The sequence below is a fragment of the Lagenorhynchus albirostris genome, chromosome 2 (assembly GCF_949774975.1).
Source record: "Lagenorhynchus albirostris chromosome 2, mLagAlb1.1, whole genome shotgun sequence".
NCBI classification, from domain to species: domain Eukaryota; kingdom Metazoa; phylum Chordata; class Mammalia; order Artiodactyla; family Delphinidae; genus Lagenorhynchus; species Lagenorhynchus albirostris.
In genome coordinates, this window is record NC_083096.1 from 185,666,501 (window position 1) to 185,798,882 (window position 132,382).

The 132,382-nt window shown below is 58.5% G+C and overlaps 12 protein-coding genes, 2 long non-coding RNA genes and 1 other non-coding gene across 38 annotated transcripts in view; 8 read left to right on the top strand and 7 right to left on the bottom strand.

Moving 5' to 3' along the window:
• Window positions 1-3,848: 3,848 nt before the first annotated feature.
• LOC132515333 (uncharacterized) lies at window positions 3,849-8,332 on the bottom strand. Of its 3 annotated transcripts, none has more exons than XR_009539141.1 (4): window positions 8,029-8,332; window positions 7,704-7,797; window positions 5,369-7,279; window positions 3,849-5,253 (listed from the first exon to the last, which is right to left on the bottom strand). It is a non-coding gene; the product is annotated as an uncharacterized LOC132515333 (long non-coding RNA). The 3 variants fall into 3 exon arrangements; XR_009539140.1 differs by having other exon boundaries at window positions 5,369-5,845; window positions 7,098-7,279; window positions 7,704-8,332; XR_009539139.1 differs by having other exon boundaries at window positions 5,369-5,949; window positions 7,098-7,279; window positions 7,704-8,332.
• A 243-nt stretch (window positions 8,333-8,575) lies between these two features.
• FNDC10 (fibronectin type III domain containing 10) lies at window positions 8,576-10,660 on the top strand. Its single transcript, XM_060141717.1, has one exon. The coding sequence runs from the start codon at window positions 8,576-8,578 to the stop codon at window positions 9,269-9,271; it is 696 nt and encodes a 231-aa protein (XP_059997700.1). The 3' UTR covers window positions 9,272-10,660.
• Window positions 10,661-16,168: 5,508 nt separating this feature from the next.
• On the bottom strand, window positions 16,169-16,241 carry TRNAR-CCU (transfer RNA arginine (anticodon CCU)). The gene has a single exon. It is a non-coding gene; the product is annotated as a tRNA-Arg (tRNA).
• Window positions 16,242-18,597: 2,356 nt separating this feature from the next.
• On the bottom strand, window positions 18,598-22,384 carry LOC132515337 (uncharacterized). The gene is made up of 2 exons (XR_009539142.1): window positions 21,304-22,384; window positions 18,598-20,166 (listed from the first exon to the last, which is right to left on the bottom strand). It is a non-coding gene; the product is annotated as an uncharacterized LOC132515337 (long non-coding RNA).
• On the top strand, window positions 21,486-47,298 carry SSU72 (SSU72 homolog, RNA polymerase II CTD phosphatase). 3 transcript variants are annotated; one of them, XM_060141725.1, is made up of 7 exons: window positions 21,735-21,874; window positions 26,476-26,633; window positions 27,448-27,614; window positions 31,638-31,781; window positions 44,547-44,686; window positions 45,337-45,455; window positions 46,823-47,298. In XM_060141725.1, the coding sequence occupies exons 3-7, from the start codon at window positions 27,481-27,483 to the stop codon at window positions 46,922-46,924; spliced, it is 639 nt and encodes a 212-aa protein (XP_059997708.1). In that variant the 5' UTR covers window positions 21,735-21,874; window positions 26,476-26,633; window positions 27,448-27,480; the 3' UTR covers window positions 46,925-47,298. The 3 variants fall into 3 exon arrangements, with proteins under 3 accessions (XP_059997707.1, XP_059997706.1, XP_059997708.1); XM_060141724.1 differs by lacking the exons at window positions 26,476-26,633; window positions 27,448-27,614 and having other exon boundaries at window positions 21,486-21,874; window positions 47,008-47,298; XM_060141723.1 differs by lacking the exons at window positions 26,476-26,633; window positions 27,448-27,614 and having other exon boundaries at window positions 21,489-21,874.
• Window positions 47,299-47,648: 350 nt separating this feature from the next.
• LOC132515635 (proline-rich protein 2-like) lies at window positions 47,649-48,374 on the bottom strand. Its single transcript, XM_060142000.1, has one exon. It carries the CDS (start codon window positions 48,372-48,374, stop codon window positions 47,649-47,651), a length of 726 nt encoding a protein of 241 aa, XP_059997983.1.
• Window positions 48,375-48,392: 18 nt separating this feature from the next.
• On the top strand, window positions 48,393-53,621 carry TMEM240 (transmembrane protein 240). Of its 3 annotated transcripts, XM_060141727.1 has the most exons (4): window positions 48,393-48,496; window positions 48,695-48,801; window positions 53,026-53,234; window positions 53,367-53,621. In XM_060141727.1, the coding sequence occupies exons 1-4, from the start codon at window positions 48,440-48,442 to the stop codon at window positions 53,513-53,515; spliced, it is 522 nt and encodes a 173-aa protein (XP_059997710.1). In that variant the 5' UTR covers window positions 48,393-48,439; the 3' UTR covers window positions 53,516-53,621. The 3 variants fall into 3 exon arrangements, with proteins under 3 accessions (XP_059997710.1, XP_059997712.1, XP_059997709.1); XM_060141729.1 differs by lacking the exons at window positions 53,026-53,234; window positions 53,367-53,621 and adding an exon at window positions 49,050-49,483; XM_060141726.1 differs by lacking the exons at window positions 48,393-48,496; window positions 48,695-48,801 and having other exon boundaries at window positions 51,995-53,234.
• Window positions 53,622-54,113: 492 nt separating this feature from the next.
• Window positions 54,114-71,777, bottom strand: LOC132515334 (ATPase family AAA domain-containing protein 3). 4 transcript variants are annotated; one of them, XM_060141721.1, is made up of 17 exons: window positions 71,487-71,625; window positions 70,949-71,043; window positions 68,116-68,192; window positions 67,399-67,500; window positions 67,221-67,280; window positions 66,656-66,725; window positions 66,286-66,451; window positions 66,047-66,116; window positions 65,510-65,665; window positions 64,967-65,023; window positions 64,662-64,787; window positions 64,348-64,472; window positions 63,214-63,265; window positions 62,819-62,889; window positions 61,847-62,014; window positions 60,684-60,792; window positions 54,114-54,893 (listed from the first exon to the last, which is right to left on the bottom strand). In XM_060141721.1, the coding sequence occupies exons 3-17, from the start codon at window positions 68,158-68,160 to the stop codon at window positions 54,744-54,746; spliced, it is 1,527 nt and encodes a 508-aa protein (XP_059997704.1). In that variant the 5' UTR covers window positions 68,161-68,192; window positions 70,949-71,043; window positions 71,487-71,625; the 3' UTR covers window positions 54,114-54,743. The 4 variants fall into 4 exon arrangements, with proteins under 4 accessions (XP_059997704.1, XP_059997705.1, XP_059997702.1 ...); XM_060141722.1 differs by having other exon boundaries at window positions 70,949-71,039; window positions 71,487-71,510; XM_060141719.1 differs by lacking the exon at window positions 70,949-71,043 and having other exon boundaries at window positions 71,487-71,777.
• A 5,643-nt stretch (window positions 71,778-77,420) lies between these two features.
• Window positions 77,421-82,688, bottom strand: VWA1 (von Willebrand factor A domain containing 1). 3 transcript variants are annotated; one of them, XM_060141730.1, is made up of 4 exons: window positions 82,535-82,688; window positions 80,869-81,426; window positions 78,925-79,203; window positions 77,421-78,816 (listed from the first exon to the last, which is right to left on the bottom strand). In XM_060141730.1, exons 1-4 carry the CDS (start codon window positions 82,599-82,601, stop codon window positions 78,479-78,481), a joined length of 1,242 nt encoding a protein of 413 aa, XP_059997713.1. In that variant the 5' UTR covers window positions 82,602-82,688; the 3' UTR covers window positions 77,421-78,478. The 3 variants fall into 3 exon arrangements, 2 of the variants coding, with proteins under 2 accessions (XP_059997713.1, XP_059997714.1); XM_060141731.1 differs by having other exon boundaries at window positions 78,622-78,816; window positions 78,941-79,203; XR_009539143.1 differs by lacking the exon at window positions 77,421-78,816 and having other exon boundaries at window positions 79,066-79,203; window positions 80,869-81,031.
• A 1,422-nt stretch (window positions 82,689-84,110) lies between these two features.
• On the top strand, window positions 84,111-97,306 carry ANKRD65 (ankyrin repeat domain 65). Of its 5 annotated transcripts, XM_060141736.1 has the most exons (6): window positions 90,059-90,764; window positions 92,270-93,355; window positions 94,096-94,251; window positions 94,450-94,670; window positions 94,855-95,389; window positions 95,745-96,459. In XM_060141736.1, exons 2-6 carry the CDS (start codon window positions 93,116-93,118, stop codon window positions 96,375-96,377), a joined length of 1,785 nt encoding a protein of 594 aa, XP_059997719.1. In that variant the 5' UTR covers window positions 90,059-90,764; window positions 92,270-93,115; the 3' UTR covers window positions 96,378-96,459. The 5 variants fall into 5 exon arrangements, with proteins under 5 accessions (XP_059997716.1, XP_059997719.1, XP_059997715.1 ...); XM_060141732.1 differs by lacking the exon at window positions 94,096-94,251 and having other exon boundaries at window positions 95,819-96,376; XM_060141733.1 differs by lacking the exons at window positions 90,059-90,764; window positions 92,270-93,355; window positions 94,096-94,251 and adding an exon at window positions 84,111-84,726.
• On the bottom strand, window positions 86,130-91,016 carry TMEM88B (transmembrane protein 88B). The gene is given in 4 exon segments (XM_060142001.1): window positions 86,130-86,188; window positions 89,080-89,281; window positions 89,512-89,724; window positions 90,741-91,016. Coding segments are annotated over 4 exon segments (750 nt in total).
• Window positions 97,307-99,800: 2,494 nt separating the features above from the next.
• On the top strand, window positions 99,801-102,458 carry MRPL20 (mitochondrial ribosomal protein L20). The gene is made up of 4 exons (XM_060141738.1): window positions 99,801-99,980; window positions 100,066-100,176; window positions 100,835-100,912; window positions 102,027-102,458. The coding sequence occupies exons 1-4, from the start codon at window positions 99,894-99,896 to the stop codon at window positions 102,198-102,200; spliced, it is 450 nt and encodes a 149-aa protein (XP_059997721.1). The 5' UTR covers window positions 99,801-99,893; the 3' UTR covers window positions 102,201-102,458.
• A 2,956-nt stretch (window positions 102,459-105,414) lies between these two features.
• Window positions 105,415-113,463, top strand: CCNL2 (cyclin L2). Of its 4 annotated transcripts, none has more exons than XM_060141739.1 (11): window positions 105,415-105,723; window positions 106,119-106,193; window positions 106,462-106,571; window positions 107,352-107,472; window positions 108,408-108,472; window positions 110,945-111,044; window positions 111,234-111,338; window positions 111,421-111,562; window positions 112,006-112,117; window positions 112,203-112,295; window positions 112,442-113,463. In XM_060141739.1, the coding sequence occupies exons 1-11, from the start codon at window positions 105,430-105,432 to the stop codon at window positions 112,794-112,796; spliced, it is 1,572 nt and encodes a 523-aa protein (XP_059997722.1). In that variant the 5' UTR covers window positions 105,415-105,429; the 3' UTR covers window positions 112,797-113,463. The 4 variants fall into 4 exon arrangements, with proteins under 4 accessions (XP_059997722.1, XP_059997723.1, XP_059997725.1 ...); XM_060141741.1 differs by having other exon boundaries at window positions 105,651-105,754; XM_060141740.1 differs by lacking the exon at window positions 112,203-112,295.
• A 1,854-nt stretch (window positions 113,464-115,317) lies between these two features.
• AURKAIP1 (aurora kinase A interacting protein 1) lies at window positions 115,318-116,755 on the top strand. 3 transcript variants are annotated; one of them, XM_060142850.1, is made up of 4 exons: window positions 115,318-115,476; window positions 115,682-115,771; window positions 116,044-116,489; window positions 116,585-116,755. In XM_060142850.1, the coding sequence occupies exons 2-4, from the start codon at window positions 115,720-115,722 to the stop codon at window positions 116,684-116,686; spliced, it is 600 nt and encodes a 199-aa protein (XP_059998833.1). In that variant the 5' UTR covers window positions 115,318-115,476; window positions 115,682-115,719; the 3' UTR covers window positions 116,687-116,755. The 3 variants fall into 3 exon arrangements, with proteins under 3 accessions (XP_059998833.1, XP_059998832.1, XP_059998834.1); XM_060142849.1 differs by having other exon boundaries at window positions 115,319-115,490; XM_060142851.1 differs by lacking the exon at window positions 115,682-115,771 and having other exon boundaries at window positions 115,320-115,490.
• A 15,040-nt stretch (window positions 116,756-131,795) lies between these two features.
• Window positions 131,796-132,382, top strand: part of MXRA8 (matrix remodeling associated 8) — a 4,366-nt gene continuing 3,779 nt past the window's right edge. For all 4 annotated transcript variants that reach the window (XM_060141743.1, XM_060141744.1, XM_060141746.1 and 1 more), the window contains exon 1: window positions 131,796-131,922. In XM_060141743.1, the coding sequence (XP_059997726.1) occupies window positions 131,874-131,922 (49 nt within the window). In that variant the 5' untranslated portion in view covers window positions 131,796-131,873. The remainder of the gene's footprint in view (window positions 131,923-132,382) is intronic.

The following is a 132,382-nucleotide window of genomic DNA, read 5'->3' on the forward strand; positions in this document are numbered from 1 at the left end:
TGCCAGAGGAATGGATAAAGAAGATGTGGTATATATACACAATGGAAAATTACTCAGCCATAAAAACGACTGAAATTCTGCCATTTGCAACAACATGGATGGACCTAGAGATTATTATGCTGAGTGAAATAAGTCAGACAGGAAAAGATAAATACTGTATGTTACCACTTATATGTGGAATCTGTTTTTTGGCCACACCACGCGTCTTGCGGGATCTTAGTTCCCCCACCAGGGATCGAACCCAGGCCCTGGCAGTGAAAGTGGCAAGTCCTAACCATTGGACCACCAGGGAATTCCCTATATGTGGAATCTTAAAAATAAAACAAACTAGTGAATATAACAAAATAGAATCAGACTCACATATACGAGAACAAACTAATGGTTACCAGTGGGGAGAGGAGAGGGAGAAGGACAAGATAGGGGTATGGGATTAACAGATGCAAACTCCTATGTATAAAATAGATAAGCAACAAGGATTTACTGTTTAGCACAGGGAAATATAGCCATTATTTGGTAATAACTTTATTTAATTTTAAAAAATATATTTATTTATTTACTTATTTGGCTGTGCCAGGTCTTAGTTGCAGCACGTGGGATCTTTAGTTGCAGCATGTGAACTCTTAGTTGCGGCATGTGGGATCTAGTTCCCTGACCAGGGATGAAACCTGGGCCCCCTGCATTGGGAGTGTGGAATGTGGAGTCTTACCCACTGGACCACCAGGGAAGTCCTGGTAATAACTTTATGTGGGGTATAATCTATAAAAACGTTGAATCGCTATGTTGTAAACCTGAAACTAATATAATATTGCAAATCAACTATGCAGCAATAAAATGAACAATATGAATCAATGTTTCAGACACCTAAAAAAACTGTGTGGCCTTCCCGACAATTTCTCCCTTCGCTGCTAAGTTCTGGTTGGAGACACTTTGGAACAGTGATATCATCAGCTTCTAGCATGATCCACCCTGTTGTTTCCTTGACTTTGTTTTCGAATGAATTTCTTCTGCATCACGTAATACGAAGTTCATACACTCATCAAAACCAACAGGTCAGGGGGCTTCCCTGGTGCTGCAGTGGTTAAGAATCTGCCTGTCAATGCAGGGGTCATGGGTTCAAGCCCTGGTCCGGGAAGATCCCACATGCCGCGGAGGAACTAAGCCCGTGCGCCACAACTACTGAGCCTGCGCTCTAGAGCCCACGAGCCACAACTACTGAGCCCACGTGCCACAACTACTGAAGCCTGCATGCCTAGAGCCCGTCCTCCGCAACAAGAGAAGCCACCGCAATGAGAAGCCCACGCACCACAACAAAGAGTCGCCTCCGCTGGCCACAACTTGAGAAAGCCCATGTGCAGCAATGAAGATCCAATGCAGCCAAAAATAAATAAATAAATAAACAAGTCAGGGACTTCCCTGGTGGTGCAGTGGTTAAGAATCTGCCTGCCAGTGCAAGGGACACGGGTTCGAGCCCTCGTCCAGGAAGCTCCCACATGCTGCGGAGCAACTAAGCCCATGTGCCACGACTACTGAGGCCCATGTGCCTAGAGCCCGTGCTCCACAACAAGAGAAGCCACCGCAGTGAGAAGCCCGCGCACCGCAACGAAGAGTAGCCCCCGCTCGCCACAACTAGAGAAAGCCCGCGCACGGCAACAAAGACCCAATGCAGCCAAAAATAAATTAATTAATTAATTTTTTAATAAAAACAGATCAGCCCTCTACCGGCATATTCACTTGCTCCTCAAGCCACACCTGAAGCCAACATCTATTTTGCAAGAGTGAAGATAAGGTTGAGGGCTGCACTGTCACCTTTTTGGCCCTGGCCACAGAGCAGCATGGGGGATGCCCATGAAGACCACGTGGACTCATCACACTGAGAGATGTCAATTCAGTGTTATCAGGGCAAAGACCCAATCAGGAGGCTGGATGTGGGGGTAGACGGGTCCACTCTTGGAAGTCCAGGGGTCAGAGGAGGCCCCTTTGTGCCAATTGCAGGCCCGGGGGCAGCCTTATAGCATTGGAAGGAGAACAGGGGAAGTTTATCCCCATTCTCCACACTAATTGGAGAGGAGAGACGTGTACATTCCCAGAGCCCGAATTTCCGAGGACACAGCAGAGCAGGGGCTCCTGAGACGCCCTGTCACTGTCCCTCCGGATCCATCTCCCCCAGCAGCTGGGAACTAAGCAGGGCAGGAGGCTGGAACGCCCCAGTTCACCTTCCAGAAAGACAGGCCTGCAGAGATTAGGGAACGGCAAAATCGACCCTTTCTAAACACAAATGGGGCGTGGTGAGCGATACATTTTTCTTCCACGTTAAGAATGAAAAAGAAGATGATTACATATGCAGCAGGAACGAGAGGACTGTGGACATTTTTATGCTGATACATGTGAAAACGTAAACAAGACGGGCAATTTCCTAGGGCGTCTGGGCAGCTTTCAGTCAGTAAAGTGGCCTGAGACGAGGTGGGCAGGGGCCGGGCTGATGAGGGCCAGCAGAGCTGCAAATGCCCTGAGCCCAGGCTGATCAGCAAGGCCCAGCCCTCATCCAGCCTTCTTGAGGCCCTTGGCCACCACTGGCTACATGAGGGCATCTGTACAAAAGCAGAAACGGGCCAGAGGGGATCTGAGTGACCTCACACATGGGCCTCCTCTCCGGCCCTTGGAAACAACACAGCAGATTCTACTCTCTGCTCACCACTTTTTTTTGCTCAATTCAATGCATTTTCAGCAAAAGCTATCATGTTGCCGAGGCCTGTGCTGATCTGTGCTGTGAGGAGGGCGGGAAGGGAGGGAGGGACCCACCGACAGCCCTGTAGGTCCCTCCACAGGGAAGACCCCCAGCTGGGACCTGCCCCGTGTCCCAGCCTCGTGGACCCCCCGAGCCTCAGTTTCTGCCCCTGCCTGCTGCCCAGCTCGTTGTCAGGCGTCCCTTTGGGCCCAACTGCTGTCCCCTGGTACTACTGGTTCCTGGCTCATCTATACTAGGGAGGGAAGGGAGCCAGGTCCCAGGCCAGGTCCTGTCCTGCGTGTCCTGGGAGCCTCGGGCACAGGGTCTGCCCCTTACGGCCCACAGCATGCTGTACTCTGACAGAGCTGCTGGGGGCCCGGAGAAGCCAGCCACCCTGAGCTCCGAGCTGCGCAGGCAGATCCCTGGCGGGGCCCTGGAGACAAGGACCTTCCTCTCCTGAGTCTGCAGGTGAGAAAACAGATGCCAGCCTCCTGCCCACTCTGCCCTGGGGACATGCCTGCAAACGCCCAGGGCATCTCTGTCCTCAGGGAGCAGAGAAGCAGGGATGTCTGGGCAGGAAAACAGTGGGGGCTGGGTGCCCACCTGTCCCCTCTGCCCCGGCCCCCTCACTGCAGATGCAAAGCAGGCAGTGAGTTGTATGAAGGCTCTCAGCGTGCACTGGGAGGGGGGCCTGGGGCACCCAGGCAGTCTCTCTCTGGTGTCCCCTCTGCTCTCCCTCCCCTCACAGGGCATGGGGTGCGCGTCGCCCCCCTCAGCTTCACCTACCGGGGATGGGGCACTGGAGCCCTGAGGCCACATAGCGGGCCGAGCCGTCCAGCCAGTGGCTGGAGGCAACTCCAGGTCCCGCAGGTGAGAAACGCAGCCCCACAGGGACCAACCTGAGCTTGACGACCCGCTTCTCAGAGCCCAGCTCCGCCAAGAGGGGAGCGCTGTGCCCCGAAAAGGCCCCCTTCCCCGGATGTCCGGCCGCCCCCCCAAACCGCCTGGTCCTCTGGGGTGTGAGCAAGGCTGGCCTGCGGGAAGAGAGGACCCTCGGCAGCCGGAGACGCAAAGGCAGCAGAGGGGGTGGTTCCTGGCCCCTGAGTACACCGTGAACGCCAAGGCCGCCGGGAGGGGCCGAGAATGAGCTGCCACCCCGAAGCCTCTCCTTTTCAAACAACCCACACAGTGATCACCCGCGTGTCCCCGTAACCTCCGTGCTCAGGGTCCGAGCGGCCCAACACCAGCTTCTTTCTCCCAGCCCAGATGGGCTGGGGGGATCACCTTGTCTGGAGGCAGGGGGTTCCCTGGAAGTTGCTGTTGTCGCTTCAGGCTGGTCCAACCTCCCCTGCTGGGCAGAACCATTTCCCACAGGTCCTGGAGCCCGGACCCCCGCCAGTGAGATGCCACCTGGGTGAAGTCACCTGTACGCCCCCTCTCCGAGTCGGGGGGGCTACAGGGATGCCGGGGGCGGCCAGCAGCCTGCTGGGCTCGGGCGGCAGGCGGGGTTTGGAGAGGGTGAAGGCCATGGAGGCTTCTGCGGACACACTTTGACAGTCTGAAGCCTCCAAGCAGGAAGCCCAGAAGCCAACACCGTCTGACATTGACTTTTCTTTTATTTGTGGTTGTGATATGATGTTTCCTGTAAAGGGATTTAAAGAAAACGTCCAGGAAATAACCACACAGCTGGTGACCTCCGGAAAGTGGCCCTTCAGACAGGGAAGTGTGTCCTAGCCGGGCCTGCGGGAGCTGGATGGAGGCCTCTCCCCTCCTTGCCCGCCCCATGCTCAGGGCCAGCCGCAGCTGGACCTCCCAACGTCGAGTGCCCGCTTGCTCACCCAACAGGAGACCCAGGGAACCACGTTTTTGTTGCACAGAAATGGTTTCTCCTTCCTTGTGGTCTCTGCCTCACCTTGCTGGCCCCTTGCAGGAAGCTGAGCCCTGGGGTTCAGTCTGTGTCCACAGTCCACAGCTGGGGAAGGGGGCGGGCCTCTGGACCCCAGCCAGGGTGGGGGGCGGGTGGGGCTGGGGGAAGATGCTCAGGTCTTCAGGGAGGGGATGTCAGGCAGAGGGAGTGACCTGGGGGTTCTAGGAAAGGGAAGGAGTCAGGGTGGAAGGGTGGGAGGTGGAGTTGGCAAGGTCAGCGGGGCCGGCAGGCCACGCGCTGGGTGGGCCTCTGAGTTGCAATGGTCAGACAGCTGGTGTCCCAGTGTCTGCACAGAGGGGCTTTCCTGGCCCCTGTGCCTTTGAAGTCCAGGGGTGGGCTTGCTTCAGGCAATGTTGGATCCAGACACTTGGTGCAAATACTCTGGCAGGTTTCTTTTTTTCCTTTTTTTAAAAAAAATTTTATATTTATTTATTTATTTGGCTGCGTTGGGTCTTAGTTGCGGCATGCGGGATCTTCCGTTGCGGTGCGTCGGTTTCTCTCTAGTTGTGGCTCGCAGGCTTAGTAGTTGCGGTGTGCAGGCTTAGTTGCCCCGTGGCACGTGGGATCTTAGTTTCCCGACCAGGGATCAAATCCGCGTGCCCTGCATCGGAAGGCGGATTCTTAACCACAGCACCACCAGGGAAGTCCTTCTGGCAGGTTTCTTGCCTCCCTCAGGGGATGGCTTCATTCTCAGACCAGCTCTTCCCCTGAGATACCTTTCGATCAGCAGCTGGACGTCTACTTCTGCCAGTAGAGCAACCACACTTTCCCGTAAGCTTCGGCAAAGGCCTTGAGGCCAAGGGGACGGTCTGACTGGCCAGGCCTGGGTGCTCCAGCAGCCCCTGGGTGAGGTGGGTGAGCCCACCCAAAGCCCCACAGCCTGAGAGCAGAGAATAGAGGCCCCCAAAGGGAAATGGAGGCGCTAGCACTGGGAGTCAGGACAAGCGTGGGGCAGGGAGGTGCCACCCGCCCGCGATGTGGTGTGGGGAGTGGGGGCACTGGGTTTGCCTTCAGCTCACTTGTTGGTCCCTCTCTGTCTGCTGCCCCTCCCCTGTCTTCACTCCAGCCTGGCTGTGCCCAGCACTGGCTTCCGTGTCTGCACAGTCGGGGCTCCATCCTCTGGTTTCCAGTGCAATTGCCTAGGAAGCTGGCTCCAGCCAGAAGGAGGGTCTCTGCGCAGTGAGGGAGCTACCCTGGTGGGTGGGCAGCAGCTTAAAGGTGGGCCATCTGGTCTTTGAGGTCTTGCCCACGTGCCCTTTCCGGTGGGAGGGAGGCCACTCATGCCACGCTCGGCTCCCTGGGGAAAGTGGGCACTGACCTTGACTTCCCCCTCACCTTCCCTAATGGGGCAGGAGCGACAGCAGCCCCAGATGCTCCTGCAAACCCCATTAGCTCCTACTTCTGGGCAGGGAGCTGTCGGGGGCTCTGGCTAGGGGATCTCAGGGCTGGTAGGTCCAGGATCTGAGATGGGCTGTCTCTATGGGGCCAGGGGAAGGGGCCCAGGATCCATCCACCTTCCTCAGAGGCTGTGGCTGGTGGCAGAGGGAGCTCCAGCCCCTCCACAGAGCTAAGCCCTGGGACTGGGCCTTCGGAGGACAACAGACGGCGACCCCGCTGGCCACTGGCAGGGGCAGCTGCAGAGGTGGGTATGGGGCCTGATGTGGGGTGAAGGGTGGGGGTCCCCCGTGATCTCTGGGGACAGTTTGCTTCACCAGCCCAGAACCCTCAGCTGGGAAGCAGAGCTTTCTCACATCTGCCCTCCCCAATCCTGCGGCAGCTCAGCAGATCCTGCACAGGGACACGTAGGGCACAGCCCTCCCCCTCCCCTCCCCTGCTCTTTGCCCAAAGATGCCCTGCACAGAGAAAATGCCCAGGTGGGGGAGCAGCAAAGCTGGCAACGCCATGCCTGGCCCTTCCTCCTAGCCAGGAGCTGCCAGACCAGGAAGAGCTCAGCCTGGTGAGCCCCCAGCCCCAGAACAGGCTAAGGGCATGGGTATCAGGCTCCGCAGGGAGGCCTCAGGCTGGATCTAACTGGATTCTCTCCCCTACCCGCCACCAGCTGCAAAAGCTCTGAACAGTCCCGTTTCTGCCCAGCTCCTCTCTGGAGTGGGCAGGTGGAATGGTCACCTGGCTGCTCTCTGGCCCAGAAGACCTGGCAGTGGAGACCTGGGCCACCGTAGAGCATGGTATCCTCTGACCACTGTCCCATCCCTACCCCTCGGGCAGAGCGGCCGCAGCGACCTCAGCTTCCCCGGGAAACCGGTGTGAGAAAGCTGGTCGAGGCCCCAGGGAGCTCGGGGTGAGGACGCGGGGGTCCCTGGATCACTGTCACTTTCTGCCCCCTGAGTCCCCCACAAAGCTGGGCAGGAGTCTGAGCCCAGGGCCCTCCCTGCCGGGGGAGGGGGTAGAAGGCAGGGGTAGGGCCAGGGGTGCCTCTCTCCAAACCTTCGCCCCCAGGCCTCCCCCACTAGGTGCAGCGGCCTGGGGAGACCCTGCTCGGGGTCTCAGGGAGCTGCAGAGGCCTGGTGTTGGGGGCAGGGTCTTCTGGCCGGTGTGCTGGGTCTCGGTAGGGGGCCGCTGACCCTTGGCTTCAGGCTCTGGTAGAGGGCTTGCGATCTGGTGCTGACCTGGAATTTGGGGGGATGACCAGGAAATAGTGAGGCAGGGGTGGAGGTGGGGTGCTTCTTGGATGGGTGTATGGGGACCAAGGACTCAGTGAGTGTTGCAGCCCACCTAGTCCCTCCTCTCTCTCCCCCAGATGAGAACAGCACCTGGAAGTGGCTGCCGGGAAACTACAGTCCACAGGACAGTTGCCAGGGACCCCTCCTCGCCTCCCTGCCCAGGGCTCAGAGGTGTGCTCCCTGCACATGGTGTGCTACTTCACATCCAGTCATGTCAGGCAGGCCTGGCTGCGTGTCCCCCGGCCCTGGAGAGGTGTCTTGAGCACGGGACGGTTAGGCTGGAGGGATGGAAGGCCTACGGTCTCAGACCTCCTGGACACCGGAGTGGGAGAAGGTATGTGTCCCTCCTTCCCCGGGTAGTGATGCCCACCCGCTGCACCAGGTGGGCTTGTGGCGGGGCTGTTCCCTTTGTCCAGCCTTGGCCCTCTTCCCGGGCGATCCGGAGGGCTGCCCCAGGGCCATATCTGCGGGGAGGCGGGGGAAGGATTAATTAGAGCCGAGAGTGGTCCACACTGTAGCTGCCTCTTTGGTGCGGAGTGAATAGTTTTCAGCAGAGGAAGTCTCATCTCTCTGGCGCCCCTCCCAGGTCGGCGCTGTCCACTTCTAAATGAGCAGAAGCCCTGAGGGCGGAGGAGTTTCCGTCCTCACCCCCTCCAGGTCACGGCAGATGGTACCCTTTCTTTGCCGGTCCCCACCGCGGGTGTGGGATGGGGCGGCGTGGAGCCGCGCGCGCTCGCTCCAGGCCGCTGCTCCCCACCATCTGGAGGCACGGCATCCTTGCCAGGTGTGGCCAAGGAGAGTCGCGAAGCTGCCCCCGGGTGCCACGACTCGAGACCCCAGCCCGCCGCGGACCACTGGAAAGCCCGGAAAAAGCCTGGCAGGGGAGGGGAAAAGTCAGGCCTCCGAAGGGCGCTCACACGGCGAGAGGCCGAGGGGCACAGCCGCCGCGGCGGCGCCGGACCCCTACCGACCCGCGCGGCCGCCCCCTCTCCTTCGAGATCCGCCCTCCGGGGGGGCCGCGGCCCGGCGAGGGTTAAGGGGGGCGGGGCGGGGTGGCCCCGCCTCCGCCGCCGCGCCGGGTCCGAGCGCGCACGGGGCGCGGGGGCGGGTCGGAGCGGGCGGCGGCGGAGGGCGCGGCGAGCCGGGCGAGCGCGGGGAGCGGCGGCGCGGCCGGCGTGACCCACTGCCCGCGCCCGTGCGCCCCCGAGCCCGCGCCCCGCCGCCGCCCGGCCCAGCCGCAGGATGCGCGCTCCACTGCTGCTGCTGCTGCTGGCCGCCTGCGCGCCGCCGCCCTGCGCCGCGGCCGCCCCGACGCCGCCGGGCTGGGAGCCGTCGGCAGACGCGCCCTGGTGCCCCTACAAGGTGCTGCCCGAGGGCCCCGAGGCGGGCGGCGGGCGCCTGTGCTTCCGCAGCCCGGCGCGCGGCTTCCGCTGCCAGGCGCCCGCCTGCGCGGCGCACGCCTCGGCCGGCCGCTCGCTGCGCGCCAGCGTCCTGCGCAACCGCAGCGTGCTACTGCAGTGGCGCCTGGCGCCGGCCGAGGCGCGCCGCGTGCGCGCCTTCGCGCTCAACTGCTCGTGGCGCGGCGCCTACACGCGCTTCCCGTGCGAGCGCGTGCTGCTCGGCGCCTCCTGCCGCGACTACCTGCTGCCCGACGTGCACGACGGCGTGCGCTACCGCCTGTGCTTGCAGTCGCTGCCGCTGCGCGCCGAGCCCGCCGTCGCCTCGGAGCCCGCCGTCGTCCCGGAGCCTGCCGCGTCCGCCGAGTGCGTGGAGTTCGCCGCCGAGCCGGCCGGCATGCGGGAGATCGTTGTGGCCATGACGGCGGTGGGCGGCTCCATCTGCGTCATGCTTGTGGTTATCTGCCTACTCGTGGCCTACATCACGGAGAACCTCATGCACCCGGCCTTCGGGCGCCCGGGCCTGCGCCGGCAGCCCTGAAGTGCGAGGCGCCCGCCAGACCGGGCTCTGCCTGCCCGACTAGGGTGCGGGAGGCCCCAGGCCCTTGGCCCGCTCTCCCCTCCCCGCTCTCGCTCCATCCTGAGGATCTCCACGCAGGGCCTGCTGGAGATAGATGGGGCACCGGCCGGCCCTTCCCAGAGCCTTGGAATCACCGCACGACCTTTCCAGCTGAGCAGCCGCCTCCCAAACTCCAGCTCGGGACTGGCCCTTGGGCCTGAGCGGAGATGCCAGCCGCGTGCAGGGCTCTCCCGGCTCTCCAGAGCCCTTGGGGGGAACCGTCAGAGCACAGAGACCCTCTTCGCAAGAGCCACTGGCACCCCCGGGCCGTCACCCTGCGCCTCCAGCCTGTGACGAGTTGGAAAAAACCAGGCTGTCGTTATGGCTTGGTCACTGTGTGCTTTTCCGACTCAAGGGGGCCACTTGGAACCTGTCCTCTCCCCGCCCCACCCCAATGGGCTTAGGTAGTTCGTGCCTTAGTATCTCGGGCCCACTGCGGGAGCCAGCCACCCTTCCAGTGCTGTCCAAGAGGGTCTGTGGCCCCGATGCTGGCAGCTTGTGCGTGCTTCTGGCCAGAGCCCCCTGGGGACCCTCCCTTCAAGCTTTGCAGGAGCATCCAGTTTGGGTAAGAAGCGTCCTGCGGTGTTTCCCTGTGTGGACATTTGACAAGTTGGGAGCCGTGACTTAGCTCGGCAGGCGACCCGGCGTCCAGCTGTTGTTTCCGGGGGTGAGTGTCCCCTGACCTCGGGGGGAGCTGGCAGTTCACCAGGGCTGGGCTCCCTCCCCTTCCTTTTGTGTGTCTGGTGAGGACTTTCCATGGGGACTGGGGGTCTGAAAGAGCAATGCCGTATGCAGAGGGTGAAGGTTAGATGCCAACTTGCCCAGCTGGACCTTCCACTGTGATCTGGACCCCAAGCCTCAACCACGGCATGACGGACAGCACCACGCCACCCCATCCCCGAGCCAGTGGCCAGCTGCCCCGGATCTGGCTGGGTGCTGCCCCCTGCCCTCCTACCCGCTCGCCGTGGACTGAAGGCTGGCCTTGCCCCTCTCCGGGCAGACCTGAGCACCTTGGCCGAGGTTCCCTCCTGTGCCAGCCCCCTGACGATGCTGGGCGCTGGGAGGGGCGAAGCATGGCTCGCCCGGCTCTGCGTGAGCCCCCGACTGTGGCTGTCCTGGACCCGACACATCTGGAGTCACTGTGGCGAACTCCCCCTCCCCCAGCAGCCACCAGCGACCCTCACACCAGCAGCCTGGCTGGTGCCCCTGCAGCGCCCACTCCCTACCTCTCTGTCTTTGCTCTGCCCGCCCCTGGCGTGGCACTGGTGAGGCGTGAGCCTGGCGCCAGTGTCTAAATGTCCATCATTCTTAGACCCAAACCACTGTCTTGTGTACTTATTTGGGAGGGGGGAGAGAAGGGTGAGGGGGAGAGTTGAGCCCCTTTTTCCCAGCTCCTCAGGCGTCAGCCCAGTGGTTGGCCCTGGACCCTTTGCAGGTCACGTGGGGTTAGCCCAGGCCGGGAGCACAGGCACCCTGCCCTTGTGGCTTGTGGCAGAGGGACAGGCAGGGTGTATCTCAGCTGGCCTGTCCACCCTCAGAGCTTGGACAAGCATCTTCTCCGGGGCCTGCTCCGTGGGGCGGGGCTGGGGAGTGGCACCTGCCGCAGTTGGAAACAGCCCCGCCTCAGGAATGACCCGCTTGAGCTGTGACAGGCAGCAGTGAGGTGGCTCCAGAGGGCCCCCTCCCCGGCCCGGGCATCCCCACGCGGTGCTAGAGCTGGGCGGGTGGGGGCCCGAGGACGGACCTGGGGCCCCTGTGTGTGGCGCATACTGTGTCACCCCCTGCATTCCCTACTGGGCCTCCCCCACCTGGGCTAGGCTGTCCTTGAGACGCTGCAGCCGGCTGTGACCCTGAGGGGCAAACAGCTGGGGGTGGGCCATGCTCTGAGGAGTGACTCATCCCCCCTCCCGCCAAGGGGGCGGGGTGCAGTGAAGTGTCTAGACAGCCAGCAGGAGTGGAAGGGGTTCCAATCCCTCCAGCCTGGCCCCCTGGGGGACCTTTTCCTCTTGCAGCTCTAGGCCACCCGTGACAGGCGCTCAGGTGTCTTCCGCAAGGGTGGGGCTGGCAGCCCTGGCCCCAGGCCCTGGTGCCCCGCTGCCCATCCTCTAGCTCCTGCGTGCAGCTGAGTTCACAACCGGCCACCGTGAAGTTCTTGGAGGCCTGCCCTGGGCCCTTCCCCCAGCCGTGCACCTGATTTGGGGCCCTGTCTGTGGCCCTGACTGGGCTCACGCCGGCTAGAGCCACAGGCCTGTCCTACCCGCCGATTCCCGAGGCTGGTCAGCACTGACCCGCAGCCCTCTGCTCCAGAGATGCCTCTTCAGGGCTCCCTTCAAGGGCTTCTTGGAGGCCCAGGGTCCAGCCCAGCAGAGTCCAGTGGGGGAGCCCTGGCCTGGAGACGGCATGGAGCTGGTGTCCACGAGGAGCACTTCTGCTCCTGAACCGTTGCCACCCCTGAAAACTGCTTCCCCAGGTGGCCCTTCCATTCTGGGGGCACCGGGACACCCAGGCTCCTCCCCTACGAGCCCCCAGTCCTCCATCCCCACCACGTCCTGGAGGAGGCCCCCCCCACCCCCGGTTGCTCTCTCTCTGACTCGTGGCTGGCGGGTAGACGTGCGGCTTCCCTGTGCCCTGGAGGTGGGGGTCCGGATGCCTTGTCCCTCAGTCAAGACTTCGTCTTTCTCGTGGTGCCTGAAGGCAACTTCCTTAAGCTTGTGATTTTCTGACGTGGAGTAGAAAGAACTGCTCTGATTCTAAAACACTGAAGGGTTGCCTGGGCTGTCAGCCTGGCCCTGCCTTTCAAGAGCCGTGCACCCTTTCAATGCCTCAGTCTCCTTGTCTGTGAAGTGGAAACAGTCATAGGACCTAACTCAGAGGCTTGTGTGGAGGCTTATGTGAGATCAGCCAGGCGGAGAAGCGTAAGTGGTCCGTGCTTGGTCCTGTCTGTGCCACGACTTGATGCGCATCCAGGCCGAGACAACCCCTGCCCACGGCTGCATCCCTAGCCTGACCCTGCTCAGAATCCTGAGGTCCTTGAAATTCCACCACCAAGCACACTCCCTGCTCACTCCCCAAAGCTGACCCACAGCTTGTGTTCCTCACTCAGCCAGCAGGAGGGATTCACGGTCAGGTCATTCTGTGGATGCATGCCCAATGCCCTGTGTGGCAGGCTCTGGGGGCCCAGCAGTGACACCGGAGGTAAGATGCGGGCCGGCCGGCCTGCTCAGGCCCCTCCCCATGGCCCCCAGGGCAGCTGCTAACTCCCCGGGTCCCCCGGACATTCAGGCCTCCGGCCTCCGAGGAGAAGCTGGTTTCATCAGCACTGGCTCGTGAGGACCTCACACTCCCAGGGGCTGCTAAGCCAGGGGATGGGGGCGGACACACAAACGCGCAGGCAGCATGAGGTGCAATGGAGGAAACATTTCTCCACTGCGGCAGGGCTGTGGGGCTGGCGTTTCCCTGGTGATCTCAGGATTGGGGGACTGGGCTGTTGGAGCTGGTCTACAGGGACAGCCAGGGAGCTGCTGGAGACCCTGGCCCGGGGGATGGGCAGTTTGGCCCCTTCAGCCTGAGTCTAGAGAGTCCTGGGTCCCTGACACCCAGAGCCTCCTCCAGCCGCATCTCTTTGGGGACTGGAAGCGTGACCCCAGCAAGCGCCGGCCAAGAGGGGAGGAAGCGTCCACGTCCCAGGGTGGGGTCAGGCTGCACCTTCTGAAGTCAGGAGCCCAAGGGCCACACACACACTGCCTCTTTCTTTCAAGGTCCCCCCAGATATCCCCCCTCCTTTAGAGATCTGTTATTTCATTTCTATGCTGTATCGGCTGTCTTTTCAAACTTTCATTTTTTCTAATGACCTCAGTAAAATGTTCCCTCCATTTCTGATGCAGGGTGTTCTTTCATAACTTTCGTTTTCCTAACTCTGTTTAGCTTATGATGAAATATTCAGTTAAAATGTCTACTTATTTTGGGGGCATGCCTTTCTGGCTTGTCTTCTCTACCTATAGGGATGTCAGCACGCTTCTTTTTTTCTTATGGAGAGTCTGGGTGGGAGTCACTCGCTGCTCTGTCCCCTTGGCCACATGTAACGAAGCTGGGTTTCCCTCGCTCTTAGGTGGGGAGTGGGTGGGCTGGGATAGCGTTCAGAACTTCCCAGCTCTGCTGTTAACCACTGCGTTGATTACGTGGCCTCACACATCTGGGATCTGCCTTTCCTTCCCCTCCCCCACTTTTATCTGGACTGTCTCCTTCCTTTGTCCCACGTGTCTCTGTCCTGCTCAATTTGGATCCCAGCGCGACAGATTCTCCCCATGCCGTTCCCTTCTTCCCTCATGGCAACCACTCTGATGCTGTGCTGCTGGGCTTGTTTTTAATTTTTACTCAACACCGTGTCTTTGAGATTTAGCCATGTTGCAGAATGCACAGATTTTTAATTGTTTCTGTTCATTGCATGCAATTTCTAGTGTGTGTCCACCAGGCTGACTTGTCCTCAGCCCTGAGGGTACACGGGTAACTGCAATGCTAATCACAGTGTCGCCATGAAAATGCCCATCCACATTCCTCAGGGACCCCTGTGAGGATTTCTCTAGGTGAGGGGCAATGGATCTTAGGGGTGTGTGTACCTAACCACCAATATTATCAGTTTGTCCTTAACGGCCAAAGCAGTCAGCACTCCCGCCAGCAGGGCAGGTAGGTTTCTACTTCCGCAACTTCTCACAAACACTGTGTATTGTTCAGTTTCGTAGCCTTTGCCCATCTGTTGGCTGTGTAGCAGTAACTGGATGTGATTTTAATTTGCTTTCTTCTGATCACTGGAGAGGCTGTACACCACTTACTATTCCTAGTAGCCATTTGAATTTCCCTGCTGAATAACTGCTTATTCATAATTTTTGTACATTTTCCCATTGCTGTGGCTTTTTCCTCTTGATTTTCAAGAGGTCCACAAATAGTGCTGTCCAACAGGACTTTCTGAAATTAGGAAAATGTTATCTGTGCTGTATTAGTTTCCTGGGGCTGCTATAACAAAACCACAAACTGGGTGTCTTAGAACAACAGAAATTTATTCTCTCATGGTTCTGGAGGCTGGAGGTCCGAAATCAAGGTGTTGCCAGGGGTGGCTCCTTCTGGAGGCTCTGAGGGAACGTTTCACGCCTGTTTCACGCCTCTCTCCAGTGTCTGGTGTGGCCGGCAATCTTTGGGGCTCCCTGGCTAGTGGACACATCACTCCAACTTCCAAGGACGCCCCTGTTATGGCCTCCTCCTGTCTGTCTGTCTCCTCTGAGCCTCTGTGTCTGAATTTCCATCTCCTTTCTCTTATAAAGACACCACTCACTGTATTATTGCCCACTCTAATCCATTATAATTTTAAAGTATTTTATTTAGTTATCTATTTATTTGGTTACACCAGGTCTTAGTTGTGGCTCACCAGCTCCTTAGTTGTGGCATGTGAACTCTTAGTTGCGGCATGCATGTGGGATCTAGTTCCCTGACCAGGGATCAAACCCGGGCCCCCTGCATTGGGAGCACGGAGTCCTAACCACTGCACCACCAGGGAAGTCCCCTAATCCATTATAACTTAATTTTATTCCATCTGCAAAGACCCCTATTTTCAAATAAGGGCACATCCACAGGTCCCAGGGGTTAGGGTATCAACATATTCTTTTGAGGAACACGATTCACAGTAGTCACAAGTCTAGTCAGTATCTACTAGTCATTGTGGCTATTTGGGGACTTGAAATGTGACTAGTATAACCAAGAAACCACATCTTAAGTTTTAATTAATTTAAACGTAAGTTCAAATAGCCGTATATACTTAGTGGGGCTGTACTGAACAGCACACTTCTAGATACATACCTTTGACTATTTATTTTTTAATTAATTAATTTATGGCTGCGCTGGGTCTTCATTGCTGTGCACGGGCTTTCTCTAGTTGCGGCTAGTGGGGGCTACTCTTCATTGTGGTGTGTGGGCTTCTCGTTGCAGTGGCTTCTCTTGCTGTGGAGCACGGGTTCTAGGCACGTGGGCTCAGTAGTTGTGGCGCACAGGCTCTAGAGTGCGGGCTCAGTAGTTGTGGCGCACAGGCTTAGTTGACCCGCAGCATATGGGATCTTCCCAGACTGGGACTCAAATCCATGTCCCCTGCACTGGCAGGCGGATTCTTAATCACTGCGCCACCAGGGAAGCCCCCCTTTGACTGTCTAGATGTTGCAAGTATTTTCTCCTATACTGTGAACATTGTTAACAGTGTCCCTTGTTGAAAACAAATCCTTAAATTTGATGACATCATCAGACCTATCTTTTTTTCCCTATATGTTGTATGCATTTTTTTTTGGTCTTAAGCAATCCTTGCACACCCAGATAATACATAAATATTCCCCATGAGAATATTTTTTTCGACTGGCTTTATGACTTTACTTTTCATATTTAATTGTCTAGAGGTCACATTGTATATGGTGTGAGGTAGGGATTCAACTTTTTATATCAGCACACTGAGCCGATTTCCCCAATCCAGTCTGCAGAAACAACCCATCCTTTTCCAGGTGCGTGGGTTTATTTCTGGGCTATTGTATTCTATTGGTCTGTTTGTCTTTTCGTACAGTGGTACCATATTATCTTTATTATTATAACCTTAACATCTGTAGGGTGAGTTTCTACATTGCACTCTCTTTAAATTTATATGTATATTAAAAATATTTATTTATGTATTTATTTATTTAGGCTGCACCAGGTCTTAGTTGCAGTATGCAGGATCTTCGTTGTGGCATGCGGGATCTTTTTTTTTAGTTGTGGCATGCGGACCCCTTGGTTGCGGCATGCAGGATCTAGTTCCCTGACCAGGGATTGAACCTGGGCCCCCTGCATTAGGAGCACAGAGTCTTACCCACTGGACCACCAGGGAAGTCCCACATTTCACTCCTTTAAAATGGACTTAGTGAGACTTCTGATTCCAGCCAAGATGAAGTAACAGGGACCAGAATTACCCTTTCACCTGAAACAACTAAAAAATCATACAAAATATGTGAAACAACAGTCCCAAATACATTGGCTGTAATGCAATGAAGGGCCATGACCTCTGAGAGAAAGGAAAGAAACGAATTGAGTCCTGTGGCTGCTCCAGCTTACTGTCTGGAGGATTTTCAGGATGCAGAGCGAGGAGGAGGGACTCAGGCAGAGCCCAGTATTGTCCTGAGTTAAGTGGATGGATCTGGGAGGCCAGGGAGGCCAAGATGGCTGGAGTTTGGGGGGCAGAACACAGAATAAGAAAGAGGATGTGAAGATCTATAGCTTAGGACTGACTAGTGTGTGTGTGAGGGAATCACCAGGCCAAGAAAGGAGCCAACAAACAGGATTAGAGGCAAGACTCCTCAGAGTTCAAGCAGGGCCAGGAGCAGTGTCTCTGACAACCAGCCAGAGTGCAAACCCACCCCCGGGGCACCAATTACACATGTATCAGCTGCTGGAGGTTGCCCCACAACCTGGTGCTCTGTTTATTTTTTCTTTCATTTTGTTTCGCTTTTCTGTTTCATTTATACTTTTTATTTATATGTCTTCAATTTCACTAACCTTCTCTTCTTCAACGTCTAATCTACCATTAAACCCATCCAGTATATTTTTCATATCAGATATTTTAGTGCAATGTATAAGAGAACAAGTTGGTAAATTGTACTTTATCAAACTTAAGAACTTTTGTCTTTCGAAAGACATTGATGGGAGAACAAGACGAACCACAGGGAGAAAATATCTACATATCACATATCTGGAATATATATACATAAACTTAATAACAACACAATGATAAATGCACAAATGATTTGGACATCTCAGCAAAGAAGACATAGTGACGGCAAATAAGCACCCGAAATTATGCTCCATTTCATTAGTCACTAGGTAAATACACACACTGAGATACCATGAGGTACCTCGTCTAAAAATGTCTAAAACTGAAAAGACTAATCACATCAAATGCTGGCAAGGATGTGGAGAACCTGGAACACTGCTCATGGGAATGTAAAATAGTGCATCTACGGGACTTCCTTGGCAGTAAGACTCCATGCTTCCAATGCAAGGGGCGCAGGTTCGATCCCTGGTCGGGGAACTAAGATCCCACGTGTGGCGTGGCACAGCCAAGAAAATATGAAGGAAAAAAATAGTACATCGCTTTGTAAACAGTTTAGCAGCAGTCTCTTAAAAAGTTAAACGTACATCTAAACTTATGATCCAATCATCCTACACCCAAGCATTAAGCCAAGAGAAATGAAACAATACGTCCATACAAAGACTCATTCGTGGGGACTTCCCTGGTGGCGCAGTGGTTAAGAATACCCCTGCCAATGCAGGGGACATGGGTTCAAGCCCTGGTCCGGGAAGATCCCACATGCTGTGAAGCAACTAAGCGCGTATGCCACAACTACTGAGCCTGCACTCTAGAGCCCGAGAGCCACAAGTACTGAGCCCGTGAGCCATAACTACTGAAGCCTGCATGCCTAGAACCCGTGCTCCGCAACAAAAGAAGCCACCGCAACGAGAAGCCTGTGCACCACAACGAAAAGTAGCCCCCGCTCGCCACAACTAGGGAAAGCCCACGCACAGCAATGAAGACCCAACGCAGCCAAAAAAAAAAAAACAGACTCATTCATGCATGTTCACAGCAGCCTTATTTGTAATAGCTAGAAGCTGGAAACAACCCAAATGTCTATCAACAGGTTAATGGATAAACAAAATGGGGTATATCCATATAATGGCATACTTCTCAGCAACAGAAATGAACTATTTATACATGCAACATTATGGGTGAATCTCAAAATGATTATGCTGAGTGACAGAAACAAGACCCCCCCGAACCCCCCAAAAAAGTACTCTATGATTCCATTTATATAAAATTCTGAAAATTACAAACTATACAACAGGAAGCAGCTCAGTGGTCACCCGGTGAGATGGGGGGTCAGGTGGAGGGGAGTGCAGGAAGGAATTACAAAGGGGTATGAAGAAACTTTTGAAGGTGATAAATACTATCTTGTTGCTATTTTTTTTAAATAAATTTAATTAATTACTTTATTTATTTTTGGCTGCGTTGGGTCTTTGTTGCTGCACGCGGTCTTTCTCTAGCTGCGGGGAGCGGGGGCTGCTCTTCGTTGCGGTGCGCAGGCTTCTCATAGCGGTGGCTTCTCTTGTTGTGGAGCACGGGCTTTAGGCACCTGGGCTTCAGTAGTTATGGCGCGTGAGCTCAGTATAAGGAACGGCACCAAGAAACGGAGGAGAGCTTAAACAAGCTTTATTTGGGAACGCTCCCGGGCGAGGTTCACTGGTCCCAGAGAAAGGGGCCAGAGAAGTCGCGCCCGGGCGAGGGTTTGGTAAGAATTTATAGGGGAAGAAGGGAAAGGGGTGCGGTGAATCCGGGAGGGCGCAGGTTATTCCTTATTTGGTGGTCTCTTCGGGTATCGTGGCAATATCCGGTGCCGGTTGCATCAGTCTTGGGACCGTTAGTCCCGCCCCTCGAATGGCGGGAAGGCTGGGCCGGATGGAAAGTCCCCATTGGAACTGGGTGGTCCGGAAAGTCTCCAGGTCAGTTTCTGGAACTGGGTGGTCCGGAAGGTTTCGGTCTGATGCATCCTGTGAGTCTGATTGCCTTCCCCTGCCTCGGGCCAGTTGGCCTTACAAGTAGCTGTGGCTCGCAGGCTCAGTAGTTGTAGCGCATGGGCTTATTTGCTCTGAGGCATGAGGGATCTTCCCGGACCAGGGCTCGAACCCGTGTCCCCTGCACTGGCAGGCGGATTCTCAACCACTGCGCCACCAGGGAAGTTCCCAAGGCTAGTTATATTTCAGCTTGGGGTTCCCACATCATGATGAAAGTATAAAGTTCATCAGATGCTGGTAGCATAAGCACAGACAGTGCACAGAGGGCTCTGACAACCACCTGGGCACCTTCTCCCTCATGTACCTGCCCGACGAGTACTCAGTGAGTGCCTCTAGAGGAACATTTCTAAATGCACCACACATAAGGCAAAAAAGCCATCTGGGCTGGAAGTGGAGTCCCTAGCCCTTTGGAGCTCAGAGTCTATGAATGCAGTGGGGTAGAGATGCACAGAATGCTAAAAGTGTTCAGAACCATAAGAGTTAAGTTGAGGGTGGTACTAGGAGCAGAGAAAGGCCAGCAGGAGAAGAGGAGGACGCAGGTAAGCTTTCTTGAGGCTGGTGACATCTATCTGAATCTCAGTGCCTGGACTACAACTTGAGGTATGGAGGTGGCGTACGCCGAGGTAAGAAAGGCATGGGACAGTTTCCAGCTGGTGCTCCCTTAAGTTCTAAACAAGAAGCAGGGAGAGGTGAGGTAGGAGAGCTCGGTATTGCACCGGTACTGTCAGACCATAATGTCTTTGAATTCAGGAGCACATACTGGGGAAGCCATGGAGGGGGCCTTCCTTTCAAAATGTAAACAGCGCTATTATTTGTGGTGGGGGTAAGAGAAAATACATGTTCATCATAAAGTACAAAGTTAAGGAATTCAAAAAAGTATAACGGGCATTCAAAGCACTGTTAACCCTACCACCCATAAATGCCCTCTTTCCGGGGCGTCCCTGGTGGTGCAGTGGTTGAGGGTCTGCCTGCCAATGCAGGGGACACGGGTTCGAGCCCTGGTCCGGGAAGATCCCACATGCCGCGGAGCAACGAAGCCCGTGCGCCACAACTACTGAGCCTGTGCTCTAGAGCCCGTGCTCCGCAACAAGAGAAGCCACCGCAATGAGAAGCCCATGCACCGCAATGAAAAGTAGCCCCTGCTCGCCAAAACTGGAGAAAGCCCGCAGCCCGCGTGCAGCAACGAAGACCTAACATAGCCAAAAATAAATAAATAAAATAAATAAATTAAAATAACTGCCGTCTTTCCCACTGCCAAATTTCAGTGTATGTCTTCCTGGATTTATGTTCTGCATATATTCAAATACATACAGAGCAGAGTGCGGGGAGCGGGGGAAGATGCCCTCATTCGTCCTCATTCATCCCTCAACCCCCAGGTCCTTCCAAGTAAATGCTTCCTTCTTGCAGTCACGCACTGTCCTTCCCATACACTGCGCCCGAGGGTCCTTAAGTATTCTGAGCGTCTGGTTCTCAGCTTTTTTCTCTGTGAAAACATCAGGAGCAATGGTAGGACATCAGTGAGGGTGGGCTCTCACTGCCCTGGCTTCTGAGTTTCTCCCTCTCCAACAGGAAGACTCTCTTCTGCCCTTGCCTGTGGTCACGCTTAGCCTATAGGTATTCAAAAGGCGGCCCCCTCCACATCCTGTTTCAAGTATCCTGCTCTACCACCGTTTGGCTCTGGTGACATTTCTTCCACTGGGATCTCCAATCCAGAGCACACAGTACCTTTCCACTGCCGCCACCCCTTCATGTCCCTTCATGTCTCATCATTTCTGGATCCACGGCGGAGAATCGCCATTCCCTTGCCCCCTCCCTTTGATGCGCTCCCAGATCAAAACATCAGTTCATTTGGCCACTCCAAGCGGCCGGACGTGGCTGGAGAACAACAGAACCGGGTTGATTAGTTTCACTGTCATATCATGACCCCAAACCTCACGCCCGCAGCGCCTCCAAACCAACCCAAGGATCTAAGTCAATTTGCTCTCCCAACCCGAGAGGTTTCCTCACACCTCCTTACGCCTCCTCTCTAATCATCTCTTCAAATACTTTCACAACATCACTTAAATGTCAAACTTCCCAGGGCTTTCAGAGGACAGCCACGCGCTGGCGTCTGCGCGAGCTTGGGGACGGGAGGCCGGTAAGAGGCCGTGGCAGTCGTCCCAGGAGGGGCGCGGGGGCTCGGCCTAGAGCGGTGGAGGCGCGCAAGGAGCGACATGGAGGATCTCGGGGACTGGCTGAGGGCGAGCGGAGAGCGGGCGAGGGAGGATCGCCGGCTCGGGCGGCAGGTGCGAAAACAACCGGGGTGGACGGAGCGCGCAGATCGGTACCTGGAGACGCCGGGCACGACCAGTCACCTCCAACGCCCGCCCCAGGGGCCGCGGCGCCTCCCACGTCACTCCAGGCGACGGCGACGGCGCGCGTGACGTCACAGGAGCCGGCGCGACGCCTTGCGCGTCACTAGCGGCGACGGCGGCGGGGGCTTGTGACGTCAGGACGCCAACGCAGGGCGCCCGGAGGCTTCCGTGCCAAGCGCCGGCCTCGGCGCTCGCGCCCGAAGCAGCGGCGCGGTCGCTGGCCGGTCTGGCGCCCGGGGAGCTGGGCCTCCCACGGCCCGCGGTCCAGCTCTCTGGGCCGGCGCTGGGAAGCCGCTGGGACGCCGTACACACGCCAGCGCCGCGCGTCCTGACGCGCTACGTCGCCGGCGCCGCCGCTTCGCGTAATGACTTCCGGGCGCCGGGGCCGCCATCTTGCTCGCGCGGAAGCGGCGCGGCTGGGTGGGAGTCCCGAAGCGGGAGTCGCGGACCGTGCGGCCGCCGCCATGCCGTCATCGCCGCTGCGGGTGGCGGTGGTGTGCTCGAGCAACCAGAACCGGAGCATGGAGGCGCACAACATCCTCAGGTAGTTGGGGCCTCCGCCCTGGCCCAGCGCGCCCCGCGGACGCCGGCCGACCGGCCGTCCCTCCGGCCGACCGGCCCGTGCTGGGCGGTTCCGGCTCCCGGCCCGTGCTGTGTGGCGGCGGCCGCGGTTCCCGGCCCCGGTTCTCCCTGACCCGTGCTGGGCGGCCCAGGTTCCCAGGCGGGCGGTGCGCGGCGGCCCCCGAAGGACGGCCGAGAGGCCTCGCCGCCTCCAGGCTCGTTGGCTACAGGGCCGAGCGCAGCGAGGAATCGACAAAACTCGGTCCGCCGCGCGGTCCCCCACGTGTGCTTAGCGTCGCGAAAAATTCACATTCTGAGCCGAAATGTTTCCGGGTCGCTGAAACCTCAAACTGCTAGTAAACCTGAAAGGCTGATGCTGTTCGCGTCTACTTCGTACGCACGTCTGTGTATCTGAAAATCATGGTCTCTGTAAAATGCTCAGCAGTGAGGCGGTAAGTTGCAAGACGAAGGTTAGGGTCCACGAGAGGATAGGCCGGTTGTGTCCAGGGCGTGTCGCCTTTTTATCAAATATGGAAAACTTGCGCGACAGGATCTCAGGATAGAACAAGTCGTAAAAACACGGAAGTGGTCTATTTTAATTTCATGCATTTGTGTATTTGCTTTTATCTACATTTTTCAAGTCTCATGCAAAAAAATCCTTTCTTCTCCCTTGGAAAATCTCCAGTCGATAATTTCTGAACCACACGTGAGTTTGGTTTCACGTTTCAGTGCTAACTCCCCTTTTGTGACGCCGGTGTTGTATATGTTTAATAAAATTTTATTCCCGTTTGATAAATTTTTTTTCGTTCAAAATCACTTTACAGAATGTGAAATTGACACCTTGCATTACAGTTAAAGTTTGGTGTACATGTCAACTTTGATAGTAAAAGTTGAAACTGCCGTTTCTTCTGAAGTTTTCTTATGTGGACATTACAGGACAACCATGCCTCGCTGCTTCTCCTACTACGGCAGTCAGCTTTGACTCTCCTGGGGAAATCAGAATTCTCCCTCGCCCCTCGTTTTTAATGAAGCTGGACGCACCAGGTGTCCACGATCTGCTAGTTATGAGTTTAATTCTTCCTAACATCTACCACACTGTCTGCAGTATTCAGTTAATGTTGTTTTTTTGGTCTAGTGTGATGTGCTTCGAACCTTACAAACCAATGTGGAGTTCGTTTCTAAACTAGAATTTTTTAAACTGTAAAGTTGTTTTAAAATTGGAAAAGTGCAAGAACTACAGTGTGCTGGATCTGATCCCCAAACTGCATTTATCTGTTCAGAGTCACTAAAAGTGGTAACTTTAAGGAAAAGATTGCAAGGTTCACGTTCCAGGAAAATTATTCAAGGAAAATAAAATTTAATGTCTTTAATTAGAATGACAAGTGATCTGGAGACCACCTCATTCTGCTGGTTCTGGCTGGTGATCCTTTATTTAAGCTCTTCTCTATCTGCATAACAAAGTTGGGGTGAAATCTTACAAAAGGAAATGTTTTTAAATTTCCTGTAGCAACTTTGTTAGTAAATCAGTTCCAAAGTCTTGCCTATCTGATAGCCCTGAGACAGTCACCAGCAAGATTTAAGCCCTTGCTTAGTTCAAAGTAACTGGCACAGCCTTGGGTCTCCTGCGGAAATGAGGGTGCAGAAGAGCCCCCAAATAATCACCAAGTAGGAATGCTTGTGTACTTTTACCCATTTTACTATTTTTCAAATTTACTCATGAGAAAAGTAAATTCAGAATGAGGGCAAAAGGAGGTAAGTTTAGGGTAACATACATTATTTGTATCATGAATGTGAAGTTATTTTAGACGTGAATCTTTAATTTCTAAAATGCTTATATTTGGGGGGTGTTTTCCTTTGTTAAAATGATAGTATTTGCTTGTTGCAAAAAATCCTCGCTGTAGAAAATATAGAAGATGAAGAAGATAAGGATCACGGTACCATTTTGGGGTACACCCTTCTTTCTGGATGTTCTTGCAGGCATCCGGACACACACTGAAGGGAGGCCAGAGCACTGTTAGGTAATCTCTCCACAGAACGTGAACATAGTTTGATTTCAATATTCATTTCTGCTTTTATTTTTATACATTGGATTTGAACATATCTATTCATGTTGAGTAATAGCAGTGGTTACAAAACCATGAGCCAGTACTCAGAGCAATCCTGTGCAGCAGTCACTTTGGTAACCACTCCCCGTAACAGGTGGTTGGTTTTCAGTTTTATAATGTCCACATTCTTGTGCCATTTTAAGTATCTTTGTACACTTTTCTAGTTATTTCCTTGGCATAAATTGCTGAGTCAAAAAGTAGGCATATTTTACATTTTCATACATTCTGCCAAACTGCCTTCCAGAAAAGTACCTGTTTATAGAATTCCCATTTCCTCACAATATGGGCATTATTTATATCTTTTCATGCTGCTGGGGCAAAAGTATCTCGCCCTTTAGTTTTAAAATTGCTGTTGAGATTGAACAACTTTTTGTGTCGTTTTCACTTTTGAAAATTATTTATGGCTTTATCTCTTTCGATAACTTACAGGGTTTAAAAGGATGTTTAAGAAATTTATATGATGGTTTTTGTTACAACTAGTAGAGCTTATAAAAGATTTAGAGACTTAGGCCTTGAAGATGATTGTGAAAAGCATTTAAAAATGGTACGATTAAATAAATAAATAAATTTTAAAAAATGGTACGATAGGGCTTCCCTGGTGGCACAGTGGTTGAGAGTCCACCTGCCGATGCAGGGGACACGGGTTCATGCCCCAGTCCGGGAAGATCCCACATGCCGCGGAGTGGCTAGGCCCGTGAGCCATGGCCGCTGAGCCTGCGCGTCCGGAGCCTGTGCTCCGCGTTGGGAGAGACCACAACAGTGAGAGGCCCACGTACCGCAAAAAAAAACAAAAACAAAAAAAAAGGTACCATGAGGGGCTTCCCTTGCGGTCCAGTGGTTAAGACTCCGAGCTCCCAATGCAGGGGGCACAGGTTCAATTCCTGGTGGGGGAACTAAGGTCCCACATGCTGCAGGGCATGGCCAAAAAAAAAAATGTATAAGTGAAAACAGGAAAATTGTGTATGCAGTTTGGTTACAACTAAATAAAACTATGCATAGGAAAACTTCTGAGATGAACTATCATAAGGAATGTAGTTGATCAAGCATGCACGCTAGGTCATTTATTAGTGAAACCCAATTTTATTTTTGCCCCCTTGAAAATCTGCTCAGGCTGTATTTTTCTGAGACGTCAAATACAAGTGTTAATAAATGTTGGCGTTTTCTAGAGCTAGGGATAATGTTCCCTGGGGTGATCATTTTTGATCTTTTGAGACTAAATTGTTTGAAATACTAGTCCTGGAGCCATTCAGGTTTTTTAAGGGGTGCAGGAAGACTATGTTTATTTCCACAGAGCCTCCTGTTCTTTGTACTCTGTGGATTAAGGTGTCCCTTTGGAACCAATTAATTTATTTTTTTGTTCCAAACTCTCTGTTAGAGGTCAAGGGGCCTGCTGATTTTTGGAAGCTGGTTTTTTGTTTTTTTTTTTGCTGTACGCGGGCCTCTCACTGCTGTGGACTCTCCCATTGCGGAGCACAGGCTCCGGACGCGCAGGCTCAGCGGCCATGGCTCACGGGCCAAGCGGCTCTGCGGCATGTGGGATCTTCCCGGACTGGGGCATGAACCCGTGTCCCCTGCATCGGCAGGTGGACTCTCAACCACTGCGCCACCAGGGAAGCCCTGGAAGCTGTTTTTAATCGTAGCAATTCAAAACAGATTTTAAAGAAAGACTTCTCTAAATTACTGTTTTCAATCATAATTTCCTGGGCAGTTTGATTTTGGGAAGATGAGCAGAGAGGCTGCAGATGTAGAAGAAAAAAGGTTAGAATCAGTCTCTTGAGCTCCTCTGTGCCAGGTGCTTTGCAAATGCCATCTGATTTCGTCCTCACAACTCTTAGGATGTGCACACGTACACAGCTGAGGAGATAATACCCAGAGCAAGAAGCCCCAGCTCATGAGTGACAGCAAGGATCTGGCTACAAGGGGCTCCAGTGCTGACGGATGAGTGACAGAACTGATGGGATAGAACGCGGGCTGGAGGAGGATCTAGGCTGCGGGGAGTGCGACAGTCAGCTGAGGTCCTGTGATTCTCCGATTTGGGGTGGGGCGCTCAAGTCTTAATGTCATGAGTAGAGTATGTGGACCCTTGCCACACTGGGATGGAGGTACTCAGACAGCCTCTCCCAGAGGGGACTGAGTCTCAGGGCTGCTGGGATCTGAACACAGGATCTGAGTGAGCCCAGGCGGCTTGACACAGCACTCTCCCAGACGGTGCTAAACTCTCCCCTTGTCTTGAACACATTTCCAGAAGCCTCTTGTTCTAAACCAGGGAGGGATTGTCCGCTATCCCCTGCGGCCCCTTTGGCTGCATTTTTGATACTTTGTTTCTGGGTACACTTGAGGAAGGTAAACTGGAAACTATCTGGGGAGGTGGAAGATCTGAAATTGTGTGTATAAGGATAGAAGAGGTGCCTACAGGGGACACGTTTGCCATCATAGATTTTAAGGGACTCTGCATTGTTTTTTTGCTTTTTGTCTTCAGGAGGCAGAACTAAGACCAGAAGGCTTGGTTGGAAGAAGGTAGATTTCTGTTTGGATGTGAACATTGAGACGAAACTGGGTAGACCAAGCATGGTATCAGTTCCAGCAGCTAAAACATTTTCCCCTGCCTTAAGGATCATCATCTCCAACCTTCTGTAGGTGAGAACAGGTCGAGCCCAGGGAAGATAGTTGAGCGGGTTCACCATGGTTAGTAGCACTTAGCGCAGTGCTGGGACTGGAACAGCTGAAGTACCAGATCTTGAGGCCCTACTCTGCTGGCCCTGCACCCTGGGGAGGCCGACAGTGGCCTGCAGAGCAAGCTGGCCTTCGAGAAGCCAGGGTCGAGGAAGAGCTGGCCTGGAGCAGGGACATCTAAGCAGGAGCTCTCTTGGGCGCTAAACAAAGTGGCACGTTTGACAAGCTCCATGCGTGGTGATCTCATGCTGAGAGGCCTTTTGTTTTCTTCTTGACCTATGGGAGGGTGAGAATAAAATAAACCCTAGAAAACATTGGGAAGTGCTTAGGCTGACGTTTTACTAGGGGTGACATCAACTTTACTGGAATATTAACATTTTAGGAAGTTGATCTTCCCAGCTTGTGGCTATACCACAGTGAAACTGCAGGCAGGCGTTATAGTGTGATGGTGCTTGAGCAGTTGATCTGTGTTGGGTAAGCATGAGGTCATTGTGTAGCTAGAAACGGCTGATTAAGCAGTGGGCGATTTTACCTGTAGTAAAGGTGACTTATGCTCGTAAGCATCTTGTGTCCTACTCAGAGACAGGTCCTACTTTCAGAAGGTTTGCAGTGGTCTAGGATTTCAGTCTTAGCCACAATAATGCTTTGAATTAGGTTAATAACCACACTATAGAAAATAGAAAAAAATGGCATAACCCATACTGTAAATTTGGGTGTTTTCTTTTTTTTTTTTTTGCGGTACGCGGGCCTCTCACTGTTGTGGCCTCTCCCGTTGCAGAGCACAGGCTCCGGACGCGCAGTCTCAGCGGCCATGGCTCACGGGCCCAGCCGCTCCGCGGCATGTGGGATCTTCCCGGACCGGGGCACGAACCTGTGTCCTCTGCATCGGCAGGCGGACTCTCAACCACTGCGCCACCAGGGAAGCCCTGGGTGTTTTCTTGATTGGTATTCATTTTAACTTTATTATTTTACCTTTAGGCATCAGGATAACAACTGAAACAATTCTGTTTCCCAAAATTCAACTTTTTTTTTTTTTTTTTTTTTTGCGGTACGCGGGCCTCTCACTGCTGTGGCCTCTCCCGTTGCAGAGCACAGGCTCCAGACGCGCAGGCTCAGCAGCCATGGCTCACAGGCCCAGCCGCTCCGCGGCATGTGGGATCCTCCCGGACTAGGACACGAACCTGTGTCCCCTGCATCGGCAGGCGGACTCTCAACCGCTGCGCCACCAGGGAAGCCCCAATGTTTTTTATGATAGTGTAATCTTTTCTATAACTTAACATTTCTGTATCTTAATGTGTAACATAATTTCTATATTTTTCTGATAGATTTTTGATAGCTATAAAGACAAGTTTGATAAATACTTGTCTGGAAGATTTGTTTAACATACAAAATAATTGGCCCCTGAGACAAAGCCTTTCGGTGGTCAGCAATATTTTTACAGCGCTCAGTCCTTTTATGTGAGAAACACATAGTCACTGTACATAGTCACACACAAGATGGGCTGTTTTGTCAGTTGCATGAGCTTAGAAGAAACAGGGCTTCTGTTGTTAACTAGCCTTTTTGCCACTTGTGACCATTTTGTTGGGGGAAGAACAAACTGGGTTTCATTTTGTGTGTGCAGTTTAAATTCTTCTGCCAGTAAATTCCTCTTTTGGGGTTTCATTTTATTTTTAAATATGCTTGAGTAACATTTCAGGCAGTTAGGGAGGGCAGTGAGGAGAGGGCAGCTGCGGCCCCCCTCCCCCGACAGTTTCTAGTAGGAGAGACCTCACCCAGCCTTTCAGAGACCTAGCAGGCATCCTCTTAGAAGCCCTGTTAGGGATCAGCCGTGTGGAAAATGGGCCCAGGTTATCTTTGGGGTGATCTGCTTTTAGGGATATGGACAGTGTTTCACTTGGACACCTAGCGCACGCCTCAGCCCCTGTTGTGACAGGAGGTAAGGGAAGGAGATTGTCCACCCGGGCAGTTCAGGCTCGCTGCCCCGGCAGGAGGCAGGGGCATGTGAGACCCTGTGCTGGGACCTCTCCACCTAGGGCCTCTTGGGAACCCTATGGGCAGTTTTTCAGTGGCACACATGCCCTACGCCAACCCCAGGAACACCCTGGGGTCCTGTCTGGGGCCTGCATTACGGGGTGCAGGATGTGTTGGGAGCCCCCAGGCACCCTGTTTCCCATCACCCCCAGCCCCACAGCTTTGCCATCTCTGCGCTTCCCCCGTCCTGTGTCCTGGAGGGTTACCTACTTTGTTCCCACTCCCAGAGCATCTGAGGAGAGGGATTTAGGTCTGTTTCAATCACTGCTGAATCCCCAGCACATATAGTAAGCTCCAGAAAATATCATTGGATCAAAAATGGAATGGCTAACCTGCCACCAGTAGAAGTGGTGGTGGTTTTTCAGTCTTAAAACTTTAGCCATTGGGGATTTAACAGTCTCCTTTGCTGCTGCCTGGCTAAATTAAGACTTATTCAGTATATATTTCATTAATGTATTTCAAGAGTAGTTGTGCTTGGGCTCATTTTAATAAATTTGAACTTAGGTTTAAGAGTTGGGCTCATGTAAATAAGTTCTTTAATTATGAGTAAGTATCTCAAAGGGATGACTGAGATGTAGAAATACTGATTTTTTTTAAAAAAAGTGATGGAGGAACTGTGTCTAAATGAATCTTTCACTTATTTTTGTTGGGAAGCGTTTTGTTTTTCCCACTGTTCCCCCAAATGATTTTTGGGACCCCTTTTGGAGCAGGCTTCTTGGGTAGCTAGCTGAGAAAGGTGGTCTCAGCGTGGTTTCGCATTCTGACCTGTAAAGGCACTCTCTCTCACATACTTAACTCACTCATTATTTGGTTTCAAATGGCTTGTTTTAAAGCATCCACCAGAAGACAGGCCTTTCTCCCAAGATCTTGTGAACAGATACGTGGCCTTTGGAGACAGGCCCGGGGTGGCCCCAGGAGTGTGTCGAGCAGTTGGATTCACGCAGTCACTGTGTCGCTTCCTGGCAGGGTCACACCTTGGGCTCCCTCTGCAGGGACTGGACTCAGCTCCAAGCCCTCAGGGACCTTGCTTCTGTGGGTTAGTGTTTTTCCATAGCACACGTTCCTCTCTCAAGGACCTGCTCCCTCCAGGGTATTTTTGGGGTGAGGGGCTTGGCACTATGAGGATAAGCTCTCTGTTTCGGGCAGTTCTTGTGGAGTAGTGGCAAATCATGAAGCCAGCAAGACGAGCGTGGCCCACTGCTGTGTGTTCCCATGGCGCCCGTAGCCGTGACCTGTTCCCGGTCACTGTCTTGGGAGAGTGTGACCCCTGCGCGGCTGTTGTCAAGGGGGCCTTCATCCCTGCCTTGTTGGTCCTCTGACAGAGAACATTTCTTTTATTGTACGTACCTGACCTGGTGAGGAAACGGGTTGGGTGACGTGGTCTGTTGGGCACCTGCTGGAGCCTGTGGGTGGAGGTGCCCGCGTGGCTGGGCCCTTGCATCCCAGCCTCCGTGTCCCCGGGGCCCGGAGCTGCACGTAAACTGGGGCTGGGTTGGTTGTTGTCCATTTACAGCTCAGGTGGCCATGGCCCCATTCACTCCTCAGTCGTGCCTGTTGTCCCTCGTGTTCTCCATCACAGTGACCTCTGGGGCCTGGTTGAGGGCACAGCTCGGGCCTTCCAGGGACAGAGGGACATTACCAGCTTCAGAGGACTCAGGCAAGGTGTTTGACCCAAACCGGATGAGAAGTGCTTTAAAAACGTGTGTCTGTGAGGCTCTGTCGCACCAGGCGCAGTGGCTGCGCTCCTCGCGTCCCTCCCCGTTCTCACAGTGACAGCAAGTGACCTGTGGGTCCTTCCTGTCTTTTGTGGGAGGGACAGTGACTCTCGGGCTGGGCTTCTAGAAGTGCTGTGTCTGCTGGGAGAGACCACGGGTCTTGCTCCACAGGCGCTGGGGGCCGAGTGAGGTTTCCTCCCTTATTTGTCCGCCTTTCAGCAGAGAGGCATCGGTGCCCACGAGGGATCGGGGGAGTGGCGCCTGCAGACCTGGGCTTCCCCACGTGCTGAGACGTGTGCATGGACACGTTCGCTCCTCCGTGGGCCTCCAGATGTGGCCAGACACCCCTGAGCTGCAATAAAATGTACAAAAAAGCTTGAGACAGTGACCGCGGCCGCCTCAGAGCCTGCGGGGCCATGAGGAGAACGTCGGGGCTGGTGGGCCTGGGGCCTGCTCCCGAGTTGGCAGGCAGGGATGCTTCCACACGGACATTTTAGTGATGTATAAACACGAGGTTAGGATGAGAAGGCCGTTTCACGTAGACGCTTTGAACACTCCCAGTGTTGGCTTTCACCGCTTGTGAGTTTGAGGGAACATGGGGTCTGCAGCTGGGGTCTGAGTGAGGATGGCGTTGGGGCCGCAGTGTGTGCGATGACCTTTCTTGCTTAGGGTGCGATTGTGGCTCGTGGACGCTGCCTGTCAAGGAGGTTCCCTCAGTTTATTAGGAGACACTCAGCCATTCCCTTATCTCTGGCCCTCGCAGCTGGCGCCTCGAGGTAGGAGGCCGGGGGAGTGTCCCTCTGCTCCGGGGCTCCGGAAACTCTATTCTTGGTCCTGGGAAGCCTGCATCACGGCAGCTGGAAACCTGGACAAATGGTTTCCTTCTAGAGACCAGGACAGGAGTCAGATGACAAGACGTTCTAGGTGAAATCTTCCCTCTACCACGTGTCTATCCTGTGGCCATCACAGACATCCACCTCGTTCCCCTACGTTCCAGGATCCTTTGTCTTCTGTTGGGATTGGCTTCACCTAGCTTTTGTGTAACGTGCTACAGGATTTTTTTAAATTTGCAAATAAAATACTTAGAGTTAAGAATTGAGAAACGTGTTCTTTGAGACCAACAAAATCGTTCATATAGTCCATTTCCCATTTCATTTTCCTTTTTAGCATATTGTGTCTCATTTAGTCCAACTGTGATTCTCTGTCGTTTTGTGTCTTTCAGCAAACGAGGATTCAGCGTCCGGTCCTTTGGAACAGGAACTCATGTGAAGCTTCCAGGACCAGCACCCGACAAGCCAAACGTTTATGATTTCAAAACCACATATGACCAGATGTACAACGATCTCCTTAGGAAAGACAAAGAACTGCATCCCAGTGGTTGCCCTTTAACCCTGTGTGCTTGTCTCTGACAGGTGTCACCTGTGGGCACCACTCAGGGGCACCTGTGAGGCAGGGGACGCGGCGGCCCATTTGAGGTGTGCGGGGTCACTGGGTTTCTGTTCTGGTGCTCACGGGACCGTCCAGAGGTTGGAGCCACTCGGGGCCGTGGGCTGCAGTCCACGTGGACACAGTCGGGGAAGGTTGTGATACAGTATTAGAGCAGCTTAGGTGAGGAAGGTGGGACCCTGCCATCCGTGGCTTTGCACACTGCAGGTAGGTGTGGGCGTGGGTGTGCACTGGTTCACGGGCGGCTGCCTCACACTCTGGCGCTCTTTCTGGAGGGTCAGCTCATGAGAGGGCCACATTGGGTGCCGAAGGAAGCATGTTAGAAGCAGGGAATTTGAGAGGACTTGACTTCCTTTCAGGAAGAGACAAAACAGACTTTGTCTGCTTCCTAAGACTCACGGGAAAGGAAGGTATTTTAAAGCCAGATTCGTGTGAATGTGACCCCAGGCTGTGGATATTAAGATCATCCTTGCTGGCTGGGTTTTGACCAGACACTTCACGGTCACCCCGGGCTGCTTTAAATTCCTGGGACACCTCATGTTACCATGAGTGACGGTGGTTCTCAGGATGGAGACCAGACACATCCCAAGCGAGAGGAGTATAGACACCGGGTGGAAAGCTTCCTTCACTTCGGCGTTCTTGCAATTGTGAATAAACTACGAATGTTCTCTGTACACCTATAGATTACTTAGCTGCGAGGGGCCCCGGAGGTCATTCCAGCAAAACGCACTGGACGCTGGTGCTTGCTGCGCGCCCCACCCCGCGCCCGCTCCTCCCCAGCTGCAAGGGAAAACGTCGGGTGGGGGCACTGGGGCAGAAATGCAGGTATTTCTCGCCAGTGCCCCAGCCGGGCACCGATGCCGGGGGTCCAGGACTCACGCCCACCAGAAGCAGCACCCCCCGCTGCCCCATGCAGTCCCAAGGCCCTCCCGGGGGTGTGGGAGCCCCAAGAGACCCTGCAGCGCACCTTGCGCACACACTCCTTTCTCAGAAGGCGCAGACCGCGTTAGGAACAGCTCTGCATACTGCCGGGGAGATGCCAGCCGTGTCCTGGGCTCCGCGTGGCGGTGCCGTGTGGTGAGAGCCGTCCTAACCTTGTGGAGAGGCGCCAGCCACGGCCGCTCCCCTGGGAAGGCTGTGATCCAACTCCAGGCTTTTGGTTCTTGCACTGATAACTCTGTTGATAAGCTTAACTTGAGACCCCATCTAGTGAGTTGGCCAGAAATTTCTTTGGGCTTTTCTGTAGGGTAAGATGTTACAGAAAAACCGGAAAGAACTTTTTGGCCAACCCAGTATTTTTTAAGATTATTGTTCAGTTAGCACCATTAGTTTTTTAAAGACTTAAACTCAACAAGAGAAACGACAACAGATAATGCACTTACTTGTCTGTACTCCCTTAATTATTGTAAGTTAGGTCTTTCACATCAGAGCTACTTCTGGGAATGGGCAGCATTTACACATTGTAGACCAAATCTGGAGGGATTTTGTGCGTGTCCCTGGTGGCTCTAAACGAAGGGGCAGAGCCCAGCCTCTCAGAACTCAGACTCTCCTCTCGGGGTGACTACAGGCCTGTGGTCTCCCCAGCAGCACCCAGTCCAGGGGATGGTTGTGCCTGCTGTCCGGGCCCCGTGTAGGGGAGTTGCCTCCATAGACCCCCCCGCGTTGGCTGCCCTTCACGAGCCTCTGGGAGGGAGCCTTGTCGCTTTGCTGGCTTCACTTGGGTGGGATTTCTACCTTCTGGGTGGGGTGGGAAGGGGCAAAACAAGGCTGTGTCTGGCACTATGCTCAGCTCTGCCTGAGTCAGCCCTTGGCCAGTAACAGAGGAGCATCTGCCGGCAGTGGGGGACGGGGAGTCCACTGGGACGCTGGCAGGATGCCAGGGGGTGGGGGGCCGGAGGCCTTGCCAACTTGGGCAGGGTTGGTGATCAGGTGTGGGGCAGGGAGCCCCGCGTTTCCCCATGTGCTCAGGACACAGCAGACAAGAGGTAAAAACCTAAATCTGTAGCATAGAATACCTGGACATTTGCAGAAGTGGCTTTTGTAACTTACAGTGCAAAGCTAGGAAAATATTGTACGATGAAACCCAAGGATAAAACAACATTCAGTAAATGTTTGAATTTTCAGGGAAGAGAAGATGCCCCTTGTTGGGCAGAGCCGGGGAGTTGAGGCCAAGTGGCTGGCAGGGACAGATGGGCCCTGGAGACGTCTGCGGGCTTTGCCTGGGCACCGCTCTGCCCTGTGGGCTGGGGCCTGGGACCCTGTGGTTCTCGAGCCCTCAGTGGGTTCTGGTCTGTAGTCGTGAGTAGCCAAGCAGTTTATTTGTTCATTATTTGGCTGTAAATAGGGGTTTTGCTTTTGGTTTCTCGCCACAAGCAGGAGGGGGTTGGGTTGAGAGGCTGCGGCCTCGGTCCTGCGGTGACAGGTGTGGCCGCAGAGCACCTGCCTGATGTCGCCCAGCCCTGTGAGGAGCTAGACGGCCTGGGGAGGCTTACGTTTCCCTCCCCCTGTGGGAGCTCTCAACGATAGTGCAGGAAATCTGGGTTCACCTGACCCTCCCCGGGCATGTAAGAGGGTCTTCTCTTCGGACGCCTCTAAGGCGGGAGCTGTCCTTGACTGTGAGACGATCTACCTGCCTCAAGTGCACGGCTTCGCGGGTCCACGGGGCTGTGCGCTCAGCAGACTGTAGGATGTCTTCCCCCCAGGAAGCCCCCTGGCAGCTGCTGGCCCAGTCCCCGCCTGTGGCTCTGCCTCTTCTGGACGTTTCTGATCCACAGGTCGTACAGCACGGGTCTTTAGGAGCTAGCTTCTGCCTAACGTCCGAAGTTGAGCTGTCCTTTTGTCGTTGTCGTTGAGCTGTCCTCTTTTATGTGTAAATGTTCCCGTGGACCTTAAGTTTTTTCATCCCTTTGCCTTGGAGTCCTTTTGAATACAGAGCAGCTTCAAACTTGGTGTTCCGTTTGGGGGCTGTAGTGTACCTCCTGTGTCAAGTTGGTAGAGGCTTCCAGATCTTTCCATTTTCTGCCTGAGCCACTTTCCACACCTGAGCTTCCTCCCGGGCTCTCCAGCATCAGTTGAGCAGAATCTGCAGCTGAACCTCAGCCTACTTGGCGCACTTTTGGGGGAAGATAAGTCATTTTCTTCTAAATGTAAGACTGGCCAATCTGTGACCTAAGGAACAGGGTCCCTGGGCCCAGTCACGGAGGAGGGGCCGCCAGGAAAGATGAGGCTGGCAGTGTCCTCACGGCTCCAGGAGAGCTATCTTTCCTTGGTTTTGGGTAATTGCTTTGTGAGTTACAAAACCACTTGTCTTAAAAAGCAAGTGAATGTGTAGCTCTAAATATAGTTCATGTGATTTTTAATACATGTGACCAATTGCTCCCCAAACAGTGAGTTTCAGTGCAGATATAACTAACACTCGCCCAGATCCTGACTTTACCCTGTAAGTGGAGGCTGCTGTGTTGAACTTGTATCTCGCATACTTTCCCTCTTTCTCCTGTGGCTCTTTTGTAATTAAATACCTCTGGGGTTAGATTGTTTTTTAACTATTTGTTTATTCATTTTCAGTTTCTCAATTTCATTGTCTTTTAGGCCTTAGGTTAATTTATGTGTATACTCACTTCTCCACTGTGTAATTTTTGTTGTCTTGGAGTAAAAGGTAATAATAAATGTAATTTCTAAGAGTATAAATCCCACAGCCTCCGGGCCTCCATCCTGGGTACGAGGTTAGTGGACACAGCAGCTCCGTCCTGCTCAAGGCCCCTGGGCTTTTCCAGAACCTTGTTCTTGGGGTCTCGTCAGACCCTCCTCGCCTTCTCTTGCTGCGTTCGGTGGCATGGGGTGGCTGCCCGGCCCTGCCCTGAGGACACTTCCTGCACTTCAAGTCCAAGCCCCTTGGGCTCCCACCTTCAGCGTGTCCTGCCTGACCCCCGTCGTGGGCGGTCCCTGGTCACCCTCACTGGCCCCGTGCGTGCCTGGCGTGAGCTCGCCTATCTGACCCCATCTCATTTCACCCTGGTTGGCAGCTGTGGTTTCAAGTGGTTACTGAAAACAGTGTCTGTTTAACACATGAGTGTGTTCCTAAGCCAGACACTGGTTCCCAGGGAAACTCTGATCTAGTTTTACTGATGCTTAAGCTTTTGGATTTTAGAAAAGCACTCAGGCTTAAAATAAAAGTTAAGGCCTTCAGGTATTTCACATGTGGCCGGAAGAGAAGCTTGCATGTCTGACAGGCATTGCCCCGAGTCGAGCAGCTGGCTGCCCGAGGTGGCTGCGGGGTCCCTCCTGAGGCGACAGCAAGGCAGGTCGGGGTCCCCACAGCCTGCGGCAGGTGGGGTGCAGACGCAGCGTGTAGCCGGTGGGTGACGCCGCAGCCCGCGTTGGTGGGTTCACTTTGACTGGGGACCGGGGTGGCGAGGCCATTGCAGACCACGCCAGAGCTCCCGCCGCCAGCCTCAGGAGCGGTGGGGCCTCGTGACAGCTTGTGGTGCATCGGCTCTTCATGTTCGAGGGTCCCAGCAGTCGCCACAACCCTTTGAGAGTATTTCAAGCCTAAAGCTCTTTGCTGTCAGCCTTGCTCATACCCAGGTGTGCTGAGGACGCCGCTCCCACGGCTGGTGGCTGAGTGTTCTCGTGACCACGCACAGCAGCTGCAGCGCCACCCGCCCGCCTACCGGCCTGCTCTTGCCCTGGCTTCGCCCCCCGGCTCCAGGGAGGAAGGGGCCCGATTCAGAGCCATGGGGGGCTGCAGTTGGGCCCCTGTGCTGCCCCAGCCCCGTGGCTCGAGGGAGACCTCTTGCATCCATGCTGCTTTGCCGTGAAAACACAGACTGGGTGCCTTGGAGGGGAGGGTGTCTCCATCCATAACAGGTGAGGGGTTGTCAGGGTTCCCTGGCGGGGGGGAGCAGTAGTCAGCTCTGGCCCCCTCCCGTTGGCACCTGGCATGTGTCTGGAGTCTGAATTTGAGGTGGCCGTGGCCTGTGGCCAGTGTTGGAGGGCTGGCCGGCCGGTGGGAATCCGGGTGAGCTGTGTCCGCTCCGAGGTCGGGGGCCGGGTGGGCATCAGGAATGCCCTGCCCCCGCCTCAGGGCAGGGCTTCTGAGGAGGTGTGGGAGTGGGCTGGGCGGGCCTTGCCGTGGGCGGGTGTGGGTCTAGGTACCAGCAGCGCGTGGGTGCGGCTTCCCTGGCCCTGAACCCTGACGGGGTCCAGCCATGCCCACCTCGGCACTGACCGCCCCTCATGTGGATGGAGACTGAGGGAGTGCGCACACCAGCGGCCTTGCGCCCAAGCTGCGTCGCCATTAGGTGCCCCAGGCTCCTGCCCCCAAGATGCCCCGTCCACACGTGAACCTGCACCTTCCTGATGCCATCCTCTAAAGCGAGGGACTTGGGCAGGGCGTCTTTGGGGACACACATCCTGGAAACTAGAGAAGCACTGTCATGGGGGCCTTCAGGGAGGGTCTGGGTCGCACGTCCGTGTCTGAGGGCAGGGCCTCTCCCTGGCACGCGGTTGGGCTCGAGGAATCTGGCCCCAAAGCACCATCTCCGCGGACACTTCGTGGAGCATCTCCCTGGTGCGTGGGCGTCACCTGTAAGCTCCTGAACTCCGCCGTCGGCCTTTCCCTGGCTCGTGTGCAGGAGCACAGCCACCCCACCCCAGCCCCATCAGGACAGGCAGGGCGTCACCATGACCACCAGAATAAGAACGGACAGTCTGTCAGGACAGGCTCTGCCAGGCCATGTCGGGCAGCCCTTGGTGTGTCCCAGGTAGCTGGGGACACTCGGCAGCACTCCTCCTCTCGGCTGCTTCCTGCCTGGGAGGCTTGCGGCCCTTCCTTCCTCTGCTGTGTTTCTCAGAGGCCTCTCGACCCTGGCTGCTCCCGCGGGTCCCCACGGGGAACCCTGCTGGGCACAGGTGGGTTGGTTTGCAATGACCACTGGCCTCTTGGGCCAGCCCCCCACCCTCCCTCCATCTTAGCCAGACGGTTTGGTTTCTTGTGCAAACTGCGTGGTCTCGAGAACGCCAAGCTTGGCCAGGGCTTGGCAGGGAGCACGGGGGGTCATCCAGGGACATCTGGGTCGGTGGCCACCCTGGGCTTGGTGCTGTTCCTGCTTAAATCACTCAGTAAGTGGAATTTCAGTGAGGGTGGGGGTCATTTTATTTTTCCTTGAACTCACAGTGTTTGGGGTGGATCTCGGGCACTGCTTGGAGGTGGGCGGTAGGCGGCCAGGAGATCGGCACCTAGAGCATCACCACGTTGTTCCCCCACCGCACCCTCCCCACCCCCCCGCCGCCCTGTGATGTTTGGGATTTAGTCTGTTTTGAACCATTTATGTAGAAGTGATTTGGTATTTGCAGACTAATTCATGATCTGAGGGGTTTTTCTCAAAAAGTAAGTAAAATGCTCCAGCCTAGGACTCAGGTTTTCTCTTTTGTTTTGAGATCAAAATTTTTATGATGTCACACAGCTGGAGGGTAGGTACGTGTCTATTTGAAACAAAACACTAAGACTAAAGATATTTTTCCCATTGCATTTTTATTCAGCCAATTTATTAAAAAAATATTTTCTTGAGCTTCCTCTTAAATTTAAATAAATGTAGCATTTTACCCTATTTGGACAAGTGGTCTACCACTTTTATTTATTTTTAAAAATAAATTTATTATTTTTGGCTGCATTGGGTCTTCGTTGCTGCACGCAGGCTTTCTCTGGTTGCAGTGAGCAGGGGCTACTCTTCGTTGCGGTGCGCGGGCTTCTCATTGCGGTGGCTTCTCTTGTCGTGGAGCACGGGCTCTAGGCACGCAGGCTTCAGTAGTTGTGGCACACGGGCTCAGTAGTTGTGGTTCGCGGGCTCTAGAGCGCAGGCTTCAGTAGTTGTGGCGCACGGGCTTAGTTGCTCCATGGCATGCAGGATCTTCCTGGACCAGGGCTCAAACCTGTGTCCCCTGCATCGGCAGGCGGACTCTCAACCACTGCGCCACCAGGGAAGCCCTACTTGTATTATTTAAAGTCTGCTAAAGCCGCACCTGGTTAGACGGTGTTGTCTGTCTCTGCCATCTGTCCCCTTCAGGCTGACTTAAGGCGGCTTCTGAGGTCGGGTTTCTGAGGAGGAGACATTGGACTGGAGGGTTGCAGAGTCTGCTTTCTGGCCGTCACTGTTTTGTTTTGTTTCTAACACCATTGTGCAGGGAGTGTTTCCTTTGAAGAAGAGGGATGGCGGGTTCTTGCCTCCCGGGCCCCAGGCCCTGTGCAGAAGAGGCCGGGCGAGCAGAGCCCCTAGGATGCTGCGCCCGTCCCGGGAGGGCTGGTGGAGGGGCCCTGGTCGATCAGACGGGTGAGTGTTCCTCGCCTTCCGGTCCAGGCTGTGTTCTTGGCGGGGGGTGGGGGGGATGGCAGCTGCCCTCCGGGGGGCTCCACACGACCGGGACGTGCTCTGGAAGCCGGGCCTGTGACTAGTGTGTGTAGAACATGATTACGGATGAAACGTATTTGCTACTTCCCAATTCATTTTTTGCTGACTTTGGCCCGACCGAAGCGACCTCGCTGCCTGGTTGCAGTCTGGGGAGTTGTAGTTGCTCCTCTGCTTCGGTTTGTCCTGCCCTTTCCTGGCTGCCTGTGGCCCTGCTCTCCCGGCCCCGGCCCCACGGGCGGCTCATGAGACAGGCTTCTGGTCCCTGCGGGCCTCAGGCCGTTTGGAGCACCCTCTCTACACATGCTGCTCAAGAGGTTTGTTTTTCTAATTTTCATCATTCTTTTTCTACGTGACACCTGTTCCAAAAAACGGCCCAGTTATGCATCCCGTGGCTCCCTGCGCTGTCCTCCAGGGCGTCCTTTGTGCAGCACGTGTGTCTGAGGCACCCAGTTTGTTCTTAAGTTTTCTGTCTGGGGATGTGGCCGTTTCACAGACACGAGGTTGTCACCCGTCCTGCCCCCCCCCAGTGGCCAGTGACTGTGCTTCTTGGGCTTGTGCTTTTCACGAGGCCTATGAGGCTAATGGCTCTGACACAAAACCCTGGGGGTATTGTGACAGCAGACTGTTGGCGGCACAGGGAGGGCATGGGTGAGGGCTGGACCCGTGCAGCCGTGGTTGGTGCCCATCTGAAATGAAGGTGGCGAGGTTGTCGTTAGGTAGTGAGGCTAAAATTTGAGCAAAATGATTAAATTGTTCCCAAGATGGGGTGGCCCATTTCCCTGCAGAGCTGCGCATCCACTCAGTGCCCAGGAGGCTTCATGTGTAGGGAGGGAGCTCCTGGCTGCCTCCCCCTTCCCCGGGACGGGCACCCCAGAGGGAAGCCCCACAGGTGGGCAGGGCTCTGAGTGGATTCTTGAATCCAGCAGAGAAGAGCGCAGGGCCGCTGAGCAAGGGTCCAGACTCCTGGATTTGGAGTTGGGAGGTCACCGTGGGCTTCCAGAGGCACGAGGTCCTGCTTACCTTGGTGCTGTGCTCGGCCCAGTGGGTTTGCGGAAGCCCCAGCTCTTGCCCGTGGCTGGCCAGTGGTCACCCGTCCAGGCCAGCGGGGGGCTGGTCCTTGTCTTTGAGGACCTTCCCCCAGAGGCACTTGGGCCCCTGTGTGAGGGGTTTTGCATCTTCTGTTTCAGTTGGATCAAGCTCAGTACTGGAGGTAGAATTAGGTTGGAGGATGCCTGGGATGAGCGTGTTCTGGGGCACAGCCCACTTGGCCAGCTCCAGCCGTGGGATTCGGGTTCACACCCCGGGCTAAGCCTCGAGGCGGGAAACGCCTGGTGCCGTTGCGGGGCAGAGGTGCTGATGCTGAAAGTCCCTGGGCTCCGTTTGGTCAGCATCCGAGGAAAAGCTCGGACGAGGGCATCCTCTCTCGGTGAAGCACACACCGCAACGGTCCAGCCAGGGCCTGCCCGAGCCGCCCCCTGCCCACTCCATTCCCAGAGCCCCAGTGCGGGGGCAGAGCCGGGCTCCCGGGCCTGGCTGTTGGGAGAGAACACAGGTGGTGGCGGCCGGCGGGCCTGGGAGGCCACTTGCCGGAAGCGCCTTCCCGACAGGGCTCGGCTGGCACTGCCCCTGGCCCCCTCGCCCACTTCCTCGGGGTTCTGACTCCACCTGGAGATCCTGCTTCTGTTCTCGGTGTTCCGAGGCTGTCTCTTCCCAGGTTTGTCTCCATCACGTGCGCTGGGTGATGTTTGTGGGCGACCAGGCTGAGGTGTGTCACTTCCGACCCTGGGAAGGGAAGTACTTCTGTCCCTGGGGGAGCGGGAGCCTGGCCAGTCCTCAGCAGAGGCCTGGGCCCTGGGCTGGGAGGGGACGTGGGGGCGTGGGCTCCACTGTTAAACCTCCGAGGGAGCGTCTGACCCCGTATGTGGGTTCTGTCGGCGCCTCACCCCTGCCCTGGAATCGGCCCATCCGTCTCCTCACTGGTCTGGCCCCAGCCTCTGCCCTCAGCCACCTGCCTTCACAGGGGGCATCTCTGCTTTGACCCCAGGTTCCCAGCATGGGCTCCGCGTACCGGGGCCTGCTCTATGCCGGCCTGGCCCCCTCTGCCCACCTCCCGGGCCCTCCTTGTCGGACGGGAAGCAGAGCCGCATCCTCGCCGAATCCCCCCACATGGCTGGGCTGGGGCAGCAGGAGGAATGATGTGCTTGCGCTCCGAGGGCTCGGGAAGGCGTTGCCTCGGGCGCCCAGAAGTCACGTCTGCCGGACGCACTGTCAGGCCCGTATCTCTCAGCATCACTGTTGAGACAGAAGCGTTCAGCTGAACCTGTTTTCCGTGCTGAGCACACGTATGTAGGATGAACTCGTGGTTGGGGGCTAAACCTCACATCTGAGAAGTTGCCTTGAACTAGAACAGACTGGAGCCCTCGGGCACCCGGGTCAGAGCAGGTTCTGCCATTCCGGACAGGCAGCCTCCAGGCCCAGGTCCTGGCTCAAGGCCGGTCTGTGGTCCCTTTGGGTGCATCTCAGACCCTCCGGTATGTTTGCCTTTTTTTGCCCTTGAACTTTGGACACAAGCCCCCTGTGCCTGCCGTGTTCCCCTCAGGACAGTCCCTGGGCCCATCCTGAATCTGAATGCCCCCCGCGGGGTCGCTCCAGCAGGCTTGCCGGTGCTCATGTAGCAGTTTCGAGAGCACGTGCTCTCCGCTGACAGGGTCTGCATCGTTTGATGGGTAGGACCCCAGAGTGTTTCAGAACGATCCTTTGTTGTCGTACTTCCTGTGGCAGCAGACAGAACCTCTCGTCTTTCTGGGGCCCCCACTCTTGAGGAGCTGCGGATCTGCACCGCAGAGGAGGTGCCCACGCCGCCCTTCATCTGTCCCAGGTGAGAGGGGGAGACCCACCCTCTGAAGGTGCAGCGGCTCCAGGCGTGAGCTGGGGCGCACAGCCGCAGCCCAGGAGACGTGGGGCAGGGGCAGGGGCCCAGACACCGTGTTCTCTGCCTGCGCCCACCTCGGCCTCCGTCCGCCTGGGTTGGGCTCTTGAGCTAGCTTTCCCCGCCTGGGGGGTTTATTTCTGACAAGCGTGTGAGCTCAAAGGGAGGCCCCAGCCAGCTCTCCCTCCCTAAAGGAGGCTTCCTGCCTCGGCAGGTCGGCTGGCCCTTTACCCACTGTGGTCAGCCAGGCCTGCCGCTGCCTCTGCTGTTGGCTGGGGGAGCACCCATGTGGGGTGGGAGTGGTTCTAGGGGTCTAACGTGTCCTTCCCACCTGGCAGGGCCCCAGGGGGTGGTCCTGGCTGCCCGGCTCCCTTGCAGCTCTGGTCCACGGGCTTGGCCTTGATGGGTTCGGTGCAGATGCCTCGAGCAGCCGGGGCCCTGCTGCCTTGGCCCCTGCAGGTCGTGGCTCAGCTAGGAGTGCTCGGCCCCTGAGTCTGCAGCATCCCAGCCTCCGTGGGGTGAGCACGCCCCCTGCCTCCCTCCCTCCCTCCGTGCACAGAGCGTGGGCCTTCCCTCAGAAGCCAGGCCCTAATGAAGGCTTTGTCTTGGTGGCAGACAGCTGTCGCCATCTTGATCCCCACTTTTCCTGTCTCACCCTGGTGTGAGGCGGGAGTTCAGGCAGGTCCCTGGGAATCCAGTGTTTCGTCGTTTCATCCTCAAGGACCCACACCCGCACCCAGCATGCGCTGTCCTTGGTCCTGCCTGCCACGGCCTGGGCCCTGCGTATCCGGGATTTGCCAGAAAATAGTCTCAAAATGTCCCTGTTACTCCTTCCTTGTTACACTGATGAAGGTGAGGCTTTGATCTCTGAACTAGGCCTTTTGTCCTCAGTTATGTGCAGCTGACTTTCATTTGTTACATCATCTATGTGCATAACTGAGGGTCAAGGAAAGAAGGAAGGGGCTTTGCAAGACTGCTGGGGACCCTGAGGAGCCCCCTGAGCACCTGGTGGCCTCCCCTCTGAGGGAGCCGTCACCGTGAGCCTTGGTGTCACCTGAAGCCGGGCTGTCTGGGTGGCCGGTCTTGGAGCCACTGTGGGAGTGCAGGGAGCCTCCACCACCAGCCCTGCACCACATGGGGCCTCCCTGGCCTGTGTCTTTCTGCCGGACGTAGATGCCAGGTGTCCGAAGGACCAGGTTCTGGGGAGGAAGACCTAGATGTAGCAGCGCAGCCGCTGTGGGCAGCCAGGAGGCGGCAGGGCCAGCCAGGGGACGCAGGCCAGCATGAGGTGGCCGTGGTTATTACGCTTGTCTAAAAAATGGCAAGAACCAAAAACGCCCCACAGCTAATAGTCAAGTGTCTTTTCAAGTGAAAACTCTTAATTAAATGTATTTTAAAAGCCGTTTTCACCATCCAAGAAGGTAGGAAATGTATTTTGAGTAATACGAGCTCATTGAAATAAACTCTCATAACTTAAAATCTGGGAAAGACAGTAAATGTATCCCTCAGAGTTCCTAAATCAGCTCATCTGTGTCCGAGTAGAGTGGACAACATGCTTGTTTCAAACTATCCAGAATGACCCTTAGAGACCACGGGCTTCGTCTTTGGGGCAGTGAGCCCTCTCCTGGGGCCGAGGACACAGCCATCGGGGTTGGGGGTGGGGGTGGGGTCCTGTCTGGAGGGTCCCAGAGGAGGCACTTCCAGCTCAGGGCCACCTGCTTGGCACAGACCTTGACTGCAGGACCTGTGTGGCCCATCTGAGCTCCGAGGGACTCGGCCCTTCCAGGTCCTGGGCCTGGGCTCCCCTCACTCTGCCCTCAGTTCACCCAAGGCTTCTCCCTCCTGGACGCTCTTCGTGTCCTCCCTTGGGTGGGCTTCCGGATTCTCTCACTGCCATGCTGAGCTAGGCTTGGGATTGGGTTTCCAGGTTAGCTTTGTCTTTGCCAAAGGGCTTGGGTTCAGCATGAGCGTTTGCCAAGACTCTGCAGGACGAAAAAGGCCATCAGTGACTTCCTGGCGGCCCAGTGGTTAAGACTCTGAGCTTCCACTGCAGGGGGTGCAGCTTCAATCCCTGGTTGGGGAAACACGGACCTGGGAGAAGGCTGCAGACACGAGGTCTGCTTTCTGGAGAGGTGTGGGTCCAAGGGCAGCCAGTAGGCTGGGCTGGGGGCGAGCACTCTCACCTGACTTGTCTCCTGCGGGATGGGGGATTGCGGCCCAGCCTGCCCCCACGTGCCTCCGTCGCCCTGATGCTCCTGCTGGGGGCGGGGGGGGGGCGGGTGGCTGCGCCTACGCGGATGCTGGGGGGGAGCGGGGCCTTTATCCAGAGTTCCTTAACTCGGGCACTCAGCTACACGCAGAATGGCATTTTACACATGCTGGACAGAAATAAGAGGATCAAGCCCCGGCCAGAAAGGTTCCAGAACTGCAAAGATCTGTTTGATCTGATCCTCACCTGTGAAGAGCGGGTGTACGACCAGGTGGTGGAAGGTAAGCGCAACAGCTGCAGCGCCAGGCCCTGTGCCGTGCCCTCTGTCCTGCTGTGTGTCCAGCGCCTCTGAGGCAGCCGGGCCGTCCTGTGCGTGGTGTCTGTTCCTGGCCCAGGGCTGGAGAAGGGTTCCCGGTGCGTCTGTGGGCTCCGGCAGGCGGGGGAAATGGGGCAAGGCCACAGAGAGGTGGACAGAGGGCCCCTGACCTGTGTGGGCCCTGGGAGGGGGTGGGGGCAGGAGATGGTGGCCTTGGGGCTGACCGTGTTCACCAGGGCAAAACCACCTGTGCCAGCCAACAGCACAGTGCGGGCTCAGGGCCTTTGCGGCACAGCAAGAGCACGTGTGGTGCAGCGGGACTAGGGCCTGCTGCTTTGTAAGGGTGCTGTCAGCTGCTGTCCCGCGGGACAGGCTGGAGTTGGCAGGTGTGACCAGGTGGCCTGGGGTCCAGCTTCATGAGCGCGAGCTTTCCTGCGGTCCCAGCCGTATTTGGCGTGAGGCTCCTCCCGGGGTTGGGGGTGGGGGGGAGTGCTCGGCCTGGTCAGATGCTCTGATGTTGGTCCTTAACTGCATCCCCGAAGGAAGGCTGGGCAGCGCACAGCCTCCTGCGCTCTGTTCTGAGGCCTCTGACTTCCGTCCTCTTGTCACGGTCAGATCTGAATTCTAGGGAGCAGGAGACATGCCAGCCTGTGCATGTGATCAACGTGGACATCCAGGACAACCACGAAGAGGCCACCCTGGGGGCGTTCCTCATCTGTGAGCTCTGCCAGTGCGTGAGTATCGGGCCCTGGGCGGGCCTGCGTCGTGCACACGAGGGCTTCAGCACGAACGTGATGAGCACACCGCTCGGTTCACGGTCCGCTTACTGCCAAACGTTAAAACCCATAAATGCAGAGGTGCCCACGGTGAGAGTCACCGAGTCAGCTCTGGCTAAAGCATGCACCTTTGAGCGTCTTAGGTTGATTGCAGGGGTGAGTGACCTGCCGGGGTCTGGCTTTTGTGGAGATGGCTCCCAGGACTTAGGCCCCCTGCCAAGACCCCAAACAGCTAGAGGAGCCCGGGAGCCCCCAGAGATGGCGTCAAAGGGCTCTGGCCCTCCCTGCCCCCGCACTTCTCACTCCAGACGTCCAGCCCTCCCCGAGCGGCCTGGGCATCTTCCCTTGCACAGGGAACCCCAGGAGCTTTTGCAGCTGCTGTGCAGCTGTGCTCAGAGCCAAACGTCTCCTCTTAGATGGGACAAAAGGACCGACCCAACTCATACGTCTGGTCATATCTTTGGCCTGTGGCTTCTGCATTTGGGCCAACTAACTGTGAGTGATAGAAAAGTGAAGAAAACGAGGCTTAACCAAGAAGTCTGGAGACAGGCAGGCCTGGACGGGCTTGCTGTGCGAGGGGCCCAGGCCCCTGCTCTCTTGTTACTTTGCCTGGCACAGCTTCCGTCCCCAAGGTGTCTCATGGTGCAGGGTGGCTGCTGAAGCTCCAGCAGTTGTCCCCATGGTCTGGCCATCAGGCAGCAGACAGGGCTGAAGGGGCTGACACGTCCCAGAAATAGCACACGTGACAGCCACTTGGGTCGGGCTGGCGAGAGCTTGCAGAGGAGAGGCCCTGCTCACAGGCCGAGACGGGGGGCAGCGAGGGGCCTCGGCCGCAGGCCAGCCCCTGCCAGGACAGGCGGGCTGAGGAGCTGGCCCCGGACCACCCTGGGGCTGTCCCCTGGCAGGGCCGCCTCCTTCCAGGGCGGTGGTTCTCCACCAGGGGACATCTAACCGCACACACGGCGGGCCTCACAGCCGGGAGAGACGCTAGTGGCAGCTGGCGGGTGGGGGCCACAGGCGCTGCTTAACCCGCTACAGTGCATGGGACGGCCCCTGGGCTTCCTTGCTGGCTGACCGGGCCCGCGACGGTACTGTCTGGGTCGGGTCTGCTCATTTTCAGGGTGGGGGCAGTGCAGGCGGCGAGCGTCTGCAGTGCGCGTATGTGTGGCATCTGAAGCCACCCGCCCTGCTGCAGCCGCTCCGTGTCCCGTCCCTGTCGGGCTCCCCTCCGCCCCGCCCCGCACGCACAGGCGGCACCAGGCCGGGGCGGGGTGGGGCTGCCTGTTGGGCGCGGGCGGCTCAGGGCGGCTCTCCTCTGGCTCCAGATCCAGCACACGGAGGACATGGAGAACGAGATTGACGAGCTGCTGCAGGAGTTTGAGGAGAAGAGCGGCAGGACCTTCCTGCACACCGTCTGCTTCTACTGATGGCCCCCGCCCGCCTGGAGCCACCTTGCTGAGCTTCCTTTTGTTAATACTTCTTCCTTCCTGATATTTGTTTTTACCTTTAGGTATTCTGCCGATGGACGGACGGTAGCAGTGCCCAAATAAACTGTACATATGAAATGAGAAGATATACATAAATGCCAGATTACAATCAAGTGTTTCCCATCCCACTTTTACTTATGAGTGGGATATTGATTATAGTTTTTTTTCTTTAACCAAAAAAGAAAAAAACGGTTGATAGCACATTTCCCCCCAGCCATCTGCCTCTCACTGAGCACCCCTTTCCCGTCTCCCCTAACTGGCTGCAATGTACAAATCCCTGAATAAAGCAACAGGCTGTACTTTTTGGGAAAGAACCTGCCATTGTCTCATCAGTAGATGTTGCTGGTCGTCCTGGCTTCATCCAGAGTACCCTGCCTGGCCTGGACCTCCCGTCACGGTCCTCAGACGGCAGTCCGGGCCTGTGGGTCAAGCTGAGCTCTCTAGCACCACCCCGAGGGCCTCCCGTCCACTGGGGCTCTGGAGGGATGTGGCACCTGCTCCCTGGGCGGGGACCGCCCTTGCCTGGTGACCCCTCCTGGTCTCCGTGGCACAGAGGTGTTCCGGGGACTCCTCTGTGGGCAGTGCTGTCCCCCTGCCTGTGGATGGTGGGCTGGCTCAATGACCCCTCCCCAGCCCCCAGCAACATGGGGCAGCCACATCAGGGCTACGACGCGGGCCTCTGAGCTTCGTGGCCCACCCCTGAGGAGAGCCGGGGCTGAGGCTGGCCCTGCCCCCGCAGTAGGGGATCCTTTAGCCTTTGTTGGGCCCCATCCTTGTGCCATGTGGCCATGGCTCCGGAGTGACCTCCCTGGCAGGGACCCTGCGGCCCCTCCGCTAAAGGCAGCCTCTTGCCGGAGGAGGCTGGGTGCTGACCAGTCTGCCCGCAGCCCCTCACCCGGCGACCCCGGGCGGGCGGGGAGGAGGGGCCTCCAGCTGAGAAGTGGGGAGGAGGAGAGCGGAAGGAAGCCCGGGGCCTCTCCGGGATCGCCCCGGCGGGTCGGGACGGGACGCGGCCCGTGGTCCAGGGGCGCTGGGCAGGCAGCCAGGGCCGGCACTGGCCAGATGGGGGCGAGCGGGCCCTGCGGCCCCCGGGGAGGGGTCCGGCCGGCGTCGCGGGGGCGAGCGGCCGCGGGCGGCGAGGTCCCTCCCGGGAGGCGGGCGCGGGGGAGGCCGCGGGGGGAGGGGGCCGGAGCCGCGCCGCGCGCAGAGCGGGAGGCAGAGCCGAGGGCGGAGCGGAGCGCGGCGGGCGCGGCGAGCGCGCGGGCCGGGCGGCCGAGGACCCCGGGAGCGCCGCGTCCCCTGCCCCGCGCCGGCCCCGCGCCTCCTCCCCGGCCGGCGGCGGTGGGTGCGCGGCGGGCTGACCTCTGCAGAGGCGGCGGGGGCTCAGCATCGGGCCGGGGCCGGGGGGGCGCCGGGGCCGGGGGGCGGCGCTCCGGCCCGGCCCGGCCCCGCCCGATGTCCATGAGCGCCAACACCATGATCTTCATGATTCTGGGGGCGTCGATCGTGATGGTGAGCGGAGGGGCTTCCCGCGCGCCCGCTCCCCGCACCCGCTCCCGCCTCCGCGCCCGCGCGCCGCCTCCCCCTCCCGCGCCTTGTTTACCGGCCCGGGCGGCCTGCGCTCCCCCATCCCCAGCGCGTCGGCCCCCGCCGGGGGGCGCCGGCCCAGCCTCTCGCTCCTTGGCGCTGACCGGTCATGGGCTCTTCCAGGCCATCGCGTGCTTGATGGACATGAACGCGCTGCTGGACCGATTCCACAACTACATCCTCCCGCACCTGCGGGGCGAGGACCGCGTCTGCCACTGCAACTGTGGCCGGTGAGTCTGCGCCCAGAGGGGCACACGCGTGATCACACATGTGGGGTGGAGGTGGGGCCCACTGGGGCTCCAGCGAGCGCCATGCAGGCCGGGCTGCAAGGCCCAGCTGGGCCAGGCCGGTGGGGGCTGCTGAGGCTGGCGCCAGGCCGGGTGGGGGAAGGACCGGCCAGCTTCCGTGGCACAGAGGTGTTCCGGGAGTGGGGAGCATGCCCGAGGCAGTAGGACCCCCTCCCAAATTGCCTTTAGAGAAAGGGCCCGCGGGTGACGGGCAGAACGGGTCCAGGGCCTCCTGGCCCGGGGCGTGGAGACCAGGAGAGCAGCAGCCCAGCCTGGTGTCCCGGGAGGGATCCTGCGCACGGCTATGCCCACAGAGGACACCATCCTCCTCCCTGGGCCCTGAGCTGTGTCCATGAAATTTCCTGGGAACCAGCTAGGGGGAAGAGCAGAAGGTCAAGGTGGGCAGGGCCTACCTTGAGGGGCATCTGGCCCAACCCCCTCGCTGTCCACGGGAGGAACTGAGGCCGGGGGTGGAGTCTGCTCAAGGTCACACAGAGAGAGGGGAGAGCCCAGGTCCCTATACCCACTTTGTGACCCCCCCCCCATTCTGTGCACATGTAGTGATGGAGTCTTCCTGGCCATGCATGTTTGTATGTCCATGTACGAAATAAACATCTTCTCATGAGACGCGCATGTGTGTACCGTCTGTGCATATACATGTGCGCACACGCAGCAGCCCCTCAGCCCCACGCACGCTGGGGCCCCCGAGAGAGCGGACAGAGGCTGAGCAGACAGACTTGCCCAGGGCCATGCGGCCGGCGGCAGGGAACTCGTGCTCTTGACCCTGCCCTGTGCTGCTGCTCCAGGGACGTGTGCACACGTACTGGGCGAGGGGTGTGTGAGAGACAGGACAGTTTCATGCCTCACTAAGCATGCTACATGCCTGTGTGTGCAGACCGGGTGTCGAAGCAGAACATGGGCAGCAGGGCAGATGGAGATGGGCGTGTAAACGGCCCTCACGAGTGTTGGCCAGGAATCATCCGGAGTGCTGGCTGGGTGGCCACACCCTCGCGGAGATCCGCGTGTTCCTGCCTGGTGCGCACGGCCCAAGGCCAAGGAGCGGCAGGAGGTCAGCTCCACGCTCCCTGGGCCGACCCAGCCTGGGGGTGTGAGCGGGGGTCCTGAGACCCTCCCGGAGACCGGAGGTGTGCCCGCCACTGGCCCAGGGTTCAGCTCCCTAAACATTAGTGAGGCCCATTTTCCGTGCAGGGCTGTTGCAGTGTGACCTGCACATGTGTGCCTAAGACCTCACACTGAGGCCCTTTTGGGCAGACAGGGTGTGTTTTCAGAGTGTATTTGCTCCGGGGATGTGTATGGGTCATATGTAGTGTCCAGAGTACACGTGGATTGTGCAAAACAAGTGCCCATGGAGTGCAAGCCACAGCGAGGCCTGAGTGCACAGCTTAGACACAGACAACACGAGAGCCACGCCTGCTGTAGGCGTAGAGTGTTTCCGTGTGTGTATGTGTCCATGTATGTGTGCTTTGTACACATCACTACATAAAGGATGTGTAAATTCCGTGTACAAAGTATTCTTGTATATTGACAACATGCATGTGTATGCGCAGTACATGTGTGTAACACAATATACAGCACCCATGTGCGCCCTGTGGGCACAGTGAATGTCTGCAGGGTACAGTCTGGCATATCAGGCCTCTGTGTACGAACCATGTACACATGTTGCCACAACGGACTCTACTTGTGTGTCCACCCCGTTTGCAGAGAAGGCGCACACACACTTGTGTGCCTTCTACATGCCGACACGGAGAATTTTATACAGAGGACACGTGTGTAAATGCTGTGAAGCGTGCATGCCAGCAGGCTGTCTGTGCGTGCACACCCGTGCATGTGCCACGGTGCCCACAGCGAGGATGGCTGTGCGCAAAGCCCAGTGCATGTGCGTCTCCATGTGACACGCACCGTGCTCGTGCCCGGGTGAGCGTGCACATGCACACATGTGGAGCTCATGGGCCGAGTCCATGGTATACACGCCATGTCCTGTGCATGTGGCCGGCGTGTATACACAACATGCGTCCGACCTCAGGTAGACACATGCAACATGCGTGGCCCAGGCAGGACACATGTATGTACACATCACGGAAATACGTGTGCACGTGGGTGACCTGAGCCCCCACCTGCCCCCCCCACCCCGGGGCCTGCCTGACTTGGAGGAAGGAGGAGGGCAAGGAGCAGGGGAAGAGCGGCAGGTGCTAGGACAGCGATGGGGGCACAGGTCATGACCTTTGACCCCCTGGAGGTCCCACCCCCACCCCCCACCCCCGGGGCAGTCGGGGCCCTGGCCTTGTCCTACTTGCAGGGGCGTTTCTGGCTTCCTCGGTGACTCCATCTTCAAGTTTCCTGCCCTGTCCAGGGGTAGGAAGTCGTGGTCCCGAGGAAGACCCTCCCTGTCGGGGTCCGGAAGGCAGGAGGGCAGGAGATGGCGGCGACGCTCAGTGTTATCAGCTGCTGGAGGCCTGGCCTGGCCAGGATAATGAAGGGCGTCCTCTGCTGCTACGCATTCCGGGCGCTCATCAATGGTTCTCCATCTCCTATTGATGACTGATAAGGGCCACTGGCTACGGCCGCCACCATGTGTCAGGCAGTCCTCTCCAACTAACCCAGGTGTGGTGGTCCCCGCTCAAGGGGCCGTGGTGGCTGAGGCCCCACCTGCTCTGGACAAGCTGAGCCGGACGGGCTCCAGGAGTCCCCAGGGGAGCGGGCGGGGGTAACATGGGGCCCGCCCGCTGCTGTCTCCGCGGGGTGGAAAGCACTGTGTGGCCCCCACTGGCACAGGGATGTCGCTGATGGACGGGCAACAGGGGCCTGGGGTCAGGGATGTCCTGGGGGGTTTCCGTTTGTGAGGAGGTCCCTGGGGGGCCGGGGAGGGTGGCTCATGTTCAGTTGCGAGGGGGGGACGGGGACCCATCTCAGCTGGAGACCAGGCAGAGGTGTCGACATGTAACCGAGGGAAGATGGGGAGAAGCAGGTTGGGGAGGGAGGAGCTATTTTTAGGTGCAAATTTGAGGTGTCTGTAGATCCCACGTGGAGACGCCATGCAGGCAGCTGGAGCTCAGAGCAGACGTGGGGTGCCGCGGGGACGTGCTGGGGGTGGAGAGTTGGAGAAGCCAGCTGAGGGGCTCGGTAGGAGGGGAGCCAGGCAGGCGCACCCCAAGGTGGCTCCTGCACTTCGGGGAAGGAGGGGCCCCAGGGTGACTGGGGGCTCAGGGTGCACGGACCCCACACGCCTCGGGCACCCAGGTCCTGCAGCTTCTTCTCCCCGGCCCTCCTGTCGGTGGTGGGGGGGCGTGGAGCCCAGAGTCTGTTGCCCTGGGTACTGGTCTCTGGGCAGGGCCACCCAACCCGGGATCGTGGGGCCCAAAGGGCTTCCTGGAGGAAGAGAGGATCCAGGCAGGCCTGAGGCTAGAGGGAGCCTTGTGGGGAGGGGTCAGTGTGGCCTCCGCCTGGATTGTCAAGGGAGGGGAGGCTGAGGGGAACGGCCCAGGCCTCAGTGGGTGCTGGGATGCAGGGGACAGACCATGGTCCAGGGTCTGTCCCAGGACCTGGGATCTGTGTGGGGCACGGTTAAGGGGGTGCCCCCGGGCCTCAAGCACAGAGAACTGGGGCAGGGGAGGTTCCTGCAAGGGACAGAGGGGCAAAAGGAAGACCAGAGGCCCAAGGCAGGGCTCATCCCACGCGGCTTTCCTTGGAGGGGAAGCTGAGGAAAGGGCGGAGTGACTGCAGGGTGGGAGGGAGAGGCCAGAGGGGCAGTGCCCCAGGAGCCAGTGGGGGCCTCTGGGCACAGGCCCACGGGCGGGCTGTGACCCTGTCACTGGGCGGGGGCACCCCGCCTGGGCCCTCGCCCCGGTACGCCTTCTCCACCTGCGCTGTGCTCCTGTCACCGTGTCAGGGTTGCCTCTGAGCCCCGGGCTGGGCAGAGGGACGAGGGTGATGCGTGGAGGCCAGCCACTGGACTTCACGCTGACCTATGACCTCGCACACTCCCATCCTGCGGGCAGCCTCCCACCTGGTGACCCGGGTCCTGGGCGAGTGCGCTGGCCCCTCCCGACCTCAGCACCCCACAAGGTCTGCTTCAAAGACCCCTGCAGGCAAACGGGTGCAGCTTGCCCGCCCCGCGGGACAGGTGCCAGCCCGCCCTGCCGCCCCCAGGCACCACGTCCACTACGTGATCCCGTACGACGGGGACCAGTCTGTGGTGGACGCCTCCGAGAACTACTTCGTGACAGACAACGTCACCAAGCAGGAGATCGACCTCATGCTGGGGCTGCTGCTCGGCTTCTGCATCAGCTGGTTCCTGGTGTGGATGGACGGCGTCCTGCACTGCGCCGTGCGCGCCTGGAGGGCGGGCCGGCGCTACGGTGAGTGCGCGGCGCGGGGACCCGGAGACAGCCTCGTCCGCGCCGGGGCCACGCCCTCTCCCACGCCCACGCCATGCCCACTCCCGGCCCCGCCCACCAGCCCACGCCCTGACCGCGCCCCCCGCCCCGCAGACGGCTCGTGGACCTGGCTGCCCAAGCTGTGCAGCCTGCGGGAGCTGGGCCGGCGGCCACACAGGCCGTTCGAGGAGGCGGCAGGGAACATGGTGCATGTGAAGCAGAAACTCTACCACAACGGTCACCCGAGCCCGCGGCACCTCTGAGCCGCGCGCAGGACTCGCGGGGCCGCCGGCCACCGCGCCCACGCTCACGGGACTGGACGGCCGGCCCGGGCCGGGGCGCCCGCGGCCGTCGGGCGCGTCCGGCGGAAGGTGCTGTCTCCTCTTCTTTTTATAAAGGGGGTCGGGGTGGGGCCGGGGCGGGGGCGCGGGGACAGCGGCACCGGGGGCGCGGGTGGGACCGCCCGCCCAGCCCAGGACCACGTCCGCCGCTGGAAACCGGCGGCTTCCTGTGCGCCCGCGTCTGTCTCTCCGTCCGTCCGTCTGGTTTCCGGAGCCGGAGCCAGTTCTGCCGGAGGCGAGCACGGCCGGGAGCCGGGTGCGCCCACGTCTGCACACGGGGGCACGTGCATGAGGCGTGTGCGCCCGCGGCCCGCAGTGGGGGCGCGGGCAGGGGTCCGGGGGAGGCCCGGGCTCAGCAATAAGGCTTCTGAGCCCCGCGGCGGCAGCCCGGGTCGGGCGCCTCACTGTGACTCCCACCCCTGCTGGTCAGTAAATTCTCTAGAAAGCTCCAGCCTCTGCCTCTTCTTTTTGCCTCTGCCCCAGGGATCCGCACATCAGCCATGAGACAGACACTGAGACGTATCTGTCAGTTTTTATTAGATTCTGGATAAAAAGACCCCCAATTCCAATCCGGGAGAACTTCGCCTTCTGTGGGCTGGCAGTCCCCCCCGCTCCACACATCCTTGGCCATCGCGGGTCGCTGGGCTGGTTCTTGGCACCCGGCTTTATGGGTTCACAGACCTCAAGGGCACTGCCCTCCCGAGGACAGCTGGGCTGCACAGAGGTCAGCTCTGCTCATCATGGGCTCGGGTCTGGCCCTGGGAGGGACTGGGCAAGGTCAGGTCCTTGGCCGGGCCCCCTACTGCTGGTCACTGCTGCAGCAGCCAGCATCTGCCTGGGACGCTGTGCTGCCAGCTTGGCCGCTGCCCCGGGCATGGCGGACAGTGCCTGCTCCCCGTCTGGGCCGGGCTTGGAGGGACATGTCTCCCAGGAGTGTCCTGGGGGCGGCTGCGGGGTCAGGGGAACCAACCCCACCTCAAGGCTGCACCGCGCAGCTGGTCCTGAGCAGAGGCCTTTAATGCTGCCCTGCCGCCCTGGGCCTGACCAGAGGAAGGTTACACACGCCGGGAGGGGGGCGGCTGTGTGGTGTCACCACGTCCGCTGGGAGCTGGGGCACCTGGTCAGCGTGCTGCAGGTGTCCAGGCCCGGCTCACTCGGCCTGTGAACTTGGGAGCAGGGGCCGGCTCCCCTCTGCCTTCAGCCACTGCATCTTCTGCTTGTGCTGCTGGATGGCATCCTGGACCCGGGCGTCCATCATGGCCTCGGTGAGGACCCCATCCTCAGAGGCATACGCCATGGCCTGGCAGGGGAAGAGAGCACTGAGGCAGGGCAGCACAGGGGCTGCCCGCGTGGGGGAAGGGCCTCAGCCTGAGGCTCCTCAGGGCCCACCAGTCACCACTCAGCCGTGTAGGCCAGGCCTGACCCAGGGACAAGGCAGCCTGGCCAGCCCCATCCTTGCTGCACTCGCCGCCCAAAACCCAACTCCTCTGGGGCAGGGGCAAGTGGGGCAAAGCGTGGGCTGCTCTCCCGGGCCTGCGCTCAGCTGCAGGAGGGGCCTGGCCGCTCAGCATGAGGCGCACGCCGACATGCGGCAGCACACACGTGCTCGCAGGCGACCCTGCAGCCCAGAGCAGCTGCCATCCCTGCAAAACCCGGGGCCCTGCCCGCGCCCCCGGCTGGTGCCAGTGCTGGCTGCTCCACTGGCTTTCTCAGTGGCTTTTGAAGAAAAGAAACCCAGAGGCCCGCTGTCAGGGGGCAACCCAGCCCTCAACCGCAGACCGGAGGGCCCTGCCCCGTGGACAGCAGGGCTCAGGGCCAACGAGCAGCCAACAGAACCACCACAGGCCACGCAGACACCAGGAGAGGCAGAGCCCCCGGGGCCAAACTGCCCTCCACGCAGAGCGCTCGGGGCCCCACTGTCTGCAGACGGTCCTCCCAGAACCGCAGGCTGCCGTGGTCCGGGCTGCCGGCGGCGCTCTGCACCCGCGATGCCCAGGTTCCCGGGCCGTGCACGTGGGCGGGATGACCACAGTTCGGCTCACCAGGCCCCAGCGTGGGCCACAGCACTTCAGCTGCCAAGGCAGGTCTCCTCTGGCCAGGCTGCGTGCCTCCTGGGTGACCCCAGGCCCCAGCTGCTTCCTGTCACCCAGCTGTGGCTCTGACATGTGCACTCAAGTGTCCACCGAGCAGGGAGCCCAAGCCAGTCCAGCTGTTTCTCTCTAGGTCCCTAGGAGCCTCAGCCCACGCAGGACACAGGGAGCAAGTTCCCACCATCCGAGATGACCAGTCACTTTGCTCCCCACACGGCTGTTCTCAGCGCCTGGCTGAAGCTGCAGAGGGAAGGGCCGTCCCTGAGGCCTCCTGCGAGGAGCCCGAGTTCTGCAAAGCAGCTGAGGAGGTGGGGTGGCAGCCAGAGGGGGTCCCTGATGGGGAGGGGCAGATAGAGGGTGTGCAGCGACTTTACCACGGAGAAGCCAGGTGGGCACCACGGACACCAGGGGATCCAGGCCAACATCCCTGTGATGTCGTGTGGATGTCTGGTGCCCCCTGATACGATGTGACCAGAAGGGGCCCTCACCTCTGGTTTCCTCCAAAAACCCACAATCCCATTCCACTCATGAGAAAGCCATCAGACAGACCCAACGAGGGACGTCCTACAGGACTCCTCAAAACTGCCAGAATCGTCAGAAACAAGGGACGCCTGAGAACTGTCACAGCCCAGAGAAGCCCGAGACAGGAGGACTGAATGTCATGGGCATTTGGGTGGGTTCTGGGAGAGATCACGTCTGAGGTGGAATTGAGGGATGTGGTGAGACGGCCAGCGTGGAGAGAGCTGTGCTAGCCTTGCGACTTTTCTGTGAACCTGGAATTATTCAAAAACAAAAAAAAATTCACTGAAAAAAAGCTTAAAGGAGAGCTAACACCCATCCTTCTCAAACTCTTCCAAGCACTGGAGAGGAAGAAACACTTCCTACTCACTCTGAGGTCAGCATCACCCTGATACCAAAACCAGACAAAACACCACACAGAACCAGACCCTCTGTGAAAACTGATGCAAAACGCTCAATGAAATACTAACAACCAAACTCGGTAGCGTATTGAAAGGATTATACACCGCAACCACGTGGGCTTTTTTTCCCTGGAGTGCAAGGATGGTTCACCTAGGGAAAAATCAACCTAGGTAAGTAATTAAGAGAATGAAGGACAAAAAGCACTTGATTGTCTCAATTAATACAGGAAAACATTTGGCAAAAATCAACACCCTTTCTTGATGAAAACAATAAACGAGGGGGAATTCCCTGGCAGGCCAGGGGTTAGGACTCCACACTTTCACTGCCGAGGGCACAGGCATGATCCCTGGTCAGGGAACTAAGATCCCGCAAGCCGTGCAGCACAGCCAAACAAACAATAGACTAGGAATACGAGGAAATTTCCTCATCCTGATAAAAGCCAGATAAGAAAACATCAGCAAACGTCGTCTCAGTGGTGAGAGACTGAAAGCTTTTCCTCTGAGATCAGGATCAAGGCAAGGATGCCCGTTTTCACCACTTCTAGTCAACAGAGCACTAGAGATTGTAGACAGATCAATCAGGCAGAAAAAAGAAAAGACATCCAGACTGGAAAGGAAGAAGTAAAATTAACTGTCTGCAGGTGATATGATCTTATCATATATAGTAAATCCGAAGTAATAAATTCAGCAAAGTTGCTAGACACAAAATTAATGCACAAAATCATTTGTGTCTCTACACAGTAACACTGAATAATTGGCAAAGTAATTAAGAAAACAATTCTATTTACAACACCATCGAAAAGAATAAAATACTTAGGAATTACCTTACCTAAGAAGGTGAAAGCCTTGTACACTGAATTTTGCTAGAATTAAGGACATGAAAACACAGAAAAATATCTGCGTTCATGCATTGGAAGACAACGTTGTTATGAGGTCAGTACTACCCAACGCAATCTACAGATTCAATGCAATCCCTATCAAAATTTCAATGATGTTTTTTGCAGAAATTAACACACAAAAAATCCACCCCAAAATTCATATGCAATCTCACGGGGCCCCAAGCAGCCAGAACAATCTTCAATAAGAATATGTTGGAAGTCTCCCATATCCCGGTTTTAAAATCTACTACAAAGCTACAGTGATCAAGACAGTGTGGTACTGGCACTAAGACAGACACAGGCCAGTGGAATAGAACAAAGAGCCCAGAAATAAACCCTCACATATGGTCAAGTGACCTCCAACAAGGATGCTGAGATCACTGAATGGAAACGACAGTCTTTTCAACAAGTGGCACTGGGAAAACTGGATATTCATATACAGAAGAACAAAGTTGTACCCTATATACAAAAATCAACTCTAAATGGATCAGAGATCTAACCATAAGACCTCAAACTATAAACCTCATAGATAAAAACAGATGGGAGAAGCTTCCAGACATTGTATTTAGCAATGACTTGTTGGCTATGACAGTAAAAGCAGCTGACAAAAGAAAAAAAAAAAATTGGACTTCATCAAAATTAAAAACTTTTGTGCTTCAAAGGACGCTATCAACAGAGTAAAAAAGGCAACCCGCAGAAAAGAGGAAAATGTTTGCAAACTACTATCTGAGACAAAGTTAATATCCAGAATACATAAAGAACCCCTACAATTCAACAAGAAAACCTCAAACAACCCAGTTAAAAAAAGGTCAAAGGACTCGAACAGACCTTTCTCAGAGGAAGTCACACGCATGGCCAACAGGCTCACGACAAGATGCTCAGCATCACTGATCATCAGGGAGCGCAAGTCAACAGCACAGCGAGACACCACCTCACACCCATCAGGATGGCCACTACCAAAAAACAGAAACCAGGGCTTCCCTGGTGGCGCAGTGGTTGAGAGTCCGCCTGCCGATGCAGGGCACGCGGGTTTGTGCCCCGCTCCGGGAAGATCCCACATGCCGCGGAGCGGCTGGGCCCGTGAGCCATGGCCGCTGAGCCTGCGCGTCCGGAGCCTGTGCTCCGCAACGGGAGAGGCCACGGCAGTGAGAGGCCCGCGTACCGCAAAAAAAAAAAAAAAAAGTTAAAATAATGAGTTTTATGTTTAAAAAAACAAAACAGTAGGTCCCCATGATAGGCAGCCGCAGGGTGAGCAGCACGGACCTGCACTGACAAAACCATCGCACGGGGGAGGCAGCTGCAGCGGGGCCCATGCGACACCAGCAGGTGGGCTTCGGGGGCAGGCGCACACGCCCCGGCTGCTCAGCCTGGAGGGGGAGAGTGGGCAGGGGCCGCCACAGTGGCCCAGCCCCGTGCACCTGGGGCCACAGGGGAGAAACTCCAAGGGGACACACTGACATGTGCTGTCCCAGACGGTGGGACCCCCAAGGCATTCTGGCCCTCTCTCACAGGGGGTGGGGGTGGGGACTAGCAGACGTGCCCAGGGCCCGGCTGCCCAGGGGCTGGACACACAGGGAGCGCAGCCACGGGCTCTGGGCCTCCACACGCAAACGCTCACCCTCGCATGCGCGTGCGGGGGCCACTATCCTCAGCTCCCCACACGCAGGCACACACAGGCCTGTCCCCTGGTTCCCCAACGAGCAGGGAGGGCAGGGCGGGGGAGGGGAGGTGCGCCAGGGCGCTCCCCACCACTGGGACTGGGCGCCACTGGGACTGAGCCTTTGTCGCCCCCCAGTTCACGCTGAAGCCCTGACCCCCAGTGGGGCTGCACATGGAGATGGGGTTTCTAAGGAAGCGATTCAGGTTGGGCGAGGTCCCAAGGGTGGGGCCCTGATCCTACAGGACTGGCGTCCTTGTACGAAGATACCCCCAAGGGCTCTGCACAAGCACACAGCAAGAAAGCGGCTGGAAGGCAGCCAGGAAGCGGACCCGCATTGGAACCCCCCTCACTGGCATCCTGATTTGGGACCTCCAGCCTCCAGAACCATGAGATGAATGTCTGTTCAAGCGCCTGGCTGTGGCATTTTGTCACGGCCGCCCAGGCTAAGACACCCTGTTCACCACTCTGTTGGTCGTGGAAACAGCCAACCTCGTGAGGCCTGGTTCCTGAGTGAGGCCAGCCTGGAGCAGGGCACCCTGTGACTCACATGAGGACAGAGTTTGCAATCTGGGGCTGTCCGTTACAGCAGCATGACCTAGTTCATTCTGACTAATACAGCCCCCCTGTGTATCTGGGCAAAGATGTTCAAATCCAAGCAGATGTCTACGTAGCATTCGTGCTAAGTTAACAGTGGCCAGGTTGTCACGTGGCCACACACATGAGCCACTCAGCACCCTCCACCTGGCAAGGACCATGGGGAAACTTGTTCTGAATGGCTGCACCCAAGGCTCCCGGGAGTCAATGGGCTTCCCTGCCCTGGGCACCCGTGGAACCACTGCTGGGATGTTTCAGATGAAAGCCTGGCTATTGGGAATGACAAGGGCCACTCTGGTCTGTGTGCCCTGAGCCACAAGGTGAAGACGGAATCACCTCCCGTGGTCCAGCTGTCCTCAGGCCCTCAGGACTCAGCAAACCCATCCAAAAAGCCAGAACGCCTGAGGCCTTCACGCCCCCGCAGACAGTCCCGAAAGCAGCAGTCTGCCTCTAGGGGCTGGGAAGGCAACGCCCGACTCCTTATCAGGTCAGTCGCCTCCTGGCTCCTCACGTTCTGCACCCTCGGGCATGCTCCATCCCTGGCCCAGGCAGTGTCCCCCGGACCCTGGACCCTCCACCCGTCTGCAGTTTGCTGTGCCAACTGTCCTGGGCCCCAGCTTGGGACAAAGCCCAGGTTCCTAAGACCCTGAGCTTGATGACCACCGGACACGCTGCTGATTTGAGAGGGCCACGCCTGACCTGGGCCAGAATGACACTGGGAAGGACCATAACGTGCGAAGCCACGGACGGCCCTGGCCCATCCTCCCTGCTGCGGGGGGCAGAGGGTGGTGACGGGAAGGGAGGGCATCATGTCACGTCTGTGCAGAAAATCACTCAGAAACACCCCGGTGGGGGGGAGGTGCAGGTGCCAGCCCAGTCACCTTTCGACAACTCTGAGGGTCCCTGGCTCGGTCGGGCTCTGGCCTGCGGGGCGCATCCCCAGCTCACCTGCCACGCCACAGCAAGCTGGGAGATCTCCCGGCCCGACATGCCCTCTGTCAGCTGTGCGATCTCTGAGCACTTCTTCCCGTAGTCAAACTGGGCCAGCTTCAAGCGCCTGGTAAAGAATTCCCAAGTGATGCCTGGGCGCCCACAGGACCCGGGCCAGAGCAGAGGCCCGTGAGGGACCCAGGCTCCCACACAGACGGAGAGCAGGAGCCTGTGCTGGGAAACCCCAGGCGGGACACGTCCGACCCCCTCACTTTAATGAGCTACCCCCTGCCCAACGTCCACTGCTGGGGCCAGGTCTGGCTGTTCCACCTTCCTACCCTGCTGGGCAAATGTCCCTTCCTCGTGGAGCCCAAGACGGGGCCTGGGTGGGGCACATGCTGGGCTTAGGGGCGGCCGTGGGGCCGTTCAGGATGTGGGAGAACGGAGGAGCTCCGGGGGCCTGTTCCCAGCTCCACCGCCTGCCTGGGGGCAGGGACCCCGCCCAGCACTCAGACAGCGGCCGAGCTCCTAATCCCGCGGATGCCAGGCCCAGTCAGGCCTGGCTGAAGGCCCAAGAGAGCCCGCTCAGACTCCTGTGAAAAAGTGCTCAGAACCTCAGGCTGCACGCAGTGTCCAGGCTGCAGCTGGGCTAGGATGCGCCATCGGGAGCTGGAGCAGGGTGGGGAGGTGGGGGACTGGGGCCAGCCAGGGGCAAAAGGAAAAAGAGACCCAGATAAGAGAGCTTGGGGGCAGCTGTCAGACGGGTGGCAGGGGCAGGCAAAGCCCGCCGCAGAACAGAAGACGGCTCAGCAGCGCCAGGCGGGAACCAGGTCGGTGGGGCTGAGATCTGGTCCCCGGAGAGGGTTACAAATAGACCAGCGCTGGCTTATCTGGAACGCTCCCGACAACAGCGAGAGAGGGCCTGGACGAGCAGGGAGGGCACCCCCGGCCTGGTGGGCCCCGCCGTGTGCTGGGGAGGGGCCCCAGAGGGAGGCTCAGCGAGGCCAGAAGTGGGCCGGCACAGCCCGCCACTGCCAGGGCCTGACTGTGGCCTGGATCTGAGCGTTTCAAAGGCGGGACGGGGCAGCAGGGCCTCCAGTGATGGGCGATCATGACCCCACACGTGAAACCCAGGGGCAGGGGCACGGGCGGGGAGCGGCCGTGGTGGCGGGGACACTTACTGCTTTCCTTCTGTGGCTGGTTTAAGAACATACTTGTCAAAATACAGCCTCACCAGGCGCTCCCGCGCCTCTCGCCGCGGCAGCTCGAAGCCGACCATCTCGCCGATGCGGTCGTTGATGGCCCAGTCCAGCTGCTCGGGCTGGTTGGTGGCCAGGACCAGCATGAACCTGCAGCCAGCACACGGCGGGAGCTCAGGGCTCGGGGCCAGCAGAACCCGCCGTGCGGCGTCCTCACACGCAAGACCCTGCCGCACCGGCGCTGCCCTCTGCCTCCCATCCCTCCCTGTCTTGCCCCAGCTCATGCCTCTCCCCGACTGGTGGCCCAGCCATGGAAGCCTCCCTGTGTGCAGGAGGGACGGGGACCCAGGGACCCAGGTCTGAGACAGATCCCTGCCCCTCCCACACCAAGTGCTGGGGTCTTGAAGCCTGGGGCTCAGCTAAGCAGACGTGCCAACTCAGCAGGAACTCGACACGCCCCTGGGGGTCTCAGTGGGGGTAGGGTCTCCACCGGCAGCAGCTGCAGCGGGCAAGGCTAGTGAGTCTGGCGTGGTAGCCACGTTGGCTGACCGGCAGGGCAAGATGCCACCAGCGGGCAGGGGGCTGGAGGGACCTCACCCACCTGGAGGAGCAGGATTAGGGGGCCCAGAAGGGCCAGCCCAATCCTAGGGCAACCTGCGACCTGGGGCCCCTGGCTGTGGGGTGAGCCCCTGACAATGCATCTCATGGGCAGCTGGAAATGCCCAGGGCCTGAGCCAAGGGCAGTGGCCTGTGGACGAGCCTGTGCCCCTCGGCTCTGCCTCAGAGACCCCAGCACATTGTTTCCGCAGCTCCACAGACGCCCCACGGCGCCCAACGGGCCGTCCCACTGTGTCCGGCCACGTGGGTCAGGCGTGAGCCTGCTCGGGCGGCCGCCCCACAGCAGCCACGTGAGCTGAGGCAGTGCCACGGCCCCCGCACACGGGCTCTCCTCACTTGCTGCTGTGCTGGCCTGTCCGGTGCAGGAACGCGTTCAGGGTGGCCCTGAGGTCCTCGCTGATCTTCTCCTGCAGAGACAAAAGTCCGGCGTCAGGTCCGCACGCCGGAGTTCTATAAGCAGCCACGGGGGCGCTAAGGAAAGGCTCCGCAAAAAGGCGCAGCCCCCGCTCGCCCACGACAGAATGAATCTAAGTTCGAAGGCTGAAGCTTGACTCCAAAGACACTGAACTTTCACTTTTCAAATAAAATGGACGAAGAAAGCTCAGCTGAGGAGCATGTTCCCGGTGACCTTCCCAGGAAGTGCAGACACCGCGGCCCAGGCCGCCCACCCTGCCAGCTCCCCGCCCGCCCTGCCCGCTCCCCAGGCCAGAGGGCAGCCTCCAGAAACTCACAGTCGCTCGCTTCCTGAGAAAGGCATCTGCTTCGTCCACGAAGAGCAGGAGGCTGCAAGGGCAGGGCCACGTGAGGCAGGCAGGGCACGGCCCCGCGGGAACCCCAAACTTTGCACTGCCCCCACCGGGACCCAGACCTTGGCCGCAGACGGGGGCATGTGAAGTACCAGTGTCACGAGAAAGTAACTAAAACTAGGCTGGTGACTCCTTGTCTTAAACGGTTTAAAGTCTCCAGGACTGGGCCTCCCTGGTGGCGCAGTGGTTAAGAATCCGCCTGCCGATGCAGGGGACACGGTTTCAGGCCCTGGTCCGGGAAGATCCCACATGCCGCGGAGCAACTAAGCCCGTGTGCCACAACTACTGAGCCTGTGCTCTAGAGCCCATGAGCCACAACTACTGAGCCCACGTGCCACAACTACTGAAGCCCACGCACCTAGAGCCCGTGCTCCGCAAAGAGAAGCCACCACAATGAGAAGCCCGCACACCGCAATGAAGAGTAGCCCCCGCTCACTGCAACTAGAGTAAGCCCGCACGCAGCAACCCTAACCCTAACCCTAACCCAAACCCAATGCAACCAAAAATAAATACATAAATAAGTAAGATTTAAAGAAAAAGGAAAAAGGGAAAGAAAAGAATCTGCCAGCCAATGCAGGGGACACAGGTTCAAGCCCTGGTCTGGGAAGATCCCACATGCCGAGGAGCAACTAAGCCCATGCGCCACAACTACCGAGCCTGCGCTCTAGAGACCGTAAGCCACAACTACTGAGCCCGTGAGCAACAACTACTGAGCCTGCACCCTACAGCCCACGAGCCACAACTACTGAGACCGTGCACCACAACTACTGAGCCTGCATGCCACAACTACTGAAGCCCACGCGCCTAGAGCCCGTGCTCCGCAACAAGAGAAGCCACCACAATGAGAAGCCTGCACACCACAACGAAGAGTAGCCCCCACTCGCCGCAACTAGAGAAAGCCCACGCGCAGCAACGAAGACCTAACGCAGCCAAAAATAAAATAAAACAAAGTCTCTGGGACCAAGAGGCTCCCGGACCTTGGGGACAGGCTGTGGGGAAAGTCACCAACCCCCCTTCCCAGCAGGAGCCCCAGGGCCACCCAGGAGGCACCCAGCTCACCCTCGCCGGCTGGTGTTGGCCCAGTCAAAGACCTTGTGCATGGCGGTCACGCCGTCCCGCCCCATGGGGGCCACATCCCCACCCGTCATGATGGCGTAGTCCATGCCTGAGTGCAGCGCGAGTTTCTGGGTGGGAAAGGCACTTTAACGCCTGCTCCGTCTGCCCTCCAGTCCACCGCCCCGGTCGCTGGGGACCAGACCGCGTGTGGGGAGACGCCCTTCTTGGAAGAGCTGGGCAGGGGCCGCCTCCCATGTGCCCACGGCACCTCTCCCCAGTAGGTGAGACTCCACAACCCCCAGTTACTGTGCCCTCACCTTGGCAAACAGTGTCTTGCCCGTCCCAGGTGGCCCATACATCAGGATGTTCCGGTACACACTCCTGTTCTTCCTGGTGTTCCTCGTGGCAATGGCGATGTCCCGCACACGAGCCTCCAGGCTGGGCTGCCAGGGGACACGAGGTTTGGGGACGCTCTGCCGCTGAGTCCATCCCTCCTGAGTGCCTGGGTCAGTGCGAGAGGCCGCCTCTCCCTGGCTGGGGCTCAGCCAGTAAACCGGACTCCAGGAAGGCCGAGCAGCCCCGCCCGGGCAGGAAGGTCCCAGGGACAGGCAGCCCCACTTACGCTGAGGACGACGCCCTCCAATGCGTCCTGAGGCTTACTGAGGAGCCGCCTGCTGACCTGTGGGGCGCGGGGGGGGTATCAGGGTCAACGGCGGCGCCCACGGTGCAGCCGCCCCAGAACACGCGTTACCAGCTGTCCTGGAGAAGGCTGGCAGGGGAGACTGTCGGCGACACTGACCTCTAGCGACAGCCCACAGGCCAGGCAGGAAGCCTGGCTCCCCTCGAGGAAGGCAGCCGACACAGGGCTGCTTCCAGCGACTTATCTTACGGGTAGATGGCTTGCTAGAGCCCCAGAAGTTTGTATACAAGCTCCAGTCCACCCAGGGGGACGGTCATGCCCACAGACCCACAGAGGGACGGAGCAGACTGGCGTGAGGGTGCCCCCAGTGCTGACGCCACAGGGCCAGAGGAATAGCGTCAGGAAAGAGAGCCAAATGCAAATCTGTGAGCAGGGGAACAGGGCAGTATTGGGTAAAAAGGGGAAAAGGGGTCACGTGTGCGACTCGGCCGTAAGGCCACACGGACCCAGGAGGCCCGCGGTCACCTGCACAGGGTGCCTCAGCAGCTCCAGCACCGTGATTCGAGAGGTCTCCCGCACCAGGGACGGCTTCCCCAGCCGCGTCTCCACGTAGCGCCCTATGGCCGACGTGGCGTTCTTGGCGGAATAGATGCCGACGGCCAGCAGCGTCAGCCCAGCCACCTGGAACAGGGCAGGGGAGGCAGGTGGCGCCCACCCCATCCCCGGCAGAAAAGAGGGGCTCCCCCACCAGCTCCCTGAGTCTCAGCTGGGCCCCACCAGTACCTTTCCAAAGGGCAGGCACTGGTGTGGAGATAAAACGGACGCCTGGCACCCCTCCCACACCCTCCTCCCAGCCCCACCAGGGCCAACACTGAGCTGTTCCGAGCGCCCCAAACACAAAGGCTGCGTCACTTGTGGCTTTCCAGTGGCAGTGGGGGGCGCGGGGGCAGCGACCGCCTCAGCCGTAGGTCTGTGAACGCTCAGAGCGCCAGGCGCCTCTCACAGCCAGCAGAGACCCCGACACGTGACACAGACCGCAAGGAAAACGGCAGCGTTGTTTACCGTGGCTGTCACTTTGTCCCAGTCTGTCACAAAGGCCTGGAATCCTTCACCAAACACGGTGCCAGCCGTCCTGCAGGGGAAGCAGTGGCATGACTGGGAAGGAATCGGGCTGTGCCCATGCGCCTAGCCCAGGCTCCAAGGTCAGCCCCAAAGGTCACCGCAGAAGGACCGGCCAGGGGAGTAGTGGGGTGCCTGCTCAGGGGAAGGGGCGAGAGGATGCCCGCTGGGCACGGCCTCACCTGATGGACTCCAGGATGGTCTGGCGCTGCTCAGCAGCCTTCAGGCGGATCTGCTCGCGGGTGATGTCAGCATTGTCGCGCTCAGCCTTGGCCCGGGCACGCGCCTCGGCCTCCACCCGCAGCATCTCGTTCTTGTGCCGAAGCTCCATCTCCCGCTCCACGGTGGCTGCCCAGGGAGAGCGGGGAGCAGCTCTCAGCCCGAGGCCCCCCGACCCAGGATGAAGCGCAAGCGCAGGGTACCCCCCGGGTACCCCCCCACCCCCCTCTCCCAAGGGTCTCTGCGCCCGCTGCTTCACGCTGCTTGGGAAGCACAGGGCCTGAAGCAAGGCCTGTGGCCCTTGGCCTGTGAGCTCCCAGGCCAGGGCCCTACCTCGCCGCAGGGCCTCCTGCTTCTGCACGGACTCCTCCTGCTTCCGTAAGTTCTCCTCGTTGAGAAGTTGCTGAAAAGGAGCCACAAGGAAGAGGGAAGGGCTTCGAGTTTAGGAAACGGTCAACATCACACCAACAGGTTAGCTGCTCTGGCCTCAGAGATGTCCCCATCGCCCCAGGGGCTCCGACCCCAGGGGATGGTCGCCTTGAGGCCTGCAGGCTGCACGGCCCGAGGCAGGAGCCGCGGCCCCCAGCCTAGCTCGGCCTCAGAGCAGCCCTGACCCATAGCTGTTCTCACAAAACAGGCTTTTTGCTGGACTGTTTAATTTAAAAACTAAAACGCCCACAACAGGCTCGACGTTTGAATGCCCCCCACAGACCCGTTTGAATGCCCCCCACAGACCCGTCAGTCAGGGTCCCACCCGGGAGACCCTTGGGGTGGTGCGGGCAGATCCCCACCCCTCCAAGGTAGTGGTTACTGCCGGGCAGACCCCAGGCTCTGGCCCCCACCCGCCCCAAGGGATGCCCACACCCTCAGGGAAGACAGGCGGCTGGGCAGAGTTCACCTGCTGCTTCAGCTGGTCCTCATAGCGCTGCCGGGACAGCTTATCCTGGTACTGGGCCCTCTAGGGAGGGAAAGGGTGGTGTGCACACGGCCCGGGCACAGAAGCCATGGTCCAGGGTGGGACTCGGCGGGCACGGGGCCCGAGGAGCGCCCCGCATGCCCCACCCCCGCCGCCTTACGGCCTGGTGCTGCCGCGTCTCCTCACTCAGGGTCTTCCTCCGCTCCTCGGCCTGCACCCGGACCTGCTCGCCCTTCAGCTGCTCCACGGCGGCCTCATACTCCTGCGCGACACACCAGCCGCCCTGAACCCAGGGCCTGGCCAGGCCTCCCGCCCCGACGCCCCTCCCCTGCGTGGGCTCCAAGGAGCCGGACAGCCTGTGCAGCGCCTGGGCAGGGATGCAGCCTGGTCTGCACCCCACAGGCCTGTGGGTGCTCAGCTGTAGCCTCACCTAGGCCCAGGAGGACCCAGACCCACAAGCAGAGAGAAGCCAGGAAAACGGACAGGGCCAGGCCCCAAAGCAGCCAGACGGTCTCCTGGGGCGCCTGTCACTCCCCCAGCCCCCTACACCGTTTCCGCTGCGCTTATGCCACGTGCTTGCTTTCTGATTCGCTTTACAACAGCCCGTGGTGGAGGGTAGAGCCTGTGCCTTTCCTACGCTCGCTCACTACGTGCTCAGAGTGACGGCAGGAGTCGCCCCTCGGGGAGACCAGACTCCTCACCCACATCTGCCCTTCCAGATAGTTCTGTACAAAACTCAGGCCACACACCTGTCTTTGATCCCCGCTTCCCTCAAATCCTAGAGGGAGGAGCTGCACCCACCGCCCGTGGTCTGTCTGTCCGGGGCCCCTCAGCCTCGGGGCTGCGGCCCACCTCTGCCAGCACCACACCCACTCACCTTGAGCTTGGCCTGATGCTCCAGCTGAAGCGTCTGCTCCTGCATCTGTGCCAGACTCAGCGCCTCCTTGGCGTGTCCTGCAGCGGGGGCAGGTGTGCGGGCATCAGGACACCGGGCGCGTGTTCCCAAGCGCCAGGGGCTGCTCAGGGACACCACAGCCCCCCTCGACCTGAGCGCGCGCGGCCACCTGGTCGGACCTGCTCAGCCACCCCCCCCCAAGGGCCACCCGTGTATGCTCCGTCCCCAGCGGAAAGCGTGTGTGCGCGGTCTGCCCCCAGGGGACTGCCACGCTCCAAAGGGTTCCATCAGAGAGGCTGTCCCCTGCCCGCCTGTTGACAGCAGGAGGGTCAACATGGTGGGCGTTTCCCCATTAAACAGAAAGCAAGCCTGTGGCTAGAACGTCCTTTATTTTTCCAGTGCGAACATTTTTCCTGAGCCTCTGATACCTGTTACTGATTCACAGACAGGCAAGCACAGGCAGGCAAGAACGTAAGGGGCAAACAAGGATTAAACCAGAAGGAAGGGACTTCCCTGGTGGTCCAGTGGCTAAGACTCTGTGCTCCCAGTGCAGGGGTCTAGGTCCCTGGTCAGGGAACTAGATCGTACATGTCACAACTACGAGTTCGCATGCCGCAACTAAAACCTGCTGCAGCCAAATAAATAAATGTTAAAAAAAAAAAACCCAAAACCCAGAAAGAAGCCGATGCACATAGGCTGACAGCTCTTCACAGGCCACATGTTAGAAACACGTGTGTGTGTGATTGACAACTTCCAGGTGTATTCTCTTCATCAGCGGAATTCACATGTGGAAATATGTGGGTATCCGGTGCTCTCCTTGCTAAAAAAGCCTGCACGTCGGGCCTCTCTAATAGATCCGTGATGACAGAGTTCTCCTGTGCGCCACGCTTCACTACAAAAACTTTCTAACACATAAAAGCACGGAGAGAAGGTTGGGACCCCATGAGCCCACCTCCCTGATGCTACCACGCTCCCAGGTTGCTGCCCACACGTCCACCCTTCTCCCCCCCACCACAATCTGTCTTATTTTTTGAGGCCTTCAAGGTAAACAGCAGACCCCAGGACCCCAAGCTGCAGCACCTGCATCACTGACTACAGCGTAACCCCTGGGGCTCGCTGGCTCCAAGCACGTGTTAGGCACGTGGTGGAAGCTCTAGGGCTGAGGTAGGCTGGGGCTCGTGGTTTGGCTTCAGAGTATGGGGAGGACCTGCAGCTGGCCTGCTTACTCGCGCCGTGACCTTTGACAGGTAGGCTGACTGCTCCGAGCACCTTGCCTGCCAATGGAGCAGGGCGCTCCCTCCCCCGACCCATGGAGTAGGGTGGAGAAAGCACGTAAATCGCTCAGCACAGGAACCCGCGAGCCCCCCAATCACAAGCTACGACCTCAGTGCTGACGACGATGACTGTCACCTCGAAGTCGTCCTACACCGAGATGTGCGAGCCGCCACATTAACTGCACCCACCACAGGCAGGCACCCTGTACGTGCGTGGAGCACACAGCTCAAGGCCAACGTGCTGCTCTGGCGTCCAAGGAGGGCCTGGGAAACCTGGGGAACTGGGTAGCATCAGGCTGGGCCCCGAAGGACACAGACAGTGGTCAGGCTGTAAGAAGCAGCTGGGGACGTCTCTGGTTTCCGTGGAGAGAGCAGTGAGGTGAACAAGAGCGGGTACAGGCCAACCAGGGCAGGCACTCTGGCTGTGAACTGGGAGCATCTCCAGACAACAGGCCTGCAGAGGGGCTAAGGACAGAAGGGGCTCAGGCACCCTGGGAAGGAGGGTATGGGGACAGAAAGGGCGGCAGCCCAGGGTGAAACCTCCCCCATCGGCCAGCAGAAAAGCCAGGAAGGATGGCAGGAACAAAAATGAAGTAGAGTCCACACTTGAGACAGTATCACTGGATGTGGATGCCAGTGGGGTGGACCATGCCTCTAGGTGGTGGTAGCTAGGGACTCTGCAGGAGATGCTGCTTGCTGGGGAAATGGGGGAGCAGAGGCCAAGGCTCTGGGGACCCAGGTGGAGAATGTCCTGGGGCAAGAGCTCTGGGGCAGCCAGTGCAGGAGATCTGGGAGCAATTCACAGGCAGGAGCAGACAGGAAGTCGCTGCTACCCTCAGACACACCCAAGGCTATTCACACCAGCCTGTACGTACAACTGTGTGGGTTTCAGAGGCCAAGAGTCGGCCTTCACATTTCAAAAGGAGGCAAACTTTGAAATTCTGGGCACGGTGAATGGGCCAACCCCCCCAACAAACCTAAAGTATTAGGTCTCGTGTCAGAAGTCCGTCATCATCTGAGGTTTCTTGAAGCCCAACCGTTGTCTCTCAAGCTCCTCTGCAAGCCTCTCTTCAGTCATCAAGTGATAACTGAAATTATCTTGCAAACCTAATACATCTAATATACTTAACACCCACTCTGAAGAGGGGCGTGTTCCAGCTAGGCCTAAGGAAACAGGCTGTTCTGTTTTGAATGTCCCTCCCAGGATCTGAGAACCAGAAAGGCTGGAGACCTTTGCCCAGGATGTTCTCGTGGCCCCAGCGGGAAGGCGGGGACTGAGCCACAAAGTGCCAGGCCACCCCCTCCTCAGACAGGAAGACTGTGCTCACCTCTGCTCACAGCAAGACTGCTCCATAAAGTCTTCTTTGAGAATAGAGCACCTCTGCTTAAAAGTTTAAGAGCTACTGTATTCTTCCAGCTATTACCTACTCAGCATGTGCTATATTCCAGACCCTTAATCTTGATCTTGACACAAACTGTTAAAGCCACAAGAAAAAAGAAGGTTATGAAAAAACCCATGAGCTAAGTGAAGGTACACTCACCGCTGATGTCTTGAGGGCCTGGGTCAGGAAGGCCATCAACTGGCCCAGGGCTGCTTGATCTGTTGCTTTATAGACCTCGCCTACCTGAACGCTACCTTTTTCCAATGATAAATGCAAATCTGCTTTATTTCCCTTAAGACCAACGCCCCTCAAACACGTTTCCCTTCTTAAGCGGAAAACTGCCAAGCAACCACCACGGACGGATCCCCTACCAGGCCACCCTTGGCCGTTCCACGTGGAGACGGCAAGAGGCGGTAACTGAAGACCAGGGTGCAGCCCTGCCAGCTGCTGCCTGTACCCTCTGAGTCCCCTCGGCACCGGTTTCCCCACTTGAAGGACGCGTGGCAACTGGGAAGATGCCAGAGGATCAGGGGATCCCGAACCTCCCTGCACGCAGGGTGGCTCCGGCTGGCTTACCGCTGGAGACCGGTTTCCCCCCGACGGCCACTCGCCGCTCGATCCCTCAGACCACTAAGGGCCACCGTGCCCCCGAGCCCGCCGCCCGGCCGCCCTCCCCGCGCCCAAGCCCCGCACTCACGCGAGTGCTCCAGCTCGCGTGCCGCCTTGGCCGCGCGCTCCAGGCCCGTCGGGTCGAAGTTGCTCCATTTGTCCTTGGGCCCAGTCCGGTCCCCCGCGCCGCGGTCCCCGCCGCCCTCGGCCCCGGGCTGCACGGGCGGCAGCGGAAGCGGCGGCCCCGCGCCTTCGCCCTTGGGGCCCTTGATGCCGAAGAGCCACGACATGGCTCGCGAGCTCCACGGGCCGCCGCCGGAACCCGTAGCCGTTCGGACGCGCGCGACGCAGAGCACGGTCCACGCGCCGCGAGCCGGCGGCAGAGACTGCGCAGGCGCGGCGGCGGCCCTTCCTCCAGGGCGACGGATGCGCGTGAGGTCCATGTCCCCCCCCGTGCGGCCCTCGGATTGGCTGCGAGGACCGTGACGTCACGGCATCGCTGCAGCGATTGCAGGAGCTGGCTCGGTGGGGGGGGCGGGTAGGCCGTCAGGGGGCGGGGCGAGGTGCCAGGTGACCGGGGTTGGTCAGGAACGAAATTGAGGGTCTGGGCGCGTGCGCGCCCTTGGGTTCGTCATTTCCGCGTGGCAAAGACACTGGCCCCGTTGCTATGGGCGCCCACAGAGTTCCGGCCCCCGGGGCCGCAGCGAGGCCAGTGCTGGAGCCGAGGCCACTTGATGCGCGGCGTCCCGACCGAGGGAGAGGCCTACGAGAGGAAGAGTGTGGGAGGCGGCCGATAGGCTGGGGAGGACCCCGCCCGAGGCGGGCGCGGGGTCGGGGGTCTGGGGACCGGGCCCGAGAGCAGGCGCCGGCGCCGCGGGCTGAGCGGCCCCCTCGGACAGCGGAGCACGGGCTGGCCGTGTCCAGCGCAGGGCGAACCGCCCTACGGGCCGGGCGTGTCCGGCGCGGGGCAAGCCGGCCCGGTGCTTAGTGGGTCTCGGTGCTAGCGCATACAGTCAGTGCTACGGAGATGATGGAAGAGCGGAAGCGCGGCCCCGGCCAATCTCCCGCAACCGTCAGTAGAATGAAGGGCTCTCCCGAGCCTCCTCTTCGGCGTCACAACAAAACTCAGCGGTCCGTGGTTGTAGGTAAAGTGGCTCCCAAGGGAGGGGACAGAGCTCTGCAACCCCAGAAGTATGGGACGGCAGAGCCCCCGAGGCCCCACAGAGGGCGCCGTCGCGGAAGGAGAGCTCCTCAAGGCCCAGGGGTCCTGGCTCTGGTCTCTGCCTGGTGAGGTTTCTCCTTGGGAACCCCCAGAGGCCACGTGCCTGCTTCAGGGACCAAGGTGCAGGCTGGACCGCCTGGGGCAGAGAGAGACAAGGATGGACAGAGGCCAGCGTTGCTCTAGAACCCAATGTCCAAAGTTAGCAGAGTTTGCTTCTTGGGCCAATATCCAAGTTGCCCCTGCGTTCTTTCCCTGATGGAATTTGTTGAGTTCCCAGTATTATACGGAGTTTCTCCACTAGATTGAAAACAGTCTTAATCTTAAGCCTGAAGAAAAATAGGAACAAAAAAATTCTAAGATAATTCTGTCTGGGGTTTGTTGTTTGTTTCGTTTCCCCAAATCAAGAGAAAAACCAAAGATGTCCCTCATTGGCCATCATCAAGGTCTCTACAGATCAGCTACAAACCATACAACCAATAGAACTCCGGGCTGGCTTTGCTGGGTAAAGAAGAAATGGGTAAGAGAAGTGAGGTCCTGGGTCACAGGCAACTCTCTAGCTCCATCCACAGGCCAGCATTTGGAAAGCTTGTGTACTTTTGTATGACAAGGAATAATTGAAAATAAAGTTCTGCGTTTAAAAAGTCAGTGTCAGGGACTTGCCTGATGGTCCAGCAGTTAAGACTCCATGCTCCCAATGCAGGGGGCCTGGGTTGGATCCCTGGTCGGGGAACTAAGATCCTACACACCCCAACTACTGAGCCTGCATGCCGCAACACAGAGCCCGCATGTTGCAACGAAGATCCAGCGCAGCCACAATAAATTAAAAAATAACAAAAAATTAAAAAGTAATAATAATAAAAATTATTTAAAAATAAAGATCGCACATGCCGCAACTAAAGATTCCGCACGCTGCAACTAAAACGAACAAACAAAAGATCCCACACGCTGCAACTAAGACCCAGGGCAGTCAAACAAATAAATAAATAAATTTTAAAGTCAGTTTCACAAAAAAGTCAGTTTCGTTTAACTTGGCTTAAAAAACAGAAATCTTAAGATTTAGGTGCTTGCACCGCCCCCCCTTTGATGGAGGGGTTCCTTCCGGGTTCCCTCGTCACAGCGGTGCTGCTCACACTTTCCGGTTTCCAATGGGCCCACAGAATGTCCGGTCCGCTTGTGTTTGTCACTTAAAGTCTTAGGTGGAAGCCACTAAGCAGGACAGACACCGCTTTCCTAAAGACACTAAGTTAATACAAGGGAATTAGGATGATGCTTTCTACCTGACGTGTTCATGTTTTGTTCTTTTTTTTTTTTTGCGGTACGCGGGCCTCTCACTGTCGTGGCCTCTCCCGTTTCAGAGCACAGGCTCTGGACGTGCAGGCTCAGCGGCCATGGCTCACGGGCCCAGCCGCTCCATGGCATGTGGGATCTTCCCGGACCGGGGCACGAACCCGCGTCCCCTGCATCGGCAGGCGGACTCTCAACCACTGTGCCACCAGGGAAGCCCCGTGTTCATGTTTAATTGACAAACGTGGGGTTCTCAGCCGCCCATGCTGCGCTGTTTTGCTGACGGGATTCCCCCAACATCCCCCCGCCCCACAGGACGTTTTTTTTTCTCTGAAGGAGTCCTCAAGCTTTGAAGACCTGGAGGAGAGACTGCAGAAGTTAAAGGTGCAGGTGGACAGCTTGGCCTCCAGCCTGACCTTGAGCCCAGGGTGAGGGGACACAGCTGCCCCCGAGAGCCCAGGCCAGCAGGAGCAGAGTGGTCCCCACCCAGGCCCAGTGCAGAGGACTCTGCCCCCAGAGCCTGGGCAGCAGGTGTGGTTCCTGAGTCCCCTGCATCTGGCCAGACCCTTGGGGAGCTGGGGCCTTCCGTCAGGCCCCAGGACTTCCCAGCACTGAGGCTGCAGCGCCAGCTGCCCACGCTGCCCAGTGTCTCCCAGGGACAGGAGCCTCTCCACTTGAGTCTGGAGCCCCCCAGCATCACTCTTCGGTCTTGCTCTCCTAGGACAGTTGGGCCTTCAGGGGCTGATCTCTCTCCCTCACCCAGCTGGGGCCCTTCCGCTCCCATTCTCTCTTCAGGCTCCAAAAGGACCTGCTGGTTCCAGTCTCTGGAGCCCCAGCTCATGCGCCCCAGTCCAGCCGAAAGAAAAGCTGCTGGCTCGGCCTGGTCCCCCTGGGCCCGAGCCCCCACGGCAGGGCCTCCGGCTGCTGGTCCCCACCCTACCCACCGAAGCCCTCTCCTAGGGCCCCTGCAGCCCCTCCCCTCCTGGCTCCAGGGTGAAGAGGCTAGAGGGGAGGGAGCACGGAGCCCTCAGGGCCTCATTTTCCCCGCATTGTGTTTGCTCTTGGCGAGCAGGCGGCTCTCTCCTCCCCCCTGGAGCCGCACCGCACCTCCCCACCAGCTGGACCGACAGGCCCACCCAGCAGAAGGCCAGCACAGCCAGGCCATCCCCAGAGGCACGCGAGGTGGGGGGACCCTCAGCACAGGGGCTCAGCTGCCTGGCCACCACCCTGAGGACAGGAGACATGCCGTGAGCGTTGGCCTGCCCCTTGAAGGGCTGAGCTGGGACCTCTGCCTTCCCAGGAGAAGAGCAGGGTCAGCTGCATAGTCTGGACAGACCTTGGAAGCAAGTCGCTCAAGCCCTGTGGCACTGATGGAGCCCCGGGGTCGTCTGGGAGGGGCTGGGAGTGGCGCCTTTGGGACCGGCCTCCAGTGCCCTCACGTCCAGTAGGGGCTGGCCCTGGCGAAAAAGCAGGACTGGGAGCTGGCCAGGACCCCAGGCCCACAGCAAGTTGAGAAGCTCGTGGCTCTCACCCCCTCCCCTAGTAAGTGCTGTGCACCCCACGTGCGGCACCAGAGCCGGGTGGTTGTGGCCTCCGCTCCCGTGGACACTATATGGTCAGGGGCTCAGGCAAGCCGCTGGCCACCCACTGCTCTCCCTGTGCTTGTGCACACACCTGGTGGGCACGGGGGCCTGTCCTTCCTGCGAGGCTTTAGTGTCTGTGGCTAGGACGATATGATTGTCATGGGTGCATTCACAGACACTTCTGAAACATAAGCAATGAGTGGCAGGAGTTTTAACTCTTGGTGAGAACATGTCAGTGAACAGGGTTCCCGCCTGCCCCACCCTGCCCCTGCCTGGGAGACCTCAGCCCTCTCCCTTCCCAAGAAGGGCTCCGGCCTGGGAGCCCCCTGCCGGTGGCCGGCAGCCAGAAGCACACCCTGCCCTCTCCACCTCCCACCCAAGGACTGGGACCTGCGGGGGAGGGTCTCCCGGGGGCCCCTCCTCACCACATAGGGGGAGCTATGACTTCCACTGGCATTTTTTTTTAATGGATGTTGGAAGAAAATTTTTCATCCCAGAAGAAAAGCACAGACACACAGCTGTCAGCCTCAAGCTTCCTGAGCTGCCCCCTCACCACAGCAGGAGGCTGTGAGGACACACGTCTCACACAGCAGCCCGACACCATTTCTTTCTGTCGCCATGGTAACAGCTGGTGCTCCAGGGAGCTACCAGTGGCTGCACCACCCACTTCTGGACACCCACCTCCAGAGGCCTGATCCAGACCCAGCAGCCATCTGGCCTTCTCACAGACAGCCTTTGTCCATTACCTGGCCCTCGCAGCTTCCTGCCGTCGGGCAAGCCCTGGGCTGCAGGGAAGAGCCCACACGGGATGAGTGTGACATGCAGCCTTGGGGAAATCCTTAGCTTCTCCTCTTCAAGTTAGGAAGCAGCAGCAACCTTCGTGAGTGTGAGAACTGTGCCCGCCCAGCATCACCAGAGGAGCCTCCCTTTGGGGTCCCCTAGAAGCAGCAGGATCCTCCCCTGCCTGGCCCACTCCTGCTGCATGGACCTGGGCTGCCATGTGGATCATAAACTCTTGCACGGCCCTTTCTGACTTTCACGTGCTTCCAGAAGCTCGTAGTTGCCTTAGGAAGTGGCACGTGTAAGTCCCTGCAGGCCTCAGCCTGGGCCCCAGACCCAGAGTGGACCACGGAGCCAGGGCCTGCGAGTCAGGGGATGTAGAGGGAAGGGGTGGAGACCGGGACAAAGCTGTTTCCGGGAGACTCTTTCCAGACGTGGCCCAGACTCCACGACCTTTAAGAACTGCCTGGGATGATGCAAGGGCGGCACTTCCGAGACAAGGGCTTCCAGGAGGGGCGTTCCTTGGCCTGGAGGTAGATTTGGGGCTCCTCTCTCTGGGCCGCAGCGTCCAGCAGAGAGGAGGCGAGGCTGGAGCCTCTTCCGGGGGGTGGGGGCGTGCGTCTTCCAGCTGCTCTGCCTCCTCTCGGGGTTGGAGGCATGTTTGGGGGCAGGGGCTCACAGCTCAACTTGCCTTTAGCGTGACTGAGCCACTAGGAAGCGCTCCGCCAGCGCCTCCGGCTTTTTCTCCTGCCGCCCGCACGGTGCGCTGCAAGCTGGGCTCGGGGGCGCAGCGTGAAAGGGGGTGCCTCTCTGGGTGCCCCGTGGGCTGTGACCCGCGAGCACCCAGGGGATTGGAGTGGGGGATGCAGGCCTCCACAGGGGGAATTCTGCCCATCAGGGATGGATCAGGCCCAGGTCCCAGCAATGCCCTCAGAAACGGGGCCTGCGCTCTCTGAAGAGGAGATGCACAGGGCGGCCGCAGGGGGCACAGTGCCTGAGTTCCAGCACTGGGAGGGGGAGGCTCCGCCCTCCTCTTCTCCAGCACCAGCCGGGGTACCAACCGTCCTCCACCCAAGACGTTTTTTTTAACTTGCAACCTTTTATGGGGCTGGCGTGTTTTGACAAGGAATACACTCTCAGGAGACTGCAGGACTAAGTTTACATCTGATTTACTGTATTTTAAAGTCTGGGGTGTTAGTGGGGAAGAGGCAAAGTGAGCACTGAGTCAGCGCAGGCGGAGGAGGAGGTGCGGGGTGGGGCTGAGGGAGCGCAGCACTGCCTGCCCTTGGGACTTGCCTGGTGGCCCCAGGATAAGAGCAGTGACAGGAGGTGGGGTCAGAAGGCCCTGCAGAGAATGGCTGGGGTGCAGCACCCAGGGGAACCTTGCTTGTCCCTGCCCCTGCCCGGAGGCCCTCCAGCCAGAAGCAGGGAAAGCTCCCTGCAAGTTCCAGCCTTGGGGTCCCGCAAGAACAAGCTCGCCCGTCTCCAGGGTCCCAAATGCCAAGCTCCTGTCCCATTCCTCCCAAAAGGCGCCATCTGCGTCCCAGTGGCTGTGGCTGGGCCCAGTGGGGTCCTGGGTAGGCAGGAAGGGCCACTGTTCCCAGCAAGCACTTCCCCCAAGCCGGCTGAGCATGCCGGTGAAGACTGTCCCTCCAGCCACCCAGCTGCTGACCACACGATCAACTCCCAGCACTTCCCCTCACCTTTCCCAGACCCTGCGCCCTCCAGGAAGCCTCTGAGGACCTGGCCAGAGCCACCTCCTTCCTTTCCCATTCAGGACCTGAGTGGCTGGAGGGGACTCGGAGCTGCCACGGAGACCAAGCTCCTTCAAACAAATGCTAGCCTTTGCCACCAGAGGGTGTGGCCCTTAATACAAGGGTGAGGTCCGGCCGCCCCGGCGCCCTGTGATCCTGGGCCCAGAGCCATCTCGGGCCTCACGTTCTCAACGGGACCCTGACTCCTTGTCTATCTCCCCGCTAAATCCTGCCCAAGCTCTGGGCCGGGCAGGGGAGGGAGTCGCGAGGGCACGCGCCGCTGCCAGAGCTGCCGCGGAGGGTCAGGCGAGGCCGCGTCCTGGAGGGCCGACGCCGGAGCAGGGCGCCCTCTTGCGCGGGGGTCCCGCGGGACAAAGGCCGGCCGGCATCCCACCCCTGGGGCAAGACCCACCGAGCTCGGGAGAAGGGCGCCCTCGGGTGCGCGGGCGCGGCCTGCTCACGGCTCCCGGCCCCCAGCGCCCGGCGACTGCGGGCGCGGGGCGCGGCTGCGCTCGCCGTCGGGCGTGCAGGCCTTGGCCGACAGCGCCCTCTCGCGGCCGGAGCGGAAGGCCGCCGTCACGGTCACCAGGTAGGCGGTGCCCGGCGCCAGGCCCTGCAGCGTGGTGCTGTTCCGGCCCGCGGGCACCTCCAAGATCTGCGCCGCGCCACCCCGCAGGGGCCCGACCTGAACGTGGTAGCCGAGCGCGGCGGCCGGGCCCAGCGCCGGGGCCCAGCTCACGCGCAGGCTGCGCGGCCTGGCGTGCGAGATGACGATGCGCTCCGGCCCGGTCTCCTCTGCGGGGGAAGTGCCTGTGAGCTGGGAGGGGGCCGCGCCGCCCGGCCCCGCGCCCTGCCCGGCCGCGCCGGCACCCCCAGCCCGCCCGGCCCCGCGTCCCGCCTCACCCGGCAGAGTGCGCACCCGCAGGTGCTGTGGCCTCAGAAGCCGCACGTTGGACTCCGGCACCAGCGCCACGTCGTAGTCCGTGTCAGGGTCCAGGCCGGCCCAGGCCCAGCCCGTGGCGTTCCCTGGCAGCTGCTGGCGGCGCGCCGTTCCCGGCTCGGCGCTGGGCGCCAGCTCCAAAAGGTAGTAGCCCGAGTCGGCGGTCAGTAGGGGCGGCCAGGCCAGACGGAAGCCGCTGGACGTGACCTCGGAGGCACGGAGCTGATGCGGCCACATCGCGTCTGCGGGGGGACAGGGCAGAGAACAGAGATGCCTCCTCGCAGCGGACCCTGGGGCACTGACTGTTGACTCCCGGAAGACACCCAGAGGCGGGGAGCAGGGCGCGGGGCGCCAGGCCAGCCCCGGCCACACCCACCAGATGCTAAGGATCCGCAGAAGGACATAAGTGCAGCCAGCCCCCTACTTTGCCCCGTCAGGAGCTTCCCTCCTGGCCTCAGCTCCAGGCTCAAACCAGTGCGGAGGTATAGCAGCCACCTCCCACCCAGTCCAGTGGCCTGGACAAGGGCCCCTCAAAGGTGGCAGGATCCAAACTGATGTCACGATGTCAGAGAACAGAGGACCAGCCCCCCATCCAGCCTGAGTGACCAGCACAGAGTCCGGGGTCAGCTCAGCTCCGAACAGTCAAGGAAAACGGGGCCCACGGTACAGCCAAGAGACGGGGAGCCACTGGAGAATGCCCCGAGGTGCAGGAGAGATGTGACAACCCCAGGAGCAGCTGGACCTGGAGTTTCAGGTGCTGCCGGCGTCCAGTCCCCAGGAGAGTGTGTTGGGAGCACTCCAGGGTGGGACCCCCAAACGTGTGTTACTCCTGGGCTTTGATGCCGAGCACCACAGGGCCGTCTGAGTGACGGTGCAGGGGGGGTGAAGCTGATAAATGTCTGGACAGGGTTAAGCCCTTCGGGACCCCATGCTGCCTTCTTTAATGCTGGGTGTGCAGCTGCCCGGCTGGCATGTCCCTCGCCCATCCCCCACACTCAGACCCTGCCCCCACTCCCAGGAGCCCCCGCCCTACTGCCTCACTGCCCTGCAGCCTTGGGTTTTTCCTGTCCAGCTGCTTGCCCTTTCTCCTGCTGTCGCCTCCAGGCTCAGCCACAGTGGTTGATCCAGGGGCCACCAGGGCCAGGTGTCCTGGAGTAAATCTTCGGAAGGACACTCTACCTCCCTCCAACCCACAGTTCAACCCCTTCCGGTTTCAGGTGGACGATTAACCACAGGTGGAGACTTGGGCGGACCCTGGGGTCGTTGGCATTTTTCAGTGGCTACAGCCAAGCTTGCCAGTGGCCAGGCCCTTCAACACCAGCTCCCTCTCCCACCAGGTTTAGCTGGGTCAGGGCGTTCCACAAGAAACTCGGAGGGGAGCTGCTAGCCCCCGCAGCGGGCCCTCCAAGGTCCGGCCTCCTCTCCAGCAATCCCCACAACCGCCTGCAGTGCAGTCCCACTCCAACCCCTCCGCGGCTGCCCTCGCCCCTAGCTCTTGGGGGGCAGTCTCGGCCCTTCCTGACCTGGCCCTCCCCCTCCCTCCAGGCTTGGTGGGCCCCTCTACAGAGTCTCCAGGCTTCGAACCTCCTACACTTCCTCCCCAGGTAGACACATTCCACCAGATGCAGTGCCTCAGTCCCTCAGCCCACACCAAGTCCCCCACTCTCCAGCAGAGAGCCCCACCTGGAGGTGTTTACTCAAGCCTGCCCCTCTGTCCCGCCTCAGCCCAGGTTGGGGGGCACCTGGGGTGAACGGCTGGACTGTGTCCCTGGAGAAGCCGCGTGTGCACCCCTGTCCCTGCAGCCCTGGCCTCTGCTCCAGGCATGTGAGGTCCTCCTGGAGGCTCACCTGGCCCTCTTCCTGAGTTCCCCGCTGGGGCTCCCCGGGCTCCGCCTCCTCCCACCTACCAAGAATGGAGCCCCTCAGCGCCTGGGTGATGATGTGCAGGTCATCCACATCCACAAAGTGCAGATGCTTCTCAGCGGGGGCCGAGGCGGCGGCCGACAGCTCCAGGAGGTTGCCGCGGCCAGTGCTGACGACGAAGACGGTGACGCCCAGGTCCTTCAGCTCCTGCATGGGGGGCCCCACGGGGTCGCTGGAGCCGCCGTCTGTCACCCACACCAGCACCTTGGGCACACCCGGCCGGGCCCCCGCCGCCTTGGCAAACAGCTGCTCCTTGGCATATGCCAGCGCCAGGCCAGTGTTGGTGTCACCCATGCGCTGGGCTGCAGCGCGTATGGCGTCCTGGATGGCCGAGCCTGAGCTGTGCTGGCCGAAGGGGAACTCGGTGTGCGGCCGACTGCCCACGTGCACCAGGCTGGCACGCAGGGCCCCAGGGCCCAGGGGCAGCAGGGCCGCCAGCCGCCCCAAAAACTCCCGAACTCGGGAAAACTCATAATGAGACACGCTGGCCGAGCTGTCCAACAGAAACAGCAGGTCCCCCTGGGGGGCAGATGCCGGGGGGCCTGGGGGAGAGGGAAGGGTTCAGCCCCAGGTGGTGGCCCCCAGACAGCCGCACACCCAGGTCAGAACCCCCAGGGCCTGAGCCTTCCCTAAGCTGGCGCTTGCCCTCACCCAAGAAAGCCCTGAAAGCCTGCTCAGCCACACCCCAAACGTCCTGGGGTGGCACCCGGGGAAGAGGGGCCCTAAGCCAAGAGGGGTCCACACTCTCAGCAGTTCCAACTCTGCATCCTGGCCGCATGCCTGGGGCACCCCCTGGGCTCCTGTCTTGTCTGCAATGGAGAGCTGACCCCTCCAAGCCCCCACACCCTCCCTGTCTTCAACAGACTCTGCGCAGGCTGGACCCAGCCCAGCCCCCAGGAGTGGTGGGTGGATGGGTCTGGGCCACCAGGGCTTGGCTTTCAAGAAGCAGCCTACACCGCTCAGCCTCCAGGTAAAGCAACCGGTGGGGCGTGCGGTGGGGGCACAGAGGCAGCTGGGGAGACTGGGGACAGAGGTGGAGGCGTGTGGGGGGCAGAGGTGGAGGCATGGGGGGAACAGAGCGCTGGCTGCAGCCCCTCCCACAGCCCGGAGTCCTGGTTGGAGTCCTGACCCCACTTACAGATGATGTCACCCCTCCCCTGTCCCCCATCCTCTGCTCCACCTGAACCCAGGAAGCAGGTTACCTGCTGCAGCAGCCCGAGGGCCCTATATGCCCCTCCAAGGCCTCCCCCTTCCTCCCGGCACCCCGGGGGGCAGATGGGGCCCTTCGCCACTGTGTCATGAGGAGACAGCGGCCTGGGGTGTCTCGGTTCTGGTCCCGGCCTTGCGGCCTCAGTTTCCCCCAACCCAGTGGGGCGACGCCAACCCTCTCACCATCCCTCTATTAATGGTCACTCCAAGGAAAGGGAAACTGAGGCAGGGACAAGCCTCCCCGACAGGCCCCTCCCCCTCCCCGTCCAGGCCCCAAGATCCCGCGGAGTTGCCGGCGGGGCCCGCGCCGCAGGTGGGTGTGGTCCCCTGCCAGCTGCCCCCGCCCTACAGCCGCGGAAGGAGAGCGTGGCTCGGTGCGGACATGGTGGGGGGGGCGGGGCGCTGGGACCTGAGTCCGGCCTGGCCGCCCGCCGCACTCACCACGCTCCGCGCCGCTCCGCGCCAGCCGCAGGCTCAGGGCCAGGCCGAGCACCGTCCAGGGTAGCATCGCGCGCGACGGGACGGCCACGCTCTGCCTCCGCTCGTGGCTCGCTCGCTCCTGAGCTGCGGGGCGCGCGGCCGAGCGGGTCGGACCCGGGCCCCGCCCCCGGAGCCCGCCCCCGGGAGCCCCCGCCCACCGAGGCCCCGCCCCGAGGTCCCGCCCCGGCGCGCGCGCTGCCCCGCGTCCGGAGGAGCACCGGCTCCGGGGAGGCGCGCGCACAAAGGGCCCAAACGTGCGGCGACACGCGGCACTCGCCGGGATGCCGCCGAGGCACACGCGGGTGGCACGCACACACAGACACTGCGGTCTCCCTTTCCGGCTGTAAGGCCTTGGAGTCAGCCCTGTCCCCTACCCCCTGCCCCCAGCCCCCAGCCAGGAGCCGAGCAGGGAGCCACCAAGCTGGGTCATCCCTAGGCCCGCTGCCCTTGGCTCCGCAGTGTTGGGAGTCCCTGAAGCCAAGCCCAAGAGAGCCCCAGGGGGTATGAGAGTGTGTGGGTGACACCAAAAACAACGTCCCCCCAACAAGTCCCAGGCTCTGGCCACAGAGACTGGGGAGGGGCAGGTGTATGGGAGCTGTGACATGTTCCTCCAAGGAATGACCAACAGAGATTAGGAGGGTGGAACTTAGAAAGGAGACAGGGCGTCGGGAGAGGAAAGAAGCCTGAGACCTTCAAGGGGAGCTTCTGGGGGGACACCTCACCTGGCTTCTTAAAGGAAGAGGCATAGGAGCTGAGGATGGCTGGTTCAGGCCTGTCCAGTGTGATCATGCTGGGCATACCGCTGTCCCCATGGGCCCTGCCCAATGAGGGGCCCAGGGCTGAGGCCAAACTCCAGGACTGAGGACAGAACCCCCCCAAGCAGCCCACTGGGGAAACCCTCCACTGTGACCAGGAGCCGCGCATCTGGGATCCTGGCTAGACCAGAGCAGAGGTGGTTGGCTGCAGGGGACATCCTGAGGGACACTCAGTGCCCCCAGGGCAGATTCCTTGCCCTTAGGCGAGATGGGGCAGTGTCCCGTGGGCAGGAGTGAGGTCCAGGAGAGCCCTGCCCCCCTCCCTCCTAAGATGCCTTCCTGTGGGGTCACCCCCACCCTCTCCCAGCCACTCCTCTCTGTGCAGCTGGGTGGGGGGCACAGGTCCCCCACGGGGAGGAGGCAGGGCCATCTCTGCCAGGATGTCCCCTCCCTTTCCCCCCTCCCCAGGAGGATGCCCAGCAGGGAGGACGGATGGGACTCAATGGTTTTCCTTCCTCCCTCTGGCAGGTGAGACGCCAGGCTGGGAGACAGACTGGAGCTCTGACTTTGCCTAAAAAAGGAAGCAGCTCAGCTAAGCCTGAGGAGCTGGGGCAGGAACAAGCAAGAACTGTGTCCCCGCCGTCCCACCCCCCACCCCCCCGCCGGGAATCTTGGCAGTGCTGGGGCTGGCTCAGCTCCACAGACCTCAGGCCTCGGCTGGGACCAGAAACTGCCTGGTGCTTCCGCCTGGGCCCCGGGGGGGCGGCAATGGGCTAGAACCCCCAAAGTTCAGGGTGTACCACCCAGAGGGACCGTGCCTGGCCCCCAGCCCTCCGGCACTCGAGGCTGAGCAGGGCTGCTGCGGAGGTGGGGCTGTGAGCGGAGGCAGCTGGAGGAGAGCCAGGGGCCCCGCGGGGAGCTGACCCAGGTGCAGACGGCCCACACGGCCTGGCTCCTGTTCTAGCTCGATGGGCGCCCACCAGCAGGGAGCGGGCAGCACCGGATCTGCCCTGTGGGTCCCCACTCCTGCCCAGCGGTGGGCCCACTGTCACACCTCGGCTGTGCTGCTGGGCTGACGGGGCCTTCTGGAAAAACTGAGCCACTCTTCTTGGCCATGACTCAAGCCCTCGAGGAAGCAGGCGTCCTCCTCCCTCCAGCCTCTCCGTCAGAGGGAGAAGGGACGGGGGCCTGGCCTTGGGAGTGGTCAGCCAGGGCCTCTCCCTAGCCTTGGCCAAGCTCGGCCACCTGCCTTGGCCACCTGATGCTCGTGCTGAGCTCTGGCCTGACCCCCGCAAACTGAGACCACCCCACCCCCACCAGGTCAGCTCTGCCCTCCTCAGTCCCCTGATCTGCTCTGTGGCTCAGCCGGCCACACCACCCCCTGCTGCCAGCATCACGGTGAGTCTCCTCACCCCCCCCCCGAGGTGAGACGTGGGCAGATGGAGGGTCCCCAGAGAACACAGGGGTCAGCCAGGGGTGTAGTGGTCAGGGCCAGGGCTGGGCTTGAGACAGACGCCAGAGGAAGCACAAATATAATGACCGGGAAACATCCTTTCTGAAGCAAGACAGGCCTGGGGGCAGGGGGGGCAGAGAAGGACGAAGGCGTCCTGCACACATCCGGCCCTGGCCCCAGCCCCCTCCCTCCCCCGAGACCAGCCCCTGCCTGGCCCTGTGCTCCGGGGACCAGGAGGAGGGAGCAGCCCGTGGCCTTGGCCCAGTCCGCGAGCCCCCAGGCATCCCTTCCCAGAGCTGGTACACCCGGCCTGTCGGTTCACAGGCAGGTGGACAGGGATCCACAAAACCCAGGGACAACGGTTGCTCTCCAAGGCACCGCCCCGCTCCCCGCCGGCCTGCAGGAACGCGCCCTCCTCCACACCGTCCAGGCCTCTGCCGAGAAGAAGGGCCTTTTGTCCCCAGCTCACTGTGGTCATGCTGACCCCTGGGAAAAGGGCAGCTCCCGGGGCCTCTGACCCCACCCCTGACCCCAGCTGAGAGTCCGAGAGGCAAAGTGGCTCGGCCCCACCCTGCCCCGCAGAGATGCCTGTGATGCTGGTTTTCGTGTCAGTTGTATCTTACACAGGCACCCACACACACACAGCTGGGAACACAGAAACCAGAAGTGGGGGTCGGCTGCTGTGGGCCTGGAGGGTAGCGTGGGCGAGCCCGAGGCCCCCTGACTGCACGCAACAGTCACAGGAGCAGAGGGAAGGGGTGGCCGAGAGCGGCAGGGCCCAGAGGCCCCGGCCGACACCCACCCACACATTCTTCTAGGCTCCACTTGCCTGTTTGTGGTCAGGGACGTGCCAGGGCCTGAGGGCCAGTCCTGGGGGTCTGGTGGTCCCATCGTCTCGTTCCCTAGGGGCCCAGGCCTGCCCCTTGCGGCCCCAGAGACGACCCCTGCCCAGTCCTTCAGCCAACAACACCCAGGGTGGCAGGGAAGACAGCTGATGGGGTGGGCAGCCTGGGTACGGGGGTGGGTGCCACCCCATCTGCATTCATCAGTTATCTGTGTGCTGGGCCCAGCCACACAGCAGGCTCTGCACTGGGGACGTGCAGGCACTGGGCAGAGCCCCTGTCCTCCCAGCCCTGCCGGGCTAGAACGAGGATGGGGAGCGGCGAGTTTGCAAAGATGCATGTCTACTTATCTTCCCCTTGGAGGGTGGGGTCGTGTCAGACCAGGGGGCAGGAGCTAGAGGAAGTACCAGAGCCCTGGAGTGGGGGCCTGCCAGTGTAGGTGAGGGCAGCAAGGATGCCTGGGAGGCATAAAGGGCAGGGGCAGGCTTCATGGGGGAGGCGAGGGCCTAGGGGCAGGATGGGGACTGATGCCAGGCCTCGAAGAAGTAGAGGCCCAAGGGCACAGCTGGGAGGCCGAAAGGCAGGCAGGCAGCAGGTGCTCCTGGTTTTCAGCCTGTGCAGGGAACTGAACAGTGGTGCCCTTCCCGAGGGGGGACCCCTCCCTAGTTTGGGTTCCCTGTGCTGGAACCTTCTGTAACAGGGAGGTGACCCTCATGCCCTGTCCTAGCCGCAGGCAGGGTTCAGGCAGGCTTACATAGGGAAAGAGAGAGCAGGGAGGGACAGAACTGTGTCAGCACCTTGGTTGGGGGGAGTCCCCGGGGTGGGGTGGGACCATGGGGCAAGGGGAGGGGCCTCAGTCCCCAGAGTCAGCACAGGGCTGGCTCTGCCTGTTCCTCCCCAGCCCACCCAGCACAGCTCAGTTTCTGCCCAGCACCCCTTGCCTGGCCCACATGCCTGGGTGGGGCCGGGCTCACACCTGGGGTACAGACCATGGGGACAGAACGGGCCAGCTCTCCTAGCCCTGCCTAGCTGCTCACCACTCAGAGTGCCTGCAGACACCTGGGCTGCTAGGAAATGCTTTGTGAATCAATAAGTGGCCTTGGGCAGATCAGGGAACCTTGCGAAGCCCAGACTCTACACCTGTGGGGTCTGGACAGTGCCCCCCCAGGTGTGTGAAGGCCGGCAGACAGAGGGGATGCAGGCACGCCCTCACATGCACACACATGTACACCCACACACGATGCATACGCGCGCACACACACACAGGCACGCGCGTGCACGTGCACCCCCATGGCCAGGCACGCTCTTTTGGGGCAGGGGCCTGGGTACTTGCAGAAAGAGAATTTTTTGCCCAAAGTGGAGGTCACCTCTGACCCACCCAGTAGCTCAGGGCCTCTACCCTCCACTTTACCGTCCTCCCTGATGGCTGGCCCCCTACAGCAGACCCCTAGGCTCCTCTGTCAACCTTCCACAGCCTCCCACAAGTATTCCTTTTGTGAGTGGGTGGGAAGAGCTGGAGCTGAGGCAGACTGTCCCCGGGGCCAGCTGGAGGCCACGTGGGGCTTGGGCAGGCCTGGGAAGCCGGGACACACCTTAGGAACCAGTGGGCTCGGCAGCTGAGCTCCCCATGGTGGCCTCCCTGCCCCCACCAGGCCCAGCTGTTGTTTTGATGACTCCAGGGCCAGGCGGATCCTCAGGAGAGTCCTCTGACGCCTGGCCAGAGCCTGCCCAACCCTAGATGGGAGGGGAAGGAAGGCGGCTTCGGACCGGGGAAGCTCTCCTCGGGCACGGGGCAGCCAGCCGGGCCCCCATCTGACCGGCCACAGACAATAGGAAAACCCCAAGGACTCCTGCTGGACCTGAATCAGCCCCACTTCGGGCCCTGTTCAAGCCACGAGTGAGCCCTGAGCGCTGATCCTTGGGCACGTCTGGGCCCTGCCCTCCTGGTCACAGGTGGAGCCCTGCTGGCCACATGGTGCGCTGGATCCTTTCCAGGGCCTTCCAGCTATTACTCGATTCTGGACGAATTACAACAAACTTTTTTTTTTTTTTTTTTTTTTCGGTACGCGGGCCTCTCACTGTTGTGGCCTCTCCCGTTGCGGAGCGCAGGCTCCGGACATGCAGGCTCAGCGGCCATGGCTCACGGGCCCAGCCGCTCCGCGGCATGTGGGATCTTCCCGGACCGGGGCACGAACCCGTGTCCCCTGCATCGGCAGGCAGACTCTCAACCATTGCGCCACCAGGGAAGCCCACAACAAACACATTTTTAATACACTGCTGGGCTTACAAGGCAGTAGATATCTTCCAAGCCCCCTCCCCTCCAGGAAACGCTAGAAAGAAGTGCATAAATAAACAGAAGAATAGGGAACAGAAACCCAGCATGATGAACGGAAACAAATGGGAAAGCAGAGAATCCCCTGAACGCAGGGATGGAGCCACAGTGCATCAGGGCCACAGTGGGGGTGCCCTGCACAGCGGGGTACTAACCAGGACCCTAACGGGGGCCCAGGTTGGTCACGGCTCACAAGGGCGTCCTCTGTGGAGGGGCGTGGCCTCAGACATTCAAAGAGACATTATGCTGTTACTGAGTCAGCAGGAGCAACAAATAACAGATTCAGGCCCCCAAAGGCAAAGGGAGTGCAGTTGTTAGGTACAGTCTGTAAAATAACTATGTGTGTGGCTTCCCTGGCGGTCCAGCGGTTAAGACTCCACGCTCCCAATGCAGGGGGTGAGGGTTTGATCCCTGGTTGGGGAGCTAAGATGTCGCATGCCGCAGGGCACTGCCAAAAAATAAATAATTAAAAGAAAAGAAAAGAAACAACTATGTGTGAAACGTTCCAGAAGTCGAAGCTGGAACCCAAATCACGAGCATATGCACCAAGAGATCATCAAAATCATCAGATTTGAATAAGAAGTGAGTAGTATAACTTTTAGAGAGGGCGACATAATAATTTAAGTTAAATGGATGTGATAATCAGCAGATTAGACTCAGCTAGTGCTTAGTGAACTCAAAGAGGGAGATGAGGAAATTGCCCAGAACGCAGCACTGGGAGACAAGGAGATGGAAAACACAGAAGAGAGTTGAACTGACATGAGTGGTGAAAGCACAATGGGAAGCATTCACGTAATAGGTGTTTCCCAGGAAAAAATGTGTAGAATGAATGAGACAGAATTGAAGAAATAATGGTTGAGAATTCTCCAGAACTGCTGAAAGATGTGAATCTGTAGAAACGGGACACACCGTGTGTACCAAGGGGATAAATAAGAACATAGCCACAACCACAAACATGCTTAAAAGCACAGAAAGCAAAAGACGGAAAAGATCTTAAAATTATCCAGAGAGAACAGACAGAGCCCTCACTCTAAACGCTGACCCTGGTCTCGGGCTGAGCCCTGCATGACCTAGTGCTCTGGCCGCTGAAGTTCTGGAACCGTGGAGCGTGGAAGTCTCCCCACCTCTGGGACTCGCTGGAGGCCGCTGCCGGACCAGACAGGGGGCCCGCAGGGACTGCCCGTTGTCGGGGCACAGGAGCCCAGGACAGCCACAGTGGCAGAAGCCAGGAAGGCCGCCTCTCTCCGAGCCTGGCCACGCGCCCCTTCTCCGAGAGCCATCTCCCTGTTCTCTGGGGGCGTCCCAGCCCCTCGGCGGCTGCGGGGACTGCGGAGGCCGGTGAGGGTGGGGAAGGGCCGTCCCGGTCCGGAGGAGTCCGGTGCCACCTCGCGGCCCCTCGGAGCACTGCGCACGGGGCCGCGCGGCACGCACGGGATTTCACGGCCGGGACCTGGACGCAGACCCTGAGCTCACCAGCCTGGAGCCAGCGATGGGGGACACGGGGGGAGTTCGGGGGCCTCCGGGATTTGGAGAGGCCTCTGGGATCACACCCAGGCTTAGAGCTGCTCCTCCCCGTCGGGGTGGCGGCAGGGTCCGGGACTCCAGGTCGGGGGTGGCAGCAGCGAGCGGAGGCGTCGGGCCAGGCGGGAGCGGGCGGCCGAGGCGAGCACCAGCAGCGGAGGCAGCGAGAGGAATCCCGACACGATGAGCGCCGCGGAGCCGCGGTCGGACAGCAGCGCGCGGCACGCAGGGCGGGGCGCCGGGTGGACCTGAGGGCGGGGCGGACGGTCAGGCGGGGCTGTGGGGCCTCAGTTCCGAGACGGGGCCTGGCAGCAGGTGGACGGGGCGGGAGCTAAGCCCCGCTTCGGCTGTGAGTTGGCCGGGGGCGGGGGGGAGCCGGTGCAGCTGGACCGGGGCGGGGCCTGGTGACAAAAGGACCGGGAGAGGGCGGGGCCTCAATTCCGGGGCGGGGCCGGGGGGGCAGAGGGATTGGGGCGGGGCCTGAGAGCCGGGGGACCGGGGCGGGGCCGGGAGAGGAGACAGCGGGGCCTGAGGTCTGGCAGAGCCGGTGTCGGGGGTGGGTGGGGGGGCTGGGGCTGGCTGTGAGGCAGGCATTTCTCAGCCGAGGATGGGAGATGGAGACCCAGGCGGTAAATGGCCCGAGTAGGAGCCCCTTGAGGGGAGGCTCAGAGAATAGCTCTCTCTGCTCTCCCATGGCCCTTTCCTAAGTTGGCAGCTGACCCCGAGGCCCTACCCTGGGGTGTTGCCATCTGGCGCCACCTTGCCTACTGCGGCCCAGCGTTCGGCCCCCTTCCCCCGGCTCCCCCTTCCTCAGATGGGCAGAAAGGGGCCCATCTGCCTATACCCTCCCTATCCCAGACCAAGCCATAACCCCTTCCATACGTGGGGAAACCCATCCCAGGGGAGGAGGGGTCTTCAGGGGGGCTGTGTGTTGGGGGAGGCTGGGAGGATGGGGACTGTGGACTGGTTAAATCTGACAATATCTTTATCTTCTCTTCCTGGAACCCTCCTCCTCTTCCCACCCTGCCCAGCTGTCCAGGCCCTGGCGGCTCCTGGTACAAGGCTGAGAGGCCTCAGGGGAGGGGAGAGAGCCTTCCCCTTGGGTGGCAAACAAAAGCCCTTCTTTGGCTGTGGCCAGTGGGGTGGGGAGGCTTGGCAGGAGAAGGAGCTCTTCAGGGAGGGACACACGTGCCTCCAGGGACCTGCACTCCCCGAGGACCCCAGACAGTCCCTCAGCCCCGCACCCGTGGATGGCGCAGCTCACCCTTGAGTGGCACAGGAATCCCAGGTACACAGTGGTGGCTGCGGGCAGCAGCAGCAGCAGGAACACGGCTGCGGGCAGCAGCAGATGGAGCACGAGCCCAGCCAGGGCCCGACCCGGCAGCAGCAGGACCCCCAGGCCTTGGGCAGCCAGGCCTGCCCACCCTGGGGACATCAGGTCTGAGGCCTGGCGGTCAGGAAGCCTTCGGGGCAGCATGGGTGCTGTGTCTGAAGCGCCTCCTCCCTCCTCCTCCTCTGTCTCCCTCTCCTGCTCACTCATGCTCTCTTGGCAGTGGGCCTGGTGGGCTCACAGTGGTGGTCACGTGGCAGGACTGATGCCCATCCTCCGCCCCCCGCCCAGGTCAGATTAGCAACCTTTTAACCCTAGGTTGCCAGGTCAGACCTCCACCCAGACCCCAGCAACCAGATAGTGGACTCAGCTGGAGGGCAGGGCCCTGGTCCAGGTAGGTCCGGCCCTGACCATCAGTCTCCAGGGTCACACCTGAGCCTCAGGTCCTCGCTGCCAGGCTGACCCTCTCTCTGCCAGGTTACTACAGCTCCAGCCCTGCCCAGTCTCCCCCGCCAGCCCCTGCGTGCTCTGGTCGGAGCCTGCACAGCTGTCCTGAGAGCTCAGCACTGGGCCGTCCTCACCCCAGGTCCCGCCCTCTCCCCACTTCCAGACCCTGCACACAATGGTTTCATTTCATCAGTCTCAGCTCTGGCAACTGCCCCATCCGTAGCTGCCACGGGAAGGTCAACATCTGACCTCGCCCCCTCTGGTTCCCTCATCCCCAAACCTGGCCCCTCTCAGCATCAGAACAGCCCCAGAAGATGCTGGGTGCCCACACTGCAGGGCTGTTGAGAGGGCACGTGGGTAACGTATGTGAAATGCTTAATGTGGAACTCAGCACACAGTAGGTGCTCAATAATGGCAGCTACCATTACAGGTATCCTTTGTGTCAGAATCCAATCCATCCTGAAAACAGGGGGAGTGTGTATTCTGTGATTTCAAGTAAGCAGGGAGGAAGCATTCCCAGCCCCTCCGAAAACCCCAACTAATTTCTCCAAATATTACCAAAATACTCTTAGCACCTAACAGCCTCCCGGGGTTTCCGTGCACGACATACAGTGTTTTAAACACCACGTACAGGGACTTCCCTAGTGGTCCAGTGGGTAAGCCTCTGTGCTCCCAATGCAGGGGGCCTGGGTTTGATCCCTGGTCGGGGAACTAGCTCCTGCATGCATGCCACAACTAAGAGTTCACATGCTGCAACTAAGAAGCCTGCATGCCTCAACTAAAGATCCCACATGCTGCAACTAAGAACCGGCGCAGCCAAAATAAATCGATAAATAAAATTATTTGAAAAATAATAACAAATAAATAAACACCGCTGACATTACTAGCTGACACTTAAACCACTGAGTAGGTTGTCTGGGAGCTGGATGAAGGAGTGGCACCAGATGCGATGTTTCTCTTTCCCTCCCCCTACAGTCCACCTCATCCCTTCCAACTTTTCTTCCAACGTTTTCCAGGCCTCTCAAGCTCACCAGCACCCCTCAGACACGTAGGGATGTGGGACGATGACAGCGACACGCACAGCTTGTTCAAGGGACGCGGTTGGAGACACGCCGGCCGGGACAGCTGCTGAGGCCCCCTGCGATGCGCGCCAAGCCCTGCTGCCCAGCACGTGTGCAACTGGGCTGCCTGCATTGGCACACGCGTGTGAAGATTTCACGCTAGCTGGGTATTTATCCTGATAGTGAAGTTGGGGTAAAAAAGAGAGTTCAGACAGCAAGTGTATCGGACTCGTCTCCTTTCTAAGCCCCACCCTCTCCCCCAGGTCCTCCACTCATTCATTCACTCACTCAACAAGCACTGCGTTGAGCTCCCGCCGTGCGCCAGGCACGATGGATGCCTGTGGATTCAACGCGGAGGGAGGCCAACAGAGGCCTCTGCCTGCAGCGGGACAGCTCTTTGCAGGTCGCTGAGCAAGCTGCAGTGCCCAGGCCATGGCAGAAGCCGGGGGGACAGGCCCCACGGCCCACTCTCACTGCCTTCTGCCTGTGGGGAGGCCACCAGGAAGCAGTTTCTAGCTTCCGTGGCTCTGAGGTACAGGACGGTGCACGGGGCCCCCAGGGCGCGGCTGCAGCACAGAGGCTGCTCCTCAGCAACGGGGTCCCCTCCCACCCCGTGTCCTCGTGCCCCTGTCATCTGGCCCTGCTCCTTTCAGCGTCTTCCTGGGTCATCCTGTGGGGACAGAGTGCAGAGGGCTGACACCCTTGCTTTTCTGGCCTTTGCCGGCTGCTTAACCAGTAAACCGTCTGCATCCACCCAGAACACCTTGCTCCTTACGGGACGAATCTGCCGGCCTGTGCGACATGCTCTCACGAAGCTCTCATTCTAGAGGAGGAGGGACCGTGGCGTACAGGGTGGGACCCGTGTGGCTGGGGAGTGGGACGGGGCCTCTCAGCTCCTCGCCTGGAGACCCACCCTTTGGATCTGGCACCTGGAAGGGCTGCCTCTCTGGAGGGCAGGGCCCTGAGGACACCTCGTCCGTCTCCGTAAGCTGGGGAGGGGCTGGGGTGGGAGCCACCACCCCAAAGCCGTGCTGCCTCTTGGTGAGCCATCATGAGAGGCGCTGGAGGGACAAGGCTGCAGAGGCCGCCCCACGTCCTTCTCCCGTCTGGGCTCTGGATGGGTGGCCTCACCCAGGGATTGGGGGATGGGAAGGCACCTTCAGGGCCTGCCACCCACCCCGGCCCACCCTGCCCCAGGGCCCCAGAGCCACGGTGACCAACCTGGAGGCCTTACTGAGGGCTTCCTGCAGCACCACGTCCACCGTCCAGATGTAGCCCGTCTCCGATCAGTCCTCCCTCTGCCTGGCTCCCTCCTTCAACTGCCTGGGGCTCTGCCCCTTCACAGCCCCTGGAGACCTGCCTCAGTCTCCTCTCAGGGGGCTTCCTATCCCACCCCTTGGTCCAGGTTGCCTGCCTGGTGTCCCTGGAGAATCTTCTGTCCTCATGCGGCATCTGGGTGGGGGGAAGGGTCCCACCTCACCCTGCCCACCACGCCAGCCTGGTCTTAGCCAGCAGGTACAGGAGTGGGGCTGGCGGGCAGGGCTTGAGCGGGGGACCCAGGGGAAGGTGTGTGGGTGTCTCCTGGGGGCGAGTCGTGGCACATCAAAGGCTGTGCTCCTCGAGGAGCTGTGGTCCACGGGCAAGTTCCTACCTGCCTGGTCTTTGTCTCCCGGGAGGGAGGACAAGCCAGAGGCCCTGGCAGTTGCCAGGGGCTGACGGCTGCTGGGACAGGGGCTGTGGCCCGCAGGCAGGGCCTCCCCCTTAAGTTGCTGGGTAAACAGGTGGAGAACTGGCCCTTAGCCCGGCCCCCGGGAGGCCCCACCGCCACCGCACAACTGCAGCTCCAGCCTTCCACCTTCTGGGAGCAGATACCCCACCGCTGTGCCTTCAGGGGGAGTGTCATGAAAGGGCCACCAGGCTGTGGCTGGGCCGGGATGGTATGTAGAGGACCCCCAGATGGAGGACAGAGCCCCTGGGTGGGCTCGCTTTGGGGGTAACTGAGAGCCAAGGCCGTCAGAAGGCTAAGTGGTTGCCAGGTTCCCCTGGGGAGATAAGGGGTCCATGTCAGCCTGGGGACAGTGGGCTGGGTCCAGCCTGGGCCTCCAGCAACCATGCTGGATTCCTGTTCTTTCCAGATGGACTCTAGGGTCTCTGAGCCCCGGGAGCAGGACCTGACAGAGGCAGGGGCAGAGCAGGAACTGCGGTGGTTGGAGCTGGGCTCCGAGGAGGCCCCAGGAGCTGGGACAGAGGGGCCCAGCGCCCCACAGGCCTGGGGGCGCCTGCTGCAGGCCGTGTGGAAGGGTCACGTGGGCCTGGTGACTCAGCTACTGCGGCAAGGGGCCAGTGTGGAGGAGAGGTGAGCCCAGGGTTAGGACCGGGTACTCCACGGGGCTGGGGGTAGGGATGGTGGCTGGTGTCCCTTCAGCGGGAGATGGAGGCAGCGGTCCCTTGCGGGGTGGAGAGGGTTCCCTCCTGGGCAAAGGTAGCAGGTCTCTTCCCCGTGCCCCGCCCTCGCCCGTGCTGCCCTCCCCGCCCCGCAGGGATCGCGCGGGCAGGACCCCGCTGCATCTGGCCGTGCTGCGCGGCCACGTGCCGCTGGTGCGTCTCCTGCTGCAGCGCGGGGCCCGGGCCGTAGCTGCAGACCGCGTGGGGCGCACGCCGCTGCACGAGGCCGCCTGGCACGGGCCCTCGCGGGTGGCCGAGCTGCTCCTACAGCGCGGGGCGTCAGCGAACGTGCGCTGTGGGGCCGGCCTCACGCCACTGCACTGGGCCGCCGCGCTGGGCCGCACGCTGCTGGCCAGGCGCCTGCTGGACGCACCGGGCCCGGGCCCCGCGGCGGCGGACGCACACGGCTGGATGGCGACGCACTGGGCGGCCGCGGGCGGCCGGCTGCCGGTGCTCGAGCTGCTGGCAGCAGGCGGTGGCGCGGGCCTGGATGGCGCCCTGCTCGTGGCGGCCGTGGCCGGGCAGTCGGCAGTGCTGCGCCTCCTCCTGACGCACGGGGCGCGGGTGGACGCCCGGGACGGCACGGGGGCCACGGCGCTGGGTGTCGCTGCCGACCTGGGCCGCCGGCAGGTACGTCTCGGCCCGGGCCCCGCGTGATCGTGCGGGTGGTGGGGAGGGGCCCGGCACCAGGGCCCTGAGTGCCGCCCTGACGTCACTCCCCTTGGTAACCAGCTCTTGGAAGCCCAGGGAGGGCGCTGGGCCGGCAGCACCAAATATTTATTGGGCACTGGCCACGGGCCAGAGTCCAGCCAGGCCCCGGGCGGCTCAGGACCATTAGGGGGCAAGTGGGGTCTCCAAGTAGAGCCCCAGCAGGTGCCATAGGCGGCACCCAACAAGGAAGCAGTGTGGAGAAAGGGGCGCTGAGGGCAGCTGAGCACTGTGTGGCCCGCCCAGGCCAGCCCTGCCCCGCCCCCTCCTCTTCTAGGACATGGAGGTGCTGCTTGAGCACGGGGCCGACTCAAGCCTCAAGGACAAGCATGGCCGCTCTGCACTCCACAGGGCTGCTGCCGGTGGACATCTGCTCGCCGTCCAACTGCTGGCCGCCTGGGGAGCAGACGTGGACGCTCGGGACACGTTGGGCCTCACCCCCCTGCACCACGCTGCCCGGGGAGGCCACATGGAGGTCGCCGGCCACCTCCTGGCCAGGGGCGCGAAGGTCGACGCTGCTGGCTGGCTCCACGTGACCCCCCTGCATCTTGCCGTGGAACGCGGCCATGGCTCCACCGCAGAGCTTTTGCTGAGCCGGGGGGCCAGCCCCACCCAGAGGACACAGTGGGGGGAGGTGGCCCAGGATCTGGGGCCTGCCGTCTGTGGAGAGCAGGAGGTGCCCCATGGGCCCCAGGGCCGCAGGGCCAGAGCAGGACCAGAGGCTGCAGGCTTCCACGGCCTTCAGGGCGTGCAGGCTCCTCTCTGCTGGTCTGAGGCCGCCTGCCAGGGTGCACGGGAGAACACCCCAGAGGTTCCTGGAGAAGAAGGAAGCAGTGGCTGGAGCCCGAGCAAGAAGCGTGTGGCTGACCTGGAGCCATTCCAGACTCCCAGGGCCACGTCAGCCCCGTAGCCTCAGCCCTGCGCGCCCTCTGGCGGAGAGACTGGGTCGTGGCCACAGAACTGGCCCTAACCCGATGGGCTCCTGCTCGTGCGCCCCCAGCGGCGTGCCGGCCCCTGTGCCCCCGGCACACCGGCGCTCTTACCGTGTTTCCTTAGCTTCAGCATTTGTCTCTCGGCACCCACTCACCAATGACAGGGCCAGTTGTCCTCCTCTCCCCTGCTGTCCCGACCCATGCCCTGAACGGCTGCCTTCTCTCACGTGCCCAGCTGACATCCCCCTGCCCAGAGTCACCCAGGGCCAGGCCTGCCTCTGTGCACCAAGGCCCACTGGATTATCAAACAAACCAATCAGAAGCTGTTTCCCTGCGCTGCCCTGCCTTTCCTGCGGGAACCCCAATAAAGGCCTGAGCCTTCCCCGGGCCCCTGCTCTTACCACCTGATCGACACTGCTGTTTCTGCCTGTGTCCCTGTGGGGCATGGTGTGCCCTCCGCTCCAGAAATGTAAGGCATAAAAATCTGCTTTCAGGAGCTTCCCTGGTGGTGCAGTGGTTAGGAATCCGCCTCCCAATGCAGGGGACACAGCTTTGAGCCCTGGTCCGGGAAGATCCCACATGCCGTGGAGCAACTAAGCTTGTGCGCCACAACTACTGAGGCTGCACTCTAGAGCCTGCAAGCCACAACTACTGAAGCCCATGCGCCACAACTACTGAACCCACGCACCTAGAGCCGTGCTCCGCAACAAGAGAAGCCACCGCAATGAGAGGCCCGTGCACCACAACGAAGAGCAGGCCCCGCTTGCCACAACTAGAGAGAGCCCCCGTGCGTGGCAACGAAGACCCAACGCAGCCAAAAAAAAAAAAAAAAACACCAAACCTGCTTTCAGTAGCTTTAGCCTCTCCCTGTCATCACTCAGCCATCTCTGTAAATTAAAAGCCCTGCAGTGCGACAGATACAGAGTGACAGTTGTCTCTGATTGTCCACACCTGCATCCTCATAGAAAATCAATGTCCTTAGATTTTTCTGGAAGAACAGCTTTAGAGGACAGATTTCATCTTTTGAAAGTGGGAGCCGTCTTGCTAAATTAGCGACTCTGTCCGGGGACCCTGGGAGCACTTGGATTTTACCCCCAAGACAACGGAAGCCTTTGGGGAGCGTGAGCTCACGTGACATGGTCTTTCTGGCTCACGGGGCCTGCAAGTGCAGAGTGAACTGTAACTGGAAGGAGGAAACCCGGGAGACCAGTGAGACGGTGGCGGCATAGCAGTGGGGGCGGGAGAAACAGGCAGAATTGGGACAGTTCTGTGGGCACAGCCCTCTGGACCTGCTGATGGTTGGATGTGGGGAGGGACAGGGAAAGGGAGACATAACAATGACTCCTGGCGGGGCCTGGGCCCGAGGTGAAGGGACGGATGGGAGAGCAGATGCACAGGAGACGAAAATGGGGCAAAGATGAGGCCTGGAGTGACATCTCTGGAGTCCTCAGAGTAAGGGTGGGTTTTCTTTGTTTTGTTTTTGGTTTTTTGGGGGCGCGCCGAGTGGCCTGTGGGACCTGCGGGATCTTAGTTCCCCAACCAGGGATCAAACCCGAGTCCTCTGCAGTGGAAGTGTGGAGTCTGAACCACTGGACCACCAGGGAAGTCCCGGGGTGGTTTTTTTTTTTTTTTTTTTTTTTTTTGCGATACGCGGGCTTCTCACTGTTGTGGCCTCTCCCGTTGTGGAGCACAGGCTCCAGACGTGCAGGCTCAGCAGCCATGGCTCACGGGCCCAGCCGCTCCGCGGCATGTGGGATCTTCCCGGACCGGGGCACGAACCCGCGTCCCCTGCATCGGCAGGCGGACTCTCAACCACTGCGCCACCAGGGAAGCCCCCGGGGTGGTTTTTAAAGCTGCAGGATGGACCTCCAGCCAGCCTCCAGCACAGCCTGCGGGCTCGACCTCAGAGCACACCCACAGCCCGACTGCCTCTCACCTCCCCCGCTGCATCCACCATGTCCAGGCCACCGTCAGCCTTGCCTGGAATGCTGCCGTAACCAGGCCAGCCCCCAGCCTAACTGTTCTTCTCGCCTGATCCCTTGACTCCCAAGGGGCTGTTCTCAGAATAGTAGCCATAATCCTATTCACTCTCCTGCGCAGTCCCCCAGTGGCTCCCTTTCACAGAGTGTAGACCAAATGTGGTGTACGGTGTTGTTCGCAGATGCCTCAGCGACCTGGCCCGTCGCACGTGCTTCTACCTCAACATCTGCTGACAGGGGAGACTGTGATGACTCCCAAAGTATTTCACTACAAACTATGTATTAGTTCAAACGTAAATGCGGTGGAGAAACCTGGCAAACAATACTGTAACCAAATGGTCAAAGCTGACATCACCCGTGTTGGGACAAGCTGCCATCACGGCCTCCTGGTGCCACGCACCGAGAAGGACACAATATAGTCTCTGAAGTATTCTGCTACAAATGTGTAACCTGATTCTCATCACGAGGAAACATCAAACTCAAACTGAGAGGCACTCTACAAAGTAAGTAGCCTGTACTCTTTAAGAATGCCAAGGTCAAGAAAGACAAAGAAAGGCTGAGGGACTGTTCCAGATTAACCCTGAAAGTTAGACATAAGAACTCCACGCAGTGCATGATCCTGGACAGGGAAAAAAGCGGTAAGAATATGTGACAGAACTGGAATGCAGACTGTGGACCTGACAGCAGTATTGCATTAATGTTGAATTTCCTGATTTTGATCCTTGCGCTGGGATTTGTAAGAGAATGTCCTTGTTCTTAGGAAATACACAGTGAAGTATTTAGCTATCTCCAACTTCCTTTCAAATGGACCAGAAGAATACCCCAATAATGTGCTTATAAACATTTACGGAGGGCTTCCTTGGTGGCACAGTGGTTAAGAATACGCCTGCCAATGCAGGGGACACGGGGTCGAGCCCTGGTCCGGGAAGATCCCACATGCTGCGGAGCAACTAAGCACGTGCGCCACAACTACTGAGCCTGCGGTCTAGAGCCCGCGAACCACAGCTACTGAGCCCGTGAGCCACAACTACTGAAGCCCGCGCGCCTAGAGTCCGTGCTCCGTAACAAGAAAAACCACCTCAACGAGAAGCCCACGCACCGCAACAAAGACCCAGTGCAGCCTAAATAAATAAATAACTTCATTAAAAAAATAAAGTGCACAGCTCCGCGGCGTAAAGAGGACCAGGCCCCTCGGTGGGAGGCAGCGCTTCTCCGCTCCACCGGACGCCACCCTCGGCTGTCCGCCCTCCAGCTGCCGGGGGTGGGGGGGGCGCGGGGGGCGCGGGGGGGGCGGGATCCTTTCCTCCACCGCCTAGGGCCTGCCCAGCCCCGGCACCGCCCCCTGAGCTCGAGCATGCGCACAGGAGAGGGATAGCGGCGCGGACCCAGAGCGCACGCGCAGAGACCCGGAAGTTCCCCTGGGTGAGGGAAGAGCTGACCCGGAATCGCTGGGGAGGGGTGGCGGCGGAGGTGCGACGCTCACCTTGGTGAGCAGAGGCGCGGGCTGCGGGCGCCATGGTCTTCCTCACGGCGCAGCTCTGGCTGCGGAATCGCATCACTGACCGCTACTGGCGGGTCCAGGAGGTGCTGAAGCACGCGCGGGTGAGTGTGCCGTGCGCCCCGCGCCCCCGCCTGGCCCGGCGCGCGCGGGTCCCGCCGACCGCCTCCTCTCCCGTTTCTTGACCAGCACTTCCGGGGGAGGAAGAATCGGTGCTACCGGCTGGCCGTCAGGGCTGTGACGCGAGCGTTCGTGCAGTGCACCCGAGCCCGCAGGCTGAAGAAGAGGAACCTGCGGACGGTAAGCGCGGCCCGCTCGGCCTCGCCCCGCTGCCCCAGCCCTCCCGAACCCGCGGGGCCTCGCGGCCGCAGGTGCACCGCGCCCGGCGAGCCGCTCCTGTGCACGCGGTTCGCGCGCAGCCCCGTTGGCACCGGCTCGGCCCGATGCGGTGTGCGGGTGTCGGGGGCGCGAGGGTGGCAGCGGGTCCGGCGTGGCAGCGTCACACGGAACCTGTTGGACAGATGCACGCAGAACTTCCCCAGCCCGGCTTCCCTGCAGCGCTCAGATCTCTCGCTGCGCCTGGAGCGGACGCCGCTGCCCCGCCATTCTGGCCCTTCTCGAGGCCCCTGCCTCCTCCCCTCCAGGCCTTCACCTCCTTGAAGCTTCGACCTGGACCCTTGCTACGCCCGGAGCTGTGTCTGCCCCAGAATCTCTTGCTCATCTTTGTATCCTCCCTCGGCGCCTAAAGATGTGTGTGGAGTTAATGCTTTACAGCGGGCATTTGGATAAAGAGCACCAGCTTTTGCTCACTGTTCCTTATACTTCAGCCTGAATAGGACACCGACTTTTTGTATTAGTTCTTACAAAAAAACCCTTTTAGTCCAGTGACAAGCTTCGTTGAGAGGTGTGGATGTAACATACAGCTGGTTCTTAAGCATCTCAGTGTTTCTCATTTCAGCTCTGGATCAGTCGAGTTACAGCTGCTTCCCAGGAACACGGCCTGAAGTACCCAGCATTCATCCTCAACTTGATTAAGGTATGGTCGAGGATGTGGTCCTGCCGAGACGTTAAACGTCTTCATAACCCGTCCAGTTGCCGTGGTCCAGCAGCGTGGGCAGTGGAATGTTAGCAGCCCAACATTGCTTTTGTTCTTGGAGTGGGGTTCTGGTGGGTTCGGGGACGCACCACACTGGCTCTGCCACTGCCCCGCTGGTAGCAGAATTGGTAATAGGGTATGTGGCACCAAGACATAAGCCCTGGTGTTTCCCCGTCAAGAGAAAAAGGTAGAAAAACTTGGCTTTAACTTTAAAGTTTAATTCCAAAGCTTTTACACTGAATGAATTCTGGTGAGGTAGCAGATCAAGTTGAATCGTAGTCAAAAAGGAGGGAAACATCTTGGAGGGAATAAAGCAAGCATGTGCCACAGAATCTTGGTCACTTGCCTCTGGTGAGTATGGTATTCCCTCTGCTTTTGTGTGCATTTACGTTTTTACTTGAAAAGCTAGGGGGAATGGGTCCTTGTGCCAGGCCCTGTGTCTGGCACTTTACAAAGATCCTCAGGGTAAGTGTAGGTGCGACACCTCTGTTTTACTGATGGGGAACTAGGCTCAAAAGGAGAGGGACTCTGCCCACAGCACAGGGGTCCCAGGTGGTAGAACAGGACTGACTTCTCCTGCACAGCTGCCTTTAATGTCAGGAGACCATCCCCTCTTCTTTCTGCACCCCAGACTCACTGGCACTGTCCATCCATTTTCTGTTGCTTCACTCGATAGAGGACTTTGGCTCTCTCATGTAATGAGCGCCCGGTTTTGATCTTAATTCCTCTGCTTGTGCCTCACACACCTTTTCTGTGTCTTATTTTTCATCGTTTGTGAAATGGAAATTGTGGTTTCCTCTTCCCATCTGCCTTAAAGGGTACCCCAGGCCAGAAGTCTGGTTGACAGCCCTTGGTTTCCCCCCCTGCCCCCCGCCCCCTTTCTCCTCCCGCGTCCTGCTTGAACAGGACTCACCACTCCCTCTCCCCCACTGGGGCTCAAGTGGTGTGTGCTAAGGTGATTCAAATCACAGGGTGCTTAGCCGTGTTCCAAGTCTTCCTGTGTTTCACTGAAATGCATTTCTGATGCTGATACAGGCTCTAATTTTCTTCCCAGTGCCAGGTGGAGCTCAACAGGAAAGTACTTGCAGATCTAGCCATCTACGAACCAAAGACTTTTAAATCTTTGGCTGCTTTGGCCAAAAGGAGGCGACAGGAAGGATTTGCTGCTGCCTTGGGGGATGGGAAGGAGCCCGAAGGCATTTTTTCCAGGGTGGCACAGCACCTCTGAGGGGGATGCTGACACCCACTGACTGCCCTTTGAGGCTGAGCATCTTAGGAAAAGTTTTTTTCTTCCCCCATGTGATGATTATACTAAAATAGGGACTAAGAGTTATTTGTCAACAATGAGTAAGTTTGACTTGCATTTGTGTTAATTTACATTTCAGTAACAGGCCTGAGAGAAAAGGCCCTATCGGCCTCTTTTGGCACAGGTTCAGAAATCTCACATGGATTGTGTAAATAAAATATTTGTGTTCTTTGGCACAAACACCTTGGGTCGGCCCTGCCTGAGTGCCCGTGTGCTGGGTGGTAATTAGGGCAAGGCTTCCCCTAGGAACCCTAGATCCTCCTGCAGGCTGGGGGGTGGCAGCAGGCCCTGCTGTTGCTTGACCTCCCCCTTCCCCTCCTTGGGTTTCCAGCAGGGACTCCCTGGTGCAGCTCTTCAGCCACTGAGCACTAGCTGGTTTCCCTCACTCCCCAGACCAGCAGGCAGGGTGGCTGTCCGGGTCCTGGGCTCGCCTTAGCCCCCGCAGGCAGGGTGACCATCAAATCACCTGGGGAGCCTTAATGTAAGGGTCTCGGCCCCTCCCCCAAATAGCTGACTTCATTAGTTCCGGAGTCAAGCCCAGAAATCTCTGACAGGGGCCACCTCACAACAGGTCTACCAGCCCTACTTCCCTTACAGCCCTGTCCTCCCCCTCTGACCGCTCCCATGCAGAGGTGTCCACCCCCCTCTTGGGCTGGAATGGAACTTGTGTGCCCCTCCTGCTCAGGAACAGGGCCTTCCCTTGGCCTTCTCCAGGAGCCTCGTCTGCATTCTGAGCCCCTTCCAGCTCTGGCCTCCTGTCACTGGGTCTGTGAGCAGCTCTGCCACGCCCTGATAGCTCTCACCAAAGCCGTCTCCTGGTCCCCAAGTCCAAGGGACACAGCCCTTGCCCCGGAGGACCATGCGCTCCCTTCCTTCCAGGACTGCCCTCCTTCCCCTCCCACACACGCTCTGCTCTAGGAGAGCTCTTCAGGCCCACCAGAGCAGTTGCTGTCTGCTTGCTGATGACCCCTGCGTTTACCTGGCAATGCCCGCCTGACCGCACTCCGAACCCCCATGCTGGGCCCTGTGGCGATGCCGTCCCCCACCCTTTGCCAGCCCTGCCCTGGAAGTCACCCCCCTCAGACAACACCCATCTCCAGCTCAGTACAGAGCCGGTCAAATCTTTTCACTCTGCCCACTTTCCTCCATCCTCATGCGGGTGAACATCTCTTCCAGCTGCAATTACTGCTCTGGCTTCTTAAGAGGCCTCTCCTCCTGGCCCTTGTCGCTGTGTCCAAACATGGCCACTGGACCAAGCACTTGGGGGCAGGTGCCTGAGTCCTGTTCTGCCATGCTGAGTGCAGTGCCTGACTACGCATCTTGTCAGCAAATGGTTCACATTGAAAACAACAGGGTGGAGGATACAAAGAGCTCTCTGGTGTGGCGGACCAAGTTCTGTGCAAGATGCACTGCTGTGAAGGAGCTGCCTTCTCTTCGTTCATCTTGATAAAGGCAGGTGGGGACGTGGTAGACAACTGTGGGCTGTTCCTGGCACCCCTGCCCTGGCCACAGAACCAGGTTTCCCTTTGTGCTGTGGCCGTGTCCCCAGCTCCAGAGTCTGGCCCTGACTGTCTAGAGCCATCAGTTTTTCCCTTTCCTCTGGCCAGTCACTGTTAGGGGATGGACAGGCAGCCCAGACAGGGCCCACAAGAAACAAGTTGTTTCCTGAAGTGTGCTGCTGTGGCCCGCAGAGAGGAAAGCTCCCTGAGCTGCCGGCTGGGGTAGGGGAGGTGGGGCACTGTAGCCACGTTGCCCACAGAGGTGAAGACAGGACACTAGCGCTTAGTTCGCACAGGTCTGAGCTGCAGGATCGAGTCTCAGCAGGAGTGAAGTCAATGGCAGCCACTGGGTTTGGGCAGGTTTGAGTTGGGTGCAATCACTGGCAGCTCCCAAGTGTTTGAACCTGCCCCCACCGAGGCTCCTACCCTGCAATCTCCTCTCCAACCTGCCCCCCACCCCAAGCTCCCCCTCACCCAGTCTTGCTTTCCCATCATCCTCACACAGGTTCTTTCACTGGTCCTGGTGAAAGTTTCGGATAACTGTTTAGCAACGGATAACTAGATAACTCAGATGCTGTCGCAGCTGAGGCGAGAGCAACACTGCTGTCAGCTGACGTAAAAACCACCAGAAGCTGGCGGTCACTAATCCCGAGAGCGCCTGATACAACAGATGAGGAAACGGAGGGTCAAACCCCTGGATGGCTCCCCGCTGTTGGCAGGATAAAGTCCAAGCCCCTTCCCATGGCCCCCGGGGCATCCCAACCTGGCGCCTTTCCTCCCAAACCTGGGGGAACTCATGCCTCTTGCAACTTTGTAGCTGCTGTGGCTTTGTGGAAACATCGAATTAAACGTTTACAGCTATCCTCTCTCTCCTTTCTGGACTCAGCTCTGAAGGCGAGAACTTTGGGAATCTGGCGTTAATACCTGTACCCCAAGACCTGGACTCAGTAAAGGCTAGAGAGTAATTGACCGCGCCAGCGGCCACAAATTAACTCAGGGAAACAGCATCTCGTTGCTGCTGTGTGTGGGCTAGGGGACAACTTACTAGCGCGTGCGCCCATCCTTTCAGGTCGGGGGCCTCGGAAAACTCCGACAACTCCATTCAAGCCCTGGACCACATGCCCGAAGGACGCAATCCAGGCCGAAGGAGAGCCGCCCCCCGGCCCCGCCGCGCGGGTCCTCGGGGCAGAGGGCGTCCCGCCTGGCCCGGCCCACGCGGGGTCGCCCCCGGGCCCCCCAAGCCCCCCTCAGCACCCGCCGGACCCCTAAGGAGCCTGGGGCTGCGGTGGGAACCTAGAGAGCTCCCGGGTCTTTGCACGGACTGCACGGCCGGACCGGGGCGGTTAACCCATAAAACACGCCCGGGGCTGGCACCTGCGACTAGTGCTTCCGGGTCGTGGCCGAGACCGCGGTCTAGCCCGGCGCCGCAGGGCCTCCTGGGTAACAAGCCCGCTCCCGCCCGCGCCGGGTTCCGGCGTCCGCCGCGCCGCTGATGGATAGGCGGCCAAGCCAATCGCAGCAAGGGAGCGCCGGGTGGCCCGCCGGTCGAACCAATGGCACGCGGCAGGGCGGGGCGGGGCGGTCGCGGCCGTAGTGCGTCTCGGGGAGCCGCCCTGTCGGGAAGGAGCTCAAGAGGGAGTCGGCGGCGCAAAATGGCGACGGCGACGGCGACGGCCGGGGCCGGGGCTCCGGGACCGGCGGCCCCCGCGGCAGCGGCCGGCACGCCGGCCTCCGGGGGCGCAGCTCCCGGGTCGCAGGGGGTGCTAATTGGGGACCGGCTGTACTCCGGGGTGCTCATCACTCTGGAGAACTGCCTCCTGCCGGACGACAAGCTCCGCTTCACGCCGTCCATGTCGAGTGGCCTCGACACTGACACGGAGACCGACCTCCGCGTGGTGGGCTGCGAGCTCATCCAGGCGGCCGGCATCCTGCTCCGCCTGCCGCAGGTGAGGGAGCGGCCGCGAGCCTCGGGCCGAGGTAACCGCCGCGCTGGCGCCGGGAAGGCTGCCGGCCCCTTTGTTGGCGGGGGGGCCTTATCCGGAGCCCACTCCGTGTCCCCGCCCGGCACCCGGGCGCAGCGCCGATCCCCTCTTCGGACCCCGACCCCGCTCCTTATTCTCATCTGGCCCCGGGCCCACCGGCCGACCCAGGCCCAGGGAGTCCCCGCTGCCGCCCACCGGAGGTGATGAGGGAGGCGAGGCAGCGGGACGCGAAGAGCCTTTGTGGACGCGGAAGCATTTTAGTTTTTGATTTTTTGTTAGGAGTCTCGTGAAACCTAATAATTTAACTTTGAGGCCTTTAAATTGGGTTTTGAAAAGGATGGAACCTTTCTCTTGTGCAGGTTGCCATGGCTACCGGGCAGGTGTTGTTCCAGCGGTTCTTCTACACCAAGTCCTTTGTGAAGCATTCCATGGAGGTGAGGCTTCCTCCCGTCTTTCTTTCCCTCAGAAACGTGTTGACAGGAAACCTGGGTTTGTTGCGTTGCCCGTTGCTCAGAGGAACGAGTACTTGTCTCCCAATTGCAGCGCTGTACTTGGGGGGTTGGGAAGCCCCCTGTACTGCAGAGGGTTTTTTTCCAAGTGGCCTTTTTCTCAGGGTGCACGGCTCTTAACCGCCGTTCTTCAGCTGTTGGAGACTGTCGTCCTTGGAACAAACATCTCTGTGTTGCATCGCTTACGTTTCAGCACGTGTCAATGGCCTGTGTTCACTTGGCCTCCAAGATAGAAGAGGCTCCACGACGGATACGGGACGTCATCAACGTGTTTCATCGCCTTCGACACCTGAGAGAGAAAAAGTGAGTTTTTATCAGACCTGTCGTACGTATCCGTCTCGTTTTCACGGTTATTCCGTTACATTAACGTTTTTGAAACAAGGTTTAGGGGGTGAGGTTTTAAACCTGTGCCCAGGAGGAGGCGTGGCGCCTGTGGCGGGGGTGGGGGGTGTACCCAACAGATGCTGTTTAATCAGTGAAGGAACCACAGTCAGGAGGACAGGGCGCTGTGGCTGTAGTTTGGCTGTGGCCTTCGTTTCGTGGTTTGCCCACGTCAGCCTGAATGCTCTAGAACTGGGTTCTCAACCTCAGCACTGTTTGCGTTTTGGGCTGGATGATTCTTTGCTGTGGGGACTGTCCTGTGCGTCGCAGGATATTTAGAAGCATCCTTGGCCCAGGCTTTCCAACGCTCCAGCTAATGGAGGGCCTTTTTAAAATGCAGCCTTGGCTGTTTAAATGCCATGCTTCTGTTGGTGTTTTGGTTTTCCCTTCATTCTCAATACATCTGCTTGTATCTTGAGGCGGATGGACGGCATGTAGTTCTTGGGCCATGAGATCGTGAGACCCTCCACTCTGTTCAGGCGGCGTTTATCATCCGTAAAGAAAACAGGGAGAGGGTCATTGAGGCGGGGTGAGTAGGTCAGCGCTGGGGTTTGAGGAAAACTGTGGTTTTGTTAATTACAGGAAGCAAACTTCCTGACTCTGTATCCTGTTTAGATTGTCACTGTTTGGGGGTAACCCGTGGGATTTGATAGGCTTTGTTTTATTTGAGCCTTATGCAGGTCGTGTGCTTTGTATTTGTAGAAAACCTGTGCCTCTACTGTTGGATCAAGATTATGTTAACTTAAAGAATCAAATTATAAAGGCAGAAAGGCGAGTTCTCAAAGAGTTGGGTTTCTGCGTCCATGTGAAGCACCCTCACAAGGTGGGTATGAGGCCCAGCTGCCACGTGAGTCCACCAGAGTCATTGCTTCATTCTCACCTAGATTGGAAACTGAAAAGGATTAAATGTGTCTCTCATTTGGTTTTCCAGTTTTTATCTATAATTGGAAAATAACTGTTTTCTTATTAGCCTTCCTGTATCATGTTTATCTTAATAGTATGTTTCTAAAAGTTTTGGAAATTGCATCTTTTAAGTTTGAGCTTTCAAAAATGGTGATGAACTTGTAAAAATGAAATCTGTCAGTTTACTTTTTCTTTCTCAACAGCTGTTTTTCTAAAGCTGCTTTAGTAATAACCTTATTTTCTTTTATTGGGGAATTGGAAGAATTCTGAACCCTTTATTTGGAGATGAACAAAAGCTATTTTGCACTGTGTATCAGTTGAGCATACGATACCATGTATATTTTCTATGTTACACTCAAATGTGAAGAGTGCTATTTTCATCTCTGTTTCCATCCTTTTTTTACTCGGGGTTTCCTCATATCTTCTCTTGGTATTAGTTCAGAATCTCGGTAGATTACTCACCACACGTTTAAGAGCTTTTTCTTCATTTGCTGAAAGTATTTTCACACCACGTTTTGTATACGTTGGTGACTGGGGTACAGCAATGTTCAGGGCAGGCTAATCTCACTGGTGGAAAGTGTGTCGAAGACGAGAATGAGCATCAGCCCTGTTCCGGCCGAGACAGACTTGGGTGCAGCTAGGTTCTCACGTGCGTTCGTGGCACCTGGCTGCAGAAGCAGGGAGCGGGCGCGTCGGCAAGAGCTCCCCTCCAGCTGAGCTGTGCACGGGGCGTGCGACCAGGAGCCACCCCTGGGATCTAGGACGAGGCCCTTATTTGCTGCATGGATGCCCTCAAGATCTGAATTCTGGGTTCTCAAGGTGCTTGATAATAATTGCCTGACCCATATCTTCCAGATAATCGTTATGTACCTTCAGGTGTTAGAGTGTGAGCGTAACCGACACCTGGTCCAGACCTCATGGTGAGTTGGCCTTCCTTGTTTTATGAGACCAGCCAGGGCAGTGCAGGAGTTTGTTGATTTGAGGCACTTGGGCAGTGGGTAGTCGGTCCCATGACTTGGTTGTGGGCTGGAGTTGTCTGAGTGCCCAGTGTTCCTGCCATGTAAATTCCAGCCAGACTCCCCAGATATCAGGCACTGGTGGAACGGTAAGGTGGCCCATACCCGCCCTGCCCCTGGAGGAGAGCAGTCACTGGGCTGCCCTTTGGGGGCTATGGACTTGGCACGTAGGGGTCTTTCCCTCAGCTGCCAGTGTGGACTTAGAGGTTCACGGTAATGTGGACTTAGAGGTTCACGGTACCGTGAACTTGCTTCTGACTGCCTCGGTCAAGGGAATCCTATGGGAGGAAGAGGGGGTATAAAGCCTTCCTACAATCTGGGGACTGATTTTAACAATGCATTTGCTAGAAGTGAAGCCTGAAGTAACAGTTCAGAGCTGGGTGCTTTCCCACAAAGTGAAGTGTGTAAGGGTCATATTTTTGCTGCCTGAATTGTCTGGTGCTGTGCTGTGTCTAATGGAGAACCTATTTTGACTTTTCTTTTCTGTACTCTTTCAATCAAAGGGTAGCCTCTGAGGGTAAGTGACTAAGACTTCTCCTCTCCTGTCCAAGCGCTTCGGTGCAGGGACAGCGGCCGTCCTCAGCCAATCCAGTGCAGGCTCTCCGCCGAAGGCTGGCTCTAGATGGTGGTATGCGCACGATAGTCTAGTGCTGGCCCACTGCTGCTGTGGTTCTCTGACGATTGTGCTTCTTGTTAATCCTCTGTCGTGCTTGGTAATTGTATTGATTAGAGTTGATAACTGTCTTGACATGAATTTTGTCCATTTGAAACTGCTCTACCTGTGCAATAAAGATGCAGTACCTTTCTCTTTAAAAAAAATGGGAAGCTGTGAAAACTGGCTGGTGGGAGTTCAGACAAGTGTGGAATGGTGTTTTTATTTCTGAAAGTCCTAGAGTTGCTGTTTCAGCACTAAGTGTTGACACAGTCTAGTAAAAGGTGTGCATCTTTAAATCATTCCATGGACACTTTTTATATTGTGACTTATTTCAAAAATAGCACTTAAGTTTATGTTTTGAGGACTTCATTTGTATTTTTTTAGGACCTAAGAGTAAACGGTTTAATAATATTATCACTATCTGAATACTAAAGTTTTTCTTATTAGAACCAAAAAAGTTACTGACGGTTATGTTTATCAAATGTTTGAACCGTTTACTTGCAACTCTCGGGACATGTGGCCTTGGCTCCATCACACAGGCTTTTCCTTGGTCCCCTCTGGGTGCCTGGAGCAAGAGCTTCGGAGCCAGGTGCTGCTAGTGGGCAGACGGAGAATTTATCACTGAGGAATTTCTCCGTGGGTTTGTAGGTCACCTTCTCCAGGATTTTGGGCAGAGATAACCAGGGTGGGGGGTGCATCAGTCAGACCCCAGCACGACTTGGCTCCCCTCTGGATGGAGCCTGGTACCATGGGGGGATGTTACGAGCACTAAATACGTGACCTGTGCAACTGTTTTCTTGTGAAATTAGTCTTTTGTTTTTGCAATGTTGATAAAGTTAAGGTGAGATCTGATTTTTGGTCTATTAAATCTTAGAGAAATATATCTAAATGAAAATGTTGAAAATGTAGCCAATGTCAAAACTCTTTAATTTTTTTAAAAATGCAAATGTTTTGTATTTTTATATCTTCTAAAATGTGATAAAGTTTTTTAAATGTCCTGATTGTGATGAAACTTGTAGTATTTTGTTGCTTTTATGTGATTTTATGAATGTTCATTTTAAGACTCCTTGTTGAAATGGGACAGTTTGGAAACGGTTCTTTGATAAGCCTGAGAAGAGGATTTCCCTTGGGGCACTGAGCCCTCTGCATGATGTTCCCATACACCCAAGGGCGTTTTACCCCCTTTTCAAGTGGACTCCCCGTGTGGAAGAAGCCACGCCGTGAGCACCTCTCCCCGGAAAAGGAGTGCAAGAGGACGACTTGTCTCAGAAAGGCCCTCGCAGGCTTTGTGCTGAGCCCGTTCATTTGAGTTTGCATGTTTCTCTGCACCATGGATTTTGAGCATTTAGGTTTCCTTAATCAGATACGTTGAACTGCCACAGTAGACATCTTTCTGAGGCACTGTGTTTTGCATGAGAGCAGGCCAAAGGTTGAGAGGGAAAAGTAAAGTTAAAGTCGGTTCTCTTTCATAGCAACACATATTGTCTGACATTCAGCCAGCTTTAAAAAATTTTTTCAGTTATTTCCCTGTCTTCCTGTCGTGTATTCAGAAGAAGCAGCTAGAACGTTTCTCCATGAACTTGTGAGATCCACAGGACTGTCTAGCTCTAAGTCCTGGCAGTAGACTTACTTAGTGGAGCAGTGACTTGACTTAGACAGTGCAGACAGGTGGTGTGGGCATTGCCACGGGCGTTGCAATTCTTCCTGCATCTGCTTTTCAGGAACTACATGAATGACAGCCTTCGCACAGACGTTTTTGTGAGGTTCCAGCCTGAGAGCATCGCCTGTGCCTGCATCTATCTTGCTGCCCGGACACTGGAGGTCAGTGCTGGGCCACCCCGGGGGATTCACCAACCCCAGTGAACTTCTACACACTGTGCTTCAAATTATGCTCATTGGAGCCAGTAAAAAGCCTACTTGCTGGTGACCGGCAGGCTTGTTTTTATTGCCCGGAGAATCTTGTCGGCAATGAAAAAAGGTATAACGGTGATTACTTTTTTGTGTTTACAGATCCCTTTGCCCAATCGTCCCCATTGGTTTCTTTTGTTTGGAGCAACTGAAGAAGAAATTCAAGAAATCTGCTTAAAAATTCTGCAGCTATATACTCGGAAAAAGGTTTTGTGTCTTTTCACGTCACGTGTTCCTCTGTGTTTGACTGGAAGCATCTGGTCTGAATCCTGCACTCTGGCTTTTCTAGGTTGACCTGACCCACCTGGAAGGTGAAGTGGAGAAGCGCAGGTACGCCCTTGATGAGGCAAAGGCACAAGCCAAGGGCCTGTTGCCCGGCGGCACCCAGGTGCTGGACAGCACGTCGCGGTTCTCACCTGCCCCCAAGCCGGGTGAGCGTCAGGGCGCGCGTGTGCTCCTCTCAGGGGTGGCCCTCTCCTCCCGATTTCTCTTAGAATCACGTCTACAGCTAGTCTGAGCACTCTGGGGGGCTCCTAGGACGTCTGTGTTTCTGTTTTCAGTAGGAAGGGGTATGGACAGGCTCCTGAAATGGCTGTTCACCCAGTCTAGCCAAATAGTTTGTCTTTAATGAAAATCTCATAAATCTGGAGCAGTAGATCATGTTGTCATATTCTAGAGTTAGGTGTGACGCCTTTCCCCGGTCCTGGAGGAGCGGGACGGGTGACCTTCCTGCGTCTGGTGGTTCCAAGCCCGGCGGGGAGCAGGGAGTCATGGTCGGCAGCGGCAGTCCTGCGGGAGAGGCCCCACCTTGCTTGGCTGACCCGTTTCTCAGCAGAACAGCTGTCGGGTTGTAACTTCTCATACTTGATTCTAGCGGAATCCCCCAAGGAAGGCCAAGGAGACAAGCCTTCCCCACTCTCTGTGAAGAATGCCCGGAGGAAAGTGGAGGGCGTGAAGAGAGCCAAGGCCGACAGCCCGGTGAACGGGTGAGTGTCCGTGTGCCCCAACGGGCCGCTGGGGTTGGCTGCAAAGACGTGGGGTCTGAAACTCTGCTCTCCGCCCTGTTCTCAGCTTGCCGAGGGGGCGAGGGGCTCGAAGTCGGAGTGGGAGTCACGAGCAGAGTTATTCCAGGTCCCCGTCGCCATCCGCTTCTCCTAAGAGAAGGTGTGTGCTGCTCGGGGCGCTTGGGGCTGCACCTGGCAGGGTGGGTGTCTTCCCTGGGAGGTGGTGTGGCCTCTCCTCAGGACAGTTGCTCCTGACCCAGAGGTGGGCGGGGTGGGCGGTCGTCCACCCAGTGGTCTCCTTCACAGGAAAAGCGACAGCGGCTCTACATCTGGCGGGTCCAAGTCACAGAGCCGCTCACGGAGCCGGAGTGACTCCCCACCCAGACAGGCCCATCGGGGCGCTCCCTACAAAGGCTCCAAAGTAAGGAGCTACCGGAGGTCCAAGGACTGCAAGTACTCTGCCCAGAAGCCACACAAGTCTCAGAGCCGGAGCTCCTCCCGCTCTCGGAGCCGCTCACGGGAACGGGCGGATAATTCTGGAAAATACAAGAAGAAAAGTCATTACTGTAGAGACCAGCGACGGGAGCGTTCTCGCTCTTACGAGCGAGCGGGCCATCGCTATGAGCGGGACCACCCCGGGCACAGCAGGCACCGGAGGTGAGGGCAGGCTCCCTGAAGGTCTGCCCTTCGGCCCTCGGCATGCCCACCTCGGCCACTGGCCCTGGGGCGTGACTCTTTCTGGAAATGGTTGTTGACTCGGGACTGTGTGATGAATTTGGAGATGGAATGGAGAGGCCAGCAAGCCGCCCTTTAGTGTGGCCCGGGCCCAGCTCACCCCGCCCGCCTCAGCAGCAGCCCTGCTGGTTGCAAAGGCGGGGTGCGCACGTCCCAGTGGCGTGGCTTGGTGCTACGACAGGCTGTCTCTTCACTTCCATACCGATACTCAATTACGTTAAACCAAGAAAATGACTTTTCGAACCTTTGCCTATATTAGGTTGTACTTATGTACGTATTTTGCAATGTTTCACTATGAGAAAATGGCCTTAACAGCCCCTCACTCTGTCCACGTTGTAAATAAACATGTTTAATACAAGTTAAAGCTATATACGAAAACTCAGAACTTGAATTCTGTCAGCTTAAAACTTGTGTAGAGAATTCTGATTTTTAAAATGTGAAGGTATTTAGATCTGTGTTGAAAGTCGTATATTTTTATCTGTGCAATGCTGAGTGCAGGCCACCAGCTCCTAAATAGAGAAGTTTCCTATATATGCATTTTATGTGGTTAAATAAACACAATTCTCTCTACTCAGGATATTTGGAACGTTAAAGGGTTTGTGGTTTGTCAACGTGCTTGCTTGCTCCCGTGCACAGCTGGCAGTACCTGTTCTAGTGGTACGTCTGTGCTGCCGTCTCTTATCTCATTAAAGCGTTGGGTTTTGTATTGAGTTTTTGTGTACCTGCTCTTCTGTGAGGGTTTGTGAGGAGTCTGAGCTGTCTGCTGCTGGTGGGGTAGAGGGAGGGTTTGAAAAGAACATAATGGTCTGGAGTTCCCTAGTGCCTGAGGGACATTGGTTTGTAATGCGCTTTCGTCAGGTTTTGTCAGGCTGGCAGCAGCCAGGAACAAGGACCCCAGAGGAGCATCACCCCAGTGGGGTCCTCCGTCAGAGTGGGTGGCGGGCGAGTAGACAGGTTGGTGGTGAAGGTGAGCAGGATGGGCGTGTGCTCTGTGCAGATCGAGGGCTGTTGGGCCTGTCCTGTGCCCCGTGTTGGCTCTCCCCAGACCAGCACTGCTGTGTGGGTGGGAGGCGTGGCCTTCCTGGAGCCAGTGGGCCTGGAGAAAGGTGCTTGAAGTCAGTACAGCCAAGGTGTGAAAGCGGCAGGGTCAGTGCCCAGGGTGCAGGTGGCTCACTCTTATGATCAAACCACAAAAGCCTGGGGAGGCCGTGCAGCTGGAGGGAGGGGTGGGCTCCAGGACGTGTTCAGAGACCTTCCGACCTGGGAACCGGAAGCAGTCCCTTGGGCAGAAGGGTGTCCTCTGGTGACTCAGTTACGGAGCTGGGCCGGGAGCCTACGGTTTCTGCCTTCCTACTGGCCTATCGTCCACTCCCCGCTTAGCCAGGTTGGGGCCTGGGGGTGTCCAGGCCTGGCCATTTCCTGCCTAAGACTCACTGGAAGCAAGCAAGACTCCCAGTAGAGCCAATGAGACTCCCCACATCCCAGTGCCAGCAGGAGCCCCCGCACGTCCATTCTTGAGATCCTGCCATCCTAGCCAACCTCAGCGAGGACAACGGAGCCTTTCTGGCCTAGATGGGTGAAGTGGTGCCCTCGGAGCCCCCTACCCTGAGGAGCAACGCTGGGTCTTAGCCAAACACCATGCTCCACCGAGGCTTCTTTTGGTTTTTGGACAAAAACTTCCCATGGGCACAGGATGGGAGCTTGTTTGCTTTGAGGAAGGAAAAAGCTCCACCTATGCAAAAAGCGTTAGACGCGGGGCCTCCTCTGCTTATCCAGACTGGCAGAGAGAGGAGGCTGCAAGCCAAAGGGATGGGGCGGCGGGTCCAAGACCCCCGAGTCCTTCCTGACGGCGCCCCGACTCTGCCCCCAACGCCCGGCACGGCACTCCTGGCGTCCGGGCTGCAGAAGCCCGGGCCGAGCCGCCGTCACCTGTCTGCCAGCTTCCCTCCCATCCTCGGGAGGAGGGCTCGGGGGTGGAGGCCACGCCCCGCAGACCCGGCAGCTCCGGTTCTTCCCCTCCGGCCCCAGCAGCCTCAGTATCTCGGGCCACTTCCGTCGCCCCTGCAAACCCTATTTCCGTCGACGGGACAACGTCCCTTCCGCAGTCCCGAAACGCCACTTCCGGCCTCCCGGGACAACAGGCCCCTGACCCTTTGGGGGGGGGGGCGACGGGAGTTTGGGCCACGCAGGCGCAGAGGGGCCCCCCCGGGGTTGTGGGAAATGTAGTTTTCTAGCCTCCGCAAGGGACAGGCGGAGCCGGCGAGCCTTGGGAGGAGCTGGGGCGGGGCGCGGGGGGCGGTTCCTCCGGCCGGAAACCGTCGCTTTCTGGGCCGGGTGGGACCTGCACCGACGCGGAGCGGGGCGCCGTGGGGCGCTAGGGGCCGCTGGCCGTAGGAACCAGCGGGCGGCCCACGCGGGCTGGGGGCCAGTTTAGGTACGGACCGGAAGTGCCTTAGCGTGGCGGCGGAATGGCCAGCTGAGACTACCGGTTGCGTCTGGGAAGAGTCGGCGTGAGGCCGTGGCGTGTGGGCTCCAGGGACGGCGGAGGCGACCGCGGCCGGCTGGGGCTCGGGGCCTAAGACCCGAGCGTCCACACCACCCGCGCGGTGGGCGCCTCGGGGTAAAACTAGGTTCAGGGAGTCAGTACCTGCCCAGAGTCGCGCAGCTGGGGAGCGGCGGAGGGTTTGAGGGAGGGAGCCGTGCTCGAAGCAGCGTTCTCGTGGTGGGATAGGGTGGTGAGGGAGACGGGGTGCGGGAATCAGGGCGAGACCGGAGTCCCCGGAGTGACCTAGGCGTGCACCTGTGTTCCAGCTCGGCTGAGTGCCTGGGGCCGCCGCCAAGCACAGACCATGTTCATGGTGCGCCTGACTTCCCAGCTGCTCAGGGCTGTTCCCCGGGCAGGTGAGAGGCCCCGTGGGGGCAGATGGGCGGGAGGCGCACCTGGGTTAGGAATGTGGTCAGCAGCTCAGTTCCCCCCGCTGCTGTGCCTCACCAGCTGGAGGCGGGGCCCGGCCACAAACTACCTCGTAAACGTCCAGATTTCACAGAGGGGAAGTCTGGGCCTGAGAATGTCAGCAGGGCTTCAGGAGGTTCTGCTCCCCAGGCCCGGTGGCCGTGCATAGGTCGTGTAGCCCCACGAGCGGTAACTAACTGTGCCATCTTGTCTCCTGCAGGTTGCAGTGGGCCTTGGCCTGTCTGCGGGGTGTTGGGCAGGCATGCCTGCAGGCCTCGTTACAGCATGCAACCAATAGGCCCAAGTGGGGTTGCCTCCCTCCCTGACCGGCGGGTCCACATGGAGCTTGAGGAGATGCTGGTCCCCAGGAAGATGTCTGTCAGCCCCCTGGAGAACTGGCTGACCGTTCGCTACCTCCTGCCCAGACTGGACGCTGGGGCCCCAGGGATTGTGTCTCCAGCCCAAGTCTACAAGTGTCCGCCCAGCCAGGTGGGGGAAGGCTTCGAGCAGGGGGGTAAGGACGTCTGGGACGCACCCCAGATACAGTGCAAAAACGTGCTCAAGATCCGCCGGCGGAAGATGAATCATCACAAGTACCGCAAGCTGGTCAAGAGGACCCGGTTCCTGCGGCGGAAAGTCAGGGAGGGACGCCTGAGGCGGAAGCAGGTGAGCGTGGGCCGTCGGTCCAGAGCTGGGCAGGGTGGTTGAGGTGCGTGGCTGTGCCGCAGACCTGTTGGTGGTCCCTCCCTCTGCCCTCACAGATAAGGTTCGAGAGAGACCTGAGGCGCATCTGGCTGAAGGCGGGCCTGAAGGAAGCCCCCGCAGGCTGGCAGACCCCTAAGATCTACCTGAAGGGCAAATGAGTCTCGTGTGTCCCTCCCCCAGCCCTGTTACTGCTGATGACTCATTGTAATAAATATTCAGAGAACTTAGTCATCCTTGCTGGCCTGGACCCTCTTCTGCCTGGGGTGAGCTGTCTTGGGGTTGAGGCTGGCACCAGCGTCTGCTGTTACAAGAGACACAAGGGCCCTGGGTGGCAGATTGGCGGTCCCTTCCCCGAGCTGGCCCTTGTCCTGGTGCCAGGACTGCAGGAGTGACAGCCTGGCTTTTCACGAACTGGTGCCGTGGGGACAGCTGAGCAGAGTCCCAGCCCTGCCCCTGAGGAGCACGCAGATGGGAACTGTGCCAAGGGGACCAGCTTGGAGGTTAGGGAGTGCCCCGATGGAGGTGCTGATGTGATTAGGGTACACGGTTGACTCTCTGTGCAGTCGAAAAACCCGAGCAGAGCTCATAGTCAGCGCTCCTTTATGGTGCCAGGTTCAACCAACTGTGTGTCGTGCGGTGCTGTGAGACCTACTCACTGGAAAAAAACATGCGTGCAGCTGGGCCCGCACAGTTGAGGGGGCAGAGAGGGCCTCACTGGGGAGACGGGGAGGGGAGGCAGGAAAGGACCTCAGAGATGATGGGTGGGGTCCTTCAGACCCTGCCACCTGGGCCTCAAGTGCAGTCCCCTGCTCAGCTGCAGCTGGGGACCCGTGGCCTGCTGTGAGCTCCTTGGCCTCTGCCACTTTCTGGGGACCTGAAGGGGGGTGGTGAAGGGCTCACCAGGAAGGGATGGCCCACTCTGGAAGGTTCAGGGTTGGGCTGGCTGAGGAAGGGGTGCCGTTTATGGAGCTGGGGAAGCGTAGAGCCTTAGTGTGAGTTAGTGGTCCTCAGAAATTTCAGGTTTCTCCTGCATGGAGGGGAACGTGTTTTCGCTAATAGTGAGGGGCCCCTGGGCCTCTGTATCCAGGCTTGGGGGGCTGGACTGCAGGCGGAGGAGCCTGGTCAGAGTCCGTGAGTGCAGGTGAGGCTCGTCCTCATTCTCAGCGTCTGCCCTGCTCCTGATATTGGGTTCAAGGAGAGGAAGGTGGGTACGTCTCTCCTGAGCCCCGGAGTGACGTCTGCGAGGGGCACAGTTCTGTTGCTGATGCCCCCGTCCCGCTTCACACCAGGGCGGTGCGGTCTCCTCGTGTTTTGTCAGAGATGCGTCTGTGGCCTGGGTTGGGTTCCCTGCAGGTTTAGCAGATCTGGGGGCAGGGGGTGTGCTTGGACACGGGCTTCCCAGCATTTCTCCTGGAAGGGAACAGACGACCCCGATGCTTCAGTGAGCCAGGTGGGCCCCTGTCCTGTGCGTGCCTGCCAGCCGGGTAAGCAGGCGTCTAACCGTGGGGCCTGTCTGAGTCCCTGTCCATCGGGGAGATGGGCTCATAGAGTGGGCGTGAGAAGCGTGAAGCTGACCCTGACCTGGAGGAGACTAGAGGCCCTTGAGGGCACAGGACTGCTTCTATGGGTGGCCACTAGGGGGCAATGATTAGGCTCCTGGCAGCTCTTGGGGTCCCGGCTGAGGACCAGGACACGGGCATCCTTCCTGGGTCTCAGTTTCCTCAACTGTGGGTGGGGCAGGGGCCCCAGGGCCAGGGTCTGGGCCTCAGCAGTGGAGCCTCCCTCGGGTGGAATTACCATGCTCTCTTGGTGCCAAGTCCGGCCCCAGCTCCACCAGGCCTCCCAGCAGGGCCTTGGCCTGCCAGTGACGCCCTTGGCTGACGCCCACGGCCGCTGAGCAGCTGCTCCCGGTGTTTCTTCCAGCCCCCGTGTGGGAGCTGCCCCGTGGCTCACCCCACCCTTCCCTGGCTGAGTCTGGAGACAAAGCTCAGCTGGGGCCGTGAGTGCTGGGGATACAACTGGCCGAACTGTGCAGGGGGGTGCAGACCCAGACGCCTGGAGGCTGCCAGCTGGCAGGGCGCCACAGGGCCCTGGCACCCGGGTCACCTGCTCCAGCCGCCTCCACCGTGAGGTGGGTGCCAGCTGGGGCGCCCCCAGAAGGCAGGCTGCCCAGTGGTTCCAAGCCACGTGGCCTCACCATTCCTTCACAACGGTGGTTCTTAAGTGGGCATTGGGCCACATCTGGAGGCAGTTTGGGTTGTCACAGTGGGGGTCACAGTTGGTGGAGGCCGGGGATGCTGTGAAATGCCCTCCAGTGCAAGGGCAGCCCCTGCCCAGGAGCAGGTAGCCCCGGACATCAGCGGTACCATGGTCGAGGCCCCTGTTCCTGAGGTCACCGATCCTGTCGGGTCAGCTCCTGAGCTGGCCCAGCCCTGCTCTGTCTCCCCAGTCCCTGTCCCTTCCCCTGCCCTGCAGGCCCTGCACCTTGGCAGCCCTCTCCCTGCCCCAGCTCGTGTGTGCAGACCTCATCCTGCCTGTGGCTTGGGTGCCCTGGGCCCCAAGCATGATCTCAGGAGGTGGTTTGGGGGTTTTATTTTTACTCTGGCTCCCCCCGGACCACCAGAGGCCTCTCCCCACCTCCCGACGGGGCCTCCACCCTCCCGCAGCTCCTCCCCGCGGCTCCTGTTCTAGCCCTGGGCACCCCCTGAGGTGGGGCGCAGAGGGAGGGCCCGTGTGATGTGGTTCTGGCCTGTGGTCTGCGCTTAGCCCGTAGCAGTGCCTAGGGCTTGGGTTCAGCCAGAGGAGGGCCCCAGCGAGGGCTTGAGCCGATGGGGGTGGTCTTGGGCACTGACTGGGGATCTGCCTTTTGGACCCAGTGTGGAGGCACCTCGGTGAGCTCAGCCGCCGCCCCTTGTCCCTGTGCTCTTCCATGCCTGGGGCACGGCCAGTGTCTCCTGGCCTGGGCGTTCCTGCCCACACAGTGGGCCAAAGAGGGAGCCAGGCCGGGCTCAAGCCCTGCGGGAGGATGTGAGGCTGGACGCTGGGCCCTGGGAGGGGCTGGCTGGGGCCCTGCCCCAGTCAGACACGCACATACGTGTGCGCCCCCAAACTGCATGCAAATAGCTGTGCTCCCTGCCGTCCGAGGAGCCTGCAGGCTGGCGAGGGCGATGGAGGGCCTCGGCGTGGGGCAGAGGTTGGCCTCACTCCCCTGGCCTGGCCATGGCCCGCTGAACTTGCCTGGAAGGATGCTGGAACCTGGGGGGACAGAGGAGGCAGGGAACATTCCTCTCCGGGTCTGAATTTTGGAAAAAGCCGCTGAGGGGCTCTTGAGCTGCAGCCCCAGGATGGGGCAGAGGAGTCCAGACCTGGGTCTGGAGTTAGCCTGAGGGTGGGGGCCAGGGGGCGACAGCCCCTGCTCCCTGTCGGATTCTGTCTAGTGCTGTCCTCAGCCTCACAGGGCACTGCTGGACCATTTTTGGATGAGCGGACTGAGCCGTGGCATTGGGTCCCTCACCTGACCTGCGGGTCACACATCAGCCGAGCAGCAGGGCTGGGGCTCGAGTTCACCCCAGCTGAGACTGCCACCTCCCAAATTGGAGTTCTCTGTGTGGGGTGTGGGCGGCCTCTGTGTATTTTGAGGATCCTTCCCGGCTGAGTAGGGAGGGAAGCACCGCAGACTCAGGTGGGGCAGCACCAGGCCGGCAGCCCCCTTGCTTCAGCTGTGCAGCGGCGGGGCTGTCAGGGCCCCTGAGGCCAAGAGGAGGGACGGCCTCAACCTGCAGGCGGGTGGGAGTTGTGACACCTCCGTGGAAGCCTCTGAGCCGTGGCCAAGACTCACGATCGGGGTGAGCCAGGTCGCCGGCATTCATCGTGCCTGTGTTGTGTGGAGTGTAGATTGACCCAGTGAATTTGGGAGCACAGGACAGGGGTGACTGCCCCGTGACCTGGCACCCCACACCCTCACCACCCCAGTGTAGGTGATCTGAGGTGCAGGGGAGGACACTGATTCAGCCTGGAGTCCTGCCGAGTGGACCTGGCCCCCAGAGGATAGACCCCCAGAGGCCACCAAGACTGGGGGTCTATCCCGGAGTCCCCAAGGCCTTGGAACACCAAAGCCCTCACGTGAACAGGGTGGGTGGGTCACCCCCAGGTCCTCTGGGGCTCAGACCTGAGCTTCCCTGTGAATCCGGGCAAGGGTACCCTCTCCCCGTCACGAGGAGCCTGTTCGCTTTGCTTATTCCTGTTGGTTTTGTTACTTTGTATTTACAGTTGAATTCTCATTTGTTGATTTGCCGGCCAGTTAGGATTGTACGTGGCTCAGTGTGGGGTTGTCAGCTCCTGCCTCACCTCACCTCACCCACCCCGAGCCTGCGCCAGGGCAGCAGCTTCAGCTCCTCTGCTGGCCTCGGCCTCCTCCCGGTGTAGTCTGCCACAGTTTAAATGGCCCCACAGCTCAGCAAGCTTGTATGTCCTTTCTCATTCAGCTCTTTATCCTCCAGTCTTGTTTTTTCTTCTGCACGTTTTTCTATGTATCACTAACTCAGCTCCAAACTTGCTGGCGGAATTTAAAAACTCACTTCCGTCCAGCTCCTCAAGTGACTTGTTCAGGTGGAGCCGCCCTCCTGGCGCCCTGTCTGGGCCGCCCTGGGCCCTTGATGGTACCAGCAGGGTCTCCCTGGGATACCCTTGGCCTCATCAGCTGGAGCCTCTGTTTCTGGAATGCCGTGTTTTCCTGCCGTGTGGTTTACTTCCTTGTTTTCACAGAGTACATCCTAGAATGGCTTTCTGAGAAAAGTTGCATCAGAGATAGATTGTAGAATAAGAATTATGTTTTTAAACTATTAGTAATTGACATGTTTGAGTGATTCTTTCCACCACAGGCATTGTGCTAGGTTCTTCACAGGACTTACCTCACAACAAATCTATAATGAACCTTGTTTGATAAGGGAGGACCCTTAGGTACAGAGATGAACTTGCCCACATGGCTGCGAAGCCATGATTCAGCTCTATTTGACTCCAAAACTTAATTTTTAAAAAAATAAATTTGTTTATTTACGTTTGGCTGCATTGGGTCTTAGTTGTTGTGTGCGGGCTTTCTCTAGTTGCGGAAGGCGGGGGCTACTCTTCGTTGTGTGTGGGCTTCTCATTGTGGTGGCTTCTCTTGTTGCGGAGCACAGGCTCTAGGCATGCGGGCCTCAGTAATTGTAGCGTGCGGGCTCAGTAGTGGTGGCTCGTGGGCTCAGTAGTTGTGGCTCACGGGCTCTAGAGCGCAGGCTCAGTAGTTGTGGCGCATGGGCCTAGCTGCTCCACGGCATGTGGGATCTTCCCAGACCAGGGCTCGAACCTGTGTCCCCTGTCATGGCACTACATTTTGTTTTCCTCGTGGGTGTCATGTGCTGCCCCTCCTCACTGCCCCTCTTCTGACTTGGTGGCCTGTGAGTTGGGGGACATGAGTGTCTGTTCACGTGGAGACACTGTCACTGCTTTTCCTTCTCTGTGAGTTTTTGTTTTCCCTGGAATCAGTAATTGTGTTGTTTTTTTTTTTTTCTTTCTTTTCAGTTGCTTTAGTTTTCTGTGCCCTCATCACAATTTCAACCCCAACTTCTCAGCCCAACTCCCAGAAACAGCTGAGGTTCATTCATCTCAGAGTGAAGGCTCTTCCTGGATTTCTCACCTGTCCAGCTGGCTGTTTGCCCATCACATCTAGGCCCAGCTTTCACCCTGGGGATTCTCTCAGACTCTCTGCTCCCCTGATCCCTCATCTTCCCTTTTCCTTCCCTTTTTTTTTTTTCTTCATTTTTTACTTTTTTTTTTCTTTTTTCCTTACCTTACTTTGAAAGAGCACATCCTCCAGTCTCCTGCGGAAAGAAACACAAGAGAAAATTTTGAAACCTTGCAAATCTGCGGACATCTTTATTGGGTCCTGTTTCTTGGTTCACAGTTTGGCTGGATATGGAATTCTAGGTTGGAAATTATTTCCTATAAAACCCCATAGGTGTCACTCTGTTGTCTTCTGGTTCCCAGTGTTGCTCTTGAGAAAATTGAACCCAATTTGAGTCCAGAGCCTTTGTGATTTTCTCTCTCGAAGCTCCTCTTTTCCTTCACTGGTGGAGACACTCCCAGTGACATATATACTTTGGTGTGGATCTGTTTTCGCCCCCACAGGAGCCCATTTCAATCTGGAAACTCCTAACCTTCTGGGATTCAGTTTGGGGACGTTTTCTCGAACCGTTTTGTTATCATTTCTTCCACTCTGTTTCTTCTCTTTTTATGAAACGCCTGTTGTTTGGATGACTTTCTCTTCTATATTTTATCTCGTTGGCATATTCAACATTTTCTTCTAATCCATTTAATGAATTTCTTTCATTTCTGTTACTTTCTTAATTTCTAAGAGACTTGATTTTTGAGTGTTTTTAGTGGTGCCCTGTTTATGTTTCATGGGTGTGGTGGCATCTCCTTGTGGGGATGTTAATGCTACGTATTTTCTCTGCCCCCCACGGCCAAGTCTAGTTTCTGTTTCTGCCAGGTGCGTTCCTCTGTTGCCTTTGGCCTCTGTTTCCCACATCAGTGGGCTTCCTCTGGTGGCACTTGGCTGTGTGCTTATGTTTGAGAGTGAGGTCTACCAACCAAGACCCCCAGAGGTGGCTCTAAGTGCCCTCCCCCACTTCTGGTGGGAGCCAGGACTCTTTGGAGACATGGCTAGTTCCTGGTAAGGTTGCCAACTTCAGCAAATAAAAATACAGGCCCCTAGTTAAATTTGAATTTCAGATAAGCAACAAATAATTTCTCAGTATGTCCTGTGCGATGTTTACCTGGAAACCCTAATGCCAGACCTGTGGCAGGAAGTGCATGAGAACCTGCCGTGTCTCTTCATGTCAGAGGCCACGGGAGGCGCCAGGAGGGTGCAAAGGGCTTCACTGGCCAAAGATGGGACAATATGAGGGCTAAAGCACACGAAGCGTGTTGAGACCCGTCCACTGGGCAGCCATGGAGGATACAGAGGCCCAAGTCCCAGGGTCTCGGCTGAGATTCTATTAGGTTCTTGGGCCGTATGACTGGGCACATTCTCTGAGCATTTTAGTATAACTTCCTGTCTTCCTGGAAACCAAAATAATGTATATTGATTATAAAGCTCCCATGCTGATGGCTTAAATAGACGAATGCATGCTTTCATAGATTTAAAATAGAGAACGTTAGATTTCCAGAAAGAAAAAAGGAATTGAACTTCTAATGCTTTAAAAAAAAAAGTCATTTTCTTGCAGAATCCACAGCTAAAAAATTAACCTGGGACAATTGTTCATCGTTGGATAACAAGCAGAGAGGTGTGAATTCTGGCAGAGAGCAAATATTGCCAAGGAGACTATGTCTTATAAACGTTAATATTGTTTAAATGTTGGGCTGGAAAATGTGGAGTTTAACAACTAGTATTAGAAAAAGTCCAGGTAATTTTTTTTTTTAAAGACTCAATTTTATTTATTTATTTTTCGTTGCGTTGGGTCTTCGTTGCTGCACGCGGGCTTTCTAGTTTCTATTTGCGGTGAGCGGGGGCTACTCTTTGTTGAGGTGCGTGGGTTTCTCATTGCGGTGGCTTTGCTGCGGAGCGTGGGCTCTAGGCACGTGAGCTCTAGAGCGCACGCTCAGTAGTTGTGGCTCACGGGCTTAGTTGCTCCGTGGTATGTGGGATCTTCCTGGGGCCAGGGCTTGAACCCATGTCCCCTGCATTGGCAGGCGGGTTCTTAACCACTGCGCCACCAGGGAAGCTCCCATCATGCACTTTCTAGCACTTCCTTCCTTTTAGGCACTCCAGGCTTGTCTCGTGTTCCCTCCCGCACCCTAAGACCCGCCATTTCTCCAGGGAGCCCTGGTTCCTTGTGTGGGAAATGGTCTTAGAAACCATTTTGGTCTGGAGCTGGGTGTGCTCGCTGCTGCTGGGCCTTCTCAGGTGACAGAGCCGCCACGCGCCCACACACCTAAAACCGCTGCCACAGGCGCCCGCCTTTATTTGTGTTGCGCTGAACATGAGCTCACAGCAGTGTCTCCAACTGTGATCCTGACCTCGCGGGTCATTCCAGCCCCTCTCTTGCTTTTCCATAACCTGGTCCACGTCCCCTGCGGCAGTATCAGAGCTGATAAACCCCAGCCGGTGGGCAACACTCGTGTCAGCTCCAGCACGGTGCTGCGCGCAGGCCCCTCTGCCTTCAGTCACAGGCTCGGCTGACTCCCGAGGCCCTCAGGTTGGTACTTCCACACCCCTTCAGTGGTGTTGCCCCGTTTGTGAGTCAGCCAGATTTCTTGGCCACATTCTGATTACCTGACCACCTAAATGAGTTGTTTAGACTTTTCACACATTACGATTCCCTCTTTGTGCCATGCCGTTCATTGGATTTTGATAAACGCATAGTGCCGTGAATCCCCCTAATGGGGGATCATACAGAACAGTTTCGTTGCTCTGAAAGATCCCCTGTGCACCACCTCTTCATCCCTGCCCCCGGGTTGTGGTTTTAAGGTGCTTGTTATGCAGCAGATACCTGGAGCGTTTCTAAAGATAGTGAAATTCACAAAGAGAGCGATTACAGAAATAGTGTGTTACTATCTAAAAAGAGCCCTTCTTTGTCCAAATTACGTCTAATTTGGATGGTGAAGTTAAAACATACGCTGTGTGATATATACAGTTACGTAAACTAAAGCTCTCCCTTTAAATTTGTCAATAACAGTATAAATATTTGTGTACTTATAATAAACATTCATAGAGAGGTATATCAATATCGGTAAGTGGAGGAAGCGTATATATTATATGATAAAGAGAAAAAGAGTTGTCTTTTACGTGCACAGCATATTCTAAACAAAAAGCAAAGCTGTTGTTTCCTCTGCTGGGTCAGGGAGTGCATTTCTGTCCCCCAGGCTTATCCCCATTTGGGCCCTTCTCCCCTCAGGTTCCCACCACGACTTGACTCTGTTTTACCAGATGGTCCTTGTTTCTAAGATGGCAAACGCTGCCAGTAATCATTCAGTGCTGTGCTCGTTTTAGATGCTGTCACCCGGATTGGTTAAAACTCTAGCCAACGTGATCATCATGTCTTGTGTGTGGTCAACAGTGACGATGTGCCTGCCCAAAATCCAGGCCTGAGATCCAGACTTGGAAAAACTGGCAATGTGTCTTAAACCTCACCTGTCTTTGGGGTTCCCCCAGACCGCCAGTGGCAACACAAAGGCCTCCTCCCTCGGATAAAATGAAGAGCAGTGCAGACGATGGAACATATTTATCACTACTGTATCTAACCACCCCTTCGCAAGTTTGGAAGCCCCCCTGTTTACGAAGCCCGTAATATGGGAAAGTCAGACCATTTATACACAAAAGGAATGTTGTTCTGACTGTGCTGGAGCAACTTTGCGATCTCGCGTTGGTGGGAAGCTGCCACGTTCGCGTGTGCGGCGAGGATGGCTCTGATTGCTGTGTTGTGGGGCCCTCCCCGCCAGTACCTGCAGGTCGGAAGGCTCTATGAGGTAAACACACTCTCGTGACTGAATCCTGGGGAAGTACGTGACACCTTAAAAGAGATTCCACTCTCTGGCCTTTGGACATGCTGTGCAGCCGGGCGGCAGTGGTGGCCTCCCGGGGGCCGTCTCCGGGGTCCCTGACTGTTGACGCGACAGGAAACAGCCTCACTAGACAGGCCGACACTTGCCACACTGTCCCCAGGGGCCAGGTCAGGGCCGGGGGCCCCTGTGCACCAGAAGCAGATGACCCGGAAATCAAATTAAATTTTACTCAGTCCGGCCCGAGTCCACAGGACAGGCAGAGGAGTTGGACGTGTCTCGCTGAGGTGGTGTGGGCATGAGACAGCACAGGCTGTAATGGAGTGTCTGTAAATGTATCTCATTCAACTGGCCCTCAGAGTTCAGGAGAAAATATCACAAGAAACTCTTAATACAGATGTGAAGCCAGTGATTCTTCAGATAAACTGAAAATTCTGTAGGAAGTGATAGAAGGGAACCACTCAGGACGGTACCCGAGGGGTGGCCCTGGGTCCAGTCGGGACCAGGAAGCTCGGGGAGCCTGGTGGTTGGTTCACCCCCACTCCTCCCACCCCCCTAACCCTGACAGCAGAGGAGTCCTTGGGCTGGCAGGCTGGGCGGGCAGGGGAGGTGGGAGCCCTCCAGGCTGCAGGGCCGAGGGGCGTTGGTGGCCATGCCGAGGGCCGCAGGGAGGCCAGGTCAAGGCTTCGGGGTGGCTGAGGGACTGTGTTGCAGGCAGGACACCACGGACCACCCTCCCTCCCTCCCGTGGCTTCCCCCACACCCTCTGTGGGGAGCTCGAGCCCCTCTTCATAAAGCAGAGCTGCTGAAGGGAGCCTCGCTGTCACCAGAACCCGTGGTGAAGGGGCTCCCTTGCTGGAAGCATCGCATTTAAAGGTAAATCTCCTTGGTGAGGCGCCAGGGACCCAGGGCGCCCGTCCACGTGGAAGCAGCGCTCGCGGCCCCCAGGAAGCCAGCCTGGTGGCTGCTCTAAGCTTGTCAGCCCTGGCCTTCCCAAGGCGCCAGCAACCAGCTGGACCTGGGGACTCTGTAACTTTGTTAACTCCCGCAGTGAGAGGCACCACGGGTGAAATCTGCTAGGAGTCAGGTCTGTGGTCCTTGATTCCTGGCTGCAAAACTGATGATAAGGGCGGTAAGGAAACACTTCTGGCGTGATGGGAGAGAAGAATATACAATGGCCAACCTCGGAGCCTGAGGTCATGGTTCGAGTCTATGACCCATACAATCCGGCCGGCGTCCCTGCACCTTCATGAACAGAACGAGCCAAACGGGATGCAGGCAGGCGTCAGAGGCGCTGCGGGCTCGGTTCGGGCCACCACAGGCACGCGAGGCACACAAACCTTTTGGTTTCCCAGCGCATATAAAAGTTATGTTTAAAGTGTAGGCTATTAAGTGTGCCATAGCATTATGTCTAAAAAACGTACATGCCTTAATTTTTTAAAAATTTTGTTTATTTTTGGCTGCGTTGGGTCTTCGTTGCTGCGTGTGGGCTTTCTCTAGTTGCGGCAAGTGGGGGCTACTCTTCGTTGCGGTGCACGGGCTTCTCATTGCGGTGGCTTCTCTTGTTGCAGAGTTCAGGCTCTAGGCGCGCGGGCTTCAACAGTTGTGGCACGCAGGCTCAGTAGTTGTGGCGCACGGGCTTAGTTGCTCCACGGCATGTGGGATCTTCCCAGACCAGGGATCGAACCCGTGTCCCCTGCGTTGGCAGGTGGATTCTTAACCACTGCACTACCAGGGAAGTCCCATATATATATTTTTAAATTTTACATGCCTTAATTTAACACTACTTTGTCTCTAAGAAATGCTAACCATCATCTGAGGCTTCAGCGAGTCAGAATTTTTTGCTGGTGGAAGGTTTGAAATAATGTGAGAACTACCAAAGTGTGACACAGACATGAAGTGAGCAAACGCTGTTGGGAAAATGGCACTGATAGACTTGCCTGACAGAGGGTCACCCCAAAACTTCAGTTTGTAAAAAGGGCACAGTCTGCGAAGTGCAGTACAATGAGGGGTGCCTGAACCCTGTTAATGCCACGCAGGAAACCACTGATGTGGGTTTGACCACGACCACTAAAATCCTTGATCTTGGCTCCCTGACATTTTCTCAAGATAAAAGGGTTGGCTGGCCCATGAAATAATGGATCTATATTTCCAGATTTTCTCGTCTGTATTTTCGAATCAGTGTCTCAGTGGATTGATGATCTCCCAGCCTCTGTCTGACCTGTGGTCTCCACCGGAAGGAGAAGAGAGCCTCCACGGGACACCCGGCTCTTCGGACATGGGGCCTGCAGAGCCCCTGCCTCACGGGGTGAGCCCCGGCACCGGGCAGGCCACCAGGTCCCCAGAAGAAGGACCAACACACTCACAAGTAACCTGGTGCTTGTACGAGACCTGGTCAGAATGAGCATAAAAGCAGCGTGAGGGGGACATGGCGAGTGCCGTGGCCTGTGACACGGCCCCACGCTCTGGCCTCACCTTGTCTGATGATGGGTCAGCGCAGCTCCCAAGGACACCCCAGGGACCCTGCTGCTCAGCGACCTGCCCACAAGCCAGTCCCTAACAAGACACCATCCCTGAGACCTGTGCTTTTGTCCTTTTAAGTCCTGCCCCTGCTTTGCTCAGGGAGACAGTCGTATTTGTCTCCTGTTACTGCACCAAAAATCAACGCGAATTCAGCAGCTTCCCTCGGCATGTTCGTTACCGCACGGCTGCGTGGGGCACGCGTCTGGGTGTGAGTTTGCTGGGAGCTCGGCCCAGGGTCTCACCAGGGGAAACCTGTGTCGGCAGGGCTGTGTCCTCACTTGGGGTCCTCTTCCAGGCTAATCTGGTGGGTGGCATAATCCATTCCTTGCGGTTGTAGGACTGAGATCCATTTTCTTCTTGCGGGGGTGGGGGGGTGGGGGTGTGGCTGGGGCCTCAGGGTTTTGCACTTGGGTCAACCCCATGGGCCCTTTCACAGCCCAGCAGGCAGAGAAGCTGAGGCTTTTTGTCCGGCTGAGATGCATACTCTGCCTCAGGGAGCAACTTGCAGTCACGTCTGTCACGTGGGTGCGAAGGGCTATCCCGCCAAGGTTGGTCACACTCTGGGGGAGGAAACGGGCTGGGTGCCCTGGGGAGCATCTCAGAACTCTGTCCATTTCCCTGATGTGTTCGTGTAAATCCTGACAGGTCTAAACTAACCATCTTGGCGTTTCCTGCATCATCAGACCACATCTCTCCCGCATGTAAACCCCCTTAGGCCTCATCGTACTTCACGTGAGAGCCCAGCACGCTCTCCCCTACCCGGCAGGCAGCTTCCTGGGCCCCAGCCTAGCTATTCACTTGTGGGTGTGGGTCCCCGAGGGGCTGTCCTGGTTGGTCTGGCTGAGGGAGCCCCTTACCTGCGTTAATCTCGCCATGTTTAAAATGCCCTCATTCATCAGCAGCTGGGTCTGCAGGCTGTCTGCCCTCTAACAGCTACAAGAGGGCAGGAGCTTGGCAGCCGGTGCGGTGCTGAGTCCCAGTGCCTGGCACACAGTAGGTGCGCAGCGTTTGCTGAATGACAGCGTGTGTGAACACGTGTCTGTGTGTCTGCTTGTGCCTCTGAGTGCCTGTGGTTTCTCCTCCCAGTGATCCTGGCTGCCTGGAATGTCCGGGTCCCCAGGATTGGAGCCAGAGTCTGAGTCTGTCTCAGTGGGGCTCGCTGGCTGACCCGCCTTGTCTGGCCTGGACTCCTAGGAGAGGGGGATGTGGGTCCAGGGCTCTGGTCTGGCTGGGGCTGGGCTGGAGCTCAGGAGGACCATGGTGATGTTGCAGCCGTTTAGTTCCGGTCTGTTCTCTCCTGGGCCTCTGTTCTCATCTGTGGCTATTTCCTGCCAAGGACTGGGGAGGTGGGCTCAAGCAGAGAGAACAGGATGGGGCAGGGAGGAGGGGTTTGTAGCCTTCCCCTGCCCTGTCCATCCTTGCCCAGTGGTGCCAGGAGTGTGCTTCCTCCTTCAGACGTCTGTACTGGGGCTGAGCCGAGGGCTGGATCTGCGTTGCCAGGAATCCACCGACCTCCACGCAGGGCTCTGCAGGGAGTTAGGGTGTGGCCCGGGTGCTTCCAGGCTCCTAGCTCAGCGCTGGGAGCTGACCCCGCTCCCCTTCCAGACTGAGGGGCCGGACCTGGGCCGTCTCTGCCTCCCTCCAGCCCTGCCTGGACATCTTCCCTCTATGGAGGAGAGACAGCCTGGCAGCCAGAGGCAGGAACAGAGGCCTGAGATGGAGCAATAGAGCGGTCGAGGAGGCCGATGGAGAGAGACAGACAAGGGCGGGGGCGCAGAGGAGGGAGGAGGGCTGGGAAGGAGGCCACCAGTGCTAATATAAACCAGTTAGAAAAACAGGAGGAGAGGCCAGGCCTCAAGGCCAGCCAGGCAGGGCTTGTTTATCCAGAATGAAAGGCCCTTGAGGAGCTGGGGGTGGGGTGTGGAGACAAGTCCTGATTCCAGTTTGGAAAGGGGGCTCCGCCTCCCAGGGTCTGGATCCTGCTGAGGAAATGGGTCCGTTAGGTTGGGGGTGGGGCGTCCTCACAGCCCTGTGTCCTCCCAGTGGGTCCTACCTGTTGTCAGCCCTCATTCCCTCTTGCTGCAGTAGCAGCAGCCTCCTCCCCTTGCCCGGAGCCCAAGAGTCTGGCTGGGCTGGGCTCCTTGCTTGTCTGAGGACTTGGGGACCAGGGCAGCGTTCAAGAGAGACTCCAGCCCACCAGGGCCTGGGCCTGTGACCATAATTCAGTCCAAATGGGCAGTCCAAAAATGCACCGTGGGTTTTTGTGGTAGTTTGGTGGATTTTTTTTCTTTTCTTTTTTTTTGAGGTTTGCTTAACTAGAAAGAGTGGGTTTGATACACAGTGCATGCTCTGTTATTTCACATTTGTTTACGTGACTTTGTAAGTTTTCCCAGAGCTTCAAATTTGTGCCTTCTGTTGGGAAGGCTCCCATACCCCACTTCATTTCCTCCCCTCTGGGAGGGGTGGGGGGTGATCCTGGGAGCACCGTACCCGGGTCTGGGTGGTGTTTCTGCTCTTGATGGTGGGCAGATGGGGTGGGGGCACCAGGACAGGGGGTCACCCGGCTCCCCGCTCAGCTCTCAGGGGCCTCACCCCTCATCCCCCTGGCTGGCTGAAGATGACTGATGAACAGCAGTGCCCATCGTGCTCTCCGGAAGGGGCCCCCCTACCTCCCTAGGGCCCGTGCGACTCTTATCCCCACCTCACAGTTGAGGAAACGCAGCCCCCAGAGGCGAAGGGTCACCACAGGGCCAACGGGAAGACCTGGTGGTCTGGCAGCCTGGGGCCCTTGGGGTCAGACCCAGGATGCCTTTCTGCTCTCCTGCAGTGGGGGGATGCCTTGGCCAGTGTTCACTTACAGAGATGCTGGTGAGGAGATACTCCCCCCAGAACCCCAGACCTGCAGTGGCCCCAGAAGGGCTCCGTATGTGTGTCACAGACACCCACGAGGCATGTGGGGCCACACCCTCAGGCCCCCCTGCGCCTTCTGGGCTGGGCCACTGCCACCTTCTCCAGGACCCAAGCCAGAGTGACTCCCCTCACCCTTGGGAACACAGTGGCCAAGGCCTGACACCTCCCACCAGGCCGGCCGAGGACCAAGGACCGGGGGAAGGCGGGGAGGCCAAGGGGCCGGGCAGGAGCGGAGGGGGCGGTCTGCTCTGATGTCACAGCGGGTGCTGGGAAGGGGAGGGGGAGGGGGAGGGGAGGGGGCCGGGCTGTTTTTCTGGAGAGTTAGAGCCTGAGTGAGACAAAGCGCCGGCGGGCCAGGCGGGCCAGGCAGGCGCCATGGAGCTGCGGGCCCGGGTCCTGCTCTGGAAACTTGTGCTTCTGCAGAGTGAGTTCGGGTGTGGGGGCGGGGTCGGGGGGCGGGAGCCGCTGGTGGGTCTGAGCCCGAGCCCAGGGTTGGTGGGGGGGGGGTGCCTCAGCTGGGAAGGGGTGGGTCTGGGGGCCTCAGAGGGAGCTGCTCACCACGAGAAGGCCCCCAGGACGTGGAGGTGGTGAGGCCTCACGTCAGGTCCCACAGAACTTCCCCTCACTGGACGCTGGAGACGGGCCGGGCAGGGAGGGAGGCCAAGGCGGGGGCTCCTCCTGGGCTCCCTGGCGCCCCCCGACTTCTCTGGGACGCCCCTCAGGCCTGTGCTTCTCTGTTGTCAGGAGGGGAGTGGGTGGGGGACTGAGGGGGGCTCGCAGGGTCTGCTCCCAGGCCCCGGAGCTCATCCCCCCCCACCCCACCCCTGCCGGGCTGGCCTGCTGACCCGGCACATTCCTCCATCCGGCTGGGCACCGGGCCACAT

Bases quoted from the DNA above. Each gene is read 5' to 3' on its own strand.
- LOC132515334 (XM_060141719.1), bottom strand. From the start codon at position 71,688: ATGTCGTGGCTCTTCGGCATCAAGGGCCCCAAGGGCGAAGGCGCGGGG. The intron at 64,788-64,966 runs GTAAGTGGGGCT...GTCCCCTGGCAG, and splicing joins TGGAGGGCGTCGTCCTCAGC to CCCAGCCTGGAGGCTCGTGT. The intron at 64,473-64,661 runs GTGAGGGCACAG...TTTCCCACCCAG, and splicing joins GCAAGACACTGTTTGCCAAG to AAACTCGCGCTGCACTCAGG.
- ANKRD65 (XM_060141736.1), top strand. From the start codon at position 93,116: ATGCTCTCACGAAGCTCTCATTCTAGAGGAGGAGGGACCGTGGCGTAC. The intron at 93,356-94,095 runs GTGAGCCATCAT...CTGGGTAAACAG, and splicing joins CAAAGCCGTGCTGCCTCTTG to GTGGAGAACTGGCCCTTAGC. The intron at 95,390-95,744 runs GTACGTCTCGGC...CTCCTCTTCTAG, and splicing joins CCGACCTGGGCCGCCGGCAG to GACATGGAGGTGCTGCTTGA.
- VWA1 (XM_060141730.1), bottom strand. From the start codon at position 82,601: ATGCTACCCTGGACGGTGCTCGGCCTGGCCCTGAGCCTGCGGCTGGCG. The intron at 79,204-80,868 runs GTAGGTGGGAGG...GTCCCCCCGCAG, and splicing joins GCTGAGGGGCTCCATTCTTG to ACGCGATGTGGCCGCATCAG. The intron at 78,817-78,924 runs GTGAGGCGGGAC...CTTCCCCCGCAG, and splicing joins GCGGGTGCGCACTCTGCCGG to AGGAGACCGGGCCGGAGCGC.
- TMEM240 (XM_060141726.1), top strand. From the start codon at position 52,844: ATGACCTCGCACACTCCCATCCTGCGGGCAGCCTCCCACCTGGTGACC. The intron at 53,235-53,366 runs GTGAGTGCGCGG...CCCGCCCCGCAG, and splicing joins GAGGGCGGGCCGGCGCTACG to ACGGCTCGTGGACCTGGCTG.
- AURKAIP1 (XM_060142850.1), top strand. From the start codon at position 115,720: ATGTTCATGGTGCGCCTGACTTCCCAGCTGCTCAGGGCTGTTCCCCGG. The intron at 115,772-116,043 runs GTGAGAGGCCCC...TGTCTCCTGCAG, and splicing joins CAGGGCTGTTCCCCGGGCAG to GTTGCAGTGGGCCTTGGCCT. The intron at 116,490-116,584 runs GTGAGCGTGGGC...CTGCCCTCACAG, and splicing joins GACGCCTGAGGCGGAAGCAG to ATAAGGTTCGAGAGAGACCT.
- SSU72 (XM_060141723.1), top strand. From the start codon at position 21,696: ATGACTTCCGGGCGCCGGGGCCGCCATCTTGCTCGCGCGGAAGCGGCG. The intron at 21,875-31,637 runs GTAGTTGGGGCC...TGTGTCTTTCAG, and splicing joins GAGGCGCACAACATCCTCAG to CAAACGAGGATTCAGCGTCC. The intron at 44,687-45,336 runs GTAAGCGCAACA...TGTCACGGTCAG, and splicing joins GTACGACCAGGTGGTGGAAG to ATCTGAATTCTAGGGAGCAG.
- LOC132515635 (XM_060142000.1), bottom strand. From the start codon at position 48,374: ATGCTGAGCCCCCGCCGCCTCTGCAGAGGTCAGCCCGCCGCGCACCCA.
- CCNL2 (XM_060141739.1), top strand. From the start codon at position 105,430: ATGGCGACGGCGACGGCGACGGCCGGGGCCGGGGCTCCGGGACCGGCG. The intron at 105,724-106,118 runs GTGAGGGAGCGG...TCTCTTGTGCAG, and splicing joins TCCTGCTCCGCCTGCCGCAG to GTTGCCATGGCTACCGGGCA. The intron at 106,194-106,461 runs GTGAGGCTTCCT...CTTACGTTTCAG, and splicing joins TTGTGAAGCATTCCATGGAG to CACGTGTCAATGGCCTGTGT.
- MRPL20 (XM_060141738.1), top strand. From the start codon at position 99,894: ATGGTCTTCCTCACGGCGCAGCTCTGGCTGCGGAATCGCATCACTGAC. The intron at 99,981-100,065 runs GTGAGTGTGCCG...TTTCTTGACCAG, and splicing joins AGGTGCTGAAGCACGCGCGG to CACTTCCGGGGGAGGAAGAA. The intron at 100,177-100,834 runs GTAAGCGCGGCC...TTCTCATTTCAG, and splicing joins AGAAGAGGAACCTGCGGACG to CTCTGGATCAGTCGAGTTAC.
- FNDC10 (XM_060141717.1), top strand. From the start codon at position 8,576: ATGCGCGCTCCACTGCTGCTGCTGCTGCTGGCCGCCTGCGCGCCGCCG.